Raw genomic sequence first — 144179 nt, 5'->3', positions numbered from 1 at the left:
CACCATCTTGTGGACCCCCTAGGGGCTGGGGGCCATTTTGGGTAACACTACTCTCTGCAAAGCTAACACGTGCTGTGGGTTTCTGAGGATGGGACACAAGGGATTGGGAAAGGTTCCACGCAGCCTGGCCAGGGCCTTGTGGATAGGGCAACTCAGGCATTTCAACAGACTTTGGGCGTCGACTTCCCAATGAGTTTGATCTGTTTAAAATACTAAGTTTTGGGGAAAGAGGTTTAGGGGTTTTAGAACTAGGAGAGGGAGAAACAGGGAGAGCAGGGGTACATGGCTTTACATTTGGCTTTTTCTCCATTTCCTTTTGTTTGAGCAATGCTGTACGAATTTGTAAACTCCAAAACACAAATTTAGCTGAGGGTGCATTGCCAGATTGTCCTAAGGTTATCAATTCATTCCCAACTTTATCCCAGAATTGAATATTGTGGATTTCTTCAGGGGAGATTTGTGGGAAGTGGAGGAAAAGCCATCTTACAAACTGTTTCAATTTTCCCTTTGAGGACTTCACATTACTACTGTCTAAAATGCTAACAATATTATAAAACACTCCTTTTTGTACAATGCTGAGTTTCAAACCCATGTTAGATGTAAAAAGCAAAGTACTAAATCCCGCCTGACCAAAAACAAAGCCAAAATCAGCTACCGATTTCTAAAAAAAAAAAACACAGATAGGAAAGCGATAACGAGCCGACAAAAGCTTCACAATGCAGCTGTATATACTGCTTTTAAAATTCCCGGGCAGCAGCAGCAGGGCACGCCCTGCCAAGCAGAGGCAGAAACAAAGACTCCCCCGCTGTTGAATGCACCCCCCCTCAGAGCAGAGAGAGCAGCCACGCCACGTGGCAAGCCGAAACCGGGACCCCCGCGCCGCGTGTGCAGAGAACCCCCCCTTCCCCCACAGAGAGAGAGAGAGAGAGAGAGGGATCCCCCGCGGCAAGACAGCCGAGAACCCCCCCCTCCCCCGCAAAGAGAGAGAAAGAAAGATCTCCCGACCACGTGGAGAGAGCCGAGCCTGCAGAGCCGGGAGGGAAGGGCAGAGAGCTCCTGCGCGAATTCCAAAAGACAGCAAAACACGCGGCAGAAAGATAATAGCTAGAAATCAATGAATTCCCGTCTGTGGGGCTGCGCAGCCAAAAATGCAAATGCAAAAAGGAACAGAACTCAGGGCAGAGTCTGTTTTTGAGCACCTGCCCTACCGAGAGCAGAGATACTCACCCGAAATGGAAGCTGTAGCTGGCTGGGTACAGGCAGGTCTCTTCACCGGAACAGGACCCCTCTGTGGGCGAGAGAGGCTCCCCTGTTCTTCCTCTGGAAAATCTGCTCACCAGAAAGGAGCTGGGCTTTCCAGAGGCGCCGAACAGTCCACGAAACTTCTGGGAATATTCCCAAAGTCTCTAGCCGAGGGCCTTGCAACCAAAGCCCCTTTCAGCTGGATGCACGGCTGCCAGAAGCTTCTCCGAGGTGCTGTGGCCCGTCTTGGGCTGCAGAGTCGCTTTGCCCCACCCAGGGACGCCAAATATTGGGAAAAAACAGCTCTCAATATTATCAGTTAGATTGTGCCTGGGCCAGTCTGACCCTCGCTGCTGGGCCAAAGGCAGCAACTGCGGTGTGTCACCCCAGAGATACCTTAGCTTGCTGGTGGTTGCAGCTGGGCACTGAACAAGTCCAGGCTTGTTAGGACCCCGTTTACCTCAAGAGGATAGCTTCAGGCGATGGTGAAGAGAAAAGGAGATGGATTCTGCTGGAGGGTTTAATGTCCAGAGGTTTATTCCATGGTTACAGAAGTCTGAGCGTGAGGAACTGCTCCAACAGAAACCAGACCGCATGGTCTGATGACCTTTTTAAGCTCAGGGACAGGGGGAGGGGAGGTACAGGTGAGCCACCAACCAGGTGAGAGGCGCAGGGTCTCAGGGGAAGATGACACCCAGACAGGCCAATGACCCCTGGGCCTGAGTGGCATCCTTTGAACTTGACCAACCACACGACGCCTTGCTGGAATGTTAAGTCTGAGTGACAGGACTCACTCAGCATGGGGGCAAGGGGGAAGGGAGAGAGGTATTGGCACACCTGGGAAAGTGACCTGGAAGGCCAAAATGGGACATTACAGCACACCACAACACTAATCATTAGCTCGAAATGTAAGGCAAAAATCTATTGTTAAAGAACCAAGGACTTCTAATTCTTGGGGCTCAGATACTGCTTTGGAAAGTTCTTTGGACCAAACATTCAAGTTCAATAATGATTGTTCCCATTGTCAATTTCACCAGGCTCACCATTGGATTGGTTTTTGATCAAAGGCAAATCTTTTATGGGCACACCAACCAGACAGGTTGAGAAAGGCTTTTCTGGTTCCGAATAAGACAAACATATGGTATCCGAGCCTGCTGCCTTAGCTAAGGTCAACCAAACATTTCGTTTTGGTTGTTCGACAGGCAAATCTGCATGACAAGAAGCAATTAAAACCCACCAACACCAGCATATAATTTGATTTTGCTCTATCTTTTTTATGAGCTATATTTTGGCAAAATCCCCACATATATATCAATTTTAAAACTTGGCTTTTAAACTTAAGATGTCACCTTTCAGATGCAACAGGTGGGATCTAAACCGTAACAAAACAAAAACAGCCCCGCAGGGCTCCGTCCCATCCCATCCTGTCCCATCCATCCTGACAGTCTCACAGGGCTGCTGTCCCATCAGCATCTGCTCTGCTCCAGTGTGAAACAGGGCCCAGCTCTGGTGCCAGGATCACCAGAGAGCTGGAATTCAATGCCCTCCCCATCCCACAGCAGCCCTGCATTTCCCTCCTGCAGCCTTGGTCCACAGCACAGCCATGGAGGCTCTTTGGGTTCTGGACTGTTGCTGCATCCCCCAAGGGCAGCTGAGCTCTGCTTTTGGCACAGTCAGGCCTGGCCAGCACAGGCCATGCTCAGCAATTCCCTGTGTGTGCCTGGCCTTGCTGTCAGCCCCAGCAGCGGCTGCGTGGCCCCTTTGTGGCCCTGTGCTGGCCCAGCCATGGTGGCCCAGCCCCTGTGCAGGCCCAGCCAAGGCCAGGAGCATTGCGGCTGGGAACGGCCCCTGTGCCGTGGTGCCCACAGCAGCCTTGGGGCTCTGTGCCACATGGCCTCCCTGCTGGGCAGCCTCTGCCAGCTCCTGCAGAGCCCATGGCACCTGTGGGGCTGCACAGACAGCCCTGCCCCGGGCTCTTCCAGCCTCTGGGCCATCAGAGAGGCAGCCAGGGCTGGCCATGGCCGGGAACAGGCCCTGAGCCCCGCAGGAGGCTGGGCCGCAGCCAAACTGGAGCTGGGCCACAGCCAAACTCAACCCAGGCCAAAGCTGGGCTCAGAAGCCAGGTCTGCCAAGGACTGGGCACAGAGGCTGGCACTAACAAATGTCCTGGGCCCCCTCCCTGTTCTGTCCATGCCACCAAGGGCACAGAGCAGCCTCCTCTCTGGGCCACTTGCCTGTTTGCAATGCCTTGCACAGGCACTGGCCCTGCCCCACAAGGCCTGGCCTGAGTCCTGCCCCTGCATGCCCAGCCAGGCTGAGACGGACACTGATGGTTTCTGGGCCAGGCTCTTGGAACCCAGCCCAGCTCCCTGCAAGCTCTGCCAGCTGCCCTGAGCTCTGGGCATCACCAAGGGCCTCTCCCTAGCCCGGCCGGCTCTGGCCCCACAGCTCTGCTGAGGCCAGGCTGCTCTGGGCACTGCCCCACAGCCTCAGCCCCTGGCAAGGGCACAGCAGCAGCTGCAGCTGCCACAGGACTCAGCCCCACCATGGGGGGAAGGTGCTGGTCCAAGGCCAAAGGAGGCTCCCTGGCTGCCCTGCTCCCCTCTGCCTGAGGTGCTGAGAGCTCTGCAGCCCCTGCTGCCATCCCATCTGCCCAGGGCAGCACAAGAGCCCCGGCCTTGGGGCCCTCAAGAGCTGCTCCTGCTCCAGGCCCAGGACCCATGCTAAAGCTGGGGCAGCCACAAAGCTGTGCCCATTTCTGTTCATTGCTGCTCTGATGGGGATGGATCCTCAGCCACTTGGAGGTTGCTGATGATTTTTACTACTCCACAGGCCACTTCTTTCTTGGGCTCTTCAGTTCAGGAAATCAGTGAGAAAAGCTCATAAACATTTGTTCTAAACACCCAAACAAGACAAGCTCCAAGGAATAATTCAAATCTTCAATCCTTCTGTGGTTAATTACACAGCTTTCACAACTGTATTCAATGTGAATCTACTATATTGAAAACAATTAAGAGAGAATTGTTTTGTCCTGTTCAGTTTTGTTTTCCTGTTCATAGATTGTGATCAGCTATTACAGCGTCCTGAGTGGGTCACTGCTGGTGAGAGAAAGACGGTGAATCTTGTTTGTAGATCAAAAGGCTGGATTTATTGATATATGATATATAATACATTATGACTATACTAAATAGAATAAAGAGAGAGGTTGCAGAGCTTGCTAGCTAGACCAAGAATAGAAAGAAAGAATCTATAACAAAATTGTGTCCAAGGACTCTGTCCCTAGCTTGTTCCTTGTGATTGGCCCTTAATTATAAACATGGGAACATGAACCAATCACCAATCAAAATAGGTGCATCCTATCGCATTCCACAGCAGCTGATAACAATTGTTTACATTCTCTTCTGAGGCCTCTGCCCTCCAGAAGACACAGAAATCTGAAAGAAAGGATTTCTGTGAAAAAATGTCTGCGACAATCAGCAATGTCCAATTGATATTGACCCCCAGCACCTCCTAATGCAGTTTGAACAGATATGAAAATCAAGACTCTTCATGGCTGAAAATCACTCAGACGTTGTCCCTACCCCCACCCCAATATTTCTCCCATCCAAGTCCTGGGACTCAGAGCAGCTGAGGAATGGAGTTACATCCAGGGGTGTCCCCAGGGCTCAGGATCACGGCTAGGTCAGTTCAATCTCTTTATTGCTGATCTGGACAAGGGCATAGAGGGATAGAGGGCAGCCTCAGTTCCCAGGTGACACCAAGCTGGGTGGGAATGTGGCTGTGCTGGAGGGAAGGAAGCTCTGCAGAGGGATCTGGCCAGGCTGGAGCCATCCATGGGCCCAGGACAGCTGGATGAGGTTCACCAAGGCCAAGGGCCAGGTCCTGCCCAGGGCTCACAACGAGGTTCTGTGATAGATATAAACACAACTAAGTTCTTGTATCAGGATGCTCATCCTGGAGTGGGGGCAAAACAGCTCAAATAATTCCTGATTTGCAAAGCTGTCAGTGGTGGATGGAGAAGGGAGGTCAGGCTGCTCTTGGTGTTGAGGAAATGCTGCAAGCAGCCTGACTCATTTCATCTCCTCCTGTCCTGGCTGATCTCCCCTCTTTCCTCTTCCATCCATTGGCGTTTGCCTCCCCCCAGCCCCCGGTGAAGAGCCTGGCTCTGTGTTCTCCATCCCCTCCTCGCTGGCACTGCCAGGCTGGGATGAGGAGCCCCTCAGCCTTCCCTGCTCCAGGCTGGACCAGCCCAGCTCCCTCAGCCTCTGCTCACAGCCCAAGGGCTCCAGCCCCACCTTGGAGGCCCTTCCCAGACCCTGCTCCAGCTGCCAGACATCCTTCCTGCCCTGGGGAACCCAACCCAGGCCACAGTGACCTGGATGATCGCCGTCCTTGATGTCCTGGTCACACAGCCCTGGCCCCTTGTCCCCTGTCAGGCTCTGGGGTGGATCCTGTGGAACATCCTTTGGTGGAGGCTGTGGCTCCAGGTGGGCCGGGGGGATCCCAGGGGACAGTGACCCTGCTGGGCATGAACAGCATTGGACTTGTAGGGAGAAACTGTGAAGGGGAGCTGGGGCAGAGTGACCAACCCAGTGACCTGACAGAGCCCTACTGGGATGTCACAGCCAGCTGTGTGGTGTCATAGTCTACTTTATGATGTCGAACCTCTGCCCTGTGGTGTCACAGCCTGCTCTGTGCTGTCACAGCCCATTCTCTAATGTCACGGATCTGGTCTCTGATGCCACAATCCACTCTATGATGTCACAGAGCTGTCCTGTAATGTCACAGCAAAATCTGTGATGTCACAGCAAAATCTGTGATGTCATAGCAAGATCTGTGATGTCATAGTCTGATGTATGATGTCAGAGCTCTCTCCTGTGATGTCACAGTCTACTCTGTGAGGTTTCAGCTACTTGTCCAATGTCACACAGATGGTCTCTGGTGTCACAGCCAACTCTGTGATGTCACAGCCTGCTCTATGATGTCAGACCTCTGCCCTGTAATGTCACAGCTGGCTCTGTGATGTCACAGGCGCTGTCTATGATATCATAGCTGCTAAATGACCTCACATAACCCACTCTGTGATGTCATAGGCCACTCTGTGATCTCATGTTACCAGATGATAAATTGTCTCCACCAGGTGAGCTGACACCTGGAGCTTGTTCTCCACAACCCCAGGCCTGTGGAAACCAAACAATGCCCATTGTGTGAGAAGGGGAACTGGAAGTTCAGCAGCCTCACTGTCCTGCCAGCTCAGCTGGGCCCACTGGAACATTGGGGTCCATGAGCACCAGGGACCACCAGAGAGACCCCCAGGACAGAAGAATACATGGGTAAAGGGGAGGGGAAATCTGTTAATGGTTTTGGGGAAATGATTATCATATGTGTGTTTAGTCCAGGACAATCAATGAATATGTGTACAAAATACAGAAAATAAACAGAAACTTTCCTGTGCTCAGCATGCACAGCTTTGGGAGGAGCTCTGCCCCGTGCATCCCCCTGAATAAAGAATGCTGCTTCTTGATGTTACACTGGGGTTAAGGAGTTTTGTATGTTACCAAATTATTGGTAACACTCCCACTGCTAAGGAAAGCTCTTTCTGCTGCTGTTCATAAACAGAGAAGGGCTGGTGGCAGATGTGGGGCTCGGAGGCTGCCTGGGGCACAGTGACCATGAAATAATTAAGTTTTCAAAGTTCTGTGAAAGAAGGGGGGCAACAACAAACCTTCTGCACTGGAATTAGGAAGGGCAGACTTCGGCCTATTTAGGATGCAGATGTGGGGAGTACCGAATCAGGTACTGACTATTTAAGGGAAACAGCCCTTAAAAACAAAGGTGTCCAGGAAGGATGGACACATTTCAAGAAAGTAATCTTAAGGGGGGAGGAGCAGCCTGCCTCGGTGCGGCAAAAGTTGAGCAGGTGAGGAAAATTACTGTCCTGGCTGGGTGTGGAGATTTTGTGGGAACTCAGAGGGGAAAAAGGACCAGCAACTCAGGAAGTGTTTAAGGATATTGTTAGGCTATGCAGAAAGAAAGTTAGAGAGGTGAAAGCTCAATCAGAACTTAACCTGGCTGCTTTTGTAAAAGAAAAAAAAAAGTGTTTTTATAAAAAAAATATAGCAAAAGCAGGGAAAAGGCAAATGTCTATTCTTTATTGGATGCAGTGGAGAATATAATTAAAAATAAAGGGGTCACAAGCTCAGCTCTTACACAGAGAACTAAAGTAACTAAAGATACGGAAAAGGCTAAGCTACTTTACACCTTTTTTGTCTCAGTTTTCACCAAGAAGACAGCATGTTCTCAGGACAAGTGTTCTCCTGAGCTGGTAAATGGGCACAGGGCGCAGAACAGCCCCCTGTAATCCAGCAGGAAGCACCTGGTGACCTGCTGAGGCACTCCGATGCTCACAGGTGTAGGGGATCCATCCTAGGGGGACGAGGGAGCTGTGGATGAGCTCCCCAAGCTGCTCTCCATCATTTACCATCAGTCCTGGCTCACTGGGGAGGCCCCAGGGGAATGGAGGTGCCAGTGTGAGCCCATCCCCAAGAAGGGCTAGAAGGAGGATCTGGGGAACTCCAGCCTGTCAGCCTGACCTGGGTGCCTGGCAAGATTATGGAACTAATCACCCTGAGTGCCATCACAGGGCACCCACAGGATGGCTGAGGGATCAGAGCCAGCCAGCATGGATTTCAATGTCTGCACTGATGATCTGCATGAGGGGACTGAGTCCAGCATCAGCAAATTTGCAGATGACACCAAGCTGGGTATGAGTGTGGATCTGCTGCAGGGTAGGAGAGCTCTGCAGAGGGACCTGGACAGGCTGGATCCAGGGCCCAAATCCAACAAGGTGAGGTTGAACAAGTCCAAGTGCCGGGTCCTGCACTTTGGCCACAACAACCCCTGCAGTGCTACAGGCTGGGGACAGAGTGGCTGGACAGCAGCCAGGCAGAAAGGGACCTGCAGGGACTGGTGGACAGCAGGCTGGACATGAGCCAGCAGTGTGCCCAGCTGGCCAAGCAGGCCAATGGCTCCTGGCCTGGATCAGGAATGGTGTGGCCAGCAGGAGCAGGGCAGGGATTGTTCCCCTGTGCTCAGCACTGCTTGGGCAGCACCTCGAGTGCTGTTTGCAGTTCTGGGCTCCCAATTCAGAAAGGACATGGAGGGGCTGGAGTGTGTCCGGAGAAGGGCAACAAGGCTGGTGAGGGGTCTGGAGCACAAGTCCTGTGAGGAGTGACTGAGAGAGCTGGGGTTGTGGACACCTCAGCTGAAGAAGACGAGCTCAGGGAGACAGGACAGTGTCAGGACACGAGTAAGACATGATGATCTCCATGGCCTGTTCCACCCTTGCTGATTCTGGGATTCTCTGAAGCCACCCTTGGAGCAGTTGCAGGAGGAGCCCTGGGCCTCCTCTTCAGGAGCTCCAGCAGCCCAGGTCCCTCAGCTTCTCCTGCCAGTCCCAAAGCCCAAAGTCCTGCAGAGCCTCTGCAGCTCCTCCTCACTGCCCAGCACAGGGAGCCCCAGAGCCAGACACAGCAGCCCAGATGTGCCCCCCTGGCCTGGGGTGCCTCTGGCAAGGAAGCAGCACCAGGCACTGCAGGAGCCTGCAGACAATTCCTGCAGCACTTGTAGGGTGATCCTGCTCCCCAAGGGACGTTCCCATGGTGCCAAGTCAGGAACTGCAATGGGGAGTGGGGCCAGAGAGGAAAGGGCAAACAGGGATGGGCTGATGGCAGGGGAGGGAACAGGGGTGGGCAATGGGAAGACATTTGTATCAGGAAGAGTAAAGAACGCAAAGGTGAAGCCAAGGAAATGCTCAGGGCAGTTTGGAGGTGGCTGCCGGGCAGCACTGGCTCTGAGCAACAGTGTCTGCAGTGGGACAGGAAACTCCCAGCTGATGAGAACAAACTTTCTGGCTGACTGCAGAGGCCAGGACAAACCTGGGTGGTTTCCCTGCTGTCCCCCAGCCCTTGCTGGCCTCAAGGGGTGATGGCACTTGTGCTCCCTCAGGTTCATGTCCCCACAGCAACAGCATGGTGGTGCTTCCCCTGCTCTGTGCAATGCAAACAGGGGCTGCTGAGCCAGTGCTGCCGTGTCTGTGCCTGCAAGGATGGGGCACCTGTGTGAGCTGGGGCAGATGCCAGGGCTGCAGAGGGGGGACCTTGTTGGCAGCTCCATGAGGAGGCTCTGGGACGCTGCCCTGGGCTGTGCAGCGCACTGGGGATGGATCAGCCCATGCTCTGCTGCTCCTTCCGTCTCCCCCAGCGCCCTTGCAGAGCACCAGCTGTTGCTGCCCTCAGCTGCCATGGCAACCCTGGGACAAAGCCGTGCCAGGGCTGTTCCAGGTACAATTGCAGTGACACTCGTTGGTGCCACCAGGTGCCATGGCACAGCCACAGGACCAGTTCCTTGGTTTGGTGCCACGGCAACCAATGTCCGGAGCCGTTGTGATGTTGGTGGCCGTGGAAAGCTGCCCTGGGCCCTTGCTCAGGGCTGGTGTCAGTGCCCAGAGCCAGAGGGGATCCCTTGCTGGGGGCTGTGCCATGGCCACCTGCCCTGTGCCGCGCTGGCCGCTCAGGCACCAGGAACCAGCAGCCAACGGCACTGCCAGGGCCAAAGGCCAGGTCAGCCAGACAGAAAGGGGCGGGGCTGGGCACTGTTTCCATGGCAACCGGCACTGGGGGGACACCTGGATCACCTGGCCTGCCAGCTGCCATGGAAACCCCTGGCAGGGACTGAGGGCACATCCCCTGGCACTGAGACACTACTGGGCCGGGTGCTGGGCACAGGGCTGGGCACGCAGAGATGGTTTTGTTCTTGCTGAGCTGCAGCACAGCCAAGGCCTGTCCTGCCCCTCGTCCAGCCACGCTGGGGAGGGGCTGGGGCTGCGGGGGAGCTGGGCAGGGGACACAGCCAGGACAGGGGACCCCAACTGACCCCGGGCATACCCCAGACCAGAGCACATCATGCACAGGGTGTGAAGGGGGGAACAAGGAGGAAAGGGGGAATTTTGGAGGGAGTGCTTTTGCCTTCCCAGGGAACACTTAGGCAAAAGAGGGCCCTGTTTCACCAGTGGGCAGGGTCTATACCAAAGACACAGACAACAACTTAAGGAATTGTGTCATTTATATCATGCACAGCTGCAAAGATTTACAAAATGATAAGCTCAGGAAAGCAAATCATCATTAGCAAAGAATTACAAAAAAAACTCAGCAATCCATCATAAGCCATCATTACATTTTGATGACCAATCTCTTAGTGAAACACTAGAGGTGTTTGTGGCAGACAAAGATTCTGGCTGACTATCAAGGTACACCTTTACAGACATCAGTAGTACTTTAGTGACACCGTTCTTCATTCTTTTTTCTCAATCTCATTGGAGTTAGGAACAAGAATCCTGTTGTGCATGGAGCTGGCACCTTTTTAATTCCAGAATAATGCCCCCAGGCCCTTTGCTGTTCAGCTTTACCATGCTGGCTGTGGCTAACAAGGCTTGGGGAGCCCTTTCCCCTCTGGCTGGAAGGGGCCGGGTCCCAGTCCCTGAGGGGCACCCAGGCTCCTGGATGGAATTCCTGTGCAAGTCCCTCAGTGTCACAGCAGCCTTCACAGGGAGCCCCGTGGATCAGAGCATTTTCCAAAGGGGCCCTTGGGGCAAACAGGGAGATCTGGTCTGGCAGGATGTGTAAAACAATCTCCTGTCAGATCTCCTTGTTCTCACACAGAATCCTTGGCTGCAGGGACACATTCCCATTGTTCCTGCCCAGGTTTCAGGACTCAGTTGTCGTTCCCAGGAGCTGCTCCTTCAGCTGCCTCAGGAGGGCCTTTTGGCCTCTGGACCCACACTCTCGCTCCATTATTAGGGCTGCTGCATCCAAACCCTTTATTTCCACAAATGGTGGTGACTGGAGCTGGATCTCCTGTTTTCACAATCGTTCCAAAAATTGCAAGATCAATAATTGTGCTACCCTGTCACGGGGTTGAATAATCCAATCCTGGTCACTATTGTTTAACAGAATTACTGTAATTTCTTCTGGATATTCTGCATCAGTTCCTCCTGCCATGACAGGAACACTTTGCAAGGCCAAGCTCCAAGGGAGCAGTTACCAAAGCAAAGTGTCCTGGAGGAATCTGAATTCCTGTTTCAGAATTGACAGCTCTCATTTGCTTTGAATTTCTCCTAATGAATTCCAGTGCATGAAGGGCCAGCCCTGCAGCCTCTGGGTTGGCCCTGCCAGGGGCCATCACAGCCAGAACAATTTCCCAGGCAGCCCAAGTCTCACTGCCCATGGTTGGATTTGCAAATTGGGGGCAGCCGTGCACAGCCGGGGGGTTTCATTTCCCCAGTGGGCCATTGTTAAGGGCATGGAGCACATCTGGGAGATGGGTTCTCCATGGGCAAAGGTTCCCATCTCCTCATTTTTCCAACTGTTCTTTTAACAACCCCTTCACCCTTTCAACCAATCCTGCAGCTTGTGCATAGTCCGGTACATGAAAAACTCTGCAGGCAAAATCACTGTATTTTTCACAGGAACAGACAAAGCACTCTGCATCACAGTATCAGCAAACCCTATAAAAATGGCCAATTCGCTCCCTTCTTCCTTTTTCATTGTATACAATCTCACAAAGTTGACCACTGACATTAGGGTCCTGGCCAATCCTCTTCTGTAGGGTATTTAGTGTTACATCACTGAGCAGCCAAAGACACCAAATTAGTATTTTCAGCACTATTTCACATTATTATTATTTTATATGTACATATTGATATAAAAATATAGATATAGACATATCTACATAAAACTATAAATATAAATATGGTCTTATTTTCCTATAAATATGTATATAGTTATTTATTATATTGATATTTCACTTGCACAAGTGCAACTGAGCTCAGGATTAAAACCTTCTTTTATTGCTCCATGTGGGAGCATTCCAACAATAATTGTTCCTTCTGAAGGTGCTGTTTCCTATGTGCTCCCAGCAAATTCAGCTTTTTCTGCCCAAACCCACAAGGTCTTTTCCTTTTCCATGTGCAATTTTTGGATGCATTTGAAGCCATCCAGGGGTGCAGCTTCTTTTACCCGACTGCCCCACTGCTCCCACACGGGGCTCTGACCTCAGCCCACTCCAGAGCCAGGGAAGGGATTCCCAGCTGGGAATTTCTGATGAGACTGATTCCTCACATTTACATTGAACAAGTGACATTTTGTTGGCATCTGGCCAGACTGTGCCAGTTTTGTTTCACCAGTGGGCAAAGTCAGCACCAAAGACACAGACTCCAACTGAAGGAATCAGTGTCATTTCCTGCAGTTCAGAGCAGCAAAGAATCACAAAAGGAGCAGCTCAGCAATGCACCCAGCCATCCCCACCAAAGACTGCCTGCAGTGATTAAGAAAGATACAGCAGCATTTACCCTCAGCCTTTACCATCCCCCAGATCCACACAGCAACTGGGGAAGCTGTCACAGCCAAGGGCCGCAGAGCCACTCCTGGGCACTGGGAATTCCTGCAGGTGCCTCCAGCCCCAGGTGAGGCTCCAACCCTGCTGGGAGAGGGCCCAGCTCTGACAGTGCTGAATGAACAAACTGACAGCACTGCTAGTGTGGCAACATCTGCTTTCATCCTCCTCTTGGGTCCCTCCCAAAGCCTGGCCAGGGCTCAAGGAGGAACTGAGGGAGGTGACTTTGACCATACAGCCCCAAAAAGGGCCAGATGTCAGATTTCATGGCCTTGTCTGGCTTCTAAATACACAAAGGTCAATACATGTTTCACTAAGGAGTGGCTACATCTATCACAGGGCTAATGACCATGCATATTTCATTAGGGAGCAGATACAAAGATAACCTTTGCTTGGAAGATTCATCCAGAGGCCACCTTTGGCTCAGGGCCTGCTGTCCAGGCCTCACTCAGGGCTGGTGTCCAGGCCTTGGCACTTCAGGGATGTGCTTTAGTGCTGGGCTTGGCACTGCTGTGTGCCTGGCTGCACTGGGTGAGCTCAGAGGGCTTTTCCAACAGAAAGGATTCTGTGATTCCATGATTCTATCCACTGCATTCAGCTGGGGCTATTTTAGCAGCATTCCTTTGCTCCAAAAGTTCCCTCTTGCCCAGCTCCTGTGGCCTGAGGCTTCAGCTCCTTCAGCTCCTGGTGCTGAGCTGTTCATGCTGAACGAGACGGCTCGGAGAGAAGAACACAGTCCATGCAATTCCTTCTGGGACACGGAGAGGGGAGGCTGTACAAACAGGAGCATTGTTTGCTGTGGCCTCCTCTCTGCCCTTCACGCCTTTCGGTGCTTTGAACCAGCCAAGAGCTTTCTCCAAGAGTGCAACGGAGCAGCTGTTCCTGCTCCCAGGCCTGGCTCTCTCCAGTCTCTGCCCTTGCCTGGTTCTGTCCCTCTTGCTGTGCCCTCTGTTCCCCCAGGGCTCGCTGGCTGCTGCCCAGGACTGTGGCACTGGCACAGATCCAGTGCTCCAGAGCCTCCTTTCTGTGCCCTTGCAGCTGCCTGGGCACAGCAGCCTTTTCCATCTGGAAGCTCCCCATGGACAAGGAGTGCCCAGCTCTGTTCCCTGCACAGCCTCCAGGAGCCCAGGCCTGCCATCTCCAGTCCCTGCTGGCACTGGGGGCTCCCAGGTGCCTCAGGCTGCTGTGACACCGCTGCACACAGGAGGGAAGAGGGGCAGGGGCTGTGCTCCAAGTCAGCTCCATGTGCTGCTGCTGCTGCTGCTGCTGCTGTGGGGTCATTTGTGCAGCCCTGGCCCAGAGTCAGGGATCAGATCCTGCCAGTCTCTTCCAGCCCTGGCTGCTCAGAGTTTGGGCCTTGGAGCCTCAGGTGGCCAAAGGCAGCTGCTGCTGGTCCCTCTGTGTGCCTGTGTTCAGCAGTGCTGCTCCATCAGTCTGTGCCCAGCAATGGGGAAAGGCCTCAGCCCTGCCGGGCCAAGGGCTGCCGGGCTCTGCCTGAGCAGCTCAGCCAGCAGGAAGGGAGCTGCTCCACACGGGAACCAGGAGCAAAGGACATTCCTTTGATAGGACATGTTTTCTATTGAAAGGAAAAAAATGAAAAAGGAAAAAAAATTGCTAAATTGTAAAAGATAAGAATAAAATCCAAGTGTTAGTGAAAAAGCATAACATACAGTTAATGAAAAAAAAACAAAACATAAATGCCAAGTTACATTCTTTGCATTAACAGGTAAATGATCTTTTTAAAAAAACACCTCAGTTATTTTCATTTTAAATGTGCTGATGGCATGGATCCATCTTTGTGACCTCAGTAGCCTCTTAAAAGATTTTGGGCTTTGTTTTCAACATTGGTATTTGAAATTGTGCTCGAAGCAAGAGGAAATTGCTTTGTGCCCTTCCAGCTCCAAGCAGGACTGGGAATGGAAACTCTGTCAAAGTCCAAATCCTTTAGAAGATGACCTTCCTTCTCAGCCTGGGAATGAGCTGCATATTCCTGTTAAAACTGTCAGGGATTTAATAGAGACACAAAGTCCCACTGAAAGCTTTTTGCTCTGGCTTGGCAGTGCAGAAGGGCAATTCTCCATCCATCAGCTCCAGACTGCACTGCCTCAGGAGCATGGCCCACTCACCAGCTTTGGCCCATTCGTCGCACTTCTAGAGGAGGAAGAAAGTGCAATTGCACAATTCCAGACAATAAAGAAGGAAGAATGGGACAGACAAAACACCCTGTACAGATCCAGGCGTTCAGCTGGGACTGTGGAGAGTTTGGGTCCTTGCCAGTTGGATGTGTGTCCCCAGCTGCAATCTCTGGGCCTGCAGCACAGTCTCACTCACCTGCCAAAGCAGAAAGCTCAGGCGCTGTGCTCGCAAGGGGCTCGTCTGATGCAGAGCTGTCAGAGCAATGTGAGGGCAGAGCCAGCCCAGCTGGGCCCAGGGTTGAGCCCAGCAGAGCCCTGGCAGAGCCCAGAGCAGCCTCAGCACCCACAGAGCCTGGCTGCAAGGAGAGAAAGCAGAAACCGCCCGTCAGCTGAGGGCTCCTGTGCCCTTGTGCCAAGGCCTGTGGTGCCCAGGCCATGCTGGCTGTGCCCAGAGCTGTGCCCAGAGCTGCCCATCCCTGCCTTTGGGAGCAGAGCAGGAGGGCAGGACATGTGCCCAGCCTGCAGCCAGCCACAGCACATCCAGCCCTCAGCTGCTGCCCAGAGCAGGATGCTCCTGTGCTCGCTGCCATCTCCCAAAAGCTCTGATCCCACTCTGCCAAGCACACAGGGACCCACCTCACGCCACCACGGCTGAAAGAAAAGCTGCTCCCAAACCATGTCCTCAGCCTTCTCCAAGGGCACGGCCCATCCACACCACAGCTGCTCCCCAGCACTTCCCCATCCACACTGGACCACCTGGAACGCTTCCTCTGGAAAAACAAACAACACATTCTTGAAAAGAAATTAGAGACAAAAAGGGAAAACAAGAAAAACAGTAAAAACTCCCATCTCTGTCAGGGTCTTGAGGAAGGCCCAACCCCTACATAGTAGGGAAAAACACAGCCATGGGTGAGGGAAGCCCACACTTTCTCTCTTCCCCCTTGCACTGCCCCCCAAAATCACAGTGATCCCAAAGCAAACAAGGGCAGTGGAGCAGCCCAAGCCCTTCCTTGCCTGCACAGCAAAGCAGCCCCTGCACAAGTTCTGGAGTCTCACCTCTGCTCCCACCATGGGGCTTTGTTTGTGTCGGGCTGGCTGCCCCAGCCCCAGCCCAGGGCACGGTGGGTGCTGGGGGCTGTTGGCAGGGCCAGGAACCCACTCCCATTTTGTACCCACCCCAGGCCATGCCCCAGCCCTGCCAAAAGGAGCTGGGGAGCGACTGAAGAATGAGTTGCATCTGCCCCAGCAAAGGGGGAACCTTTGGTTCCCAGCCAGGCTGGGTCATGCCCAAATGTGGCAGAATTTCCCCAGGTGGGGACTCATCTGCAAATTCCCTGGGGAGTTTGGCTTTGAAGAAGGTGCCAGAATCAAAGTGCATCACCTTCAGCCTCCAGTGGCCAGGCTGAGGAAGAGCTTGTCATCCTTGATGTCACCCTCACTGTCTCCAGCAGCAGCAGCAGCAGCAGCAGCATCTCCACCCGGTACAGCTTCTCCAGGGGCTCCTTCTCCTTCCCTGGGGGCAGACCAGGCTCTCAGGGCTTTGCCCATGGCCCCAGCTGTCAGGGAACCGGGACAAGCAAAACCAGCTGGGATGGCGGCCACCAGTGCTGGGCAGAGCAGCTCAGCTCCAGCACAAGGGCTGCGTGTTCCCATCCCATGACCCCGGCGCAGTGACACAGGCAGCACAAAAAGGGCTGGGTTCCTTTGCTTCTCATTGCCATGGCATGTGTGGAGCTGGAACTTACCAGGGCCCTGGATACTCAGGGACCTGGAGAATCATTCCCAGCAATTGGGAAAATCCTAGGTGCTCCATCCACCCATAGATGAGGTCTCAAAAATTGCCCCGAAATTGGCTCCAACTTTTAGAGGCCAAAAAGAGCAAGTCCAAGTGACTTGATAGTTGTAGCCCAGGAAGCCCTGCAGCTGATGGCACACTTCACAATCAGCAGGGGACACAGCTAGGCCAAAGCCCAGACCTCTGCTGGGAGCCTTTCTCCTCAAATACCCTTCAAACAAACCTCCATGGAAGTCAGTTGGGGAAGTTTCTTCAAATGATACATTTCTGGCACATAACTACTCAGGGTTAAGTGAAAGATTCTAAAGCAGCTGCTCTGGAGTCAAAGAGGCAGCACTAAGAGTCCCTGTCATCTCTTTGTAGCTATATCACACTTTGGGGGAGTTGAAGGAGTTTGGAACGAGCTAGAGAGCGGACCTCTGAGTTTTTAGATGATGCTATTGCTTTTTCTTCTCTTCTACATAGACAGGAAGGGTGAGTTTGACTCACATCTCCACCGCATGGCTCACAAGGCCACAAGACTTGTAGTTACAAGAGCTTTGAAGGATTTCTTGGCCAAGAAGGCACTGCCAACAAGGATATTTGTGTTTTGGAGCCAACCCTTCAATATTTCATCTTATGGACTCATGCTACAGTGTAAGCTTCCTTAGCCAATCATGCTATGACACACAAACCTACAGCACTGCATCCTAAACTTGTTGTTTACCATTGCAACTACTTTTATTTTTTCTAGATCTCGAACTCTAAAACTCTAAACTTCCCCCCCGTGTCTCTGCTATAAACTAGAAATCCGCATTCTTGCTTCTAGCACCTAAGTTTGGAAGCCCTTTCCAAGGTCTCAGACCAAATCCTGTGTTTAATTCTAAGCTTTGCTGACAAGACCAAAGGTCTGAGATTTCCCTGCATTTGGGTTTCCAACAACACCGATGCTGTTGGTTGCAGAGTGCCCAGGATCCCTCTTGCAAGTCAACTCTGGCAGGAACAAGACGGTTGCCAGGGCGCTGCTTGTGGCCTCTGACAGCCCATTGCTCAGGGCTTGCCAGCGCCCCAGCCCCTCAGGGGCTGCCCCAGCCTGGCCAAGCCGCCCGGCAGCAGCCCCGCAGCCCCACAGCAGCTCCAGAGCAGCCCCATCCAGAGGCACCTGGGAGCCCTCAGCAAGGCAGCCAGCAGCACACGGGAAAGATGACACGGACGGTCCTTCCTGCCTGGCACAGGGCTTGTGGCCATTGCCAGGCACCGCTCTGGCAGGGATCCCCGCAGCCCCGGCCCCTGCCCAGCCGCTCTCTGGGCAGCACAAAGGCTGCAGCAGAACCACCACAGGCCAAGGGGCTTCTGGCCATTGCCCCTGCAGTGCTGCACGCCCGGGCAGCTGGCTGAGCACAAGCACCCTTCTCCCCCTTCAGGGCCTCACCACTCCTCAGCCTGCTGTACTGCTGAGCACAAGCACCCTTTCCACCCTTTCCTGCCTCTTGCCCTGCAGACCCTGGGCAGCAAAGAAAAGCTCCTGGCAGTCTGTGTATCATACACATTCTAGAATTTTTTACAGTAATCTATAATCTATAATAATATATATAATTCTATATACTCTATAATTTATTTATTTACAATAAAGATAGAAAATGGAAAAAAAGAAAAGAAAAATCTTAAAGAAAAGGAAAATTACCCCTGGCTCAGGTTGCCCCAGCAAAGACAGCCTCCCAGATCAGCTCTCCTCCTCAGTCATCCGGCAGCGCAGGCAGCCGAGCACCGACAGACGAGGCCGAGTCCTCCATGCCCTGCACAGCTGATCGTGCAGCCTCTGGATGGTGGAATATTGCCCACGCTGTATTGCCAGGAGGACATGCAGTGTTTCAAGTCCCAGCTGCGACACGGCACTGCTCCTGTCCCCCGTCAGGCGTTCCAGGGCTGCAAGAGAGAGGAACAGAGGCACGGTCAGAGCCAGATCTGCAGGGAGCCCAGGAGAGCCCCCTGCAAGGGCCATCCCAGCCGGCTCTTACCATGGCCAGGAGGGAGCAGGGAGCAAAGGAATCAGCCCGAAGCTGCTGGCTACCAATGGCCCACGTGGCCCTGAAGGCTCCATGTGCTCTGCCCACGGGAGCAGAGCCCTCCGCAGCCGGGGCAGGGCTTGCAGCTGCCCCCGGCAGCCCCCCCCCGTCAGCCCGCTGCCCTCACTCACCAGTGCAGATCAGCTGCAGCTCTTGCTGCTGCCCCCTCAGGTGCCGCCCGGCCATGCCTGTGAACACAGAGCCTGTCACAGCGCCAGCGGCACAGCTCCCTGCCAGCGGCTCTGCTGGCGCTGTGGCCACACGGGCTGCTGGCCCGGCAGAGCTCAGCCCAGGCCCTTGCCGCACGCTGCCGCCCAAGGGCACGGCTGCCAGAGGGCAGCAGCAGCAATGCCCAGGCCAGGCAGGGCTCCATGGCGCCGGGCCCGGCTGGCGCTGCCGGGGCTGCAGGCGGGGCTGGGGCCGAGCTGCGGTGGGCCGGGCCGGGGAGGGAGCCCGGGCTCAGGACTCACCCGTGAACCTGATGGCCGCCCCTCGCAGGGACTCCTGTGGGCTCTCCAGGTAGCGCAGGGCCTGGCGCAGCTGCTCGGCCACTCGGCTCCTGTCCTCTGCCAGCTGCAGAGAGTCGCAGGAGGGAAGGGTTGGCGCGGGCTCAGCCCCTGGGCCGGGCGCTGCCTGCGCCCAGCCCCGGCCACCCCTGCCTGCACAGCCCTGAGGCGCGGCCAGCAGCCGCGCCGGGCAAGGGCTCCGTGGGCACCGGGCTCGGGTCCACGGGAGCCTGGAGAAGAGCCCGCGTGGCCCAGGGAAGCCAGCGGTGTGTGGGGGACAGGCTGGTGGCCCTGGCTGCAGCAGCGGGCAGGGGCACAGCTGCCCGACCCGCACACTGAGCACCGCCCTCAGGGGCCTTTTCCAGGCTGAGGCTGGGGCTTGCAGGCCCTCCTTACCAGGAATTCAGCGAACTTCCACAACTTCTTGCTCTTCAGAAGTCTTTCAAGATCCCTCCTCTCCAGGAACTCAGCCACACAAAGCAGCGTTTCCTGAGAAGCCTGGGGAGCAGCAGAGACGTGGAGATGTCCCCAGAGCCCAGGGCACAGGACCCACGTCCCTCTGCCAAGGCCTTGAGGAGGCTGCAGTCCGGCAGGCGCCAGGGCAGGAGGCAGCCGAGCCCCCTGCCAGGGGGACAGCAGCAGCCCACGAGTCCTCACCTGTGCCACACGCTGATTCTCATCATGGCAGTGGAAGAAGAGTGGCAGCAGGCTCTGGCGCAGGGGTGTCTTCAGGTCCTTTTTTGCCTTTTCCTCTGCATGAGTCACCAATGTTTGGAAGAGCAGTATGGAGATCAGCTGCACCTGCCAATTGTCCTGTATGAAAGGAAGACAAAAAGACCTCAGCACTGGCTGCACGGAGCTCAGCTTGGCACAAGCCTGCAAATCCACAGGGCATGAAGTGTCTGGGCAGCACCCAGTGGCTGTGGCTGTGGCTGGGAGCCTTACGTGGTCAAAGAGTGGCAGCAGCGCCTCAAGCAGCTGCAGTGTGATGGGGCTGGGCAGCAGCCTGTCACTGTCCAAGATGATAGAGTTGAGTAGCATGACTGTCATGATAACTATCTCTCCATCCCACAGGAGCTCCACAAGACTTTCAGTCAGGCTCTGCATGTTTTTGGTCTGTGCAGAACACAAGTTTATGAAATGCCATCCTGCTGCTGCAGGGCCCAGAGGCCAAAGGCCTGTCCCGAAGCACTCGGGCAGCTGAACTGGGAGGCAGGAGAGCTGGGAGCAGCTGCTCCAGCACCCTAAGCCCAGCCAGGCCCAAGTGACTGCATTCTCCAGCTCAGCTTCAGCTGTTGCCCTCTTCTCACCATGAAGGGATCATCAGTGAACTTGAGAAGGGCCCTGAGTGCCAGGCGATGCCTCTCCCTGCATTCACTCTGCAGCTGCCTTGACAAAATTTGCAGGACCCTGTTAGCACCACGTTCACTCAAGTCCAGCCACTCGAGGACCTGAAAGGCACAGGGCAGTGACAGGGACCCGACCGGCAGGAGCCCGGAGCTGCACAGGGCTGGGCCCAGGCAGCAGCACAGGGCACGGGCACTGTCCCAGGCAGCTGTGGCTGCGAGAGGGCAGAGAGCTGGGAGGCAGCTCAGCCAGGCAGCGCTGGCCTTCAGCCTCACCTCCACAAGGAACGCCAGGGCAGGCAGCTCCCAGCGTGGCTCCTGTGTGCTGAGCAGCCAGAGCAGGTAGTGAGCGATCTGGGAACACAAGGGGATGGCGACACAGCACATGTCCCTGGAAGAGGAAAGGAAACCAAGACTGTGGTCCAGGGGGACAAACCTCTGCCAGGACTGACACACACACGTCTGGTCTTTCCCCAACATCCTGCAAGGGGCCCTGGGCTATTTGGGAGGTGGCTCCCTGTGGGCACCCTCCTCTCCCAGCCTTTTCCAGTCTGCTTGGCCATCCCTCGGTGACAAGGCCCTCTGGCCCACGACCTCGGGGACTGTGTGGGTCACACTGGGCACAGAGAACAATTGGCAGAGGCAGTGGGGAGAAGGGGGTCTCACCTGGCCAGCAGACCCATGGCATAGTGGTGGGTGTCAGCACAGAGCAGCGTGTCCCAGCCACACCTGCGTTCCATTGCCACCACCACATCCTCGTGCTGCATTCGGCAGAGCAGGGACTTCAGGGTCTGCACTGCAAACCTGTGTGCACAGCAAAGCCCAGGTCATGCTGGGAGCACTGACTCCTGCCCAGGGACATGGCAGGGACAGGAGGAGTGGGATGGAGCACCTGTTAGGGCTGGTGGCAAGGCCGTATTCCTCCTGACATTCCTTCCAGAATGCATCAACCTCCTCTGGCATATCCAGAGTGCTGAAGAACACTTGGAAGAGCAGATGCACAAAGAGGTCGGGGAAATACGGCTCCACTACACGTGGGACAGGGGGCACCCGGAGGATCTTCCACATCACCACAGTTGCCTGCAAAGGACAAAGCCCCCCGAGACAGTGCTCAGTGACGAGGTGTGCATGTGGCAGGGCTCAAGTGTGGCAGGTAGAGGCCCAGAGACACCTTGGCAGGGGGAGCACAGGGCCTGGTGGGCCTGAAGCTGCCCCTGGGCCAGGTTTCAGGCCAGCGCCTGAGGTAGGGAGATGCAGTGGGGGAAGGAGGATGGAGAGCTCTGGAGAGGCGGCCTTGGGGCCAGCAAAGGCCAGTTGCAGAAACTCACAGCCAGGACAAAGACACGCGTTTTGTCCCCATCGGAGGTGCACGTGCTGTACTCTGGCCAGCTCCCCAGCACATCCAGGAGGATCAGCTGCACTGGCTCCGCAGTCCTGGCTGAGCCCATGATGGTCTTCCACATGGAGATGGCAGCTCTGTGGGGTCAGAGCTCTGTCTCAGGGGCGTCTTAGACACGGCACCGTGGCCTGAGCATCCCTAGGGGCCCGGGCTGACCACTGGCGCTGCCTCTGCCCACTGTCCCCCTGCCAGCAGCAGCCAGGCAGCCCAGCCCTGTGGGGACAGGGCCCTGAGAGGCGGCAAGGGAGCATGGCAGCAGGCTCAGGGGCTGACATGCCAGGGCTGGGAAAGGCAGCAGCCAGAGGGCCCTGGAACTCTCTGTTGCTCAGACACCTGGGACAGGCTGTACAGGGGCATGGGCTGGGGAGGCCTGAGCCCTCTGGGCAGGTGTGCCCCATACCTGTCACAGGACGGGGCTACACGCAGGAGCGTCATGACTGCATCACCCGGGTGTGCTGCGGTGAGATTCAGCAGGGCCTTGTCCAGCCTGTGCTCGGCAGAATCATTGGCCACGAGCCACTGGTGGATGAACCTCACCATTGCGGGCACCTGGAGAATGCACGGGGAGACTTGGAAAGCTGCCAGAGAGAGCAATGTCCCCAGAGTCCCCAGAGAAGTGCTTCCCTTGCCAGCACACTGCCATGGCCTCAAAAGCTCCCAGGGACCAGGCGTGGTTGGGAAAGCCACAGGACTCATGGGGGAATTGAAGCCTGGCCCCAGGCTGCTTACTTGTTCTGGCCTGGCAACACCCTTCTCCAGGAGCAAATCCAGCAGGGCAGCACTAGTGTCATGATGGAGGAGCTCGGAGTGTGCTCTGAGCCCAGTGCCCATGGTGCTGGTCTCTTCCTGCCGAATGCTCCTGATGAAGTCGCAAACGAGCTGTAGCAGAAGGGCAGGAAGCCGGGGATGTTGCATGGAGTGCTCCACACACGGTGCTTGGCTGAGCAGGGACAGCAGGCCCAGCCCAGGTGGGGGTCGCTGCAGGTACCTGCGCTGTGCTGCGGAAGCGGCCACGTCTGCGTTCCTGCTCCTGTGCGCGCTCCAGGGCTGCATCTGGCAAAGAGCGAGCGCAGCCAGAGCTGAGGGGCTGTGGGAGAGGCCGGAGAGCACAGCCCAGCCCTGTGATCCCCAGGCAGGGAGAGCCCCAGGATGCCCCAGGGGATGGAGCACGGCCACTGCGGGGTGTCTGCCCGGCCCCTCTTCTGTTCTGTCCGTTGGCATTTCCCCAGGGGATAGCATGGGATGGGATGGCATGGGATGGGATGGCATGGGATGGGGCCAAGCTGGTTGCAGGCTCCAGCCCCGCAGCGCAGCTCAGCCACTCACCCTCCTGCGGTGGTTGGAACGGCACCACCTCTTCAGTCTCCTGTGCTGGGGTAACTTCAGGGCCTTCTTCCTCCTCCTCCTCCACCCAGGCCAGCTTGGGCACTCTCGGGGGTCTCTGCTCCATGGCTGTTGCTGGAGCGCGCCCCAGCAGCGAACGCAGCCGGTGCCGCTCCTGCAGGGCCTCCTGCGCCGTCCCTGCGGGCGGGACGCGGCTGTCAGCGCTCGGCCCGGGGCCAGCAACGGCCCCCGAGCGCCCCTCACGGGCCCCGGGCCGGCCATGCCCAGGCCTTCGCTCCCGGGAACGCGGCACGGGAGGCTCGGGGCCGGCGGCCGCGCTGCCGAGCGGCGGAGCTCGGGCCGGGGAAGCCGCAGCGGAGGCGGCGGGAGCGGCCGCGCCGGGTGTGTCCTCCGCGGGCCCCGGGAGGAGCCGGGGCCGGGGCCGGGGCCGGGCTCGGGCGATGCCGCCCCAGCCCCAGGCACTGATGCCCGCCCAGCAGCGCCACCGCCAGCGCGGCCAGAGCCGGGCAGAGGCGAGACCGCGGCGGGACGGCCGGGGCCGGGCACGGGGCAGCCCCGCCCGGGGCCGGGGGCGGGCCGGGGGCATGGCCCGGCCCGGCAGGGGAGAGGGAGGCGGGGAGAAGAGAGGGACGCCGGGCAAGGGACCCCGAGAGAAGGGTGCCCGACAGCGGGAAAGGGAGAGAAAGAGAAAGAAAAAGAGAAAGGAAAAGAGAAATAGAAAGAGTGTTTAAAGCTATCTGTTCGCTGCTGCTGCCGCCGCCGCTGCTGCCGCCGCCGCCGCTGCCGCCGCCGCCGCTGCCGCCGCTGCAACTGAAGCACCGGGGCCGTTCGTCCCCGTGTCCGTTCCCTGCTCGCCCCACGAGCCCCACGTTCGAGCCCCGCGCGCCCCGGGGACAGCCCCTCCGTCTGCCCAAACACGGGAACTTTGCAGCGCTGAGCCCGGATGCAGAGCCCTGACTCCTGCACACTGGCACAGCGATCCCCTCGCTTGCTGCTGTGCATTGTCCTTGCTGAGGGGCAAACACTGCCGGGCCACCTTCCCTTGGGGTAGGATTCCTACCTGACCCGAGCACTGCACTTACATCTCCAGTGTTGCTTTCCTGTAAAAACAGGGGAAGGAAAACCGTGTGAGGCTCATGGTATTTTAGAGTGTCTAAACTCGCTAAGTCACCGATCGTAGCTAAGGCACCGATCGTAGAGGTGAGGTGCATCTGGAATTACTGGGATGCAACATGGAAAAGGGGAGCATAGAAATAGATAGAGGAAAACATCTTGAATTGTTTCTTTCATTTTCATTTCACTTCTGGAAAGTTGTTTCAGTTATCCAGGAATCTTCTCCTGTCTGCTTTTCCCTCTCCTGGATCTCTCCTGGAGAACAACGTCAAGCTTCTGTCACAAGATTTTCCACCAGGAAATTATGCCACTGGTGAAGTTTTCATTGTGACTGTTTGTGCTGGTTTAGGGCAAATTTTGGGAGGAAATCTCCAAAAGGAGTTCGTCTAGTAAGTAAGTTCAAGTGTCCCCTCCCCCTACTAGTTCAGGAAAAGATTTCCCTCAAGAAAAGTGAAAAAACCCCAGTTTATATAACAAGTAAAGTATTCACAAGCATGAAAAATGAATATTATTAAATAAAACCTCTGACAGTGCTGAAGAGCTGGCAAATTCAGAAAGTCCTTTTTGTGGGTTGTAGTTGGCTCACTTGGTCTCTCCTAAGTCCTTCTGGTGCTGGAATGCAGCGTCCCAGAGCTCGGTGGGCCACAGGTGTGAGCTGCAGGTGTTTTTCTGGGTTTTCAGTCCAGAGCAGGTTTAAACAGTTCCAAGAAAAAAGGAAGTCACAGTCCAAGGAACTTCTCTGCCCCAGCTAGCTAAAAAACAATTGGTAGACATGGGCTGTGAAGGCATCAGGAAGTTTCCAAGTCTGGGCACTGGCAGTCCCAGCAAACACCAGATCTGGATGGTGCTGGAGCCAGAACCTGCAAATTTCCAAATTTTGGCTTTCTGTGCCAGCAAATCACTGGACTCGGGCTGTCCCAGCACCAGGAAGTTTTCAGATCTGGGCGCTGGCGCTGCCAGCAAACACCAGATCTAGGTGATGTCGTTGCCAGTGATAGAAATCTGCTGGATTTGGGCTCTGCTGGCACTGAGAAATTTCCAAATCTGGGTTCTGGTTACATGAAACATAAGATGTGGCTGGAGCCAGACCCAGTAGCAGGAAGCTGCCACAGGTTTTGGATTTCTGTGCCAGCAAATTGCTGCACTTGGGCTGTGCCAGAATAGGGAAATATCCAGATCTGGGCACTGGCATTGCCAGCAAACAGCCCATTTCAGGCTCCAGTCTCCAGGCAGGACTGGATCTGGATGCTTTCCTCTTTGTCTTCCTTCTTTCCTTCCTTATTTCTTGAGATCCTGCTGCCAGCAAACTCCAGATTGTGCAGTGCTGGCAAGGGGAAATTGACAGGTTTTAACTTTCTTTGCCAGCGAATTCTGGACATGGGTGGTGCCAGAAGAGGGAAATGGCCAGATGTGGGCACTGGCAGTGCCAGCACACACCAGATCTGGGTGGGGAATGTGCCAGCACCAGGAAATTGCCAAATGTTAACTTTCTGTGCCAGCATATTGCTGGAATTATGCTGTGCAGGACCCTGAAAAATTCTGGATCTGGGCACTTGTGGTGTCAGCAAACACAAGATTGGGTTGCTGTGGGTACCAGCTATTTGCAAGGTTTTGGCTTTCTTTGCCAGAAAATTACTAGACTTGGGCTGTGCTGGCACCAGGAAATTCCCGCATCTGGGCACTGGTGGTGCCAGCAAACACCGGATCTTGGCATTGCCAATGACTAGCAGGGAATTGCCAGATTGTGGCTTTCTTTACCAGAAAATTGCTGGACTTGGCTCTGCCAGAACAGGGAAATATTCAGATCTGAGCACTGGCACTGGTACTGGCAGCAAACACTAGGTCTGGGTATCTGTATTGGCATCAGGAAATTACTGGATTTTGGCTTTCTGTGCCAGCAAATTTCTGGACTTTGGCTGTGCCAGCCCTGGGAAATTTCCAGATCTGGGCACTTGCACAGCAAACACCAGACCTGGGTGGTGCTGGTGGCAGCACCGGGAAGCTGCTGGGTTCTGGCTTTCTTTGCCAGAAAATTGCTGCATTTACGTTTTGCTGGCACTGAGAAATTTCCAGATGCTGTAAGTTGCTGTAAGTACCAGGTCTTTGCTTGGTTTTGGCTTTATTTGCCAACAAATTGCTGCACTTGGGCTGTGCCAGAATAGGGAAATATCAAGATCTGGGAGCTGGCAGTGCCAGCAAACACCACATTTCAGGAAGGATTGGATCTGGACCCATTCTCTCTGTGCCTCCCTCCCTCCCTCCACAAGGTGCCAGAGTGGCTGGAGAGCAGCCAGGCAGAAAGGGACCTGCAGGGACTGGTGGACAGCAGGTTGGGCACGAGCCAGCAGTGTGCCCAGGTGGCCAAGCAGGCCAATGGCTCCTGGCCTGGCTCAGGAATGGTGTGGCCAGCAGGAGCAGGGCAGGGATTGTTCCCCTGTGCTCAGCACTGCTTGGGCAGCACCTCGAGTGCTGTTTGCAGTTCTGGGCTCCCAATTCAGAAAGGACATGGAGGGGCTGGAGTGTGTCCAGAGAAGGGCAACAAGGCTGGGGTGGGGTATGGAACCCAAGTCCTGTGAGGAGTGGCTGAGGGAGCTGGGGTTGTTTATCCTGGAGAAGAGGAGGCCCAGGGGAGACAAGGTACTGTCAGGGCACAGGCTGGACATGATGATCTCCATGGCCTGTTCCACCCTTGCTGATTCTGGGATTCTCTGAAGCCACCCTTGGAGCAGTTGCAGGAGGAGCCCTGGGCCTCCTCTTCAGGAGCTCCAGCAGCCCAGGTCCCTCAGCTTCTCCTGCCAGCCCCAAAGCTCATCCTGTCAGTCCTGCAGAGCCTCTGCAGCTCCTCCTCACTGCCCAGCACAGGGAGCCCCAGAGCCAGACACAGCAGCCCAGATGTGCCCCCCTGGCCTGGGGTGCCGCTGGCAAGGGAGCAGCACCAGGCACTGCAGGAGCCTGCAGACAATTGATCTGAAGGCCAAAGCTCCTTAGCTCCTTCGGAAAGAGCAGGAACAGTTCCTCATTCCAGTGTGGTGGAATGCTGGGCACCACAGCTCCAGGTGAGGACTGGACACAAGTTTGCTCCCACTGAGTGCTGTGATGGGTTCTGCAGGAGCTCTGGGCTCCTGTGCTTGCCAGGCACAATGAGGAGAGAAGGAGCCAAGTGCACTGATGTGGGAAATGGATATCTAGAAAGCTTTTAGGGCCTAGTAGAATGCCCAGAGAGTATGAATCTGTATATAAACCTTGAGACAAGAAATGCTAACTTAAAAATGCCATGGAATAGGACAGATATTGTTGAGAGAGAAATGGAGGTGGAAAAAAGTTCCAAAAGATGGCCTTGCAAATAAGATTTTGGAAAAACAGAGCTATGAAAGATGCATTGTAGTGGGACCCACGAGGGGCAGTTTTAATAATTGGCTTTAAGACATTCACAATGTGGCATGGCAAAAGGCTGATAGACCAAAAAACCTAATTATAATGTATTATAATTAGGAAATAGTTGGCTTCTGATTGTGATGGTGTGAATTATAACATCTGTTTTGTCTCACCCTTCTCATGAGACTGAAAATGGAATAAAAGTTTTTAAAACACCTCTCAGTGTCCCCATCTCTAGGTCAAGAAAAGAGTATTATCCAACACACTGACACACCTTTGCCTCGAGCATAACCCAGCCTGGACCAAACACACTGCAAGGTTTCCCCTTTGGCCCATGTCTCGAAACATCAGGTCTGCTGTTTGACAACTCAGGTTGGTTTGGTGTCAAGGAGTCTCCTTCAGAAATACTGGGTTTGTCTTCCTCTGTGCCTTCCCCTCAGCAGCCTTGGGGATGCTCCTGTGTGAAGCCATCTGTCTCACACAGTCTCAGACAATTTCAAACAGGATATTGTGCAATAAATAATTACCTCTGAAGTGTTCCAACAGTCCCTTTCCAGCAATAGGAAATTATTACTTATAGATGAAAGTGGAAAGCCCCCAACAGTTTATTAACAAACAGAATCCCCCCATGACACGCGTTACAAGAAGGCGCTGGGGTCTCTCTCAGGAACAACAGGAGCTGTCACGGAGCAGTTCCAGCAGCTGATGGAAGCTCGGTGGCTCGTCTGGCATCGGCTTTCTCCCGTGGCAGAGCTCCATGGAGCGGGCAGGGCAGTGAAGCAGCTGGGCTGGAGCCCCTCGCTGCCTTTTCTCCCCGGCGTGGCTCAGCTCACAGACTCTCGGGCTGGGAGCGGGGCTGCTCCACTCCTGCCGGCACCGTGTCCCTGGGCTTGGACAAACAGTTTCCTGCCAGGAGAGCCCTGCACACTGCTCCGCAGATCTTTCATACAGGCCCAAACCAACTCCAAACACTCTGTCTGCAGCAGCTTTTCACAAAGGGCTGCAGCAATCCAGGACAGCTGCACGTGAGTGTCGGAAGGCTCTTGTCTTGTTCCTGACAGCAGAATTCTTGATGATCTTATGCAATTTTATTCAGATGTAACATGAGAGCTGAGGTATTTTTGTTCAAATATTTCATGATGAGTAACAAGCCTTGGGAGCATGAGGTGCAGGACTGACATGCGAAAGCATGAGCATATCCTCCGAAGTGGCCAGTCTAATTGTCCATTTTATTACTCTTGTATTTACTCCACACTAATAAGGAAAACCAAGCTTTGCGTGGAGGTAAAACAGGCATGGGATACACTCTGGTCCCTCGCAGGCTCAGCAGGGCTGGCAGTGGCACAGCAGGCAGTCTGCTTCATTGTGAACCACTACAGAGCTACATCCCAATCTGGTTTAAGTAGTGTGGTATTATTAAGAGCTCCTTTTCTGCATGAGACACAAAAAGGAGATCCCAAATGATCTTCATGCAAGCATGCAGTAAAGAACTGCTCCTGCTATCCTAAGGCAGCATTTGTTTGAGCAATTACACCCTTCCCATTCATCTTTTGATGCAGACACTTCATTTTTTCCCCTACACCCTTGCAAGGCTGGCAGTCCCTGTTTCCCATTTCCTGTTCTTCCCTAGAGATGGTGCAGTGGCTGCTTTGAAACAAAAAGCCCTGGGATCTGAACAGCCTGAAGGAGCATGAAATGCTAATTAAGTGCTCATATTGGTAACACCCAGGCCTGCCCTGCCCAGTGCTCTGCAGCAGCAGCAGCAGGACCATGCATCATTCCTGTTGGTGGATGTTCATGTTTCTGATGTGCAAGAGCAATGACTTTGAGGAGGGACAAAAACGCCCCTCTCCAAACAGTGGGTATGCAAGGAGATGTGAAGTTTCACAGCCTTTTCTAGGATATTTTAGAAAGATCTAAGAGAATATTGTGGCATGGAGCAGGTCCCTAATTTTGTCTCCAGAGGAATCCCCAAAGGGCACATTCACTCTGCTGCTGATGGCAACCCCAGAAGCTCATGGACCAGTTTTCCCTGCAACGTGCCACCCTGCCTGGGCTTTACTAGGCCGGGATTAGACCCAGAGCTAAGCAAACACATGCAGCCAGGTGACATTGTGTAACATCAGAAGTTGGCAACCATAAGGACTTTGCTGTCAAAAGGTTACAGTTTGCACCGGGCCCAGAAGTGTTTTTCCCTAAGGCAAAGCAAATTGAAATGTGAAGTTTCAAAGCTTCAAATGACTATGAAAGGAAACTGCAGAATAATTTCTGAAAGGGCAGCATTGTCAACGATCATGCAGCCCACCAACAGCTGGAGCTGAATCCAGAATTGCTTCTTCCAGGTGTGCAGGAATTCATTCCACTGGCAAGCACTGGTCCATGGGAACAAATGATCCCCTAGCTCGGGGCTGAATGGCAGCCAGGCTGCAGTGCAGTTTTGAGGAACCCTTGTCACTTGTTATTGGCCTCCCAGTGCACTCATCCTTCTGCAAACAAGGTGCAAACAACACAGCTGGAGTGCTGTCCCGGGTAAATATACATACGGGTGATTTTGCCAAAGCAGTGCATCATTTCCCAGTGAAATCCGTGACCTCTTCTTACCTATGGAATTGTGATTGAAGGCACCTGTGAGCCAGATCTGTGGGAGATTTCAAAGGAGCAAAGCTTTGGGATTTGGGCACACTTCTCTTGGTTTCTTTGCTCAGGCCTTTGGTGAGCAGAGAACACCCCTAGGTAGAAAACCTTTGACTCGACAGGATCTTTTGGATCCATTGTCCCCCAGACAGGTCAATGGTGGCCCTGTTGTAATGCCAAGTAACAAAGAGCAGCACAAATGACACAAAGAAAACATGGCCAAAGAGGAAAAGGAGAGGCCCTATGAGGAAAGGATGTGGTGAGACACTGGCACATTGAGTGAGCTGCACTCCCATAATCTCTAGGCTAGCAGGTCCTGGTCTCACATTCTCCTCTTGGTTTATTTAAATTTTATTTATTTATTTACTTTTTTCATCATCAAAATAAAACTTTTAGAATTAAAAATATGTCATTGTCGATGGAAGGAGACCCGGACACCAATTGGTTCATCGCAGGTCCGATTTATTGGTCGATACAGCGGGTTAAATACAGTTCATATTAAGCTTCATACATATTGCAAAAGCTGAGCTCAGGATTGGTTAGTTACGTATCAGCAACTACGCCTACTTCTGCATTTTTGTGGTTATTCTTTTGATACTTTCTGCATATTTTCAGCAAGAATCTCTCTTCCCTATCCTCATGTTGCGGCAAGGGCATCATGTCCTTGCCTGTCATTGGTCACTGACTGCTGACTTCCCTTTCAAGCTTAACCGGCGGCATTATGTCAGTATGGCCTTTCTCAGCTAACCAACTGTTAACAAAACTCTCCACATGTCATTAAAACCTAAAGACAGAATCAAAACACATTAATTCAAAATTACATCTAAAGATCAGAACATATGTACATCTGTAACTATGAAGCCTAACACATCAATCCTATTCTTCAAAGACTCTCCATACAGGTGGCAGCTTCTTCCTGATTTTGGAGGACAGAGAGCTCTTCTGGATGGGAGGCGAGGACTTGGTGGGTGAGAGAACATTGGAAGTGTCCCAAGGAAACTTCTCGGTAAGACTGCAACCAGCCAGATCTGCAAAGTGGAGACACAAAGTTTAACAGAGGCCACAATGCAAACCTGAAGCAGCTGAAGCTCCATATTTCATGGGACACATTTCCTGGAAATGTCTAAATAGGTGCACAGGGAAACATGCTCCTGCTGGCAGACACTGAGGCAGGCCAGGGCAAACCCTGAGCCACTTGCCCAGAGCTGGCACAGGCACAGCCTAGCCTCTGGGCTGCCCTGGGACAGCAGGGAGCCCAGAGCCCTGTGCTCCCCGGGAATGGCTCAGCTGCACATGCACCCTCCTGCTCCTCTGCCTGCCCCACAGCTCAGCAGCCTTGCAGCTCCAGGGGCACTGGCAGCAGCACAGCTCCTTGCAGGGGCACATGCAGGGCACAGCTGTTCCCTGGCAATGTGCACAGCCTCTCTGGGCTGCCACGAGACCCTTCCTCCCAGCAGAGATTGGCCCAGCTCCCCCCTCACCTCTGTGTGAGGCTGAGCCATGATTGCCTTCACCTTGTCCTCAACCTGGAGCTGCTTCAGGCCCCCCATGCCATGAGTAGGAAGGGCAATGGAGAGAGCAGGGGCAGATGCACACCACAGAGACCTGCAGCAGGATTGAGGCTATTTTCACCCATGTATCCCCAAATCTGCAGAACTTTGGAAAACAACAAATGCAGGGAAAACACGTTGTGGGTTATGAAGTTGCAGAATATCCAGCAAAGCAGCCTATTTCTTCTGTGGGGCTTGGCAATGGATCCATCTGAATGTTTTACCCTATTGCAAAGCTGAGGAAAGGGTGGCAGGCAGTTTAGCCAGGCTGTCCTGTTCTAGAGAGTGTCTCTTGGGAACTATCAGGCCCAGCACCAACATTTAAGGCAGCATTTGCTTCAACTGTCCCATGGCAGTCAGCCTGTGAAGGTGCCTGTAAAGTGATTCATCTTCTCAAGGCTAACATGAAACATCACTTTGAATTGAAAGTAGAGCTCTAAGGCCAGGACACTCACACAAGAGTCCTTTGGCAGGAGCTTCACCTGCTGTGCAGGCTGTGCCACACCCAGCAGATTGTCCCCCATGTGCTCCATGGGGGCAAGGACCCTCCTCATTTCTCAAGTTAATGGCATCATGAGGAGACGTGGTTTTCCCAGGGCCTCTGTGGTTAGCACTGTGAAATACCAAACACTGCTCACAGCTGCAATTGCAATTGTCTCTCTTCCCACAAAAGCACAAGGCTCTATCCTTGGCCTTTGCAGGCACTTTCCCTTCTCCATCAGTCACCACATCTAAGAAAATCTGACAGACTGGGAGAACTCCAGGGAGCAGCAGGAAACTGAGTCAGAGGAGCTTTAGTTTGGACATCAGGAAAAAGGGGTTTTCACCCAGAGGGTGGCTGGGCACTGGAACAGGCTCCCCAGGGCAGTGGTCACAGCACCAAGCCTGACAGGGTTGAAGGAGCATTTGGACAACAATCTCAGGCACTTGGTGTGACCCTTGGGCTGTTCTGGGCAAGGCCAGGAGCTGGACTCGATGGTCCTGATGGGCCCCTTCCAACTCCCCATATTCTACACTTCTGTGATTCTGAGAACTAATGGGCTGCAGGAGGGCAGAAATAGGTGACAAGAGGGAAGAAGTGAGGTTGGTTGGAGAATCAAGTCACTGAGTTCACAGAAGATGCAGGATACAGGACCCTTCCCTCCCACCATTCCCATTCTCTGTCTCATCCCTTCTCCCTCCCACACACACAAAGGGGAAGAATATCACTAAAAGAAGAAGAACCTACTTGGCTCCCATGTCCATGAGAGCAGTCATTGCTTGTGCAGGAGTCACATTCTCCACCATGATCCCCAGGCTCTGACTGGCTGCTTTCTGAACAAATTCTGGGGAGTTGGACACCATCTGGAGAAGGACCCAAGCAACCTCATCCACCTCAGAGTCCATGTCCTTCTTCAAGGTCACAAAGAGCTCTCCCAGAGTGACAATGGCAGAGTAGGACACCTTGGAACGGAGGTTGGTCACCTGGGGAAGCCATGAGGGGAAACATAAGAATCACCTTAAAAAGAAAACCAGTTGCCTTCAACAGAATTCCCAGGAAATGACAACACATCCCACTGTGTCCAGAGGAGCATACAAGGACAGGAAGAGCAGGAGAGTACAAGCACAGAAAGGCACTTACTCTGGCACCAATTTCTGGCTTCAGACCTGCTCACTGCAGGCGTAAATAAAAATTTCATTAAGTGTTCTACTTAACCCTTCTTAAATGTCCAGAGCTTTGATTTTAGGCCCTTTTACTAGAAAATAAATAAAGAGCCGCTTTCAAATCATGAAGGAAAAAGTCATAAAGGTAAAAGAGTCAGGTGCTCCTGTTCAAAAAAGCAACACCAGCAGGTGAAGCACTCAGCCAGGAAACAGAAAACACAGGCTCAGGTCTACAGAATAATTTGCAGTGTTGAATTACAGCTTGGGCAGAGATTGGGACTCTGGCAAATAACATCATTAGTGTCTCAGTTTCTGCATTTGCACATTGCATTATGAAGGCACCACACTCAAAGATGAGAGTCAGATACCCGACCTGCCAGTAAATACAGCTGCATGTGCCCACAGATCCTACAGACAGCTGACAGACATTAGAAATATCAGGTCTAAAACCAGAAATGAAGGCAGACCCTGAGCACACATAGAGATGAACAAGCACATACCTACTCTACACAATGTGTATGAAGTATGGGGAACAATTCAGAACAATGTTCTCAGCTCACTGGCAACTGCCAAGCAAACCTCACCAAGTCCACAAAGCAGGACCTCTGAATGGGACCCAGCCAGGTGCCTGATGGTGAAGAGTCCCTTCTCCTTCAGCTCCCGGAAAGGCAGAAGATTGATTTTTCTCTCCACCAAGGCAGCACCCTCTGAAATGACCAGGCTGGCAGCTCAGTTGAACAATGGGAGGTGCTTTTCAAGGAGTGCTTAATGAAATCATGGAACGCGTTGCCCCAGGATGCTGTGGCTGTCAAAAGCATTCACAAACCCAAGAGGCAAAGAGAGGGGTTTTAGAGTGGCCATTTGAGAAGACAGCCTTTCTGAAATCTCTGGCACATGAGGCTCCTCTGTCACTGCTTCCTAGAAGCTGTGAGACCGGGCCATGCTGCTGTTTGTTGTCACCTCCCTGTACCTGTCCCTGAGACACAGTGCCACCGGGCTGTTATTGGGGCATTTTCCTTCTTTGCCAGCCCCAGCAGGCATTCAGCAGGGAGAGTCTGCACTGGCTCTCTGGAGCTGAGTTTCCACTCTATGATCTCAGCCTCTCTGTCTCCCCCTCCACTCCCTCTCACACATTCCCCAAAAAAGCAGCAGGATGTCTGCTGGGACCACCTCAGCCTGCAGGAAGGCCAAGTGGGTCCTGGCCTCTCCTGACCCACAGCACAGCTTTCTTTCATCACAGCATGGAAATATAAAAACTGTATTATCACATCACACAGAGGGCCAGGAGCTTTTTATTTTTGCTGCAAGTGTCCACAGGGCATTGGGGAAGAGGAGAAAAAGAGTGTTTTGCAGCAAGCAACCCAGCTACTCAGGCAGGATGGTAGGAAAAGTGTCTGGGAGCTGCTTTGTAGGACTTTGGTTGTTCTGCTGAAGCTTCTGACAGAGCTGATGGGCAGATCCCAGAGCTGTGGAGAGTTCCTGGGAAATTTGTCCTTGGATATGTCTAGAAATGCTCTCCCAGCCATGAACTGCCATCCGTGTCCTGTCCATATGTTACTGCCTTGACTGTTGAGTGTCTGAGGTGCCTCTTGAGGCTGCTATGGACCTCCTTCACCAAGGAATGGATTGTGATACAACATCCCTTTCTGCTTATGTTTGGGCACTGACAGAGCCTGGACCACTCTGCCTCGAGCTTGGGCTCTGGCCAAGCAATATTGCTGATGAGAGCAGCTCATGGTCCTCAGCTCTTCCCTGCTGCTGTGACAGACAGACTTGGCCATGGGGACAGAATGGAGCTGCCCCATCTGCCAGGGCACTAAGAAGGATGTGAATTTTTCTCTGCCCTGTCCCCACCAGTTCTGCCTGGGCTGCATCCTGCAGTGGGCAAAGAGAAATCCAGCGTGCCCACTCTGCAGAAGAATGATAGAAGCTGTTAGGTTTTCTGAGTAGGATCAACAGGACTACATACAATTTTCCATCAGCTCCCCCAGCCAATTGCTAGAGCCCAGCAGGGAGAGAGCCTGGCTCCCTATGAGAGTCTGTCAGAATTTTCCCTCATCTGCCTCACGATCGTCCTTGGGAGACCACTGAAGAGAAGACCCCCCTGTCTAGAATCTGGCTCTGAAGGAGAAAAGTCATACGGCACGGGTCCTGAGACCTGAAAGCTCAGTGTTACGCTACTGTTTTCACAGGAGTGTTTGCTGTATGCTAAGAAGAGGGCACCATGCCCCGTTTGCAACAATAGCAGCTCTGGAAGCTGTCCCATCCCTTGGCCTGGCTGGACTTCTCCTGCGTTTCAGGTGGTCTCCCACAGAAGACCCTCACCTGTTTTACAACCACCATGACAGACAGACTGAGATGTAAGACGCTTCCCCACCAAGGACTGAGACGTGAAACTCCTAAAAGGCCCCTCTGCTTCTTCCAAGGACTGGGACTGAAACCCCCAGCCCGGGGGAGGTGTGTGGGGAGGCAAGCTGACCAAAGCGAGATGTTTGCCTGCAGATTGTGACCACTGGAGCAAGAAAACAATGGCTCTCATTTACTGCTGAGAACATAGACTACCTGTTACATCTGTTCCCTATTGTATCTGTTCCCCCCCGCCCTCACAATTTTCAGTAATAAAAACCTCTGAGTTAACTAGAGCCTTTGAGATCTCCCCAGCGTAGCAGGCGGATCCTCGGCTGGACTGGACCAATAGACTTCGTCTCTGTGTTGGTAGCTATATCCCCTCTCCCTCTCTCTCTCACTCTTTCTCTATATTTTTCTCTCCCTTAATCCCTCTATCACATTTTTGCTGTAGTTATTTCAATAAAACCACATTTGATTTGATTATCACTGCAAACCCCCTTGTACCGTGTTGCCTTTGCACTCTGAGATCATTCCTACGAACCATCAGGTCATCTGTTCACTAGGATGGATCCTGACACCCCCTTGCTGAAAGCAGCCCCCAAGACCCTGTGATGGCTGCTCCATCTTCCCCACAGGGAACACTGTCCCCAGCTGAGCAGGGGCTGCAGGGCCAGAGCCTGTGGATGGCCTCCTGCCCAAGGAGTGGGCCGAATTTTTCAAATAACAATGTCATCTCCTGGACCAAAGGTGGCCCTGGCTGCACCAGAAGCTGCAGGGAATATGCCAGCACCAGAGATGGCTGGTTAAGGAATCCATAGAGCAGCATCCTGCAAGCCCTCTGTGCCTATGGTCAAGTTGCCAAAACCTTGGTGCCAGTACTGCAGCTCCTCCTCTGGAGCAGTCTGAATTGCTGCTAGCATAGTCCAGGGTAAAGAAGCAAAAAGGGCCTTTGCATAATCTCCACAGATGTTTTATTCAGCTGTGCAGGGAGATGTTCAGCTCCTAGCACCCACACACAGAGGGTCTCACTTTGTCTCCACAGGGGCCTGGGGGCTGACCCTGATCTCGGGGCAGTACAAAGATAAGGGGGACAAACAGGGAATAGGGAAGGTGTGGCTCAGGAACACAGGAACAGACATAGGAACAGGGGAAGGAGCCAATGGGGTCCAACAGCTTTTTGAGGGAAGCTTCTTGTGTCTCCCTCGACCAGGGAATGCCCCCCAGGGTCTCCACAATTCCTCCTGTTTTATATTATTAGGAAAGCTTCTCTGAAGGATCAACTGAATCAACACAAAATGACAAAAACAATCAAAAGAGCTCACAGGACAATTGTTCAAAATTCAAACAATTCTGAGTTCCCAAAGTGCCAACAGATTTCTTGGAGTGTCTTAGATCTGGCAGGAGGGATGCAGGGTTTTCTTAGCAGTTTATCAGGAAACTGAGTCACACATACTGAACCTCTGGTCCATGGCCTCCTCACTGCCATCGTGCAGCAAGGAGGCCCAGAGGCTGCTGTGCTCTGGTCCTGTCAGGGATGAACACAGCGGCTCTGTGGCCAACGCCAGCTCCAACTCCAGCAGCTCACAAGAGGAGACTCCTTCCAGAAGCTCTGCTGGCTCCAGTGTGGCAGACCAACAGAGCCCACTGGAAGCCACCCTCCATTGCAGCCACCCCCAGCTGCGTCCATCATCGCTGCAGAGCAGGAGCTGCCCCAGAGGAGCCGCGGCAGGAGCTCATGGCAGTGGCAGGTCCCTGTGCCCAGGGCAGAGCCACAGAACCTCTGCTCCTGGCTGGGACAGGGGCTGCTCACCCTGGTGTCCCACCGAGAGGAGGGGTCCTGGTCCCCAAACTCTGCCCAGCCGTGCAAAAGGCCACCCCGCCAGCAGTGCCAGCAAGGTTCCTGCAGCCATTCAGCCAAATCAGAGGAAACAAATGTCTCTTCAGCTGACACAGTCTCTGCACAGAGCTTCCTCCCCCTTCTCCTGGTGCCTTTCCCTGACTCCAGCAAGAGCTGCAGTGTCGACGGAAGGGAACCAGGACATCATTTTGATCATCACAGGCTCGATTTTATTGATCAGTACGGCGGGTTAAATACAGTTAATAATGAGCTTCATACATATTGCAAAAGTTGAGCTCAGGATTGGTCAGCTTGCATATCAGCACCTACGCCTACTTCTACATTCCTATGGTTCTACTTTTGATACTTTCTACATATTCTTAGGATGTATTCAGGGCTAATCTCAACTCCCTATCCTCATGTTGCAGCAAGGTCGCTGCTGACTCTTCCTTTTAGCTTGCTGACTGCTGACTTTTCTCCTTCAGTTTAACCAGCGGCATTATGTCAGTGTGGCCTTTCTCAGCTAACCAATTATTAATAATGCTCTCCACATTTCCCCCGTTTTCTTCTTGTGCAAGGAGATTAGTTTGCCATGTTTTTGCTATTGTACGGCTGACCATGTTTTGGATACAGTTAAAGATACAAGGCAAGATAAGCAAAAACAGTAAAATTACACCCAGCAATCCTATAGCATAGATCACAAGGTTCCTCAGCCACGGTCCGAGTCCCAGGCCTTTAAGCCATTCGTCAATTCCTAAACCGTCTTCTTCCTTAAGTTTGTGAAGTCCCTGTTGTAACTCTTTTATCTTAGTGTGAATGGACACTGAATGATCAGACAGATTCATGCAACACATTCCCTCGAACTCTTCACATCCATGCCCTTGTGCTAAGAGCAAAAAATCTACAGCAGCTCTATTTTGCAAAACAGCGTGGTTAACACTTTGCACATCTGCAGTTAGCATGTCTAGAATTTGTGATGTCTTGTTCAGCTCATTCTTTGCCCAGCATCCTAATTGTTTTGCTAAATTCATGGCTTTATTGGCAGACCCTCCTGGTAAGATAGTTGAAACTACCACCTGCTTGAATGTGCCCCAAAATCGTGGATCTCCTATCTTGCTGCAGTCTAAGTCATGTATGCTACGTTTTTTCCTGTTTGAATTCTGACTCAGCTGCATTAGCAAGGACACATTAGGATGAAACAATGACAATTTTCCCAAAAAACAGGGTCCACCCTGTGGTTTAGCTGGTATACCATTCCATGCCCTGTCTCCACAAATCAAAAATATTCCTGTGGGTAATTTCATTGGTGCTGTGATATTTGTGCCGTTACATTGACTGTAATGCTGTGGAGAGAATTCACTCACATTCAGGGATGAATCTAGGGTGGCCCATCTTTCTTTAGGTTGGTTTAAATTCTGAGCACCCGAAAGTTTGAAGCTAAACCATCCACCAGCTGTAGTGTTAGATATGCTGGCATTTGTACTTCCAAAAAGATCCAATTCCTCAGGAGGAGAGTGCAAAGAGGTGTTAAGTGATTGGATTAGTAAGCATTGACGATAGCCATCACTCTGACCTGCAGTATACCCTTGTTGCACTGGCAATGTGATGTTTGACATGTTAGACATACATAAGGTTTGATTGTTTATCAAACTACAAAATTCTCCAGGAGACCACACCGGAAGTCCCACCAGGCATGTTCGAAATGGGTTAGTGACTCCTCCAAGACTAAGACAAAGTGATGATTGGTTAGTTTGATTAGCAAGCGTTACCCATAAATTTTCCCTTGGTTGACTAAAGTGTGTTACTCCTACTGCCTCACTTGCTACAGCATTGAGCAGTATAACAAAAACAAACCTCATTCTTCTTTCTGCTTACTTTGTTTTTTCTTTCTTCGCTGTCTTTTCCCTGGCTTGCTAGATTGTCTATTGTAAGGCTGAGTCAATTCTTGGATATACTGATCTAATTCTAAATCAGCATCCTTGCTCACAGGTATAGCACGAGGTAAGTTTGAAGGTAAATCAGCTTTGCAGCGAGCTGCTATGATGCGTGAGGCTTTAGTAATTTCAAATATTCTAAGGTTTTCCTGTAACTTCCACCTAAGATATGCTATAACCACTTGTTCTGCACTCTCAAAGAGCTGTAATCCTGTCCGTCCTGGCAGGCCAGTACTTTGTTCAAGAGCTCTAACCCAGATATGATTTCGAATCCACTTTCCAAAACAAGATGTACACCATAAATATCCCAATGACTTCTGTGAATACCAATAAACCTGATTACAATCTGCACAATGCAAAGCTACCCATGCATAGCATTTATCTTTATCCCTTTTGCAAACATAACAAGGAAGCGAATGTAAGTAAGGACCAGTATAAAATTGTGTATCTTCAACCCAAAGCAACCAATTCAATGGTGGTGATCGCAAAGCCTCTTCAGCCTTTTTACTATATGAGGCTAACAGCTCAAGGTCTTTCTTTAACACAAGGTGTATCTTATTTCGTAATCGTAGTTCTTGTTCGTTATCCTCCTCAACAACTATATCCTCCCGAGGGTCCCACAACAGCAAAATTGTTCTAATCATAGAAAATTAATTAGCAATCACTGATACCCCTATTCAAATGAGACCGTTCCCCTTTTTGCCTTCTTCTTCTTATCTATCTTCAATCTTGCTGCTCCTAATCTCACTGGTCCTGCCACTTTCAAACTTAATTTTTGCAACTTATCAACGCAGCAATCTAATGCTCTATCAGGATCCCCTTGGAAGGGTCCTACAACTGAATGCTGTGTTAAAGGCACTAATTTCCTACACCTTATAGAAACTATACGTGATTTACTTTGAACCTTAATTCTATTTACAATACATTGTATTTCCCATCGATAATAAGCAAGAACCTTCTGTTCAGGAGACTCATAAAGATTTAAAGCTATATATGCGTTTTGCCCCGTTTGTCTCCTCAATTCATCTTGCCAGCTTTTACCCCACGTGTGCTCGTGTTTACAGGTATGACACCACAAATCCCGTAATAATGATTGTTCTATCCAAAAAGTTCTTTTACAACCCCCACAACGTAGAGCTATCCAGGCAGCACAATGTGAATTGTGACAGTCAAGGCAATGTAGTTTCGCTGGATCTGTTAAGTGAAAAGTTGATAATGAGTCAATGAAACCAATCAACTCCTGGGCCGTCCGATAGTGACGTGTCAGTGCTCTGTCCACCGCTTCCGAGTACCCCTTCAATTGTAACAGTAGTGGTTGTAGGACTAGAAGCAGTTTCTTCCCCAGTCGCTCCTTGTCCTCCTCCGTAAGGCGATCCACCAGAGGCTGCATCAAAAACAGGTTTAGTCCACTTAGCAGGCACCCACAAAGGCCCTGTAGGTGAGGAAACACAAAGATACCCCCGACCCCAATATAATACCTTTGCAGGTTTTTCCCATAATCCTGTACTTGGGTTCTTATACTTAACCCAGACCTCTGCTTCCTTAGTATTTTCCTGACCTGACCTCGGATGATGTTTAATTGCAGGGGGGGTATCATCTTCCCCAAAAATGCATAAATGATTAATCACATACAAAACCTTAGCCAAACATGCTTGTGGATCTGTCAAATCTTGATGTTTTTCAATATACTGCTTAAGGGTACCGTTTGCTCTTTCCACTATTGCCTGTCCAGTAGAAGAGTGTGGAATACCTGTCACGTGCTTAACAGACCACTGATTCAAAAATTTCCGGACCCTAGCACTTACATAACCTCGACCATTATCTGTTTTGATACTCTTTGGAACTCCCATAACAGCGAAACAACTTAACAGATGTCTGATAACCTGTATAGCTTTCTGTCCTGCCTGAGCCGTAGCCCATATGTAATGACTATATGTGTCTATGGTGACGTGCACATGCTTGACTTTACCGAATCTGGCTACGTGTGTAACATCCATTTGCCATATCTCATTTATTTTTAAACCTCGAGGATTAACCCCGATGCCTAGACCTATCCCACCATTATGATAACTACATGTTGGACATGCTCTGACAATGGCCTTAGCTTCTGACAAACTCAGCTCAAAGTGTTTTGCCAAACCTCTTGCATTTTGATGATATCTACTATGTGCTTCTCTGGCCAATGTGTGCTTGTCAATAGGACAAGAATTATCAATGGGTAGGGTAACCAATTTATCTGCACGTTCATTCCCTTCTCCTAAACCTTCAGACCACTTATGGCTCCTGATATGAATCACAGAATATGCTGCATTTCTTTCTCGTAAAGCCTTCCTTAACTGTATCAGTAACTCATACAATCGTTTATTGTTCACTTCCTTAATTGCTGCTTCCTCTATTCGTTTGACTACTCCTGCAACATACATAGAGTCTGTGACCACATTTAAAGGCTCCTGTAAGTTGGACACCGCCCATACTACTGCTAACAATTCCAAAGTTTGTAAGCTATCTGCAGGGTCTGCTGTGAGGAGTTGATGCTTCCATTGTCCTTTTTCTTGCCAGGTGACAGCAGCACGCCTTGATTTCTTTCCTGCATCTGTAAAAACTGTAATAGCTCCTTCTATGGGGTTTTCTTCTCTCAAAGGTCGAGTAATCCAGTTCCATTCTGTCATCCATTGCAAAACTCTAGGCACTAATTTACTAGTCTCTACTTTAGCAGGTGACATCAATAATGCTTCTTGTAAATTCTTTGAATTTATCAAGTACCAGTCCAAGGTTTCTTTTTCCATAGGTAATCTAATAGTAGCAGGTTCTCTACCATCCACTTCAAGAATTCTGAGACGCCCCTTTTTGATTAATGCAGCCAATTGTTCAATTTTTGAAGATATTGTTTTCTTATGCTGTAGTGGTGGTGATAACCATTCCAACACCCGTATCTCCCCCGTTTTCTTTTGCAACTGAGAGAGAGCACCAAGCAAGTGGCAAGGGCTATTCCAAATAGTAAGGTCAATGGGGTGGTCGAGTTGTCGACGAGACACATACCCTTGCTGTACACAGTTACTAATTTGCTGCAAGGCAAGACGATGCTCCTTTGTCAGGTGTACAGGAGTAGTAGGGTCCACACCTTTTAACAAAGGTCGTAGGGCTTCTAATAAGTGATTTGGTACTCCCACAATAGGCTTCAGCCACTGTAAGTCTCCCAGCAACTTCTGTGCATCATGTAGAGTTTTAATGTCCAATTGTAATTCCAATTTTTGTGGTATCACTATTTGATCCGTCAAAGTCCATCCCAAATATTTCCAGGGCTTTGTAGTCTGAATTTTCTCTGCAGCAATAACAAGTGAATATGCAGCAAGAGTATTTTTAATGGTGTTAATCTGTAAAGAGGAGAATGGCTGTTGCTGTGCAAACAAAATATCGTCCATGTAATGATATATTATAGTTGCTGGCCATTTACGACGTAGTGGCTGTAATGCTGCATCAACATAAAGCTGACATAAAGTGGGAGAGTTGCGCATGCCCTGCGGAAGAGATGTCCATTCAAATCTTTTATCTGGTTCCCCACGATTTATTGCTGGTAAAGTAAAAGCAAATCTCTTCATGTCATCAGGATGCAGGCCAATAGTGAAAAAACAATCCTTTAGGTCAATAATTAAAAGTGGCCAGTGTTCTGGAATCATAGCTGGATTTGGAAGACCAGGCTGTAAGGCCCCCATTGGTTCCATTTGGTCATTTACAGCCCTCAAATCATGTATCAAACGATATTTCCCTGATTTCTTTTTGATTACAAAAATAGGTGTATTCCAAGGGCTTGTGGACAGTCGCAGGTGTCCCTTTGTATATTGTTCCTGTACCAATTCATGGGCATGCATAAGACTCTCCCCTTTTAATGGCCATTGCTTAACCATCACCGGTGTATCCGTTTTCCAGGTGAGTGGAATGGGGAAAGTCCAAGCAATGGCAATTACCCCAAAGGGTGCTGATTAGTTAACACCACTCCCAATTGTGTTAAAATGTCCCTTCCAATTAAACAGGAAACTGTAGGAGGCAGTTGAACAATTGAAAACACAGCAGATATTTGTTGATTCTCAATGCACACAGACAAAGACGGCGACCTGCTTGCCAATGTAAATCCTCCTACTCCTGTGAGCATGTTTGATGAAGGAAATAGAGGCCAATGTTGTGGCCAGGCTTCTGGAGAAATGATGCTAGTATCTGCTCCTGTATCCAATAATCCATAAAGGGTTATGCTTTGATGCCCATAGGTAATTTCAACCTTTTGTTTTGGTCTATTTTGTAAATCCACAGTTAAAAGTGTAACACCGGTAGAGCCAAAACCTTTTTCATCCCGTGCTTGCCCAGTAAATGATTGTATTCCTGATGTCATTTGTGACAGTGGTACCAATTGTGCAATGCGTTGTCCTTTTGTAATTTTAATCGGAGGATAAAGGGTGTAAGCCATAATTTGTATTTCCCCTGTAAAGTCCGCATCGATAACACCAGGCAAAACAAATAATCCCAACATAGTTATAGAGGAACGTCCCAGCAATAATGCTCCACATGTTTGTCCATTTAGTATAAGAGGACCCTTTATTCCAGTGGGTATCCTCTCAGGCCGGTTCGTCATTAGTGTGACGTCTACTGCTGCTGATAAGTCCAGGCCGAGGCTCCCGGTTGTTGCGGGTTGCAGACAGGAGGTGGCAGCGATGTCACGGCAGCTGCTGGTGTCTCCGATGTCACGGCGGCAACTTGTGTCTGGGCGCGGCCCCCATGATTCGCGCTCTGCAAATGGTTTCCCGACCGGCGCCTACAAGCCGTAGTGTTGTGGGAGCTGGATCGACAGTGTTGACACCATACCCCAGTTGCTCGGCACGTTCGGCGTGTATGTCCTTCGTTGCCGCATCGGTAACACTTGAGGAATGGCTTCGAGCCCCCTTGAGTGAATGCCAGAGAGCCATTTCGGAGAGGAGCAAGAGCAGCTAGCACCTGATTTTGGGTGGACTCTGCTTGCTTTTGCAACCCCAATCCTAATTCCTTTAAGGCTTCTGCTATAAATGCCTGTGAAGCTGTTGGCATTAATGCCATTCGCTCTAATGCTTCCTCAATAGTCCAATTTGCCCCTAAAGTAGCTAACACTCTCTGGGTTGCTGGATTGCTATTTTGCAAGGCACACTGCTTCAATAGCGCCCCCTTCATGTAATCTGCCACACCAGCCCGATCTATAGCAGTAGCTGCTCTATCTATAAAATTTCCAAATGATTCTTCCCTTCCTTGCTTAATACCCATATAAGCCGGTAACCCTCCTGGCTCTTTAACCATATCTATTGCAGCACGCACCAACCTCATAGACTCTCTAAGTTTATCAGCTCCCGATATCATCTGTGCCTCTGTACGCAAATATGCCCCTAAGCCCATCAGCTCCTCTACTGTCACCCCATGTAATGGGTCTCCCTGGGCTCGTTGTACAGCAACCGATTCATTTACCAACGCGTGCCAATGGGCATTAAATAATAACTGCTGATGCTGAGTAAATATCAACCGAACTATTCCTCTTAAATCATTAGGACATAAAACCTGAGTATTAAAAAGATAATCTAACATTTGCTTAACAGGTTCACTTTTTACTCCAAACTGACTAACCGTAGAACGTAGCTGAGTTAACAGCTTCCAATCTAAGGGAGTATATTCTGCTATATTATGCGTAAGGTTCCCCTGTGCATCATACTGTGGTGTGTATGTAACTGGACATGCAAGACTAGAAGCTATTTCCACCGCCTCACCATCCCCCATTTGCATTACTTCTTTCGCCAAAGCAGCCCAAGCTTCCCTCCTCTGTTTAGCCATCTCCCCCCATGGATCACGGTGTGCCCCTGGGATGGGATCTGGCCCTTTAAGGGTGCTATGCTGCTGGCGCTTCGGTGCAGACACCGAGGTTTCGCGCGGGGGGGGCAGTGAAGCAGAGGCTGGCTCGCGCGGGGGAAGCGGGAGCCCCCCCTCCCCCGCTGGAGCTGACAGTGAAACCGGAGCCGGCTCAAGCAGAGCCTGCCTGCGGAGGGGGACCAGCCCCCCCGCTGGAGCCGCCTCGGGCGGGGAAATGGGCCCCTCCCCCACCGAAGCTGTAACCGGAGCCGGCTCACTGAGGGGTAGCGGCGGAGGCAAGGCTGGCGGCGGAGGCGAAGCTGGCTTGCCCCTCCCCCCACCATCCGACTCGCCCTCCCCCTCTGACAGGAAAGGTGCAGACGGTTCCACTGCGCCTATAGAGAAATCCTCCACACCACTTTGCTGGGGACTCTTAGGCATAAGTACCTTAGTTACAGAGGGTGCCAGGGGATCATCTTCACGACCATACCCTATATTCCTCTTATGAGCTTCTGTTGCCCTTTCTGCTGCCTTTCTCTCAGAGACCTGCTGAAGTAACGTGTTATACACCACCCGCCATAACTTCCCGAATTTCTTTGCTGACTTATCATCATCTAGTACTGTATCCCACAATATTTCCCCAAACTTTCTCCACTCTGATAACTCATGAACTGTATGAGGATTAGAAAAGATACCCTTAGCATGGCCATAAGCTAATAACCCTGGTAACTCCTTTTTTAAATCTATCCCTTTTATCCCACGCCGCTCTAAATAGGCGGTAAATAAATCATATGCCGCTTGCCTATCCATACCTATTAATCAGCGCGCGCTGTTGCAGCTCTCCAGGCTCCTGCGACACGTATTGGCTTAAGTCACCGTTGTGAACCTTAAGGGTGCTTCAAATTCCGGCACCGTCCCGGCTGCTGGGACCCAAACCCAACTTCCGGACCGTGGCGTAATCCCTTTTTCTTTTAATCCGAGAAAAAGGGCAGAGATTCGGTTATGCCCGCATTCTCCACCATTTGTCGACGGAAGGGAACCAGGACATCATTTTGATCATCACAGGCTCGATTTTATTGATCAGTACGGCGGGTTAAATACAGTTAATAATGAGCTTCATACATATTGCAAAAGTTGAGCTCAGGATTGGTCAGCTTGCATATCAGCACCTACGCCTACTTCTACATTCCTATGGTTCTACTTTTGATACTTTCTACATATTCTTAGGATGTATTCAGGGCTAATCTCAACTCCCTATCCTCATGTTGCAGCAAGGTCGCTGCTGACTCTTCCTTTTAGCTTGCTGACTGCTGACTTTTCTCCTTCAGTTTAACCAGCGGCATTATGTCAGTGTGGCCTTTCTCAGCTAACCAATTATTAATAATGCTCTCCACACTGCAGGAAATGCTGTGTGAGCCACGATGATGGAAGAGCTACTGATAAAAACACTGCAGTGATGCTTTCAGAGGAGTCATGAATGGAAGACTGACCAACCTTCCAGCCAATGGTATGCAAAAAGATTCCATTCTTTAAATAATTGATTGTAATTAAAGAGTAAAAAGAAAGATACGGAAACATATTAAATCTCCCACAGCTGCTGGCTTTCCTCAGGCTCCATGGTCTATGTATTGCTAGACTTACTTAATCTAGGCAGAATATTTACTGCCCTGACTTGCTGGAGACTGACCACAAGGTCTCATCTGTGGTGGGCAGTCACTAAAATTAGCTCAGCAGAGGCATCTTCAGCTGTCCAAGTCTAGCAGAAATACATATTCTCTGCTTCATGGCTGTGTAGCAGCAGCTGCTGGTGTGGATTTGTCAGCGTTGCTTCATGGATTACTCCTGGGAAGGAATTGTGTGCACAGGCACAGTAAGATGGCTTCGATCTCCTCTGATTACTCCAATTGGATGATGGCCAGAACTTTTAGGCAAAAAACATCATGACAGAATAATTTACAATATTCTCCAAACTACTCCTGTGGTTTTGATTTTCTTACTGATTAGGTTCAGTGTCTGGCCTCAAGAAATCAGTCCAGAGAAAACAGGCAAACCTCAGCTTGCAAGTTAGAGTGCAAGTCTTTAATTTGCCATTTTTGCAGCACGTATAAACAACTTTTCAACATATTTGCAAAAAAATCTCTTAGTTCTTGCTATACCTATCCAGAACCTGACTCTCTCCTCATTTTATTTTGATTTGAGATCCAAGCATTATTTATTTCTGGACAGGGAAGTAAGAACCAGCTGCAAATACAGACTACAAGTGTGAATCTATACTGCAGGAACTGAGTTGTAGCTTGAAATTAAAGGCAAGAAGTGATGCCATGGTAAATGTGAACATCTAGTGCTGACATAGGAGCCTTCTGCAATGCTCCACCAACCCATGGTTCACATTGCTACAAACTCTCTTTCTGGTGTTACAAAGAGTGTTGAAGAGCTGGCTGTAAGTAAAAAAAAATAGCCAGAATGATAATTTTTGTTAATATGGCAGACAATGACTATCTAATAATTCAGAGCTCATGGAAGTGAGTATTCAGATTTCCACTTAGTATGTGCTGGCAGTTTTAATTTGAAATCAACAGGTTTATCCAAATCAAGTTATCCATAGGAATTAATTTGGTCTATGATCTACCTAAAAATGCCTCATTGTCTGATAAGTTTAGTAGAAATTTGCAAAGTCAACAGTCCACAGATTTTCATTTCTTGTTTAGTGGCTATTCTGCAGGAAAGCTTTCACAGACTAATCAGTTTGGATGTAATTAAAATGCCAGTACATTTCATCCAGCCATTTTGGTATTTGAACAAAACCATATGACTGCACAGCCTTTTAAAAAATATTTTCAAATAAATTTTCAAATCAACAGTCTGAGTAGGACTCAGAATAAAAACTCTACCAAACTTCAACTCCATTGGAAGATTCCCATGTCACCCTGTGAATCAGCTCTACATTCAGAAGATTAAAAGTCCTAATGATGGTGGTTTTTGTATGGTTAGGAACGGGGAAGGGTCTTCTTCCTTCTCAACTCCATGCTGCAGTGCCTTTGGGATGTGGCCTGCTGGCTGTTGTTTGTGCAGCCCTGGTATTTCTGCATGAGGCAGAAAGTGCAATTGCATTTCCAGCCCAAAGCCCATGAGGAGTGGGGCATGCAGAGCTGTGCCAGACCCAGGCCAGCAGCTGTGCTGCCAGAGGGTTTTGGTTCCTGCCCAGTGCAGCTGGTGCATCTCTGCTGTGAGTGCCTCCCCTTCTAGGTGCCCATGGACAGCAGGTGCAGGCTTCTGCAAGGGGCATGGAACAGGGTGGGGGCGTCTGCTGGCAACAGAGTGCAGCGGAGAGCAAACAGTCCAGGATGGTCCTGGAGTGTGTGACAGAGAACTCCTGACACAGCTGGTGACTGAGCCAGTGAGGGAAGGCACTGCTGGGCCTGCTGTTTGTGAGGAGAGAAGGGCTGCTGGGTGACAGGAGGGTTGGAGGCGGCCTTGGGCTCAGGGATCGCAAAATGCTTGTGTTTGATTCCCGAAGGAACGAGAGATGTTGGGGAAGTGTTGACCTGCAACAAATTGTGAATTTGTTAAGCTTTAACAGGCAGTGCTTAGTCGTACCTTCCCTCACAGCAGTGGTTAATGTGTGCAAGTGGATATCTTAGCCTTGAGAATAAAGACAGTGGGACTGCTGAGGAGGTAGCTGCAATGCATTCAAGCAGAAGAAGGCTCTTAACCATGGAAGGAGAATTTGAGGAACGGGATGTTCACCCCATGACCACCAGAGACCCTCAAGAGACCCCTACTCTAAATGTCAGTAATTTTGGGGAAGTGATTTAAACATGTCAAACACTTTGTGAGAATGTTTAGCCTGTGAGTTTGAGCAAAGTAATTAATAAAAGTAATGAAAGTAATGTCTTAGTTCCATGGATACTAACCCGTGGGTGTGCATGTTTCAGGGAAGTGATTCCTCACGCACCCAGCACTGAAATAAAGTAATGCCTGTTTTCTCACACTGAGCTGGCAGTGTGGATCGGGCCCTGCTCGGTGACGTTCATTTTGGTCATTTCTATTGAAGGCTAAAGAATGGTTGAAATGAAATCTTTTCCAGCTGTTTCCCTTTGGTTTACCTGTTTGAGGGTTAAAATTCTGTGCTGCAGGTGTGCTGGGTGTGTGCAGAGCAGTGCAGCCCCAGAAACCCCTTGGCTTGCCCACCAGTTGTCATGCCTTGTTGCCAGGTGTGCCCAGCTGTGGCAGGAGAAGGAGCCCGCAGCGCAGTGGGCACCGTGCCCTGCCCAGCCGGGGCTCTCTGGCACAGGGCAGCAGCAGCGCCAGCACCGTTCAATCCGCTCCCTCCTTGGCTTCCCCTGGCACACAGAAGCCTCTGGAAATCAGCACGGCCAGTGGCGTTCCCAGCTTGGAGCAGCTGCTGCTGGCGGGCAGATGCTGCCAGTTCGACTGCTGCCAAAGGGGAAGAAAGGCAGAGATGTACACTCACCGGAGCCCTGGGCATGTCCAAGAAAGGTGCAAATATGTGGGGAGATTTGTTAGGAAACATTTCAGCTGTGATGCCAACAGCGGCTTCTCTCCTGGTTCTGTGTGTTCTAGACGAGTAATGCAATGGTTGGCTCTGACAATTAAGAAGTAGAGTTTATGTGGATGTTCAAATGTGTAGTGATGGTATTGTAATATATTCTCCCATAGTCCTCTTTGCTGTCCCCCTTGTAATATTCTTGGTAGTCAGGGCATTTGGGGAGGGCTGGCTTGTGACCAGCAGGCAGGGTGTAACAACACCTGACCTCCAGTCAGGATGCAAGAAAGTAATCTCCACCAATGGACAGCAGAGAAAGAGTTGACTGACAAAACTTTTGGAGGCCTAAGGGTATAAAAGGCAGAGCATCGTTTTTGTAGATGAGCACATGGCTGCTAGTCACAGAGACTCCCTATACTGCAATTTTTCCTTATTCAGTCGTTTGTTAAGGTTTACTAAACCTTTAAAATTTTAAAAGTGAGAGTCATTTCTCACATATGCAATGCTGTGGGCCATTGTCTTGGTCTGGTTTCCTTTGCTTGTGTCCCATCTGAGTGCTCAGCTGGGGTACAGGCTGTAGGTGCTTGGGGCACCCTTGGAGTTCCCCTTGGATCCCCTGAACCACAGGGTTTGGCCCATGAGGGGAACTTGTGCTCCTTTGTGACAGAGGAGAACTTCCCTGGCTCTTTTGTGTTTGCTGTAGGAAAGGTTGGTTATTGCTTTGCATAAATTCACAGACCAACATGGAGCGTTTGCTTTGTGATGTCAGGGCATGGTTGCCACCTTGTTGTAGTGACATCAGAAGGTTGCCTTGGTGCACGGAAGGCCTGAGTGTCAGAGCAGCCCTAGTGTTTGCTCAGTTGCGAACTTTTCTGGTTGAGGAATTTGTCAGTGGGTAGCTGCCCACTGACAAGATCATTGTTTTTTCTATTATTTATCTAACTTTCAAAAATGACTATGTTTCACCAACTGGCCATGGCAGCTTTTGCTGTATATGGCATTTCTTTCTCCATGTATTACATGACACACTTCACCCGTAAGTAGAGGTTTCCCTTCTACTAAGGTTTGGATGTAACCTAACCTGGCTTTTGTATGTCTTCCTGCTCATTCTTGGTGGCTGAGTTACTGATTTTGAAAGGGAAAGAGCATTAGGATGCCAGTGGTTTGGTAAAGCTCCTGTCATGACGTTCAGCTAAAAAGGGGGTGTCTGTAGCCACAGGAGCAGCATTTGCAGGGGAACCTGCAGGGCTTCTGTTCCCTCCACAGGAGAGTCTGTGGCAGCAGAGTCTGCCATTTCCTCAGGTTGCTGGGACAAGCAAGACACCTTTGAAAATGTAGACTGGCAGAGCTTCTTGGAATGCCTTCTTAAAACTCTGCAGTTGTTCCCAGAATTCAGAGAAAGCTTATTTCTTTTTAACTTTTGTCATGAAAGGATTTGACTGTCTAACTTAATAACCTTTTACTGAGTGCTAAAATAGTTATTCCCTTTGAAAGGAAGTTCAAACTCTAAAGCAGTGAGTGTCTGCTCCTGAACCCTAGAGGTGCTGCTGTGCTCTTCCACAATAGAACTGCCACAGCTCAGGGGAATTTTGGGAAGCTTTTCTGGGCAACTGTTTCCTGCAAGTTAATCAGAATTAGTGCGTGTAACTGACCGGAAAAAAAAAGAGTACCTGAAGAAGAGGATTTTAGAAGCTGTTTTATGTGTTTGGTAGAAGAGGAGCATTGAGTGTTAAAGAACAATTTGCATTTTCTTGGTCATATTTGTATTCATTTACTGGCAAAACAGGCTGAAGTGTAGGCATAAGCAAGAATATTGTCCTGATCCCTTGCTGGATGTGTGAATGAAATGTGTCTGCTGGAGGAATGTTGTGAAACGGGAAATCATCTCTGTTTGGGTTGACTTGTTCTGTGGGTTTCAGCAGCCCCAGGCAGTGTTCTGACAGCATCTGGTTCATTTTCCCTTCCCACTACAGGTCACCTGAAGCGTGTATTCAGCAGTGCTGAAGATCCTGAGGTGAGTGAGAAAGGAACATTTCATGTTCCTGGTGTTTAAGAATTGTGGAGCAAGCTGAGAGCTTGGCCAGTAGCAACAGAGTGTAGAGAGCCAGCTAGGAAAGCTGAAAGAAAATCCATTTTCATGCCTGAAGAAAAATAACAAAGTGCGAAATGGATATTTTAAATTTCTATATCAGAGCTTTGATTACAAACTACAAACCTAGTGTTGCAGAGAGAACCTTGCTTGCTGACGACAGATAGGGTGGAGTATTTACTTAGGAGCAATTTCCTGTACAGTTGAATTAGACCATTTTAATTTAGTCAGAGTCCCTTAGAATTCTATTCCTATCAAACTTTATGATATCTACTTAGAAGATATCGTTGTAGAACAGGAAGGCCATCTTGCAATGGTGCCTGCAGTATCTGAAGTGAAATGGGCACATTTGTGGCTGGGGAGCTGCGTGGGCCCAAAGGACGCAGGGCTGGCGGCCGTGAGCAGCTGAAGATGAGGCAGCGTGGGGCCAGGGGGCCAAGAAGGCCAAGGGCATGGTGGCTGTGCCAGCAGCAGTGGGGCAGCAGGAGCAGGGCAGGGAGCGTGGCCCTGTGCTGGGCAGCGCTGCAGCCACAGCTGGAGTGCTGTGTGCAGCTGTGGGCCCTGGGAAGCAGAAAGTCATGGAGGGGCTGCAGCGTGGGCACAGAAGGACAGGGGAGCTGGGCAAGGGGGTGCAGCACAAGGCCAGGGAGGAGGTGCTGAGGGAGCTTTAGCCTGGACAATGGGGGCTCATGAGGGGCCTTCAGGCAGACTTCCATAGATCCCTGCCTTAGATCCATAGAGCCAGTGCTCAGCACAAGGGCTGTTTCCCTACCAAACATCCCTTCACTGCATCCAAGTGCTTTAGACACTGGAGTGGGTAACACTTGCATATTTTGTTTGTTTATTTGTTCGTTTGTTTGCTAGAAGGAGAAGCTTTGTGTAATTTCTCCTTCTCCAGGGAGCTTTTTCTCAGTCTTTTCTGCCCTTTTCCAGCACTGGCAGAAACACATCACTTTCAGGTTAACCGCTCCCGTCTCTTTTGGCAGCCCAGGGAATCAGTGTGTGTTGTGTTTGGGAATTGAGCAGGAAATCAATGCCCTTGCATTCCAGCTGGTGCTCAGAGATTAGAGGAGCTGGGAGGGGCTGGGCTGCATTTCTGATTCCAGCCACTTTAGCACCATCAGTGTGGTCGAGTCCAAGAGAAGAACTTGCCCGAGCACAGATGCACAAAGAGTGCAGTTCCCAGTGCAATGCTCTGGGTCTGGTTGCATTCCGTAAGGACCCACATGCTCCAGATTCCCCGAGAGTGTGGGTTACTGAAGCAACAGGAGAGCAAGTTCAGGATGGTTGCTGACTGGGGCACTGCTACCGAGTGCTGATGTGTGTAGCGACAGAAAGGACAGGATTGATTCAGGGTGACCCCCACATGGTGAATAATGTGCTTTCACTCTATGATTTAGAAGGTTAAACAAATGCTTTCTTAAGCTATGTTATATTACACTAGTACTATATTAAAACTATACTATAGAGATACTATACTAAAAAGCTACTAAAGAAAAACTCGTGACTGTCTCCAGACAGTCACAACACAGATTTTATCTAATTAGCTAATCAAGCTAAACAACTATCACTAAAATCCACTTAACAAATCACTTTCAGTAAACAATCACTATAACACATTCTACATGTACTAAACAACAAGAACAGCCAGTAGAGATAATTGTTTTCTCTTCTTCTCTAAGTTTCTCACTACCTTCCTTTAAAAAAAACCTAGGAGAGAGAGAGGAACTATATCTCTCTGTATTCAAAGAATGTAAATGCCCCAGCACAGTAAAGAGAGATTTAAAAAGTGAGATCTGTCTGTCTATCTGTCTATTGAATCTTCCTGGCTCAGCTCCAAACCAGTGGAAGATGCAAAGCTCACCTAAAGGCATCCCTTCAGGAAAGGAGTAGAGACAAGTTCCATTGACTGATCCTGAGCAGGCAGAGATGTTTCCCCATCCAGAGATGGTTGTTTTTTCCCCTCATGTTTTCCTCCTCCAGCCTCTTGTGCCCTGAAGCCTTCTTTTTATTCTTTAAATTTTTGCATGTCCTGAGGAAGTAGAACTATCCCATGCTGTAGCTGGGGTCTGGTGACTTTGCTCATACATGACACATGGTTTGCATTACATGACACATGGTTTCCTACGCTGGCATCCCCAGGGCTGTGTAAGTGCATTCGTTAATGGGGCCTTATGAGAAACTCTGTTAGTGCTGGTCAGAATTCTCCATTGACAAAAGAGGGAGAAGAAACACCTCGGTCCTCCTCCATATACTGAGGTGGCCACAGAAGTTCTCTGACTTCCATCAGAGATCTTTGCATGCATCCTCATCTCCTGCATCACCCGGTTTTCTAACAAGAGTGTGGATGTCAGGAAGGCAGGAATTCTGGTGCAGGCCTGAAGAGAAGGTGAACTCCAGAAGTGTCTCTCAACAAGGAGTGAGCTCACCCAGGAAGCCACCTGCAGAGCCAGGATGGAGCTGTGGGACAGGGCGGGATGTCAGTCACTACTGAAAGACGAACAGGACATGGCAGAAGCAGAGGGAGGCCCTCACCAGACCCTTGAGAAATGCCACACCTTCCCTGTCAGCTGCCTGAGAGGCTGTTGGAGCTTCAGTCCCAGATGGCCCCTGATTTTCAGTCCCAGATGGCCCCTGATTGTAGGGCCAGGGTCACTGTGGAATCTGTGCCTCCCCTCGGGCAGAGAACGAACCAGGAGAGCAGCAGCACAGTGCTTTGGGAACGTGTGAGCCAAGCAGTCTTTGAGTCTTGGCCCACAAAAGGCGTATGGGAAGTTGAAACCCATCTTCTCTTGCTTTCTGTGCAGGTGCTTCTAGAGAAAGAGCAGGAGCACACTGCCTTATCTGAGATGCCATGCCAGACTCAGGGAGAGCTGTTCCCTGCCCGAGAGCAGGAAGAGCGGCTCAGGCAGCAGGTGGAAGAGCCACAGGAGAATGGCCAGGTTAGCCTGACTGGCCAGGGCACAGAGGGAAGGGCAGGAAGAGGGGCATAAACCAGAGCTCCTGGGACTGAGGAGGCCAGGAGTCCCACAGGCACTGGAAGCACAGAGCCTTGGAATGTGCAGAGATCAGCACCAGGACAGGATGGTTACAGTGGAAGCAGAGCTGTGTAGGGACGCAGAAAGAAGGGGCTGAATAAATGTGATTTTGAGGCTAAAAGAGGGAAAAGCTGAGCTTGATGGCAGCTCTCAGTCACTTGCTCTGCATTTGTGTGCACAGAACATCAAGGCAGAGCCACAAGCAGAGCTGCCTGAAGCTCAGAGTGCCATCATGGCAGTGAAGAGGAGGAATGAAGACATCCAAGAGGAGAAGAATCTCCCTATGCAGAGGGGCAATCAACAAAAACAGGTGAATGAAGGAATGGCAGCCACTCCATTCATGAAAGAAAGTCCTTTCCATTGTTGTTTACAGAAAATTGACGAACAGATGGAGGCACAGCTGCAAGAAACTGAGACTAGGATAAAGGCAAGGAAGAAGAGGCTAGACAAAAAAATTAAAATCATCAAAGAGAAAATGAATCACCTCCTTCAGGAGCAAAAGGCTCTAGAAAAGCGAGTGAAATAGCATTAGGCACTGCAGTCACCCAAGGAGTGGTTTCTGCCTGCCCTGCCTTTCCAGTGCAGAGCAGCAGCAGGGGGTGGGTGATGCCTCTGAGTGCCATCCTGATGAGGCCTCTGTCAGAGCTGCTGTCAAGGACACTTCCTGCTCTGCTGAATCTCAGCTGATGCTCTAGACAGTGGCATTACTCCTTTGGCCATTTAGCCAGCAGTCACCCAAATGAACTCCTGCTGGCTTCTTCCAGGTGACCTTGTTTCTTGAGGTGTTTTTGCAGGTGAACATGGTCACTCACATAGATTTGGAATACGAGCTACAAGCTGTCTGTATCCCTTGCAAATCTGCTCCTGTACTTTCCTTTCTTCCCAGTTGATGACTCCTGGCTGACGGGCACAAGCTGTAGTCTCTGACTGCTTTGTTCTGTTTGACTTGAGGTGGAAGTGTCGCCATCCTACCTGGCAGCCTGCAGAGAGTTCCAGCAAATGACGGGCAACCAAGAGCCCCGAGGCTGGCTGGCCCAGGAACTGACTCATCCAGAGATGCTGCAGGATAAGTACGTCCCGAGGAAGGTGCAGAAAAAGAGAATTTCATGGCAGGAGGTAGAACATTAGAATGAGGAGCTGCAAATGTATCTGCAGACCTAGGAGGGGGAAAGGAGTCTTTGGGAGAAGTGGAGCGGTCATGGCTGCAGTCATCCTTCAGAACAAGAAACTGGCTATGAACTCGAGTAAAACCAGCCTTTGGTTTTGACCATTTGGTTTCACAAGTGGACATCTAAAGCAATCCAGTTGAAGAGCTCTGCATGTGGCTGACAGCAGCTTCCTAAGGGCTTGCATTTCAAATGGCAATCTCTCTTGCATTTCAGGGCAATCTCTGCCACACCTTCCTGACATCAACTCATTTCTTGTCTCAGATCTACACCGACTTTGACACTGAAGCTGCTGCAGAAGCAGCAGTGCCATCCCAAGGAGCCTTTGCTCTCCAGCTGAAGAAGTGGAGCCTGAGACCTTGGTTCACCTCCAGTGCTGACCCAGCTGCTGCTCAGCAACAGGAGATGGTGGGTGACTCCCTGGAGCAACAGAGTATGTCTGGTATCTTTCTTATCTGAGGGACAGTGAGTTGTGTGCATGTGTCAGCACAGCTGTACCAAAGGGTTCTCCTGAGTTTAGTATCACAGAAGTGCTGACAGTGCTCCAAGGCAGCAAGAGAGAGCTCTGGGTGTTCCTGCTGCCTTGGAGGGCAGCTTAGACTGGCTGGAGTTTTCCTGGGCTTCCCTTCTCTCTCCCGAAGGCAGAAGCAGGGATTGTTCCTGGATCAGCAGAAGGCTGTGACTGCTTGAGTCCCAGCCACTGGCAGAAGCCCTGCTGAGATCAGTCTCTAGGAGAACACATCAAGCCCTTTGTGATTCTGCAGCACAACCCAATGGATCTGCTTCTTGCCCTTAATGGCTGCCAGTGTTGTGCTCTCAGATAAGATCTGGTAGGGTTGAGAACACAGCCCAGTGGATTCTGTGTCTACCATCACCTGTTGGGACAAAAAGAGCACTGATCTGCGCCTCGGCATGGCTGATCTCAAAGCCCATCCTGTTGTGTCCTGAATGGGGGCAACAGCTTGTCCAGGGCTCAGGCTCACTCTGGCTTCTTCCCATCAGTGCCTGTCAGTGCTCATGCTGAGGCTTTGCCAGCCTTGTTGTGGTTGCTGCCCTGCTCCTGAGGGCTGGTGGGACTGCAGAGACTGGAGCCTTCCTTAGCTGGGAGGGTCCTGTTGCTGCCCGGCTGCTGCAGCGTGGAGCAGCCTGAGGCAGCAGCCCCTTCTCTGGGCCGGCTTCTGCCTCGCACGGCCTGGACTCACAAGAGGGTCAGCATCTCCTCTGGGCAGCTCTCTGTGTCACAGGGACGCCTGAGGAGCACTGCTGTCCTCTGTGCCCGTGCCCCCTGTGCCGGGTTGGGAAGATGGGGACATGTGCAGTGCAGAGAGGGCGAGTGCAATGGGAGCGACTGATCCGCGTTGTCAGGGTGAAGAGAAGCGGTGCGGTTCTTCACGTGGGGCACGGGCAAGGGCGTCTTTGAGCTCAGCCTGCTCATAAAGGGTGAGGGTCCTGATGCTGAAAGCCCCGTGGGGATTGGTTCTAGCATGAGCTGCTCTGGTTTACAAACACAGAGGCATTCTTCTGGCAAACTGCTGCAAGGTGGAAAAGATGGGAACACTTGGCAATATTCCTCCTGTTCTGGACATCTGTTCAGAGGAATCGAGTCTAGATGTCCAGGTGCATTTAATCTTAGCAAGTAGGAAACCTTTTCTAAATCTCACAGTGTTTATTCCCAAGAAAACAAAGGCACTGTTAGTTCCAGCTCTCCTTAATGTTTCTAGATGACAAACTTACTTGCCTAGGTAGGTATTCTCTTCTGGTCTCAGTCTCCTCTGAATGTATCTCCCTGTGCTTCCCTGTGTGTCTGCTGTCAAGAGGTCTCTCACTTCAAAGGATGCTGGAAATCAGTCTCTGTGACAGCCACTGTGCTGTGGGCCTGCTGTTCTTTTCTTGGTGTTCCAGTTGCTGTTCCTGTTGTTGTTAGCCAGCTGTCCACCAAGGGAGGCTCAGAGCTCCAGACAGTGGGACTGCCTTTTGTATCTCCTAGAAGGTGGGATCTCTGCTTTAAAGTGAACATCTTGCATTTTGTTTCCCTCGGGGAGTATGGTGAAGATGGAAAGTCCTAATCTAAAATACATTGAACTGGAAAATATTGGCAGTGGGTGAGTACAAGCAATGTTAATTTTACAAAACTATGCATCAGGTGTTTTGCTGGTGGAATAGGTATCAAGTGTGAAGTCAGACAAGCTGCAAATGTGTTCAGGCACTGGGCTTAGATTGTCAGTGCTGATCAGAATTTCTAGGTGTGCTCAGAAGGCATTGTCAAAGACATCTCCATGCTTCCAGTGTCCTGCAGGCATCTACAGCAGAGATCTCCTGTGTGGGCTGGCTTTCACTGCAAGATCTAAATGGTTTCTCCTTTTTCTGCTTCTGTTTTGTTTGTAGGAGTTTTGGAGACGTTTATAGAGCGCTCAACACTGCCACAGGAGGAGAGGTAAATGTCAACAGCCCCTGCAGACTCTGCTGCACTTGAGGGCTTTCTCCTCTGGTGTGAGCTGTGGCTGGAGCTTTGGGCAGAGCTGTGCTGAAAAGGCACAAGAAGCACAGACTGGTGCCAGCCCACAAAACAGATTTGGGACTTTGTCCTCCTCAGCTGCCGGCAGGAAGGCACGGAGGGCAGCGGTTCCTTTCAGAGAAGAACGCGCACACTCGCTCTCCATTGCTAAAACAAAGGTGGTGCCTTTGAGCACCTCACTGCTCTTTGGGGCTACAGCTTCAGAGTCCTGGATTCTCATTTCTGGCTGCCAGCAAATCCATCTGAAAGTTACTGGTAGTTCCTTAGCTACCTGCAGTGCTGCACTTGGGAACTGCACATAGGGAGAGATCTGCAAGGCGTCCCTGAAAGCCCTAAGCCCTGCCCATATCACAAGATGTATCCACAGAGTATTAAGGCATGGATTACTTCTTCTGAATCCCAAACCAAGCAGCAGAGAGTGTGGTCAGAGGTTTGTGGGTGATAACTGGGACACCACTGTTACCAAGTGGTCAAGGCAAAATGTCAGTACCCCCACATGTCCTGTAACTGGCTCTCAAGGGACCAGAGAAGTGGGCTGTTGGGATGTCAGTTCCTAATTACTGCAGTGCCTAATCACAAGGCAGTTTGGCACAGCTCAGCTGTGTCATTGCAAAATCACTTGCTCCATTGTGCCTTGTGGTCTCGTGCCACCAACCTCTAGAGTTACTGATTTTCAATGTCATTTTAGGTGGCCATCAAGAAAATACAGCTTCAAGGACTGAGGAAGAAGGAACTAAAAGTCAACGAACTCATGGTCATGAAGGTGAATAGAAATCCCAACCTGTTTAACTGTTTAGGCAGGTGAGTTGTGCTTTTGTCCCATGAGTGTTTGTTTACATATTGCAAACATGCAAGGTAAAATCCCACTTTGGTCACTGGCAGAAAATAGAGCTGTAATTATTGGGTAATTATTATTGCTCTTTTCATCCCCAGTGGATGGGAAGAGATTGCATTTTGTCTGCATGAGTCTTCGCTGGCACGTGGTATCTGAAAATTGTTCAAAAACCCGGATGATTTGTGTCTTACTAAATCAATGATCTCTATATTCACAGCCACCACGTCGTTTTAGAGCTTGATTTTTTTCAAGTGTCTTCTTATGTCCAGGTAAACTAACAAGGATTTCCCTTGGATTGTTGCCACTGGTTTTCATTGCTATGCATGCCAGGAAGGCTAGGTGCTTTTTTCCAGAAACACCATGCATGACAGGTTTGTTATCTGGGCTGTTTCTAAACTGCACATTTTGCTTACTGCCCATCTAAGACATCTCCTTTTTTGCAGCTGTGCCTTTCTCCTTGAGACTGCACAGATGGCAAACAATGCACAGCCAAGAGGGAATGTCTATTCCTTTTTTTTGTCTTTGTCTCAAAGGGACCTGAAAAGAAGAATCAACCCTTCTTTTCCAAACAGCAACCTAGCCATGTACATTCATCTCCATGCCCTTGTTTCCTTCTTTCAGCTACCTTGTGGGTGAGGAACTGTCCCTGGTTATGGAGTACATGGATGGAGGCACTCTGAGCAATATCATCAGCCAGGCCTACCTGTCGGAAGATGAGATGGCAGCCATCAGTCGGGAGGTCTGCAATCCCAGCTGTGTTTCCAGGGGCTTGGGCAGGATTGTCTGGGAAACGGGGGCTCAGAGCTGGAGTGATTTCCTGTGCCAAGCTTTGTTTCTGTGTTGCTGCTATTCTGTGGGCAAGTAAAAGCATCTCAAGTGAAAGGCCTGCCAGTGCCCCTTCACTCCCTGTACTCAATGCCAGTACTCTTATCTCCTGCTGTAGTATTCTCACTCTGTCTCTTGTATTTGTATTTGTATTTTTTTTTTTTGCTGTTCTCCACCTTGCATCTCTCAACCTTTGCCTGGAGTCTGTCTTCACTGCATTCCTTGCCAGTAAAAGCAAAGGAGCTGGTGGCAGGATATGAAATGACCAGCAAAGAAAAATGACTCATTTCTCACAGTCCTCAGCTGAAAAGGACAGTAGTGCAGCCAAAATGCTCTTTGCTTCCGGGAAGTGACTGGTGTGATACTTACACGCCTGTGCTGAGGCCAGCAAGAAAATCTTTTCCATGCAGCCTCCCACCCAAAAGTGATCCACTAAACACCAAAGGGAGGGACTTTTTCTTTCTAAACCCCTCCTTTGTCCTCTGCATGGAAAAAGCATGTCCACTGCAGCAGGAGTCATCCTGGCTGGTTTGCAGGGGACAGCCTACAACAGCAGGTGCTGTTGCTCTTTCAAAAGCTGACGTGCCTTTCCTCAGAAAGGTCCTGCTCTGCAAGTGTTGAAGCAGCAAGCTCTTCCTCTCAGTGGCCATTACTGTTCTGCCATTACTCCCCATTCCCCTGGAGAGGGAATCTTTTAGATTCTTTGTTTCCTTTCTTTTGTGATGAAATCACATCATTCATTTTTGCCCTCCTCTTTCTGTTTTCTCTCTCAGTGCCTGCAAGGACTGGATTTTCTTCATTCAAACCACGTCATCCACCAAGATGTGAAGAGCAGAAACATCCTTCTCAAAACCAATGGCTCTGTCAAGCTGGGTCAGTATATTCTTGGTCAGGTGCAGCGTTCCAGGGATGTGGGTGTGGGGCTGCTTGGAGTGACTGCCAGCTCCCCAGAAATGGTGCTGGTGGCAGTGCAGGGACCCCTGCTGCGAGCTGAGGGCACAGTTGCAACGTGCACAGAGGTATAAGGAACCACAAGCAGTCAAGAGTGGCTTTGCTCTGTGTGTGTCCCTTCCAGACAGAGGGAGCTACCATATAAAGCTTCAGGGGAATGAAGTCCACTGCTGTGAGCAGCGTTAAGAAACCTGGGATTTTTTAGAAGTGGCCAATTCCATACTCCCTTGGCTAAAGCCCCAAGGAAATCCAGCATGAACAGTTCTCCAGGAGATCCAACAGCACATTGTTAGCCTGAGAGTGGGAAATTCAGTTGCTTGGTTTCCTAATTGGGGCTAGCTTTCATGGTTTGCTGTTTTCTCCACAGCTGACTTTGGCCTCTTTGCTCAGCTCAGCCCTGAGCAGGGCAGACGGAGCTCCGTGGCCGGCGCTGCTGGGTGGCTGGCGCCTGAAGTGGTGACAGGTCAACCATGTGGCCCCAAAGTGGACATATGGTCTTTGGGAATCGTGGGCATCAAAATGGTGGAACGAGAAGTTCCTTCCTGGAATGCAACTCCTATCTTGGTAAGGTGCAAATACTCACTGATCCCACTGTCTTTCTCACCTGTCCCATGTTCTGTGTGCCATTGGACAAAATCCCATTGCCATCTGCTGGCACCACTTCCACCAAGGTCCCCTTCTAAAAATGCCCCTGCAGCACAGCAGCATCTGCTGTAGCTGTGGTTGTATCAGAAAGGGAAGTGGCAGTTCAGAAACCTAACCAGTTCAGAAACCTGCCATTTTGGCCTCCAGCCATGCCTGACATTTCCCACTTGTTTTTTGAACAATGTTGGAACTCTGTTTCTGAAGGACAAGAATTTTTCAGTGGACAGGGTAGACATGTGATAAATATCCTGAGAAATGGAGGTTAGACCTTCCCAGTTTCAATTTTATAGAAAACATAGGAAAAAAGGAAAAACTAAACAAAAAAGGAAAAGAGAAAAAAAAACCTACTACCAAAGCAATGCCCAAGCAGTTCTGCTTGCTTTTTCATTTTTTAAACACAGCTCTTCTCTTCCATTCTGTAGCATCTTTTCCAAATCCTGTGGTCGTTGAAACTTTCAGGCTTTCAAGTCACCTGTACATTGTTCAGTCATGTGTGGGTGGCCTGGATAAGTGTAGGATGTGTTTTTCTCCGACTGCAGTTAGAATTGTTTGCCAAACCCTTGGCTGTTTCTTGGTACTTTAACAAGTTGACAAGCTTGCAGGCAGGTGCCTGGGCAGGGATCCACCGTGGGCAGTTGACACCGGTGCTGTGTTTCTTTACCACAGGAGCAGGGCCATCCCTGGCCTGCACAGTTCTAATGACAGGGAGGACTCCAGCTCCCCACCATGGCCAGTGGCTGAGCTCAGCTGAGAGTCAGGATAAAACCCTCTTTGTCACCTCTGGTGATGTGGGAAAAGGACAGAAAGCTGCATCAATTATTTGTACACAAGGGGAGTACATTGCCATTTCTGGCTTTGAAATTCTCCTTTGGGTTAAAGAGGATAATAGCAAAGTCTCTTTGGTCACCATCTACTTCAGTGCCATGAGCACACAGTTATCATGACAGTGGTAGACATTTTTATGGAGACTCCAAAGCCTCTTGCCATTGTTATTTTTGTCTATTTGAGATGGATTCTGCAAGTTGAGGTTTGAATAGTTCCAAGTCGGTGTCTTATGTTTCTAAATACCATCTTGCAAAAGCAAGAATGAGCTCTCTCCCCCTGACTTGTCAGCGTGTTAAGGGCTTGGTTCCACATGAACCACACTGGATAATGATCAGCCGATGTCTTGCCAATCCACACTGTAATTCCTTGGCCTGAGGAGTATCAGAAAGACCTGCTGAGCTCCACGGACACTGTCAGCTGCATGGAAGTGAGCATCCTTGGCCTTGCTGAAGACACTGGAGCTCAGCTTAGGTTAGATGCTCTTGAGCAGGAGAAAGGCTGGAATCGTCAGGTGTTTCCAGAGGCCTGCGTGCCCAGAGGGACTGAGTTCTGGGGAGCAGCTGGATGTTTCTGCACATCATGGAAAGGGATTGCCAGACAGCTCAAGCCTCACCACAGGCAAACACTCCCCAGCTCTTCTCAGGCAACATTTGCTTTGGGTTTCAAGTTGTTCCCACTTGTCTGTCTGTGAAGATGCCCCTCAAACACAAGGCAAGCCTCTCAGAACTGGTGTTACATTTCCAGAAATGAAGAAAAGAAGCCCAAACACAAGAAAGTTGCTAGGGCACTGGATTTTAGAGAGGAACTTAACCCCCTGTGCAGTTTCTTCTCACTGGGAAACGTTCCTGAAACCTGGGCATGAGGGTGCAAAGGCCGCAGAGTCTCTTCTGCTTCTTGTGCAGTGCTGCTGAAACACTCAGTGACCGTGTTTCTCTCCTAGCCCAAGCCACATTCTGCCCGTCACCAAGCCAGAGCCTGGTGATGTGGAGAGCCTGCCAGAACCTCCCATTTGTTTCCTGGCACTTTCTGGGATGGGCCTACTATTCATGCATTGACTTGAGTAGCCAAAGGAGTAGAGGGTGACCATAGGGATGGAACCTCTCCTTCTGATTTGACCATGAAAGGTTTTCCTTTTCCATGTAAGGAAAGCAGAAATTTTCAGACTGCTGAGAGACAGAGCTGCAGGTGGCTCCTGTGTGTCCAAGCAGGCATTTTCATCCCAGTACATTTGTGCATGGATCTTAATGTGTCTGTGTTGAAGATGAGATTCCAAAGATTTGTTTCCTTACTTGAGGAATACCCGGTGGATTTCCTTTCTTTTCTTCCAATTCCCATTCTTTTCAAGAACAAAGCAAAAAGATTGATTTGTTTTGTTTTATGGCAGCTGTGCTTAAGGGACCAAGAAGCACTGCAGAGATACTTTTCATGTACTAACCATTGGATACAGTAGAGTTAGTATAGCAAAGTCCTTCTTCCAAAAAGCCTCTCAAGCTGGTATGAATCCTCAGGGAAGGAAAAGTGCTTGTGCTGATGTAGTTCCCACTAACTAGGTCAGTCAATGAAATCAGCTGCCGAGGCAAGATCTGTGGGATGTTGGAGAGGCTGTGGCTGTATTGGGGTTTGGGTTTTTGGTTGGTAAAGGAAAGTAATCTCTGGGTCTCTGCCAGGGCAGAAACTGCCACTGCAGAGTGGAGTTTAATCAATGGGATCCGGGAGAGCGGTTACAGGTGGGAAAGAAGCAGGTGGAGCCTGGTGTCTCCTTTTTCCCCAGCCCCAACTCCTGATAGCCACAGGAGGAAGACAAAAGCTGAAGCAGCCCAACCTATTTTCACCTTGCCTACGTGACTTCCTGAGCTGCTGCCTGCAGAGAGACGAGGCGCGGCGCTGGTCTGCCAAGGAGCTCCTGCAGGTAAAATGTGAAGGGGCTGCAGGTGAAACAGGCTCTGAAGGATGGGCTCCTCCTCCACTCAAGTCCAAGGCAGCAGATGAGCCCCCTTCCACCTCACCTCCACTCTTACTGCTCTTCAAATGAAAATGGTGAGGAATCCTAGACTGGGCTGGGCTGGCAGGGTCCTGTAAAAGTCCTCTGGTGCAAGTGTCCTGCAATGAGCAGGGGCATCTTTAAAGAGATCAGGTTGCTCAGAGCCCTTTGCCACCGGAGCTGGAATGGTTGCAGGGATGGGGCTCCTACAAGCTCTTGGGGCAAGCTGTGCCAGGGTCACACCATGCTCCGAGTAAACAAGGTCTGATTAGATCCTATTTGTGTTTAAAAATATTCACCCACATCCTATTGTATCTGGCCCTGTTAAAAAAATGTCGCCCACTTTCTTCAAAGCCACTCTGAAGTCTTGGAAAGTGGCACTAAAGTCTCCCTGGGGCCTGTTCTTCACAAAACTGAATAACTCCAGCTCCCTCTGCATTTCCTGAGTCAGAGAGGTCCTCTGGCTGTTTCTGTCACCTTCTTTTGTAATTTGATGGGGTGTTCAATTTTATCTAAAGGCAAAAGAATTGAAGTAGAGCAATGCAGGGTTCAGAGACATGAAATGGTGGTGGAGGAACCCAAGGAAGCCAGTCCCAGCCTAGGGGTCAGAGATTTGGCTGTGGGCAGGAGGGGCTGTGGGGGACTCACTGTGAGCCTCTGAGGGGCCCTGGTTTGTGCCCCCCAGCCCACCCTTAGAGGTTTCTGCCATGCAAACAGGGACAGCTGGGAGGGACTTGTCCCAGCCCCATCTGCTGCCAGGCACGCTCAAGCAGACGGGAACTGTGCCAGGGTTACTGCCAGGTTGTGTGGCAGAGAGGGAACTGCAGGGCCCAGTGCCACTGGGCTGGCCCTACTGGGAAGGAAGGTGCCATCCAGCACACGAGGGGCAGGGCATGGAATGGTAGACACTGCTCTGTCTCCCTGTGAGAATCAGCACAGTGCCTGTCTTTCAAAGAGAGGGACTAGTCTGAGGCTTTGGAGTTTCCTGAAAAGTAGAAACTCCAAGGACAAAGAAAGCACCATTTCCAGAGCACTGGCAGGACAAAAATCTCAGCAAGATGAAGACACCTGGATAAATGGATGAGTGGGATTCTGGGCCAGGTTTGCCTGTGATGGCAAATTCCTGCACATAAAGTTGGAGGTGTAAATGGTCCCATTGGTCCTCTTCCTGTATCCTTCTAGGAGCCAGAGGAATCCTGTGAAGCACTGAGCTTGGAAAGTCATGGTCCATTGTTTTTTGTTGATTTGGTTTTTTTCCCTTTGGGCAGCATCCATTTGTAACATTTGCTGAGCCTGCGTCCAGCCTGGTGCCACTGATTGTTTCAGTGAAGAAGAGGAGGGAGACAAGAACGTGACAATCACATCAGGACCATTTATTCCTCAACCAGTTTAGAGTAGGATTGTAGGTTAGGACTAGGATTAAAAATAGGATTAGGATTCGGGATAGGTTTAGGATTAGGGTTAGAGTAGGATTGTCTAATAGGACTGCAGAGTAGGATTGGAAATGAATAAAGTTTCTGAAACCACACCTAACCTTGAAGATTCCCTTCCTTCTCACTCTGTGAATAAGCTCAAAAATTCCTTCTGAATTGTCTGTTGTTTCTTAAAGGTGGAAAGTGACACAGTGTCTTTGGCATGGTGTGAAAGTGGGGAAGGATGTTCTTCATTCATCCTCTCCAGACCACACTGCCTTTGGAATATGGCCCACTGGTCTGTTTTTGGCCAGCTTTGGTACTTCTATTTGAGGCAGAAAGGGCAATGGCATTTGAAAGCAAAACCAAAAGAAGAATGAGGCAGCCCAAACACCCTGTGCAGATGCAGGCCTTCAGCTGTGACTGGAGAGCATTGGGGCTCCTGCCATTTGGATTTGGATCCCTAAGTGCAATAATCTCTTTGGCTGGAGGAAAGCCTTGCTCAAGTGAGAAAGCAGAAAGATCAGAGAGGGTGCTCGGGAAGGTCTCCTGTGGTGCAGAGCTATCAGCGCCTGTGAGGTGAGAGCGGGCCCAGACTTGCCTGGGCTGGAGCCCCAGCAGAGCCCCGGCAGAGGCCAGAGCAGCCTGAGCCCCGGCAGAGGCAGGCTGGAAGGAGGCCCTTGGAGCTGCAAGAGGCAGCAGCCGGGCCATGGGTGCCTCTTGCTGGGAGCAGGTGAATCCTCTGCTCTCAGAGCCCAAGTGGCAGCAGGCTGCTGCTGAGGGGAAGCGCAGCCGTGCTGGGCACAGCCCAGCCTGGAGGCCATGGCTGTCTGGAGTGTGCCCAGGAGCAGAGAAAGGCCAAGGTCAGCCGCGGGCCGCTGGGCTGGATGAGGATTCCACCTCTTCTGCCGGCTGCCCTGCAACTCCTGGGAAAGGTCAGCAGTGTGTGCAGCACTCTGGGCACCGGGGCAGGGAGCCGGGCTGCTTGGCAGGCTGGAGCACAGGGCAGCTCCTTCAGGCCCGGCACTTGTGCCAGGGGAAGAGAGGCCAGCGTGAGGCAGGGACAGCTTGGCAGGGCCCATCTGCAGGAGCCAGCGCCTCACGCAGCTCTGGGAGGAAGCGCCTGCAACCCTGCAGTTCTGCACTGAGCCAGAGCAAAGGTGTGAGATGCAGAGTGTTTGGCAGAAATATTCAGGCCCACCAGGCCAGCCTGCTTTGTGCTCTCTGGCGCACAGCAAGCGCTGTGCAATGCAGCTCTGAGCTGCTGGGAGAGAGGCAGTCGGGGATGTGCCTGAGGTGAGTCAAGAGGATAGCTGAAAATGTAATGAGGATAATTGAAAAGTGAGGATGAGTGGAGGGGCCAGCTGGGAATAGAATTGGGATAGTAGAAGACTGCATATTTTAGTTAAGATTTTAAAATGAGTTAAGAAGCTAAGTTAGTAATACAGCTAGCAGAAATCACGTCCCTTAGTTAAAGAGTATCAAATATATTAGGAACGTAAAGCTAGGAGTGACAGGGATAGAGGAAGCAATTGTGAAGAAGCAGAGACCATAGAAATACCTTGCCTTAAGAATAATTGAACAGTTAGGAGAGCCTTGGACAATGAGCAGGTCAAAAGGTCATGCCAACTGGCCATGAGAGAAGAGTTCACCATGAGGAAGACGGCTTTCTTCCTCCCATACAACCACTCCCTCATTTCAAAATCCCATCAACCCAGTTAAGGGAATACAATTGCGCAGCTGTATAGGATATTCAGCTGATAAAAATGTGAAGCAGGAGGTAATAATTATGTATTATGGGTCCTTAGAAACCTAATGTAAAACCTTTTCTGTAGAAATATAGAGAAGGAGTCTGCAACTCCTTGCACGTGTCTTTGGAAACTAGTTCACATGTGTCCAGTGGTGCAATAAATACCCTTCTTTTCAACTATATTTAGTTGAAGAGTCATCTGTCCATGCTTCAGGGGTTATGCTGGAGTAGTGAACTGATTTGGAAGGGAGCAGAAGAGTTTCAGCAGGCAATTTTTGGAAGAGATGGAAGGCTCTTGTGACTGAAGGGAAAGCCATTTGGAATGGAGAAATGATCTCAAAGTCCATACAATTGTATCTTTGTGTCTGTCCTGGGTTGACTATGTGATGCTTTTATCCCCAATCATCTCATTCTGTTTATGTTGAATAATAATAAGTTTTGTACCTTTAAGAGTGTTCCAGAGAGTGAAGGGGGGGGGAGAGAAGAAGCGCGCAGTTTGTTTTCAGACACTGCACGCAGTCCTCCACATTTCTGCTCCTGACTGTGTTGTCTGCGGACAGACAGTGGGGAAGAAAGGTGTTCTTTTGCTTTTTAGTTAGTTTTTAGCTAGCTGAGGCAAAGAAGTTCCCTGGACTGTTTTTTTTTCCTTTTTCTTTGGACCTCTTGAAACTGCTCTGGATTGAAAACCCAGGAGAGCACCGGCAGTGGCATCTGTGGCCCACCGGGCCGGGCCTGGCCTGCGACAATTCCAGCACTGGAGGGACTGATCAGAGACTGAGTGAGCTGAGCTTCAACCCAGGGTTTTCTCAGTTTGTCATTTCTTTTAGAGTAGAAAGGGGTCTCATTGTTTTGATATTGTTTTGGATTTATAGTTTAATAAACAGGTTTTTTCCACCTTTCTCCAAGGAGGTATTTTTTCCCTCCCGGACCAGTTGGGGGGAGGGGCTGATTGGATCTGCTTTTCCCACTGTAGCTCCTTTGGGGGATTCTTCCCCAAAGTTGCTCTGAACCTGGACAAATACATGAATTGGCACTCAATGCGCAGCTGGAAAAGGGGGAAAAAAGCCCTATTAATTGTGTGTTTGTTGTTATTAAAGCAGTTTGTAGCCATGCTGCTTGGACCCCTGATGTCTCTGGTTGTGAAAGCCTTTGTGTGGCTCTGGGCTCTAGACCTTTTTGAGGTTTCATTACCTTTCTGGTCATCAAGATTATTGTCCAAAGCATGTAATTTTTACAGTAGAGGTGTACGGATTAGAATAGCTGTTGTGCTGGCCTTGGTGATAATGATTTATAGAGCTTTTACAAAAATACTGGAGTCTGTTTACGATATGTATGGTTTATGGTTTCTTCATCCTACCCTGCATCCCAATTCCAGTAGTACGTTTTAGAAATTTATTAGTAATTACACTCAGTCTGTTAGAAGAAGAGCTGAGAATAAGGCTTTCCAGCCTTTACTTCCCTTCTTCTCCTTTGGATCTGTTATGTCACTTTTTGCGAATGTTCAGTTTCCCCTGAATGTTAAAGAGACCATCTTTCTGGTATTTAATCTGTAAGCTTCCTCTATATGGTCTGCAGCTTCTCTAGAATGAGGGCTGAGATATCCAGAGGAGCTGGTGAGACCCCTGACCCAGAAGCAGATGCAGGCGTGAAAAATCCTGAGTGGTGTGGAGAATGGGAAAATATAGGCCAAACCCTGAAAGAATTTTCTGATCCTGTAGACTGGGATTTTCCACGGGAACAAATTCAGAATGCAGCAGAGGTGGGAAAATACCTAAAAGAGAAGTGCCATGACGATTCTAAGGAGAAAAGGCTCATTGCAATAAGCTGGGCCCTGGCCTATGCTTATCACACTTTGTTAGATACTGTCGGGCAGCCGACAGAGGCAGGGGGGCAGGGAGATAAATCATGTATCCCAGTCACTCAAGCTGTAGCCAACAGCCCAGGCTCGAAGCCAGCAGCCAGACCAGATAGTGAGCCTAAGCCAGCATCTAAACCCATGGCTGTTGCTACCAGTACTAGAAGTGGGAAACACACGGAAAAAACTGATCGACCAGTGGATGATGATGATGATGGTGATACAGGAGAAGGAACCTCAATGCCTCATGACATAAAATCAGGAGTCAAAGCGGCAGGTGCAAGATCAGATGCAAATATTGAGTCTTATTTCCTGAAGGACCTTCATGGCCAAAGGAAGGATTACACCCGATGACCTGATGAATCCATAATTAGTTGGCTGGTCCGTCTCTGGGATGCTGCAGGCGAGGCTACAATTCTGGATGGCACTGAAGCCAGGCATTTGGGATCCCCGTCACAGGATCCTGCCATAGACCAAGGAATGATGAGCGGGGCTCACCCTCACAGCCTCTGGGAACGGGTCCTAAGAAGTGTAGCACAAAGATACCTGTGCGCAGACGATCTCTATATGCAGCAAACCCAGTGGAAAACCATAGAACAAGGGATTCAACGCTTGAGGGAAATGGCAGTAGCTGAGATTGTCTTCTCAGATGATGGAAACACTGTAAATCCAGACTTGGTACCATGCACATCTGTGATGTGGAGAAAACTTGTACGACTTGGGCCACGAGAATACGCTTCTGCTTTAGCAATAATGAAGTGGGATGATGGTGAGGAGACTGTGCTGGATATGGCAAAGAAGCTCTGAGCATATGCAGACACTGTGAATGGCCCAACACATGCCAGAATTGCAGCGGTGGAAACACATCTTCAAAAATTAGAGGACAAGATAGAGGATGGTCACAAGAAACTGAGGGAGGAGATTAAAGAGAGCTTTCTCCAAATCTCGGCAGTACAGATCAGAGGTTCTGGTACCCAACGCAGACGTTCCCCAGATGGCAAGAGAAGGTACATCCCACGAGCTGAGCTGTGGTTCTACCTGCGTGATTGTGGAGAAGACATGGGGAGATGGCATAGAAACCTACCGCTGCTCTGGTACAACAGGTGCGTGAACTGAAGACTCAGAGAGGAAGTTCCAAAAGGGAAGCAGCTCCAGTGGCCAGCAACCGAACTGTCACATATGATGATAATGACAATATTTTTGATCCCCTTGAAGGAACCTCCAAGGCATATGCCCAGGGAAAGAAGGATAACCATGCTTAGAGGGGCCCTGCCTCTAGCCAGGTAGAGGCTGGGGAAAACCGTGGTTTTTGGACTGTGTGGATTTATTGGCCTGTCAGATCTGAACCACAAGACCACAAAGCTTTTGTTGACACTGGTGCTCAATGCACATTAATCCCATCGAGACATGTGGGGACAGAGTGTAGTAGATAGGGTCAGGCGCTCGGAAAATCTCGCGATGTTACGGAAAGCAGTAGAGCTCCTCTCCCCCTAACTTCTAGTGATAAGGGATCACCCAAGAATGTAGTCCCCCCTAACATTAGTAACTTTCTACTCCTTACTAACCAATTACAGTAAAGTAAGGCCCCCTGACGTAGGGAAAAAACTTTCCTGGTATAAAACCCGACGAAACGGGACAATAAAGGTGTTGAACCGTCCACCATACTGGTGCCTGTGTGTGTTCTTGGCCCGAGTGACCCTGGGCAGTGGGTTGCCGCGCCGTTTCCTCGGAACCAGGTCACCTCGCCTTGCATCAGAAGGCAACAAGTGGTGCCGGAAACCCGGGATTGAGCCAGTGCTCGGGGAACGGGGATCGCCTGGACAGAGGACGGCAGCTGTAACAGCGGGTCCGATTACAGCGGAGGGGACGCCCTTGAATCATGGAAGCTATAGCAAAGGACGTAAGTGAAGTGTGCACACGATGGGAAATTGATTAAGCTTAAAGATACGACTCTCGCATTGTCGAGATTGATTAAGCTGGGGGCTATAGAGAGCCCCATGGATATTTTACACACGGAGGTGTGGGATAATTGTACGAAAACCCTGGCCGAGGATACCATGTGTTCAGGCTCGGGGAAAGCCCTAAAATCGTGGGGCAGAGTCATCCGGGCTCTGCAAAAAGCTCGACAAGAGCAAGAAACCTGGAAAGCTGCCAGAAGCTGCTTAATAGCCACTCCGCAGCTAGGGGTGGGGGCAGCGACACAGACCACCGCGGAAAGTAATCAGATTGCAGACGGGGACGTGCAGGGGCTAGGCGCGTCCCACCTCCCCCCGAACCCCAGCCCAGAACCCCTGGGAGACCCCCCAACCCCCCCGTGGAGCCCGCCAGATCCCAGTCCCCCCCCAGAGCCCCTCGACAAAACCGCGGCCCCTCTACCCGTCTCCCCCCCGCCGATTGCCAACCCAACACAAGAAGCAGAGCAACAAGAGCAGTGTTTTTGAAGAAGACTAGCAGAAGAAGCGCAAAAGGCAGCAAGACAGTCAGAAACCGCCCAGATCGATATGATCTCTCCGCCGCTGTATGAGCTCGAAAATAGCGACCGACCGCATAGTCAGAGCAGAAGAGAAGAAAAGACAAAGAGCAGAAATAGAGTCAGCGCACCTAACATGGCATGCGCGAAAAAGCAGAGAAGGGGGGCGTTCCCCGTGGTGAAGGGTGAGACCAATCAGAGCGCTCTATTCAAATTAAGCCCGTATAAGGCAAGGACCTCCCCCAGCAGGAGGCGGGGGGACCCCAGGGGGAGGGAACGGTCGGCCCCCCGCAGGTGGGGGCGGGGTCGGAGCCCGAGAAAAAGGCAGAGCAGCCCGGAAGTGCTCGGGCATTCCACATCTGACTCCGACTCAGACTCGAGCCGGGACGAGTCTGAGAGGGAGTCGTGGAGCTCCGATTCCGATACTAGCCTTAACAGAGGGAGAGCAGCAGCATATAAGGTCTCTAGTCGCAGCGTTCCCGCATGGGTGAAGGGATCATCGGAGAAAGACCGGACCCCACTTACAGACTGGCGAAAAATAAAGATAGCCTGCGCCGAGTACACCCCTTCAGCTAAGTTAGTGTTCCCTGTCCGTGTGGGGGGGTGGAGGCGAAAACCAAAGAAGGACCTATTCTCCAGTGAATCCAAAAGAGGTACAGGCGATTATTAAAGCGATTGCAGACAAGGGAATTAATTCTGCCATGGTTAACACACTCATAGACGGGGTTTTTGGGGGGGATGACATGCTTCCCTTTGACATCAAACAAACGTGTAGGATGATTTTCGATGGCGCGGGGATGATTGTTTTTGAACAAGAATGGGAGGACAATTGCATTAAACAGCTAGCCTTGGTAACAGGGGCAGACCACCCACTGCACGGCTCCAGCATACAGAGGCTAATGGGCACAGACCCCACTATGATCACCCCCCAGCAACAGGCTGAGGGCTTGCGAGCCCATGAGGTCATGACAACAACCCGTGCTGCCCGAGAAGCCATACGTGACGCTTCTAAAGTGGTAGCTAAACCATCGCCGTGGTCTTCCATAAAACAGGGTGAGAGTGAGAACTTCACTCAGTTTGTGGACAAACTTCAGGCCGCATTAGATTCCTCTGCGTTACCCCCAGAGGTGAAGGGTCCCGTGCTGGCAGACTGCCTACACCAGCAATGCAATTCAGCCACCAAGGACATCTTAAGATCACTGCCACCTGGGGCTAACATAGCCGACATGATCAGACACGTGGCAAAGGAGGAACACCTTGCTCCCATCCAAGCAGCGGTCCACACTGCAATAACCAGTGTGATGGCATGCCTTGAGTGTGGCCAGGCAGGCCACGTGGCAGCAAACTGCCCCCAGCCAAGGTGCCTATCAGCAGCAGCTCCACCACGAGAAGGAGAACTTAGGGGACTGTGCTGAGCATGTGGGAAGAAGGGACATTTAGCTGAAGAATGCAGATCCAGGCTTCAGGGAAACGGGGCAGGGAGGGGGTGGCCGGGCTGTGTTCAGCCCCCTCCCACCTGGAATATGCAGCGGCCCAGCTACAGCAGCCCCGAGTGGGGCAGGGGGCCCTCGTACCCCATGCCCCCACAGGGAGCAGTCAATTTTACATCCCCACCTACAACGCAATGCCAGAACTGTACACCACCACCAGTAATGCTTTCGCACACCCCACCGCCACAAGCCGCGCCGGTGCCACAGGGCCAACAGGGGGCGCCCCAGCGCGGGATCCCTGGGTGGCCTTGGCCATGAGAATAGGGAAGGAGCCCCTGATGGTGTGGGGGACATGCCGCCTTTACAGCAGTCAGGATCCCCACGTCATAGGGTTTCAGTTCTGGGCAGACACGGGATCAGACTGCACGATTTTTCCCCAAGCACATTGGCCCGGGCATTGGCAATTCAAAGAAGTCCCTCCAGTGAACGGAGTGGGAGGGCAGTCCCAGGTGTGGAAAAGCACTCAGTTGGTGGCTTTAACGCTTCACACAAAAAAGGGACCAGGAGTGTCAACATCAGCAGCAGCCCTAATGCTGGAAGAAGCACTCTCCTTGCGACAGGGCACCGTGTCAGTCATTCGCATCAACAGCCACGACCCAGTCAAAGGTTACTTCCAGACCGGCAACGACAAAGCGGACGCCGCAGCGAAAGGCGTCTGGACGTTGCAGGAAGCCCTGAAAAAGGCCCAGATCGAGGAGCAGAGAAAGGCAGAGCTGGAGGACGAGAGGGACCACGGGAGAGACATGGATGAGGAGCTGCAGCAGGGGAAGCAGAAGCTGCCGCAGCGAACGACAAGGATGAAGCCGGAAGAGGAGGAAGATGTGCGAGAACTGAACGCGCTGTTCCTCAGTGCCAAGTGCGACATGATCTGGGACAAGCAAGTCCTGGGGAAGCAGATGATCCTCGAGGAACTGACGGAGGAAGAGAAGCACCTGAACAAGATGATAGAAATGGAGCGAGAGGAGGACATGGAGGTCCAGGAGGAGCTGGAGCGCCAGAAGAAGCAGGAGCTGATGAGAGCCCGGCAGGGCATTGTGAAACAGATGGAGCAGAATGCAGAGGAGCGGGCATTGAGGGCTGAGGAGCTGCACCAGGAGGGCCAGAGGCAGCTGGAGCGACTGGAGCAGATGAAAAAGGGAAGATCAGAAGGCCTGGGAGCAGAAACAGGAGCAGGGGGCCCACAGGTGGTAATTAGAAATGAGCTAGGCGAATGAGAACGGGGCTGGAGGTTGATGCTCATGGAGAGAGGGTACACAGCTGTCAAAAAGGACGGCAAATTAAGTGGTGTCCACTTAAGTCAATTAAGCCAGACCTCCATAGCGAACAGAATGAGACTGATGAGAGTTGTGAGTTTCTGTTTACAGGACCTGCTCGTGGGGCATCCTCGTGACGCGTACATCCCCATTCCAGAAGAAAGTGACAGACCACCAAGCCTTCAGGCAGCACCCAAGAGACCCGCACGGGTGAGACCCAGGCATCAATAGTGTTTCTGTGTGATTTTGCTGTTGGGGCTTGTTGCCAGAGGACAAGCCGGCCCAGATCACTACCCCCATCAGCCCTTCAAGTGGGTCACGCAACACCTTAGTAGTGACAAGGTGCTCAGAGAAATCACCACACCAAACACCCCATCCTTCGTGCTCCGCATCACCGACCTGTTTCCAGGACGGCCAAAGGTAGACCCCAATTCCCCACACTCCACACACATGTCCTTTCAGGTAGACCATTTAGCCGAGTCAGATTTAGATCCAATCCTTCGTATGTTAGAAGCTACCTTCCTATCCCTGAACGAATCTAACCCTAACCTAACCGAATCCTGCTGGCTCTGTTACAACGTCGAACCTCCCTTTTATGAAGGAGTCACTTTAAACACTCCCTTCAGTTACCCCACAGCAGATGCACCCAACCAATGTAGAGGGGACACCCCCCACAAAGGAATCACCCTGAGTCAAGTCACAGGCCGAGGCAGATGCTTTGGCAATGCAACCCTAGCTAGGCGGAAAGGCAACGTCTGCACCGAAGTTGTCAAACCCAACGGGAAAAACAGTAAGTGGGTAGTCCCATCCACGTCTGGGATGTGGGTTTGCCAGCGATCTGGAGTGAGTCCCTGTGTGTTCCTTGCCAAATTCAATGACTCTAACGACTGTTGTGTCCAAGTTCTGATTGTTCCTAGGGCCCTGTGCCGCGCAGATGAAGAAGTATATCGCCATTTCGAGGAACCCAGCCGGCTCCACAAAAGAGAAATAGTAACAGCTATAGCTATCGCAATGCTGCTGGGCCTAAGAGCAGCGGGAACGGCCACAGGAGTCTCAGCCCTGGCGACCCAGCATCAAGGACTGTCCCAGCTGCAGACAACAATTGACGAGGACCCGCAGAGGATCGAGAAACCCATCTCCCTTTTAGAGAAGTCAGTCTCCTCACTCTCAGAAGTGGTCTTGCAGAGCAGACGAGGCCTGGACCTCCTGTTCACGCAGCAAGGGGGCCTGTGTGCCGCCTTGAAAGAGGAGTGTTGCTTCTATGCAGACCACATGGCAGTCGTGAGAGACTCCATGGCAGAACTCCGAAACAGACTGGCTCAGAGACAGAAAGACAGGGAAGCCCAACAGGGTTGGTTTGAGTCCTGGTTCAATCGATCAACATAGCTAACCACTCTGATTTCTACCCTAACAGGTCCATTGGCAATGCTACTTTTAGCTGTCACCTTCGGACCATGCCTGCTGAACAAGCTGGTCTCATTCATTCAGACCCGTCTAGAACGGACCAACATCCTGTTCATAGGCCAGCAATTCACTGCTGTGAATTCGACCAGAGAACATTGCCAGTCACAAGATTTTCTACCCAGGTTCACCAAACCCCTTTCTCTGTCGACAACCCTATGCCTCAGCTCAGTACCTATGTATATGACTACTTCATTCATTTGTAAAAAAGGGGGGGGAGATGTAGTAGATAGGGTCAGGCGCTCAGAAAATCTCGCGATGTTACAGAAAGCAGTAGAGCTCCTCTCCCCCTAACTTCTAGTGATAAGGGATCACCCAAGAATTTAGTCCCCCCTAACATTAGTAACTTTCTACTCCTTACTAACCAATTACAGTAAAGTAAGGCCCCCTGACGTAGGGAAAAAACTTTCCTGGTATAAAACCCGACGAAACGGGACAATAAAGGTGTTGAACCGTCCACCATACTGGTGCCTGCGTGTGTTCTTGGCCTGAGTGACCCTGGGCAGTGGGTCGCCGTGCCGTTTCCTCGGAACCAGGTCACCTCGCCTTGCATCAGAAGGCAACAACAGAGTCTGTTTCTATTGCTGGTGTGACAGGGGGATCACAGGATTTTACTTTGGTAGAAGCTGAGGTGAGCCTGACTGGAAATGAGTGGAAGAAACACTCTATTGTGACTGGCCCAGAGGCCCCATGTATTTTGGGCATAGACTAACTTCGAAGTGGGTATTTCAAAGACCCAAAGGGACTCAGATGGGCATTTGGAATAGCTGCTGTAGAGACAGAGGGTGTCAAGCAGTTGAACAGCTTGCTTGGACTGTCAGAAAGCCCATCTTCAGTAGGTCTCCTGAAGGTGGAAGAACAATGAGTGCCAATTGCCACCTCAACAGTGCACCGCCGACAGTACTGAACGGATCGAGCTGCTGGGATCCCCATCCAAAAAATGATCCAAGAGCTGGAGAGCCAGGGGGTGGTCAGCAAGACCCACTCACCCTTCACCAGTCCTATTTGGCCTGTGCGAAAATCTGAAGGAGAATGGAGATTGACAGTGGACTATCATGCATTGAATGAAGTGACCCCACCCCTGAGCGCTGCTGTGCCGGACATGCTGGAACTCCAGTACGAGCTGGAGTCCAAGGCAGTATGGTGGTATGCCACTATAGACATTGCCAATGCATTTTTCTCCATTCCTCTGGCAGCAGAATGCAGGCCTCAGTTTGCTTTCACCTGGAGAGGCATGCAGTACACCTGGAACCGACTGCCCCAGGGCTGGAAGCACAGCCCCACCATCTGCCATGGACTGATCCAGGCTGCACTGGAAAATTGTGAGGCTCCAGAACACCTGCAATATATTGATGACATCATTGTGTGGGGGAAGACAGCAGCAGAGGTGTTCGAGAAAGGGGAGAAAATCATCCAGATTCTCCTAAAAGCTGGCTTCGCCATCAAGAAAAACAAAGTCAAGGGACCTGCTCAAGAGATCCAGTTTCTGGGAGTGAAGTGGCAAGACAGACGGCGTCAGATTCCCACCGATGTCATCAACAAGATCACTGCAATGTCTCCACCCACCAATAAGAAAGAGACACAAGCTTTCTTGGGTGCAATAGGTTTTTGGAGGATGCATATTCCTGAGTACAGTCAGATCATGAGCCCTCTTTACCTGGTCACGTGCAAGAAGAACACTTTCCACTGGGGCCCTGAGCAGCAACAAGCCTTTGTCCAGATCAACCAGGAGATCGCTCATGCAGTAGCCCTTGGCACAGTCAGGACAGGACCAGAGGTAAAGAACGTGCTCTACTCTGCAGCCAGGAACAATGGATTGTCCTGGAGCCTTTGGCAGAAGGTGCCTGGGGAGACTCGAGGCTGACCACTGGGATTTTGGAGTCATAGCTACAGAGGATCTGAAGCCAACTACACTCCCACAGAGAAGGAAATCTTGGCTGCCTATGAAGGAGTCCAGGCTGCCTCAGAGGTAATAGGCACTGAAGCACAACTCCTCCTGGCACCCCGACTACTGGTGCTGGGATGGATGTTCAAAGGCAAGGTTCCTTCCACTTACCATGACACCAGTGCTACATGGAGCAAATGGATTGCTGTTATCACACAGCGTGCCCATATAGGTAAATTGATTTGCGCTAGTATTTTTGAGGTAATTACAAATTGGCCTGAAGGTGAACATTTTGGTGTCACAGATGGAGAACAAGAACCAGTGACACAGGCAGAAGAAGCTCCTCCATATAACCAACAGCCACCAGAGGAAACAGTCTACACTCTTTTCACTGACGGTTCCTGTCGCATCGTAGGGATGAACCGGAAATGGAAAACAGCCGTGTGGAGCCCCGCATGACAGGTTGCACAAGCTACCGAAAGAGGTGGATCCAGCCAACTTGCTGAACTCAAAGCTGTTAGACTGGCCCTGGACATTGCTGAGAGAGAGAAGTGGCCAAAGCTCTACCTCTACACTGATTCATGGATGGTAGCCAATGCTCTGTGGGGATGGCTGGAGAGGTGGAAAAAGGCTAACTGGCAATGTAGAGGGAAACCAATTTGGGCTGCTGATGAGTGGAAAGACATTGATACCAGGGTAGGGAGGCTGCCTGTGAAAGTCCGCCATGTAGATGCCCATGTCCCCAAGAGTAGAGCCAACGAGGAGCACCAAAACAATGAGCAGGTAGACCAAGCTGCAAAGATAGGGGTGTCCAAAATAGACCTAGATTGGGAACATAAGGGAGAGTTATTCCTAGCTAAATGGGCCCATGATGCCTCAGGCCACCAGGGCAGAGATGCCACCTATAAGTGGGCACGAGACCGAGGGGTGGATCTAACCATGGACAGTATTTCTCAGGTTATCCATGACTGTGAGATGTGTGCTGCCATCAAGCAGGCCAAGCGAGTGAAGCCCCTCTGGTACGGTGGGCGGTGGTCCAAGTACAAGTATGGGGAGGCCTGGCAGATTGACTCCATCACACTGCCCCAGACATGCCAGGGCAAGCGCTACGTGCTGACCATGGTGGAAGCCACCACTGGATGGGTTGGAAACCTAGCCTGTGTCTCGTGCTACAGCCTGGAACACCATCCTGGGCTTTGAAAAGCAAGTTCTGTGGAGACATGGCACCCCTGAGAGGATCGAGTCAGACAACAGGACTCATTTCAAGAACAGCCTTATCAACACCTGGGCTAGGGAACGTGGCATTGAGTGGGTGTATCATATCCCCTACCATGCACCAGCTGCAGGAAAAGTGGAGAGGTACAATGGACTACTAAAAACCCAGTTGAAAGCTTTGGGTGGGGGATCTTTCAAAAATTGGGAGCAGCATTTAGCAACGACCACCTGGTTAGTCAACACCCGAGGTTCCACCAACCGAGCAGGTCCTGCCCAGTCTGAGTCCCTGAATGTAATAGAATGAGACAAAGTCCCAGTGGTACATATCAGAGGTTTGTGAAGGAAGACTGTGTGGATCAATTCTGCCTGGAGTACAGACAAACCTATTCGTGGGGTTGTCTTTGCTCAGGGACCAGGTTGCACGTGGTGGATAATGCAAAGAGATGGAACAACACGATGTTGTTTTTCTGGGAGATCTGATTGTGGGGTAAGAATGATATGCAATATCACTGTATATGAATAATGCATGATGTGTTGTAGTATGTTGATGATATGGGGATAAGGGGTGGAATGTCCTGGGGTGACGTTATGATGCTTGTATCCCCATTCATCTGTTCTGTGCCTTTAAGACCGGCTCTGAAGAGTGGAAGTTTTGTTTGGGTTTCTCTTATCAGGGACACAGAGACGGGCAGTACATAGGGCTGTTTTTCACTTCTTGCTTTCAGCTTGCTGCTTTGCTTGCTCCCTTTGCTGCTCTCGCTTCTGCTCTACTTTGGCCTCTGCTTATTAGCTAGTTTAGCTAAACAGTCCAAATTCCTTCCTGGACTGTTTCTCCTCTCCTGTTCCTGTGACCATCTCGAACCTGCTCCGGACTGGGACCCGGGAACACCGAAGGTTTGGCTGCAGCAGCTGCCCCAGCGCCGGAGGGACTGAGAACAGAGCAACCACCCCCGAAAGAGACTTTCTGATTTTGTCATCTTTCTCAGAGCGGTGTCATCGGGTATTGTTCATTTTGTGTGCTGGGGGGTGCTGTGCCTGAAATAAACAGGTTCTTTCCACCTCTCTCCAAGGAATTTTTTCCCAAACTGTTTGGGGGAGGGGCCATGTGGGTTTTGCTTTCTGGAGGGGCCCCCTTTGCAGATTCTTTAACAAATTTGCCCTAAACCAGGACAGTCCCCAAGGTCCCCAACATCCCCAGTGCCCCCAAGGTCCCCAGTGCCCCAACATCTCCAGTGTCCCCAAGGTTTTCCAAAGTCCCCAAGGTCCCCATCATCCCAACATCTCCAATGTCCCCAGTGTCCCATCACCCCAACATCTCCAGGGTCCCCAATGTCCAACCATCTCCAAGGTCCCCCAGGTTTTCCAATGTCCCCAAGGTCCCCATCACACCAACATCTCCAATGTCCCCAGTGTCCCATCACCCCAACATCTCCAAGGTCCCCAACATCTCCAATGTCCCCAATGTTCCATCACCCCAACATCTCCAAGGTCCCCAATGTCCCCAACGGCCCCAACACCCTCCATGTTCGCAAGGTCCCCAAGGTCTCCAAGGTCCCAAACATCTCCAGTGTGCCCAAGGTCCCCATCATCCCAATGTCCCCAGGGTCCTCAAGTTCCCCATTGCTCCAACATCCCCAATGTCCCCAGGGTCCTCCATACTCCCAAGGTCCTCAAGGTCCCCAACATCTCCAATGTCCCCAAGGTCCCATCACCCCAACATCTCCAAGGACCCCAACACCCTCCATATTCCCAAGGTCCCAAAGGCCCCCAACATTCTCCAATGTCCCCAAGGTCACCAATGTCCCCAAGGTCCCCATCACCCCAACATCTCCAATGTCCCCAGTCTCCCCAATATCTCCAATGTCCCAAAGGTTCCCAACATCTCCATGATTCCCAAGGTCCCCATCACCCCAACATCTCCAGTGTTCCCAGTGTCCCATCACCCCAACATCTCCAAGGTCCCCAATGTCCCCAACGGCCCCAACACCCTCCATGTTCACAAGGTCCCCAAGGTCTCCAAGGTCCCAAACATCTCCAGTGTGCCCAAGGTCCCCATCATCCCAATGTCCCCAGGGTCCTCAAGGTCCCCATTGCTCCAACATCCCCAATGTCCCCAGTGTCCTCCATACTCCCAAGGTCCTCAAGGTCCCCAACATCTCCAATGTCCCTGAGGTCCCATCACCCCAACATCTCCAAGGGCCCCAACACCCTCCATATTCCCAAGGTCCCCAAGGTCCCCAACGTTCTCCAATGTCCCAAAGCCTCCAATGTCCCAAGGTCCCCATCACCCAATGTCCCCAAGGTCTCCAATGTCCCCATTGCCCCCAAAGGTCCCCAACATCTCCGAGGTCCCCGAGGCCCCATCACCCCAACATCTCCAATGTCCCCAAGCTCCCATCACCCAAACATCTCCAATGTCCTCAAGGTCCCCAACATCTCCAATGTCCCCAAAGGTCCTCAAGCTCCCCAGCACCCCAACATCTCCAATGTCCCGGCTGCAAACAGGACCCAGCTCCAACTTCCTCGACCATGGGAGACGTTCTCTCCCCGTTTTTCTTTTAGTCGAGACGAGGGGTCAGCGTTAGGGGTCACCATGTGTCATAGGAAGGAGACCAGGACACCAGAGGGTTCATCACAGGTCCAGTTTATTAAAGAAAGCATCCAACACTTATACAGCAAATAATAAGCTCATGAATATTCTGTAAGCCAAGCAATCTATTGGTTAAACTATACCATTAACTCATCCACATTCCTTTGGGCCTACGTTCTCTACTTCTCACACCTCGCTGTCCATTTCTTTATCATCCTCTGCTAGGCCCAAGGACACGTTTTCTTTGCAGGTGGAAGATTTGGAATTAACCACTGCCTTGTACTTTTCCATTCTTTAGCCTGCTGCTTTCTCAACAGACACCCTGCCTGCAAAAAGGCCTCTGCCCTAGTTAGGACATCTCTACCAAATCAATTCGGCTGTGTCCTCTCTCCTCAAGCCACCCTTTGACAAAACTCTCCACATCCCCAAGGTCTCCAATGTCCTCAGTATCCCCAAGGCCCCATCACCCCAACATCTCCAGTGTCCCAAAGGTCCCCAATATCTCCAGTTTCTCCAAGGTCAGCAATGTCCCAAGGTCCCCAACATCTCCAAGGTTCCCAAGGTCCCAATCACCCCAACATCTCCACCATCTCCAAGGTCTCCAAGGTCTCCTCACTCGTGTCTCCTTTTCCCCAGGCTTGTCCCCGGTGTCCTGCCACCCCATCCTGGTGGGTGACGCGTTATTCCTGGTGGTGGCCCAGCTGCGCAGCGGCTCCTGGATGTGGTCCCATCACCCCAACATCTCCAATGTCCCCAATGTCCCCAAGGTCCCCATCACCCCAACATCTCCAATGTCCCCAATGTCTCCAATGTCCTCAAGGCTTCCAGTGTCCCCAAGGTCTCCATCACCCCAACATCTCCAATGTCCAAACATCTCCAATGTCCAAACATCTCCAATGTCCCCCAGGTTTCCAATGTCCCCAGTGTCCCATCACCCCAACATCTCCAGTGTCCCCAGTGTCCTATCACCCCAAAATCTCCAATGTCCCCAATGCCCTCCACCATCACCATGTCCCCAGGGTCCTCAAGGTCCCCATCACCCCAACATCTCCAATGTCCCAAGGTCTCCAATGTCCCCAGTGTCCCCAAGGTTCCATCACCCGAACATCTCCAATGTCCCAAGGTCCCCATCACCCCAACATCTCCAAGGTTCCCAATGTCCCCAAGATCCCAAAGGTCCCCAACATCTCCAATGTCTCCAAGCTCCCCAAGGTCCCCAAGATACCCATCACCCCAACATCTCCAATGTCCCAAAGGTCCCCAACATCTCCATGATTCCCAAGGTCCCCATCATGCCAACATGCCCAATGTCCCCAAGTTCTCTAAGGTCCCCAACATCTCCAATGTCCCCAGTGTTCCAATGTCCCCATCACCCCAACATCTCCAATGTCCACATCACCCCAACATCTCCAGTGTGCCCAAGGTCCCAATCACCAACATCTCCAAGGTCTTCAAGGTCTCCTCACTCGTGTCCCCTCTCCCCAAGGCTCATCCCCGGTGTCCTTCCGCCACGTCCTGGCAGGTGATGAGCTGTTCCTGGTGGTGGCCCAGCTGCCCTGGGTGTTCCTGTAGGGCGCCGGTGGCTTCGCGCCGCACGCGGACATCCCGCACAGGGACATCCCGCATGCGGACATCCCGCATGTGGACATCCCGCACGTGAACATCCCGCACATCCCGCACAGGGACATCCCGCACGTGGAAATCCCACAAGCGGCCATCCCGCACGCGGCCGAGCCCTTCAGGGTGGAGGGGAGCGTGTTCTTCTGTCTCACCAGGTTCCTGGGGGACGCCAAGGTGAGGAACGGGGTGGGAGGGGTTGTGGGGGTTGGTGGTGGGGGCTGTTGCGGGGTTTGGGGGGTCCATCAAGGTTATGGGGGTCCATCAGGGTTATGGGATCAGGGGTTTATGGGGGTCCATCAGAGTCATGGGGTTATGGGGTTCCATCAAGGCCATGTGGTTATGGGGGTCCATCAGGGTCATGGGGGTCCATTGGGGTTATGGGATCAGGGGTTTATGGGGGTCCATCAGAGTCATGGGGTTATGGGGGTCCATCAGGGTTATGGGGTCATGTGGTTATGGGGGTCCATCATGGTTATGGAGTTATGGAGGCCCATCAAGGTAATGGGGTTATGGGGGGTCCATCAAGGTCATGTGGTCATGGGGGTCCATTATGGTTATGGGGTTCTATCAAGGTCATGGGGTTATGGAGGTCCATCAAGGCCATGTGGTTATGGGGGTCCATCAGGGTCATGGGGGTCCATCAGGGTTATGGGATCAGGGGTTTATGGGGGTCCATCAGAGTCATGGGGTTATGGGGGTCCATCAGGGTTATGGGGCCATGTGGTTATGAGGGTCCATCATAGTTATGGGGTTATGGACGTCCATCAAAGTAATGGGGTTATGGGGGGTCCATCAAGGTCATGTGGTCATGGGGGTCCATTATGGTTATGGGGTTATGGGGTTCTATCAAGGTCATGGGGTTATGGAGGTCCATCAAGGCCATGTGGTTATGGGGGTCTATCATGGTTATGGGATCATGGGGTTATGGGATATGGGGTCATGGGGTTATTGGGGTCGATCAAGGTCATGGAGTTATGGGGTTCCATCATGGTTATGGTGTTATGGAGGTCCATCAAGGTCATGGGGGGTTCATCATAGTTATGGGGTTATGGGGATCCATCATGGTTATGGGGTCATGGAGTTCCATCAAGGTCATGGGGTTATGGGGTTCCATCAAGGTCATGGGGTCATGTGGTTATGGGGTTCCATCATGGTCATGGGGTTATGAAGGTCTATCAGGGTCATGGAGTTATGGGGTTATGGGGTTCCATCATGGTTATGGGGTTATGGAGTTCCATCATGGTTATGAGATCATGGAGTTATGGAGGTCCATCAAGGTCATGTGGTTATGGGGGTCCATCTTGGTTATGGGATTATGGGGGTCCACCAGGATCATGGGGGTCCATCAAGGTCCTCGGGGTCCATCAAGGTCATGGAGTTATGGAGGTCCATCAGGGTCATGGTGGGTCAGCAGGGTCATGGAGTTCTGGGGTAATCAAGGTCACGTGGTCATGGGAAGTAACCAGGGTCATGGGGTTATGGAGCTCCATAAGGGTCATGGGGGTACATGGAGGTCATGGGGTTATGCAGTTCCATCAAGGTCATGGGGTCATGGGGTTCCATTAGGATCATGTGGTCAAGGGGGGTCACCAGGGTCATGTGGGGCCACCATGGTCATGATGGTCACCTCATGGCTACGGGGGCCAACTGGGGTGACGTGAGCCACCTCTGACCCCCTGACCCCATGTGCAGGTAGGTGATGGTGCTGGGAGGGCTCCAAACCCACCAAACCCAAACACCCCATGGTCCCACCACACATCTCATGGTTCCACTGCTGACCCCATGGTCCCACCACCACCCCATGGTCCCACCACCACCCCATGGTCCCACCACCACCCCATGGTCCCGCCACCCATCTCATGGCCCCACTTCTGACCCCATGGTCCCACCACCAAATCAGCTCAACCCAAATCAACCCAACCCAAATCAACCCAACCCAACTCAACCCAACTCAACCCAACTCAATCCAACCCAACCAACCCAACCCAATCAACCCAACCAACCCAACACAAATCAAGCCAACCAACCCAACCAACGCAACCTAACCTAACCCATCCCAACCCAACCCAACTCAAACCACCAACCCAACTCAACTCAACTCAACCCATGGTCCCACCACCCATCTAACGGTCCCACTGCTGACCCCATGGTCCCACCACCAGCCCATGGTCCCATCACCACCTCATGGTCCCATCACTCATCCCATGGTCCCACAACTAAAACCAAAACCCACCCAACCCAACCCAACCAACAAACCCAACCCAACTAAACCCAACCCAACCAAACCAACCCAACCCAACTCAATACAACCCAACCCACGCCATGGTCCCACCAACATCCCATGGTCCCACCACTGACCCTACCATGTCCTGGTGATGCACTTGGGGCATTCCAAGCCAACCCAACCAAACCAACCTAACCTTACCCAACCCAACCCAACCAACCCAACCAAACCAACCCAACTCAACTCAACCCAACCCAACTCAACTCAACAAACCCAACCCAACCCATCCCAACCATACAAACTCAACCCAACCCAACCAAATCCAACACAACCCAACTCGACTCAACTCAACCCAACTCAACCGAAACCAACCCAACCCAACCCAACCCAACGCAACCCAACCCAACTCAACTCAACCCAACTCAACCCAACTGAACCCTACCCAACCCAACCCAACCAAACTCAATCAAACCAAACCACCCCAACTCAACCTAACCCAAAAAACCCAACCCAACCCAACCCAACCCAACTCAACCCAACACAACCCAACTCAACCCAACACAACCCAACACAACCAAATTTAACTCAACTCAACCCAACTCAACCTAACCCAACTCAACCCAACCCAGCTCAACCCAAATCAACCAAACCCAAGAAACCCAACCAACGCAACCTAACCTAACCCATCCCAACCCAACCCAACTCAACCCAACCAACCCAACTCAACTCAACTCAACTGAGCTCAACCCAACCCAACCCAACCCAATCAAACATAACCCAACCCTACTCAATCCAACTGAACCCATCCCAACCAAACCCAACCCAACACAACTCAACCCAACTCAATACAACCTAACCAACCCAACCAAACCCAACCCAACTAAACCAAACCCATCCCAACCCAACCAACTCAACCCATCCCAAGCCAACCGAACTCAACTCAACTCAACCCAACCCAACTCAACTCAGCTCAACCGAACTCAACTCAACCCAACCCAACCAAACCCAACGCAACTCAACTCAACTCAACCCAACCAACTCAACTCAACCCAACGGAACCCAACCATTTCAGCCCACCCAACCCAACCCAACCAACCCAACCCAACACAACCCAACCCAACCAAACCCAACCAACCCAACCCAACACAACCCAACCCAACCAAACCCAACCAACCCAACCCAACCAACCCAACCCAACCCAACCCAACTCAACCAAACCCAACCCAACCAAACCCAACCCAACCAACCCAACCCAACACAACCCAACCAAACCCAACCCAACCAACCCAACCCAACCCAACTCAACCAAACCCAACCAACCCAACCCAACCAACAAACCCAACCCAACCAACTCAACCAAACCCAACCCAACCAACCCAACCCAACTCAACCCAACCCAACCAACCCAACCCAAATCAACCCAACCAACCCAACTCAATCCAATGAACCCAACCCAACTCAATACAACCCAACCCATGCCATGGTCCCACCAACATCCCATGGTCCCACCACTGACCCTACCATGTCCTGGTGATGCACTGGGGGCATTCCAAGCCAACCCAACCAAACCAACCCAACCTTACCCAACCCAACCCAACGCAGCCAACTCAACACAATCCAACCCAACTCAACCCAACCCACCCAACCCAACTCAACCCAACCCAAGCAAACCCAACTCAACCCAACTCAACCCAACTCAATCCAAACCAACCAACCCAACCAAACCCAACCCAACTCAACCAAACCAACCCAACTCAACTCAACCAACCCAACCCAACTCAACCCAACACAACCCAACCCAACTCAACCCAAGCCAACCAACCCAACCCAACTCAACCCAACAAACCCAACCCAACCCATCCCAACCATACAAACTCAACCCATCCCAACCCAACCCAACTCAACCCAACCCAACCAAATCCAACACAACCCAACTCAACTCAACTCAACCCAACCCTACTCAATCCAACTGAACCCAACCCAACCAACCCAACCCAACTCAACCCAACCTAACCTAACCCATCCCAACCAAACCCAATCCAACTCAACCCAACTTAATACAACCTAACCAACCCAACCCAACTCAACCCAACCCATCCCAACCCAACCAAATCAACCCAACCCATCCCAACCCAAACCAACTCAACCAAACCCGACCCAACTCAACTCAACTCAACCCAACCAACACAACTCAACCCAACTGAACCCAACCCAACCATTTCAACCCTCCCAACCCAACACAACCAACCCAACCTAACCTAACCCATCCCAGCCCAAACCAACTGAACCCAACCCAACCAACCCAACCCAACCAAACCCAACCCAACCAAACCCAACCCAACCAACCAAACCAACCCAACCCAACCCAACCCAACCCAACTAACCAACTCAACCCAACCCAACCAACCCAACCACACCATGGTTCCACCACCCATCCCTTGACCCATCACCCATGCTATGGTCCCATCACCACCCCATGGTCCCACCATCACCCCATGACCCATCATCCATCCCATGGTCTCACCACCATCTCATGACCCCCCTGGTGTGCAGGTGATGCGCTGGGAGGGCTCCAACCCAACCCAACCCAACTCAACCCAAGCCAATGAACCCAACCCATGGTCCCACCACTGATCTCATAACCCCATTGATCCTCCACCCACCCCATGGTCCCACCTCACACCCAGCTGCTGTGCTGCGAGGGCTCCATGGCCACCAGCTTCAGGGGCGCCACGCAGATCTACACCCACGTCACCGAGGACATTGGCACCTAGGGGACCTGTGGTGGTGGCATCTGGAGGGACGTGGCGATGGTGGCCACCATGATGTTTTGGATATGGGGACATCAGGGGACACTTGGTGGTGGCTGGAAGGATGTGGGGATGGTGGCCAGCACAACATCATGGAGATGGGGACATCAGGAGTCACTTGGTGGCATCTGGAGGGATGTGGGGACGGTGGCCACCATGATCTTGGGGAGATGGGGACATCAGGGGAATCAGGGAACATGTGGTGGTGGCACCTGGAGGGACGTGGGGATGGTGGCCACCACATCACCATGGAGATGGGGACATTCTGGGGACATCAGGGGACACATGGTGGCATCTGGAGGGACATGGGGATGGTGGCCACCATGATCTTGTGGAGATGGGGACATTCTGGGGACACCGTGGGGACACCGTGGGGACAGCAGTGCCACTGCGGCCTCGTGCAGCTGCAGGGACCGGGGGACGTCCCCTGGGCTCGGTCACCTGAGGGATGCGGGGACATCGGGGACCGGACACAGCCAGACCTGGGGCCACCCTCACCCCCTGTCCCCATGGCCACCGGTGACCCAATGTCCCCAAGGCCACCAATGACCCGATGTCCCCAGAGCCACCCTCACCCCAGTGTCCCCAAGGCCACCATCACTCAATGTCCCCACGGCCACCACTGACCCAATGTCCCCAGAGCCACTGTCACCTTGATGTCCCCTCCTGGTGCCACCATCGTCCTGATGTCCCCAAGGCCACCATCACTGACCCGATGTCCCCAAAGTCGCTGTCACCCCCATGTCACCCTTGGCTTTGTGTCCCCTCCTGGTGCCACCATGGCTCCGATATGTCCCCAAGGCCACCATTGTCACCTCAGTGTCACCTCTGGTCTCGTGTCCCCTCCTGGTGCCACTATCACCCCAATGTCCCCAAGGCCACCATCATTGACCCGATGTCCTCAAGGCCACCACCCCTGCCCCGATGTCCCCACAGTCACTTTCACCCCAGTGTCACCCTTGGCTTTGTGTCACTCTCTGGTGCCACCAATGTCCTGATGTCCCCAAGGCCACCAATGACCCAAGGACTTGTGTCCCCTGCTGATGCCACCATCTCCCCGTTGTCCCCAATGCCACCATTGTCACCTCAGTGTCACCGCTGCTCTCATGTCCTCTTCTGGTACCACCATCGCCTCAGTGTCCCCAAGGCCACCAATCCCCCGATGTCCCCAAGGCCACCAATGCCCCGATGTCCCCTCCCGGTGCCACCGCTGTCCCCGTGTCCCCTCCCCCAGTGACCAAAATCCCATTTTTTCTTCCATTTTTATTCATTGCCTTTGTTGGGGACATTTGGGGACATTTGGGCATATTTGGGGAAACTTGGGGACATTTGGGGACATTTTGGGGCCATTTGGGGCCGTTTGGGGACATTTGGGGACATTTTGGGACATTTTGGGAACATTTGGGGCCATTTTGGGGACATTTGGGGTCATTTGGGGCTATTTTGGGGACACTTTGGGGACATCTCAGGCTCCTGTGGAGAGAGGGGCGGGTCAGGGGTGGCACTGTCCCCTCGGTGTCCCCTTGGTGTCCCCAAAGTGTCCCCAATGTTTCCAATGACCCCAAATGTCCCCAAATCCTCCCCAGTGTCCCCAAATTTCCCCAATCCCTTCAGTGTCCCCAAATGTCCCCAAAATGTCCCAAAGTGTCCCCAACCCCAATGTCCCCAAATCCCCTCCAGTGTCCCCAATGTCCCCAATGTCCCCAATGTCCCCAAATGTCCCCAGATTTCCCCAATGTCCCCAGGTCCCACCTGGCCTTGCTGCGGCACTTGCACTGCCTACCTGAGGGACACAGGGGACAGTGACACAGGGGACAGTGACACAGGGGACACAGGGGACAGTGACAGTGACACAGGTGACACAGGTGACACAGGTAACAGTGACACAGATGACACAGGTGACAATGACAATGTCACTCACTGAACAGGACGGCGATCCCCAGCACGCTCAGCACACACAGGTGACACACAGGTGACAATGACACACAGGTGACAGTGACACAGGTGACAATGACAATGACACACAGGTGACAATGACACACAGGTGACAGTGACACACAAGCAACACAGGTGACAGTGACACAGGTGACAATGACAATGACACACAGGTGACAATGACACACAGGTGACACACAGGTGACAATGACACACAGGTGACAGTGACACAGGTGACAATGACAATGACACACAGGTGACAATGACACACAGGTGACAGTGACACACAAGCGACACAGGTGACAGTGACACAGGTGACAATGACAATGACACACAGGTGACAATGACACACAGGTGACACAGGTGACAATGACACAGGTGACAGTGACACACAGGTGACAGTGACACACAAGCGACACAGGTGACAATGACACAGGTGACAATGACAATGACACACAGGTGACAATGACACACAGGTGACAGTGACACACACGTGACACAGGTGACAATGACAGACAGGTGATACACAGGTGACAATGACAATGACAATGACAATGTCACTCACTGAACAGGACAGTGATCCCCAGCATGCTCAGCACACACAGGTGACAATGACACAGGTGGCACAGGGAGGTGACACAGGTGACAGTGACACTCAGGTGTCACTCACTGAACAGGACAGCGATCCCCAGCACGCTCAGCACACACAGGTGACACAGGTGACAATGACACACAGGTGACAATGACAGTGACACACAGGTGACAGTGACACACAGGTGACACAGGTGACAATGACACACAGGTGACAATGACAGTGACACTCAGGTGTCACTCACTGAACAGGACAGCGATCCCCAGCACGCTCAGCACCGCAGCCACCATGAGGCCACCGACGCGCAGGTGACACCGGTCTGGGGACACACGGGGACACCTTGGGGACATCTGGGGGGGCACCTGGGGACAGCTGGGGACAGCTGTGACACACCTGGGGACACTTTGGAGACACCTGGGAGCACCTGGGGACACCTTGGGGACACCTGGGGAGACTTTGGGGACACACAGGACCTCCTTGGGGACACTTTGGAGACACTTTGAGGACACCTTGGGGACATTTTGGGACATTCTGGGGACAGCTGGGGACACCTGTGACACACCTGGGGACACTCTGGGGACACCTGGGGACATCTTGGGGACATTTTGGGCCATTTTGGGACATTTCGGGGACATTTGGGGACATTTTGGGGCCATTTGGAGACATTTTGGGACATTTTGGGGCCCTCCCAGTTTGTCCCAGTTTGTCACTCACTGTACTGGAATGGACTGGAGGCACCTGGGGGGGAGGGGAGGGGTCAGAGACCAGTACGGACCAGTATGGACCAGTATGGACCAGTATAGACCAGTATAAACCAGTATGGAGCAGTATAAACCAGTATGGACCGGTATGGACCAGTACGGACCCTCCCTCCCAGTATAAACCAGTAGCCCCAGTTTGTCCCAGTCCCTCCCAGTATGAGCCAGTTCCCCCCAGTTCCCTCCCAGTATAAACCAGTCCCTCCCACTTTGTCCCAGCCCCCTCCCAGTATAACCCAGTCACTCCCAGTCCCTCCCAATTCTCCCTCAGTTCCCTCCCAGTCCCTCCCAGTCCATCCCAGTGCCCTCCCAGTTTGTCCCTCCCAGTATCACCAGTGCCTGCAGCCGCTCTCTCTCCATTCCGTGACCTTTGAGGGAACTGGGATGGACTGGGAGGGACTGGGAGGAACTGGGAGGGACTGGGAGGGACTGGGAGGAACTGGGAGGGACTGGGAGGGACTGGGAGGGACTGGGAGGGACTGGGATGGACTGGGATAAACTGGGATGGACTGGGAGGGAACTGGGACAGACTGGCGGATACTGGTTTATACTGGAAGGGACTGGGAGGGAATTGAGGGATACTGGGAGGAGGGAATGGGACAGACTGGGACAAACTGGGGGATACTGGGAGGGGAACTGGGACAAACTGGGAGGGACTGGGGGGAACTGGGAGGGACTGGGAGGGAATTGGGTGATACTGGGAGGGACTGGGATGGACTGGGAGTGACTGGGTTATACTGGGAGGGAACTGGGATGGTTTTGGGGTTACTGGGACAAACTGGGAGGGAACTGGGAGAGAATTGGGATGGACTGGGTTATACTGGGAGGGGACTGGGGGATACTGGGAGGGGATTAGGAGGGAACTGGGATAAACTGGGAGGGGATTGGGATGGACTGGGAGGGAACGGGGACAGACTGGAGGGATACTGGGAGGGACTGGGGGGAACTGGGAATGGATGAAGGGGGAACCAGAGGGACAAACTGGGAGGGACTGGGAGGGACTGGTTTATACTGGGAGGGACTGGGAGGGACTGGGAGGGGATTGAGGGATACTGGGAGGAGATTATGACAAACTGGGAGGGACTGGGAGGGGACTGGCAGATACTGGTTTATACTGGGAGGGACTGGGGGTGCACTGGGAGGAGGGAATGGGACAGACTGGGACAAACTGGGGGATACCGGGAGGGAACTGGGACAAACTGGGAGGGACTGGGGGGAACTGGGAAGGGATTGGGACAAACTGAGGGGGACAGGAGGGGTACTGGGATGAACTGGGAGGGAACTGGGTTATACTGGGAGTGACTGGGTTATACTGGGTGGGGACTGGGGCTGGGGGAGTCACTGGGATTCCTGAGCAGGGCGGGACTGGAACAAACTGGGACAAACTGGGGGGGGACTGGGATAGACTGGGAGTAACTGTGATGGACTGGGAGTTACTGGGATGAACTGGGAGTTACTGGGAAGTTACTGGGAGGTTACTGGGAGTTACTGGGAGTTACTGGGAGTTACTGGGATGAACTGGGGCCCCACGCACCTTCCCAGAGCAGCCGCTGGAACTGGAAACGGGGGGAGGGGGGGTGGGGGTTGCAACTGGGAGGGGGCGGGGCCAATGGAGGGGGCGGGCCTAAGGAAAGAAGGGGCGTGGTCATATAAGGGGCGGGGTCAGAGCTGAGGAGGGGCCGGGGAGGGACTGGGACATACTGGGAGGGGACTGGGGCAAACTCGGACATACTGGAAGTGATACTGGGATGAACTGGGAGGGACTGGGATGGACTGGGAGTGATACTGGGATGGACTGGGGCAAACTGGGATGCACTGGGAGCGATACTGGGATGGACTGAGAGGCACTGAAGGGGTAAAAGAGCTGTTCCCGCCTCCACCGCCTGCCATTGGCTGACGCTCCCGCCCGTCACTTGCTAAGACCAATCAGCGCTCGGGAACACGACCTGGGGGCGGGGCCTGGAGGCGGTGCCATTTTAGAAACTTTTAGCCTTTAACTCCCATCATGCACCGCAACCCTATAGACGCCTAATGGAGCCGGGCCTACAGCTCCCGTCATGCCCCGCGGCCAAATAGACCCTAATGGAGCCAGGCTTACAGCTCCCGTCATGCCCCGCGCTCCCCACAGCGCCCGTTATCGCCTTCCCGTGCCCCATTGGCGCCCCCAGACCCTGCGGGACCCCCGGCTGCCCCCCAGAGCTCATCCGGGACTCCCAAACGCCTCCTGGGACTTCCAAACGCCCCAGGGCACGCAGAGGCCTCCGAGCGCCGCTTCCGGGCCTACATCTCCCGTCATCCCCCGCGGCCACAGAGCCCCCTCATGGCCGACTTCCGGCCCTGCCACTCCCGTTCACCTCCCGCGCCCCAAGGAGACCCCTCAGAGCCCCCCCAGGTGCCCCCCAAGGGCGCCCCGAGGCCACAGAGTCCTCTCAGGTGCCCTCCCGGACCCCCAAACGCTTCTCACAGCCACTTTCGGGACTACAGCTCCCATCGTGCCCCGCGGCCCTAATAAGCACCATTAAAGCAGCGCCTCAATCCCCCATGATGCCCCACGGCCTCGTTAAAGAAAGCCTTCATCTCCTGTGATGCACCGCAGCTCTAATAAAGCAGCGCCTACATCTCCCATCATCCTCCACGCCCCATAGATCCCTATTATATCCGTGCATACAACTCCCATCATCCCCTGAGATCTATAGAGCTCTATTATACCCGTGCATACAACTCCCATCATTCCTCGCGCCCCGTTGAGCCCCATTATACACAGGCCTCCATAGAGCTCTATTATACCCGCGCGTACATCTCCCATCATCCCCCGCGCTCAATAGAGCCGCCTTATACACAGGCCTCCAACTCCCATCATGCCTCGTGCTCCATAGAGCTCATTATACCCACGCCTCCAACTCCCATCATCCCGTGCGCCCCATAGATCCCTATTATATCCGTGCATACAACTCCCATCATCCCCTGAGCGCCATAGAGCCCAATTATATCCGTGCATACAACTCCCATCATCCCTCACGCTCCATAGATCCCTATTATACCCGCGCTTACATCTCCCATCGTCCCCCGCCCCCCGTTGAGCCCCATTATACCCGCGCCCACATCTCCATTATATCCGCGCATACAACGCCCATCATCCCCCGCGCCCCTTTGAGCCCCATTATATCCGCGCCTCCAACTCCCATCACCCCCCGCGCCCCACAGATCGCCGTTAATTCTCTCCCACACCCCAAAAACCCCCAAAACAACGAAAAAACCCCAAATTTCTTTGGCCACCAACACTCAGACACCTCCGAGCTCCCAAATCCTTCAATATTCGCAATTTCCCCCTGTTTAACCCCTCCCTCCCAACGAGTTCAGCTCAGCGCGTTTGACTGAGCTCCATCTCCTCCACCGGGGGTTTTTGGGGGGATTTGGGGTTTTTGGGGGGGGGTTTTGGGGTCCCTCAGAGCAGGGCCCGGCCCCGCTGGGTGGGCAGGACCCCGAATCTCCGTTTCAGGGCCAGGCGGTGCCGCGAGAATTTGTCACCGGGAGAGAAGCGGGCGGGGTGGGCCGAGCGTGTGGGGAGCCCGGCCGGGGACACTTTCTGAGGGGAAAATTACACAGAATCCTATAAAATCCCACAAATTATCCCAAATCCCCCCTCAGGGCAAGCAAACTCCCCCCAAATCCCCCCAAAATTCTTAAAGTTCCCCCCCCCCAAATTCCTCTCCTCTGGACACCCGAAATTTCCCGCCAAATTGCCCCCTCAGGACACCCCAAAATTCCTCCAAAATCCCAAAACTGCCACCTCAGGACACGCAAAATCCCACGAATTCCCCCCGAAATGCCCCGAATTCCCCCCAAAATGCCCCAAATTCCCCCTCAGGATCCCCAAAATCCCCCAAATTCCCCCCAAATGCCCCCAATTCCCCCCAAAAATCCTCCAAATTTCCCCAAAATCGCCCAGATTCCCCCATCAGAGTCCCCCCCAAATCCCCCCCTCAAATTCCCCCCAAAATCCCCAAATGCCCCAATTTCCCCAAAATCTCCCAAATTTTCCCCTCAGGATCCCCCAAATTGCCCCAAAATCCACAAATTCCCCCTCAGGACACCCAAAATGCCCCAAATTCCCCCAAAATCCTCCACATTTCCCCCCAAATTCTCCAGATTTCCCCAATTATCCCCTCAGGACTCCCAAATTCCCCCCAAATTCTCCAAAATAACCCAAATTCCCCCTCAGGACAACAAAAATCTCCCAAATTCCCCCAAAATCCACAAATTCCCCCCTCAGGACACCCAAATTCCCCCAAATGCCTCAAATTCCCCCAAAATCCCTGAAATCCCCCCTCAGGACACCCAAATTCCTCAAAATCCCCAAATTCCCCCTCAGGACACCCAAAATGCCCCAAATTCTCCAAATTTCCCCAAATTCCTCCCTCAGGAAACAAAAAATCCCCCAAAATGCCCCCAAATTCCCCCTCAGGATGCCCCAAATTTTTCAAATTTTCCCAAATCCCCCAAAATCCCCCAAATCCTCTAAATTCCCCCAAATTCCCCCTCAGGACATCAAAAATCCTCCAAAATTCCCCAGATTCTCCCCCAGATTCCTCCAAAAATCCCCCAAATTCCCCCTCAGGACACCCAAAATCCACAAATCTCCCAAAATTCCTCAAATTCCCCCCTCAGGACATCAAAAATCCCTCAAATTTCCACCAAATCCCCAAATTCCTCCAAAATCCCCCAAATTTTCCCTCAGGACACCCAAAAATCCACAAAAATCCCCCCAAAATTCCCCAAATTCCCCCCTCAGGAAACTTAAAATCACTCAAATTCCCCCAAAATCTCCCATATTGCCCCCTCAGGACACCCAAAATGCCCCAAAATGCCCCAAATCCCCCAATTTCCCCAAAATCTCCCAAATTTCCCCCTCAGGATCCCCCAAATTGCCCCAAAATCCACAAACTCCCCCTCAGGACACCCAAAATCCCCCAAAATCCCCCCAAAATCCCCAAATTCCTCCTTAAGACACCCAAATTTCCCCAAATTCCCCCTAAAATCCCTCCATTTCCCCCTCAGGACACCCCTAATTGCCCCCTCAGGAAACCAAAATTTCCCCAGATTTCCCCCAAATTCCCTCGACAATCCACGCTCAGGACCCCCAAAATGTCTCAATTTCCCCCAAAATCCCCAAATTCCCCCCTCTGGATACCCAAAACCCCCAAAATGCCTCAAAAATCCCCCAAATTCCCTCCAAAATCCTTCAAATTGCCCCAAAATTCCCCACATTTCCCCTTCAGGGCACTCAACTTCTTTCAAGTTCCTTCCCCCAAATTCCCTAAAAATCCCCTCTCAGGACACCCAAAATCCTCCAAATTTCCCCCAAATCCCCCAATTTCCCCCCTGAGGACACCCAAATCCTCCAAAACCCCCCAAAATTCCCTCTCAGAACACCCAAATTCTGCCAAATCCCTCAAATTCCCCCTCAGAACACCGAAAACCCCCAAATTCCTCCCAAACTTCCACAAATTCCCTCAAAATCCTCAAAATTTCTTCCCAGATCCCCCAAATCCCTCAAAATTCCCCCAAATTCCCCCCTCAGGACACCCAAATTCCCCCAAAATTCCCCCTCAGGAAACCCAAAATCCCCCAAATTCCCCAAAATAACCCAAATTCCCCCATCGGGACAACAAAAATCCCCCAAATTCCTCTCAAATCCCCCAAAATTCCCTCTCAGAACCCCCAAATTCTTCCAAATCCCCCCCCCAGGACACCTAAAATCCCTCAAAATCCCCAAATTCCCCCCAAACTCCCCCTCAGAACATCCAAAATTGCCCAAATTCTCCCTCAGAACACCCAAACTCCCAAAAAGTGCCCCAAATTTCCCCCTCAGGATGCCCAAATTCCCCCCAAAATCCCCCAAATTCCCATAAACTCCACCAAATTTCCCTAAAATTCCCCCAATTTCCCCAAAATTTCCCAAATTCCTTCCGCAGGACAACCTGAATCCCACTAAAAAACCCCTTAGGACACCCAAATTCCCTCAAATTCCCCCCAAAATTCCCCCTCAGGATGCCCCAAATCCCCCAAGTTCTCCCAAAATCCCCCAAATTCTTCCCCAAATTCCCCCCTCAAGACATCCAAACTCCCCCAAAATCCCCCTCAGGTCACCCAAAGTCCCTCAAATTCCCCCAAAATCCCCTCAATTTCCCCCTCAAGACACCCCAAAACCCCTCAAAATCCTCCAAAACCCTCCCAAATTCCCTCAAATTCCCCCCAAATCCCCCGAATTATCCCTTAGGACACCCCAAACCCCCCCCAAAATCCTCCAAATTTCCTCCTCAGGACACCCAAATTCCCATGAATTCCCCCAAAATTCCCCTCTCAGGAAACCCAAACTTCCCCAAAATGCCTCAAACTCCCCCAAATCCCCCCTCAGGACACCCCAAATCCCCCAAATTCTCCAAAATCCCCCAAATTCCCCCCTTGGGACACCCAAAACCCCCCAAATTCCCATTTTTGACCCCAAACTTCCCACCTGAGCACCCAAATTCCCATTTTTAGTCCCAAACTTTCCCTTCCTTGACACAAATTCTCCTTTTTCAGTCCCCAATTTCCCTTTTTGGCCCCAAATTCCCCTTCTTTGGTCCAATTTTCCCCCTTTTTAGACTAAAATTCCCCTTTTTTAGATCCAGACTTCTCACCTGAGCACCCAAATTCCCCTTTTAGACCCAAATTCTCCTTTTTGAGCCCAAATTTTCCCTTTTTTCAGCCCAAATTTCCCTTGTGGGGCCCAATCTTCCCACCTGAGCACCCACATTCCCCTTTTAGACCAGAATTCTCCTTTTTTGGTACAAATTTCCCTTTTTTGGACCCAAATTCTCCCATTTTCAGCCCAAATTCTCCATTCTTGTCCCCAAATTCTCCATTTTTGAACACAAATTTCTCTTTTTAGTCCCAAATACCCTTTTTTGGACCCAAATTCCCCCCCCCCCTTTTTTTTTTTTTGTTACAAATTTCTCCTTTTTGGACCCAAACACTTGATTCCAGTTGGTGGGAGAACCCGGAGATTTTCAAAAAGGATGTATGGGAAAGAGTAGTTTTCCTCACTGTGTGTATACTTGGAGGATTGCTCTTTTTACTGTGCTTATTTATCTGTTTCACTAAAACAGCATTTGCCGTGCAGACCAACCTAAAGAAACCAAGGAAAGTGACAAAGTTAAGTAACTGTGATTACCAAAGTGCACAAGAAATTTACAGTCGATTCAAGAAATTAAATATGAAACCCATGAATCAAAAATTGTGAGTTGATGCGAGCTTAAAATTTAAGCTCGATCAAAGAGAAAGAGGGGGGACTGTTATGAACAAAATTCTGTTGATTTTTTCTGTGAGAAAAAGGTTACCACTGTTGCTGCTGGGGTTCTGCCTGTGTTATGGTAGTTACGGGTCGCTGTTGTTAATGGTTGTTTTTGTATCAGTGAAAGCCCTGGCTGGGGCGAGGTAATGGCCCCGCTCTGAGACAGTGAAGGGTGGGGACCTCCCGAACACCGAGGAGAAGAGACTTTGGAGGGGAGGGATGTGCAAAATACTCCAAGGACCAGCATGCTGTGTGGGACCCCTGCTCCGAATGCACTGAGAAAACCCCAAAAACAACGAGCCAGCTCAGAATTGAGAGATTGGAGTGATGTCTGGATGAGAGGAGCGTAGTGCTGGGCCTGCAGAGATGCTGAAAACCTTCGTTGTTCCTCACCCTGCGTTCGAGAGCCCCTGGGCCGGGTCTGGGAGGAAGTGAGACGGAGACCAAGTCAACATCGGAGGGTGTTGATGCCCTAAAGGCTCCCACGAGGACCGGACCGCCAGCTCTGCCCCTGGTGGACAAAGCTGCGCATGTCGTCCTCCTCCTCTGAGTCGCCCTGGGAGAGACAACGGGGACTGCAGCCCCGCCGAGCTGCCCAATCCTGAGCTGATCACTTTTAATAAAGGCATCAAAAAGGAGAAGAAGTCTCCTGGCCCTGTTTATTTCAAGCAGCACAAAGTTCCTTGGCAGGAGTCACTCTGCTCCTGAGGGGACATTTCAGGCACACCAAGGCAACAAAGCAACAACAAAACCAAACCAAATCCAGGCAATCAAACCAGAAATGAACCGAGAACAGTCCCTGTGTGTTTGTGAGACACAAGGACAGTGAGGGCAAGGATAAAAGGAATATGGCCTAAAAGCTTAACAGAGCTCAAACTTAACAGGACTTATACCTTAATTTTAACTGATACAGTCAACTACACAATTTAGCAAAAGAACAGAACTTAACAGTATTTAACCTAACTTAAAACCTATGTTAGAAATTTAACAGAGGAATAAAACTTAACAATATTCAACTTAGCTGATAAGTTATATTTAACATAACGTAGCAAAAGAACAACTCTTAGAAGCATTTGACTTAGCTTAGACCTCATGACTTGACCTTACTTACAGGTCTGACTGGCTCAGCTATCCAAGGCACTCCAGCCCCTCAGAGAGCAGCATTTCTGCCACATTTCCCCAGCACAGGCACTCCTGTGCACACACAGACACAAAGAGTCAGTGCAAGGCACCTGTGAGCAATTCCCCTGAGGGCAGGGAATGCTCACTGTGGATCTTTGGTATCTCCCCAGAGGTGAAGGGTTGAGCCTGGAGGAGTGGGGGGATCGGCCCAGGCTCCGTCGTTGTTCAGGATCCCCGAGTGCAGCAAACGGGAGAGTTCCCGGCTGGGAGAGGCCCCACTCAGAGGGAGTCGCTGGCCCAGGAGAGCTCCAAGGGCTCCTTTTGGAGCGCTGTTTGCAGGGCCCCAAGAGAGGGGCTTCAGTCCCAGCAATGGCTCATCCTGGCCGCACTTGGCATCAACAGCTTTCTTTGGCAGTGTGAGAACAGGGATGTTGTGTTACTGAGGGCACAAAAACAGTTCCCAGGGCTGCTCCTAGAGAAACCAGGAGCTGGTTGGGGAGCAGCAGTGCCTGGAGCAGACATTGTTTGTGATGAGCTGCAGAGGAGCTGAGCCCAGGTGCTGTTGGCCAAGGCCGAGCCCCAAGGAGCATTTCTCAGCTGGCAGGGCAGCCTGAGAAGGGGAGGGGGGGAATGCAGCATCGCAGGGGCCATGGAACCAAGGGATCATTGTGACACTGTGGGGCCCTGTGAGACCAAGGGACCATTGTGACACTGTGGGGCCCTGTGAGACCAAGGGACCCTGGTGACTTTGCTGGGCCTCATAAAACCAAGGGGACCATTTTGATGCTGTTGGGCTCCATGGAACGTTGGGATCATTGTGACACTGAGATGTCCCATCAAACCAAGGATCCATTTGTGACACCACAGGGCCTCATGGAACTGTGAAGCCCATTAGTACACTTTGGGGTGTCATGGAACCAAGGGGGCAAAGCAACACTGTGAGACCCCATGGAGCCAAAGGACCTTTGTGACACTGTGGGGCACCATGGAATCATGGAGAGATGATTAAGACACCTCACAGCCTCATGGAACAAAAGGGCCACTGTGACACTGTAAGGCCTCATGGAGTGAGCAAAACATTGCAACACTGTGAGGCCTCATGGAACAGTGAGACCACTGGGACCCTGTTGGACCCCACAGAACAAAGAGGACCATTGTGATACTGTGGGGCCTTGTGAAACCAAAAGGCCTTTGTGACACTGCTGGGCTGCATGAAACCAAAGGTCCATTGTGACATTGCAGGACCTCGTGTCATCAATGGTCCATTGTGATGCTGGGGAACCAAAGGAGACCATTGTGACACTGCAAGGCCTCATGGAATCATTGGGACCATTGTGACACCTCATGGTCTTCTGGAACCTGGTGGCCATTGTGACATTGTGGGACCCCATCAAAACAAGGGTCCATTGTGAGATTTCATATCTTGTAATCAAGGGGCCATTTTGACACTGTGGGGCCCCATAAAACCATGGGAACATAGAATAGGTCTGGATGGTTTGGCTTCCTGTGCACTGTTTGACTGGTCCAGATGACCTTGGCATGTTGAGGGTCTCTTCTCATCCTCTGCTGAAACACTGGGGCTCCATGCTTTTCTTCCCAATGGAAAAGAACTGTCCTTTTCCTCCAGGAACCCATGGCCAGAATTGGGATTTCACCTCCAAATTTCCTTATATCCAGGGATTGCTCCCATAGGAATATTGCCAGGACAAATCTGTCTTGCAGTGGTTTTCACGAGGGTCACTTCCCATCTGTCCCCAAAATGCTGGGGAAGGCTCTGTACTCTCCTTCCTATGGGAAAAAAATGTCCTGCTTCTCCAGGTGTCCATGGCCGAGATTTTATTTTCACCTCCATAATTCCCTAAATCCAAAGACTGCTCCCAGACAAAATCTGCCTTTCCTGTCAAGTCTGGCTGGCCTTGGCCTTGTGAGGCTCTCACCAGCCTTCCAAACACTGGGGCTCTGTGCTTTCCTTCCTATGGAAAAGAACTGCCATTCTCTTTAAGGCGCCTATGGCCAGAACTGGGGTTCCACATCCAACATTGCCTGTTGTGTCAGACTGGAGGAGATTTTTGGCTCAAAACATTTCATGTGTGAGGGAGGAAGGGGCAGGTCCAGCCTTGACCTACCCTGGAACCCCAATCCCCCCAGAGCCTCTATCCCAGCCCAGCAGTGTCTGCCAGTCCCTGGCACAGCACAGGCAATGCTCCACAGCCACCTCTGCAGCCCCAGCCCAGCTCCTGAGGGACCAAATGAGCCCAAGGCCCACCTGGGGGAAGGGCCCAGCAAGACCAAGGTGTATTGAAGGCTGACCACACGGCAAGCACACATCTTGACCCTGCCTCCTCTTGGAATTTCCACCTGAACAGTGCTGGAATCCAGGAGTTGGTAACTGTGTGTGTGCTTCTCTGCATCTTTTTGCCTTGCTCTCTTTCTGTGTCTTCTTCTGTTTCTGTGCTCCTGCAATTTTTGATTAATATTAAATGGAAGAGGCTTAGAATTTGTGAAGTTTAATGGCTCAACTCAATGCTTTGAGAAGTGTTTTATGTTGACTGAAAGTCTGTTGTAATTTGAGATGAGAAGAATTTTAAAAAGTAAAACTTTTTCATGTAAGTGACAATCTGTTAAACCACTAAGATACTGAACACGTCTCTGTGAAACAGAAATGTTAAAGATGAAAAAGTCCAGGAACCTCCTCTTTCTTTTCCAGTCAACAAAGAAGCAGCGGGCCGTGGCTCTGGCCCCCATCTCAACCAAACCAAACCAAACCAAACTGAACCAAACCAAACCAAACCAAACCAAACCAAACCAAACCAAACCAAACCAAACCAAACCAAACCAAACCAAACCAAACCAAACCAAACCAAACCAAACCAAACCAAGTCAAACCAAACCAAACCAAACTCAACCAAACCAAACTCAACCAAGCAACCCTGCCATGGGCTGAGCCCCTTCTCCCCTCCCCAGGCTGCCCCTCTCCACATTGGCCCCATTCTAACCAAACCAAACCCCAACAACTACCAAACAGGAAAACAAGAGGCTACAAAACCCCAACCAGAACAAAGCAAGACACAGCCATTGAAATCTTACCAAGTCCCCTCCCCCCAACACAACTAAAACATAAAACCCCTACAAACTACAACCCATACAAAATAACCTTACAACTAAAAAATTAAACATAAAAAAAGCCAAAAACCAACCATAAAACCAATTGTAGCACAACACAACCACGACTTCCACCACAAGTTACAGGCAGGTCAGATGTTAACCCTTTCAATACTTCAATCCTCCCTCGAGTTAAAGAAAAATCAAAATGCAAGCATATAAAAAAACCCCATAAAACCACCAAAGTCAGTAAAGAAGAAATGAAATCCCAATTTAAAAGAAAGAAAAAAATACCTTAATCTTAAAACTAAAATCTTCCTATAAACTATAAAGAAAAAACTCTTTTTCTTTACAAAACTTTTTTAAAAATTCAAATTTGTATCAAACAAAAACCTCCATGCTAAAACAAACAAATGTTAAAAAACCTGCAGTTTCATGAGAAGTTTAAATAGGAAAAAAAATGTAATTCAGTATCCGCTAGAGAAGATCTCTATTCCCAGAGATAAAAATAATTTAAAAAGTAAGTAATAAAAACTTTATTATAACTCATCTTTAAAACAATACCCCACAAGTCAACATGGCCCATCAACAAGCTGTAAAAAAGCTTGTAGCTATAAACACAACTTCACAATAACGAAGTTCCCCAGACAACTGTTATCCATGACAAAATTAAGTACCACAAAAAAAAAAAAATCCTCCTGTAAAAAACCTCCATAATCTTAACAAGAAAAACTTATCACCCTAAAACTGAAAAAAGACAATTGTAGAAATAGTAAACCACTAGAAATTTTAAGTTCAGTTTCTTTATATTGTCAGGTTAAAAAAAATTGTAAAGAAAAATGTGTTCTAAAGAATTTATTTTAATTCTTACTACCTTTTTTCTTTTCTTTGCTTTTAAGAAAATTTTCTTTATACCCTTTAAAAATTTTAAGTCTACTTTACCTTTCTCGTAATCCTATCTCACAACAAAATAAACACATAAATAATTAACCGACACTAAAACCAACCACACTCATTAATCCATTAATTAAGAAATCTCAAGATGGGAAAAATATTAAATTAACAAACCAAAACCACTACTATGTTATCATGTTATCATTAACCCTTTGCCCAAGTTTCTCTCATTTTCTAAAGCTGCCAGTAAAGGCTGTTTGGTTGATTTGGGCTCCTGAGAATCTCTTGATGGTATTTCTTCAGGGACTCTAACTCAGAGTACACAAACAACTGTAATTCCTTTTAAATGTCTCCTTGAGAGAGTTGTTTGGGGGATGGCAGTCAGGGCTTCTGTGTCCTGCTTGGCACAGCCCAGGCAGGGCTTTCCCAGCCACATTCCACAGTCCATTTCCCAGCTGGAGCCGCTGCTGCCTCTGAGTTGTGCTGCCCCAGCCCCAGGGACGCTCTCCTTGTCTGCCCATTCCCCCACGGTCTCTGGGCAGGGATGGCCTCAGTGGGGGCTGCTGACATCCTCAGCAACTTGGAGGCTGCTGCTGAATTTTCCTGCTCCAGAGGCTTGTTCAGCCTTCAGCTCTTGAGTGCAGGAATTCAGTGTCCCAAGGTTCATTAACATTCAGAACAGCTGAACAAGCCAAGCCTCAGGGAATAATTTGATTTCAGTTTCCAAATCTTGTGTGGTTAAAAAGAGAGATTTCAGAAGTGCATTCACCTGAATATGTTCTATTTAAAAATACTGTGAGAAAACATTTTTTTGGACCTGTTTAGTTTTGGTTTTTTTCCCTGTTAATAGCTATCTCCACTTGACATTGAAACCAAGTACCTCTTCATGCAGTTTGAAGATATAAAAATCAACACCATTCATGGCTGACAATCAATCAGACTCTGTCCCTACCCCCACCCCACCATTTCCCCCATCCAAGCCCTGGCACTCAGAGCAGCCTTGTGCAAATCTGAGCTCCCTCCAGCCCAGGCTGCACCTGCAGCTTTCAGCTCCTTGGCTCCAGCTCCCGCCTGCTTTCCTTGGAGAAGGAGCTGCCCGAGACACAGAGGGATGTTCATTTCTTCTCAGCCAACAAAGCCAAGGGAAGGCACAGCTCCATCAAATGCAAAAGTCATTCTTCTCCCTGGCTCTGCCCTGCCCCTGATCCCCACAGCCTGTCCTGTTTCCTTCATCCCTCCTTTGCCAGGCTTTTTCTGGGACAAGGGGGCTGTGCTCTGGCTATGGGGGGAGGTCCAAGTTCCACCACTGGAGTGGGAATCACAACTCATCATGTTTGTGTCCTTTTGGGGGCAGGAACTGGTGAGACTCAGAGGCACAGAAAGTTTCTCTTCATGGCCAACAGACCATAGTGGAACAGGACAAAATTTAATATCAATCACACTCTTCCCTGAGCTATGTACAACACCCCAGCAGTATCTGATGAGTCCACCATCCACAAGTGATTTCCGTACCAGAATTATTTAGACAAACATAGTTCTATGATTGATGTAAACACAATTAAGTTCTTCTATCAGGATGCTCACCTGGAGTGGGTGCAGAGCAGCTCGAACAATTCCTGATTTGCAAAGCTGTCAGTGGTGGATGGAGAAGGGAGGTCAGGCTGTTTTTGGTGTTGAGGAAATGCTGAAACCAGCCTGACTCATTTCATCTCCTCCTGTCCTGGCTGATGTCTCCTCTTTCCCCTTCCACCCATTGGCTTTTGTCTCCCACCAGCCCCCAGTGAAGAGCCTGGCTCTGTGTTCTCCATCCTCTCCTTGCTGGCACTGCCAGGCTGGGATGAGGAGCCCCTCAGCCTTCCCTGCTCCAGGCTGGACAAGCCCAGTTCTCTCAGCCTCTGCTCACAGCCCAAGGGCTCCAGCCCCATTTTGGAGGCGCTTCCCAGATCCTGCTCCAGCTGCCAGACATCTTTCCTGCCCTGGGCAACCCAAACCAGGTCTCAGTGACCTGGATAATCCACGTCCTTGATGTCCTGGTCACACAGCCCTGGCCCCTTGTCCCCATGTCAGGCTCTGGGGTGGATCCTGTGGAACATCCTTTGGTGGAGGCTGTGGCTCCAGGTGGGCCGGGGGGATCCTGGGGGACAGGGACCCCACTGGGCATGAACAGCATTGGACTTGTTAGGAGAAACTGTGAGGGGGAGCTGGGGCAGAGTGACCAACCCAGTGACCTGACACAGCCCTGCTGGGATGTCACACAGCCCCTCTGGAATGTCACAGCCTGCTCTGTGATGTCACAGCCCATCCTCTAATGTCACACAGCTGGTCTCTGATGTTACAGCCAAATCTGTGATGTCATAGTCTGCTCTGTGATATCAGACTGCTGCCCTGTGCTGTCACAGCTTGCTCTGTGATGTCATAAATGCAATCTATGTAGCTGTATCTGTAGCTATGTATCTGATGCTGCAGCTTCTCCATGACCTCCTATCCTCCACTCTCTGATGTCAGAGCCCACTCTGTCACCTCATGTTACCAGATGATCAGTTATCTACACCAGCTGAGCTGACACCTGGAGCTTGTTCTCCAAAACCCCAGGCCTATGGAAACCACACAATGCCCATTGTGTGAGAAGGGAAACTAAAAGTTTACTAGCCTCCTGCCAGCTCAGCCTGCCCCACTAGAACATTGGGGTACACGACCACCAGGGACCACCAGAGAGACCCCAGGACAGAAGAACACATGGGAAAAGGGGAGGGGAAATTGTGGAGAGTTTAGTTCAGGCATGGCTTGAAGAAAAAGGCCATGAAGCCATGCAATTGAGAGAAAAGTAACAGGTAGCTGTGTAGCAGTTCCCAGCCTGACTTCTATAAACAATTAGACTCTCTCAGGCATCATTGTATAAACAATAAGGTTCTCAGGCAGTCTTCCCATAACAAGTGTAACACCCTCTCTGGGAAAAGATGGCACCCTGAGAACAGATGTAGAGGTTTTGGGAACCGTTCATATCACAGTGGGAACACTGGTTTTATTTTGTGTAAACAATCAACGGTATAGTAAAACAAAAGGTGTGGTTAGAGTTTTCTCTGTTAGCCTATCATAAACTTGGATTTTGGAATATGCATGAAGTTCGTTAACACTATTATTTAAACTGGCTGATTGATCAATAAATCGAGTTCGATGCATCAAAGGATCGGTCGTTCTCCCCTCACTTCAACAGGAAATATGTTAATGATTTTGGGGAAATTATTATCATATTTATGTTTAGTCAGGGAAAATCAATGAATATGTGTGCAATATACAGAATAGAAACAGAAACTTTCCTGCGCTCAGCCTGCACGGCTTTGGGAGGAGCTCTCCCCTGTGCATCCAGCCGAATAAAGAATGCTGCTTCTTAATGCTACATTGGGGTTAAGGAATTTTCTGTTTTACCGAATTTTTGGTGACACTCCCACTGCCAAGGAAAGCTCTGTCTGCTGCTGTTCACAAACAGAGAAGGGCTGGTGGCAGATGTGGCTCAAAGGCTGCCTGGGGCACAGTGATCATAGAATAATCAAGTGTTCAATGTTCTGTGAAAGAAGGAAGGGCAGCAACAAAACTTCTACACTGGAATTAGGAAGGGCAGACTTTGGCCTATTTAGGATGCTGATTTGGGGAGTACCAAATCAGGTCCTGATTTTTTTAAGGGACACAGGCCTTAAAAACCAAGGGGTCCAGGAAAGATGGACACATTTCAAGAAAGTAATCATAAGGGGGAAGGAGCAGCCTGTCCCAATGTGGCAAAAGATGAGCTAGAGAGGAAACTGACTGGCCTGGCTGCCCATGGAGCTTTTGTGCAAACTCAGGGGAAAAAAGAGGGTGCATAAATTTTGGGCAGAAGGCCAAGAAATATAGGAAGTGTTTAAGGATGTTGTTTGGTTATGCAGAAAGAAAAGTACAGAGGTGAAAGATCAATTAGAGATTAACCTGGCAACTTCTGCAAAAAATAAATGGAAAATATTTCGATAAAACAAATGATAGCAAAAGGAGGGATAAGGAGAACCTCTCCTCTTTATTGGATGCAGTGGGGAATATTGTAACTAGAAATAAAGAAAATGCTGATACTTACCATATTGTTTGTCTCAATTTTCAGTATTAGGACAGGTTGTCCTCAGGACAAGTGCTCTGCTGAGCTGGTAGATGGGCACGGGGAGCAGAACAGCCCCCTGTAATCCGGGAGGAAGCAGCTGGTGACCTGCTGAGCCACTCAGATGCTTACAGGTGTGTGGGATCGGATGGGATCCATGCTAGGGGGATGAGGGAGCCGTAGATGAGCTCCCCAAGCTGATCTCCATCATTTACCATCAGTGCTGGCTCAGCAGGGAGGTGCGACAGGAGGTGCCAGTGTGAGCCCATCCCCAAGAAGGGCTGGAAGGAGGAGCTCCAGTCCTGTCAGCCTGACCTGTGTGCCTGGCAAGGTTAAGGAACAGATCACCCTGAGTGCCATCACAGGGCACCCACAGGATGGCCGAGGGATCAGATACAGCCAGTGTGGATATCAATATCTGCATTGATGGTGTGGATGAGAGGATTGAGTCCCGCATCAGCAAATCTGCAGATGAAACCAAGCTGGGTGTGAGTGTGGATCTGGTGGAAAGTAGGAGGGCTCTGCACTGGGCCCCGGACAGGCTGGATCCAGGGACCAAATCCAACAAGGTGAGGTTGAACAAGACCAAGTGCCAGGTCCTGCACTTTGGCCACAACAACCCCTGCAGCACTACAGGCTCGGGACAGAGTGGCTGGACAGCAGCCAGTCAGAAAGGGACCTGCAGGGAGTGATGGACAGCAGGCTGGACATGAGCCAGCAGTGTGCCCAGGTGGGCAAGAAGGCCAATGGCTCCTGGCCTGGATCAGGAATGGTGTGGCCAGCAGCAGCAGGGCAGGGATTCTTCCCCTATTCTCAGCACTGCTTGGGCAGCACCTTGAGTGCTGTGTCCAGTTCTGGGCCCACAATTTATGAAGGCCATGGAGGGGCTGGAGCATGTCCAGAGAAGGGCAACAAGGCTGGTGAGGGGTCTGGAACACAAGTCCTGTGAGGAGTGGCTGAGGGAGCAGCTGGGGTTGTTTATCCTGCAGAAGAGGAGGCTCAGGGGAGACAAGGCAATGTCAGGGCACAGGTTGGGCTTGATGATCTCCGAAGACTTTTCTAACCTTGCTGATTCTGGGATTCTCTGAAACCACCCTTGGAGCAGTTGCAGGAGGAACCCTGGGCCTCCTCTTCAGAAGCTCCAGCAGCCCAGGTCCCTCAGCTTCTCCTGCCAGTCCCAAAGCCCATCCTGTCAGTCCAGCAGAGCCTCTGCAGCTCCTCCTCACTTGCCCAGAACAGGGAGCCCCAGAGCCAGACACAGCAGCCCAGATGTGCCCCCCTGGCCTGGGGTTCCTCTGGCAAGGGAGCAGCACCAGGCACTGCAGGAGCCTGCAGACAATTCCTGCAGCACTTGTAGGATGATCCTGCAGACAATTCCTGCAGCACTGGTAGGATGATCCTGCTCCCCAGGTGATGTTTCCATGGTGCCAAGTCAGGAACTGCAATGGGGAGTGGGGCCAGAGAGGAAAGGGCAAACAGGGATGGGCTGTTTGCAGGGCAGGGAACAAGGCTGCGTTATAGGAAGGGATTTGTAGTAGGAAGGGAAAAGAAATCAAAGGTGAAGCCAAGGAAATGCTCGGGGCAGTTTGGGGTGGCTGCCAGGCAGCCCTGGCTCTGAGCAACAGTGTCTGCAGTGGGACAGGAAACTCCCAGCTGATGGGAGCAAACTTTCTGGCTGACTGCAGAGACCAGCACAAAGCTGAGTGGTTTCCCTGGTGTCCCCCAGCCCTTGCTGGCCCCAGGAGCTCATGGCATTTGTGCTCCCTCAGGTTCATGTCCCCACACCAACAGCATGGGCGTGCTTCCCCTGCTGTGTGCAATGCAATCTGGGCCTCCTGAGCCAGTGCTGCCATGTCTGTGCCTGCAAGGATGGGACACCTGTGTGAGCTGGGAGAGAGACCAGAGCTGCAGAGGGGGGATGTTGTTGGCAGCTCCATGAGGACACTCTGGGACGCTGCCCTGGGCTGTGCAGCGCACTGGAGATGGATCAGCCCCTGCTCTGCTGCTCCTTCCCGTCTGCCCCAGGGCCCTTGCAGAGCCCCAGCCATGCTGTGTGCCCCCAGCCTGCCCACGGCCAGTCTGGGGCTGCTCACGGGGCTTTTCTGTGCTGAGCATTGGCCTGGCTGTGTTCTTGAGAGAGCCTGGGCAAGGAGCCTGGAGCCCCCAGGCCCCGGCCTGAGGTGTCAGCGCTGCCCCAGCTGTGCCCATGGCCTGTCCCTGCTGCAGCCCCGGCACTGCCACCCCAGGGCTGCGCCCGGCCCCGAGAGCACTCAGGCCCTGCAGCAACACCAGGGCCAGCTGGGCAGCGGGGCAGGGCCACGGCAGCAGCACTGGCAACACCAAGTGCTGCTGTGGCTGGGCACAGCTGCTGGGCCAGCCCTGATCTGCCCCCAGCTCTGCACACAGACATTGCTGCTGCAGCTCCAGAGAAGGCAACACAAGGGCATCTCTGCAGAAAACTCTGCTGGGAGATCCTTCAGTTCCTGTAAAGCCTCAAGGAAACCAGCCTGTCATTGACACAGTTTGTGACCGTAGGGAAGGTGGAGAAATGGCACAAAGAATGACATTTCTGTGTGGACAACATGAAAACAGTAAAAGTAAAGAAAACACCCACAACCAAACAAGAAGTATGAAAGGTGACTTTTATTACAAGTGATTTGAAGAAATTTGCCAGCAGTTTAATGTTTCTGAAAGCATCCAGTCATCAGTGTCCACACTGCAGCCTTGAGCTCCTGGTTCCTCAGGCTGTAGATGAGGGGGTTCAGGGCTGGAGGCACCACCGAGTACAGAACTGACAGGGCCAGATCCAGGGATGGGGAGGACATGGAGGGGGGCTTCAAGTGGGCAAACACGACAGTGCTGAGGAAGAAGGAGACCACGGCAAGGTGAGGGAGGCAGGTGGAAAAGGCTTTATGCCGTCCCTGCTCAGAGGGGATCCTCAGCACAGCCCTGAAGATCTGCACATAGGAGAAAACAATGAACACAAAACAGCCAAGTCCCAGACAGGCACTAACAGCAAGAAGGCCCTGTTCCCTAAGGTAGGATTTGGAGCAGGAGAGCTTGAGGATCTGGGGGATTTCACAGAAAAACTGCTTCAGGGCATTGCCATGGCACAGGGGCAGGGAAAATGTATTGGCCGTGTGCATGAGAGCATGGAGAACAGCACTGGCCCAGGCAGCTGCTGCCATGTGGGCACAAGTTCTGCTGCCCAGGAGGGTCCTGTAGTGCAGGGGTTTGCAGATGGACACGTAGCGGTCGTAGCACATGACAGTCAGGAGATAGTATGCAGCTCCAATGAAGAACAGAAAGAAAAATGTCTGAGCGGCACATCCTGTGTAGGAGATGTCCCTGGTGTCCCAGAGGAAATTGTGCATGGCTTTGGGGACAGTGGTGCAGATGCAGCCCAGGTCGCTGAGGGCCAGGTTGAGCAGGAAGAAGAACATGGGCGTGTGCAGGTGGTGGCTGCAGGCTACGGCGCTGATGATGAGGCCGTTTGCCAGTAGGGCAGCCAGGGAAATGCCCAGCAACAGGCAGAAGTGCAGGAGCTGCAGCTGCCGCGTGTCTGCCAATGCCAGCAGGAGGAAGTGGCTGATGGAGCTGCTGTTGGACATTTGCTGGGGCTGTACTTGGGGACCTGTTGATGAAGAAAGACAGTGAAGTGTTAGAGGAGATACCTGCAACCAAAATCAAAGCCATTTCTTATCTACCATCCTCTGTAACATACATGGACATGCTTTTGTGTGTAAGATTTCTGAGGTTTTCATTTTAATCTCCCTCGATGTCCCTCCTGGTATTCTTGGAATGCAGAAACCCTCAGCATTTCTGCTGTCCTCTGGTAGAACAGAGTGAGTTCCCTGAGGCCAGATGATGAGTGGAGAGTGAGGGGAGATAGTCTGTTTTTTGTACCTGTTCAGAGTTTCTTTGAGCTTTAATGTTTCTCAGGTTGAGGGTGATCATCTCTCCGTGCTTCCCCTAAAATGTAACCAGGTAGTGGTGAGAGCAGGTGGATCCACCACAGTCCAGCTCCACATCTGTAGCCAAGGACTCACATTGCTCATTTCAGCAACCCAAATCCATTTTCGCTGACACAACACCTCTGCATTTCCCCATCAATCTTATAACTCAAGAGATGATCTACAACAGGTTTGCTCCCTGGATGGAAGCTCCCAGCTTGGACTGAAATCTCAGGGACACTTCCAAGTGTCCTTATGATGGCATTGGATTGAGGGAGGTGCAGCTCCTTCCCTGGCTGCACTGACAGCATTGCCCAGAGCCGGGCACTGGGGACAGCGTCACCCTGAGCCAGCTGTGCCCCCTGCCAGAGCCCCCAGTGCCAGGCAGCTGCTCCCAGCCCTGTGCTCTGCAGAGGGAACTGGGCCCAGGGCTGCAGAGCTGCCCCACGGCTCTGCTGCAGCTCTGCCTGCACAGGAGGGGCTGCACGCCTTGGAGCCCCGGTCCTGAGGGCAGAGGCTTGGCTGGGGGCACAGGAGGGAGGGGGCTTGTTCAGAGGGAGGGGCTGCACTGGAGGGGATCCTGTGGGCATCTCTAAACTCTCCCTGCCACAGCATTGCTGGGTATTGTTTTCTCTCATTGCCCAATCTTCTCTCTGCTTCCTGGAGATTTTCCTCCTGCAGGTGTTTCCCTGTGCCTGATCTCTCCATGCCAGCACTCACAGACCCCAAATATCTGTGTCCTCTCCTTGGCCTGACAGAACCCTGCCTGTTTGCAGGGCACTGACTGGGGCAGGTTCTGTTTGCAGCTGGGAGAAAAGACAGCTCAGACTGAGCCTGATGGGTCCAGCAAAGGTGATGCTTGTGCTGTCCATGGGCAGAGTGGCTGAAAGCACATTAGGGATCTCCTGCGAACATACTGGTGACTAAAAGTAAGAGTTTCAGATGCCTCAGACACTTGTCAAAATTAATAATAATAATTTTTAAGCAACCCTTAATATTTATCCCCCATCTCTGCCATTCTATTATAGTAGGAAACATAATGCAAAAGCTTAAAAAATTTCCTAATTTTTGTGGAAATCCTTGTCTCTGAAATATTCCATGACTGATCAGAGTCCCTCAGCATGTCAGAGCTTCATGAGGATTTCACCTCCGCTGCACCAAAAATACTCAGAGTTGTACTCACAGCGTCTGTAGGCATTGGGATGTTCCAGCTTTAGGACATCACTCCAGGAGCTGCAGCTGCATTGTCCTGCAGCCAGAGGTTCCTGTGCCAAGGGCTGGCAGTGATTCTGCCCCAGGAGCTTCTCAGCACCTTCCCGGCCCTGACAGATTGAAGCTCTCTGTGCCTCTGTGCTGTGCCCAGCGTAGCTGCAGGCATTGCCCCAGCCCTGCTGGGCTGGCAGAAGAGCTGCTCATCAAGAGAAATGTGTTTTTGAAGCTCTTCTCGATTACCAGGAGCTGCCTCTGTGCCTGGAGCCCAGCCCAGCTCAGCAGCACAGACACAGCAGAAGAACTTTAATGAGCCTCTGGGGCTTTGTGCTCAGGCCCTGAACATCAGTCCCTGAGAGGCTGCTGAAGAAACCTCTCCAGAACTCCAAGTCAGAATCCATCTCCAAAGTTTCTTTGACTTTTAATGGGTCCCACTGAGGGACAGGACAGAGAAAGTGTCCCCAGGCCCCAGGCAGAGCAGAGAACCTGAGGCACTGATGATGGGTGGGGACAGAGAGAAACCAAGTCCAGGGGTCCTGGGGCACAGCAGGGTCTGTGCCACCAAGGGCTGTGAGGAGACACCTTGTCCTGAGGCACTGGGGCCTTCTGGCACAGCCCCAGCCAGGCTGGGCACTGTCAGCCCCTTGTCCTGCTCTCAGCATCCCCCCCTAACCCACATCCCAGTGGCCTCCAGGATGTGCTGGAAGGAATCTCTGGGGAGCCTTGCTCAGGAATGGCTCTGGGGGCTTCTGAATGCTCCCTGCAGGGACTGCAGGTCTTTCAAAGGACTTTGGGTTTGGCTTTTTAATTGGTTCCTCTGTGATGAATGGCCTTGAATTATCTGCTTTAATTAGTCCCTTGAGATTCTGTCTGTTGCAACATCAATTGGGACTAATTAATACTTCAGGGTATTTCAGGATTTTAAGCTACTTGGTGTTTCCCTTTTGATACAGACTCTGTGAGATAGATTGTGCAGTCACAGCCTCCAATTATCTGCTTTAATGAATCCCTTGAGAGCTTTGCACTGACACTCAGTGGGGCTCATTAATACTCTGAGATACTCCAGGTTTTTAAGGTACTTTGGATTTTCCTTTCTACACTCTGAATCTCTGAGAGGTTTTTTTGCCATCCTGGTCTCCAATTCTCTCATCCAAGGAGTCCATGAGGATCCTGTGTTGGGGATGGACCTCAGTGGGACCCAGTAATGCTTTGAGAAACTTGGGGTGTTTCCTCTGACTTCAACTCCTGGAAAGGTTTGTGCAATCTCCTCTCAGGCCCTGATGTTCAAGGGCTCAGCTCCAAATGCACCACGGGGCTCATTAGGATCAAGCAAGTCCTGACAAACCATGGCTCTTCCTTGATTTCCCTCTGCTCTCATGCAGTTCATCAGGAAGTTTTCCTCTTAAAGTTATGGAGAAATATTTCAAAGAGCTTCTAAGAAATATGTATTTCTATCTTAAAGGGTGTCTTTTATTGTTATTCTTATTATACAAGAGCTGATTGCAGCATTCTGTAATTGATATTGATCCAGGGTCTCTCCTAAGGAGGTCTGGCCTGGTCACAAATGTTTTACCTTGAGACCTGACCCAGTGTGGACAACCTTGCCCTACATTCCCCAACCCCATGTGAGAAACAATTTTCACTTTCAAAAATATAAATGTTTTATTAAGGCCTTATCTAAATACAACAGAAGACTGAATAAAGAAAGTATACCACATCACGAGCAAATAATTCAGTCAACATGTGCTCATCTACAAAATGGATGTTCTGTCTTTTATACCTCCAGCCCCTCCCAAAGTCTTGTCAATCGACTCCTTCTATCACTGTTTAGTGGTGAAGATCACTGTGTAACACCTTGATTGGAGGTCAGTTGCTGCCATAGTAACAAGCCAACCCTCCCAAATGCCCCAACTACTGAGGCCATCCTGTGATAACAATGCAAGGGGGAGGGGAAGGATAAGTATACATCTACAAAACGTCTTTTAACATGTTTAATATTCACCCCTTAATTGTGAGGGTCAACCATAGAATTACTCATCTGTAATAAGCCCCCCTTTTGTCTTTCTCTAAGTCATTTTGCTCGAACAATTAGGTAAAAAATTTTCTCTCTCTCTTGATTGAGTCCAGCAGCTGTTGATGTCGGCAAGGACAGTGGGAACAAGAGAAAATAATCTCAGGTTTTTCTTAGACACATTTATTTGGAATGCACAAAAGGGCATCCCAGAAGTCCAGTATGTCATTGACTCCCATCTATTGTGCCTATGTGGCTGCTACCCATAGTTGGTATATCTTAGGGGTGAGTACAGAGGCCAACTTGGTCCTGCTCTCCAGTCTCTGTTGAATTAAAAGACAACTGAAAAATGATAGAGGTCTGGTATGGCCTTTTGTCCCCACCTTACCATGCCTAAGGGGTTGCTAACCACAGCAGGGCTATGGAGCCTTCTTGGTAGCAAACAAAGGGGCTAACATTGTCTTGCCCTCCTACCTTTGTCTTATTTTCTTAAAGAAGCTTTCCCATTACATTTTACAGTCCCTTGTGTACTTCCCCTCAACAGATGCTGGTAATTCCCACCCATTAAAAGAGGAAGACAGTTCTCGAGCTGGTTGGTGAAAGCTTGACTACTTTTTGGGCATCTTGGTGTTTTTCTGGTTGTCTCTCAGTCTCTGCTTGAAAGTCAATCTTGTTTCACCCAGCCTGGTTGTTACAGTCCATACTTTGGGTTCTTCTACTGGGCCTTTGACTCTGTTGGCATGAGTCCATCCCCACTCTGCAGTTCTCACGGCCGATTTGGTGGTGAGCAGTACCTGAAAGGGACCTTCCCACTGAGGCGTTGGAGACTGATCTCTCTATGACTTAATCATCACCCAATTCCCGGGATTAATATTATGGATTCTGAAATCCAGGGTGGTAGTTTGAGGAATTGCCCTTTTATGTGTTAGTCCTCCTAAGGTTTGTGCTGTAGACATCACTTATTTCTTGGCATTGTTTCCCCTTCCTCATAGGTGGCAACCTTCTGGGGTGAGGTCAGGAAGGGTAACCCAAACATCATTTCATAGGGTGAGACACCCAGATCTGACTGGGGTTGGCTTCTAATTCTTAATAAGACCAAAGTGAGACATTTTATCCATGACATTTGGGTTTCAATCATTAGCTTAACTAGAGCTCTTTCAAGAGTTTGATTCATTCTCTCAACCCAACCGGAACTCTGTGGATGCCATGGAGTGTGTAATTCCCATTTCACTCCCAGGGTCTGAACAACTTTCTGTAATGGCTTCGATGTGAAATGAGTTCCCCATTCTGAATCAATCCCATTTGCCATCCCATATCAGGCAATGATTGATTCTAGAATTGTTTTACTCACAACATTGGCATTGGCTTTCACAGTGGGTACCACCTCTACCCAGTGAGTCACGTGATCCACAATCACTTGCAAAAACTTCCACTGTTGTACCTGGGGAAGCTCAGTAAAGTCAGCTTGGATGTTTTGAAAGGGCCTTAAAGCTAGTTCTCGCCCTCCTCTGGGTGTTTTCCTCACGATTTTCTTATTCACTTGTTGACATATCACACACTGTTCAGTTACTTGCTTAGGTATTCTGAAAATTCCTATGCAGCCCAAATCCCTTAGAAATTGATCACTTAGCACTTGTGTACACCAATGTGTTGTTCCATGTATGCCTTCTAGCATTTTTTTGGTCAGGGGTTTATTCAACATTTGCCTCCCATCTGGTAATCTCCACTTCCTTTTGTTATCTTTCTTGGCTCCTATTTTAAGGAGTTCTTTCTCTTCTGTCCCACTGAATATCAGGACTTTTTGCATTTCTCTCATGGTTGTTAATACTATTATTAGTTATTCTGTCTTTGATTCAGTTGCATTTTTAGCTTCTAAATTAGCTAAATTGTTCTCTTACTCCCCTTTTTGATGTCCTTTAACATATATCACCCCTACTTTCTCTGGTAATTGTAAGGTTTCTAACTCTTCTAAAATAAGTTTTTTGTGAATCAATTCCTTTCCCCTTGATTTTAATAACCCCCTCTCTTCTCAAATTTTTCCAAAGGTATGCACTATTCCAAAAGTGTATTTTCAGTCTGTATCTATTATTCCCCTTTTCTGTGCTAATTTTTTCAGAGCTCACTTCAGGGCATAGAACTCACACACTTGGGCTGACCTGTTGGAAGGTAACTTTCTCTTTTCTATGGCCACTAACACTTCATGCACTATAGCGTACCCTGATACCCTGTGCCCCTTTATTACCCGTGAAGACCCATCGAGGTACAATCATTTTCCACCTTGGAGTGGTTGATCTGTTAGGTTCTCTTCTACTCTAGTTTGATGGTTTATAACTTCCAGGCAATTATGTATTAGTTTCTCATCTGTTTCTCCATCCAGAAACTGGGCAGAGTTGAGTTGGTTACTCACAATTAGCTCTAAACCATTTTGTATTAAGATGTCTTCATACTTTAGCACTCGGGAACCAGTGAGCGATTTCTCAGCCTTTTGGCTCAGGATACTCTTTACTGAGTTTGGGATATGTATCTTCAATTTTCCCCCAAAAGTGTAATTTTTTGCTTTCTGCTATGAGTAGGGCAGTCACTGCCACAGCCTGAATGCAGCTCGGCCACCCCCGGCTGACATTATCTAGTAATTCTGATAAATAGGCCACTGGTTTCCTGGATCCTCTCCAGTCCTGGGCTCATATTCCACGGGCTACCCCTTTTTCTATAGCCACAAACAATAGAAAGGTTTGTCTGAGGCAGGAAGACTCAATGCTTGTGCACTGACTAATTTTTGCTTTAAAGCTTCAAACTTTTGTTCATCACCTTTTCCCCACCTAATCTCTTCTTCAACTAACTTTTCATACAAGAACCAGATGGCCTGCATGTAGCCTTCAATCCATAGCCTACAATATCCCAACAGGCCTAAAAACCTTCTGACTTCCCTCTTGGTTTTTGGTCATGGGAGTGAGACTATCCCCGTAATTCTCTCAGGGTTCAGCTGCCAGCTCCCTTGACAAATCACATGTCCTAGGAATTTTACTTCCTACTCTACAAATTGTAGTTTCCCTTTTGATACCCAAAGTCCTTGATCTCCCAGAAAATTTAACAATACTATAGTGGATTCCCAAACTTCTTTTTCTTCCTGTCCTGAGCAAAGCAAATAATTTACATATTGGATGAGCTTTAACTCAGGTTTAATGGAAAAGAGTTGTAGTTCTTCTCTCAAGGCTTGACTGAAGAGGTCTGGGAATTCAGAAACCCCTTGGGGTAAACTTGTCCACCAAACCTGTTGCTTCCTCCCAGAATTGGGGTCCTTCCATTCAAAGGTAAATATATCCCACTTTCCTCTGCCAGTGAGCACACCCAAAAAGCATCTTTTAGGTCTATCACACTAAACAACTGGGATGTTACTCAGTACTGTAGAGGGGTTAGGCACTACTGGGTACCGATTCACTGTTCTTTTGTTCACTTCTCTCAAATCTTGAACAAGCCTGTAAGTCCCATCTGACTTCTTTACTGGTAATATGGGTGTGTTATGGGGGGACATACATGGTTCTAAGGTCCTGTCCTCAAGTAAGTCCTGGATCAGTGGCTGCAGTGCTCATCTCCCTTCCAGGGAGAGTGGATATTGTCGTACCCGAACTGGATGGTTCTCATTAACTATTCTATTACTATAGGTTTCATGTTCAATTTACCTCGTTCTTTTGGTTTTGCCCAGAATTCATCTCATGAATTTTGTCCTCATCTTCTTCCCTTAATTGGAGAAGCCTAACTACCATTTTCCCTTCCTCTGGAAGCACTCCAATGTCAAACTGCACCTGTAAATCCCGACCTGATAAATTTTACCCTGCTTCTGGAATTAACAGTACATCCCCAATTCCTATTTGGTTTGTTCCTTCAAACTTTATTTGCTTTATAACTGAGGCTTTGAACCCTTCCCCTTTAGCACCTACTACTTGCACAGTATCTTGACCTTTTTTGCACCCCTTTGGGATTCTACAAACACAAGTTCTTTCAGCCCCTGTGTCTACTAAGAATTCAAATGCTTCCTCCTGGGGATCTATTTTTGAAGTTATCAAGGGCTCCTGATGGTATCCTGTCCCCAGGAGGTAGAGCCCCTGCCACCCCTAATCTTCCGCTTCTCCTTTTTGCTCAGTCTCGTAGATCCTCAGCTCCTTTTCCCTCTAGGGGAAATTCTTTCTGATATGCCCTCTCTCTTTACAGTAAAATCAAACTGGTCCTGGGTTCCCTTATTTCCCAAATTCTCCTTTTTGTGCCCAGTCCCAAGGAGCTGCATCCCCCCTCCATCTATCTTTCCACACTTGGAATCCCCCTCCCTTACCTGGGTAGTTCTTTATGTTCTGGTTTCCTTCCCTAATGGCAGTTACCATTACCTTGGCTTTTGCCTTGGCCTTCTCTTAGTCCCTCTTTACATACTCCTTCTGTGCTTCTCTTAAAAGATCCTCTAATCTCCTTTCTTGCCAACCATCGAGCTTTTCTAACTTCTCCATATATCTGGCCAGGCACGAGTGACAAAATTTATCTTTAGTAAAATCTGTCCGGCCATCGTGTCAGGGTCAACTCCTGAATATTGCCTCATATTTTTTCTCAACATTTCTAACCACTCTGTTGGGGTTTCTTCCTTCTTTTTCTGCTCATCGAAAGCCTTATGGGCATTTTGATTACATGGAGCCGCCTCTTTGATGCCTTTTGTAATCAATGTTCTGCATTCCTCCATGTCTTGTCTTCCCCCAGTGCTGTTGTGGTCACTGGTGGGGTGCACTATGGGCATTTTCAGATCCCCAGGAGGTCCTTGCACATGCTCCCTTTCCCATATCCATATCTCAGCTGCATGGATCATCTGTCTTTCTTCTGGTGTGAATGGTCATTATTGATTGCATCTCTTCCCATGTATAAATATTGGGCCCCAGAAACTGATCTAACTTTTCCACTAATCCAGTGAGGTCCTCTAGTAATCCCTTCAATTATTTCTTGAACATTCTCACATCAGAAGAACTGAGAGGCACGGTTACAAATGTAATGACTCCCTGCACCTCACACAGTGGTACTTCCCTCAGAGGATACAATCCCACTGCTTGGCTCCCATACACTGATCTGCTTTCCTCTCATTTTGCCTCCCTGTTTGTGGTGTTTTGACTAGGCCCATCAGGGGGTAGGGGAAGTGCATCTGGGGCTATTGGAGGTGGAGAGGGTAAGTGTTCTAATGGGTCCCATTCTTTATTTTCTGATACCTTAAACATGTTCACCTTGGAGGGTGAACTCTCCCTCCCACAGCAGGCAGTGTAGTCACTCTCTTCCTGATTGAATGGTTTCTTAGCTCTTTCATGGATTTTTAATGCCTGACACATCCATCCTTCATCTGACCCATACCTCAGCCAGTATACATGATTGCTCCTAATTTCCCTTCTGGTCCATTCTACCATGCACTAGTGAATCATTTTGAGCTCATCCTTATCTCTGGTATTTGGGTCATATTTCCACTGGGCTAGTTTCCTTCCCAGTGGGCCATCTGGGGGTATAACTATTGGTACCTCTTCAATTTCTACTCCTCCCCTTGGGGATTCCCTATTTGCCCACAGTCCCATCCTGACCAGCCGATCACAGGCCCTCTTCTGACAGAGCCCACCTTTCCAACCACAGGCCCTCCGGACAGAGCCTGCCTCTCTCAGAAGGGAAAAAGAAAGGGGGAGTGGGAAAAAAAGAAACAAGGAAAGAGAAAGAAAGGGAAGAGAGAGAAAAAAACCCAAAAACTGTACTTCTCTTCTGAAAAGTAAAAATAAAAAACCTCATGATCCAAGGGCTTCTGTATCACCGGATTGGTCCCTGCCCTTCCTCTTCTCCTTGGTTCAATGCTCTGGTCCCACGGTCGCACTCTGCTCCCTCTCCCACCTGGCTCAGCTCGGCTATGACCTGCCCCTGGCCCAATTATCCTGGACAGCTGCAGTCCCACCCCTGGACCAACCTGGCTCAGCTTCGGCAGCTCCACAGGCCCCGATTCAACTCAGCGACTTCCATCCCTCTTCTGACCCAACTTGGTTCGGCTTCAGTGGCTTTGCCCACCCCAATTCAACTCAGAGGCTCAGCCCGCCCCAATTTGGCTAGGCGGCTGCAGTCCTGCCCCTGGCCTGACTCGGCTCAGCCTCAGCAGCTCAGCCTGCCCCGATTTTGTTCAGCTCAGCAGCCGGCACAGCCCGACCCCCTCGGTTTGGCAGCTCCACCGTGACGTGACTTGGCTTGGTCGCCGGACTGCCCTGACCCCCTTGGCTCAGCAGCACACAAACTGCTGCACTGGCTCCTGGGTGACCCCCTGCAGCAAACCCCTCGGTAGCCACCCCACTCCAGCCCAGCTCCGGTTGGCCCTGTTAATTACAGCCCTGGCTGCGCCCCAGAGGCTGCCCCTGCTCTGAGCGATGCACGAGCCACCGTGACATGTGGAGCTCACTGACTCCCTTGGTGTGTGCTGGATGGGAATCCCACCCTGGGTCCCCGTCCTGGCACAAACAGGGTTTCCCTGATGGGTGAACCCAGCTCCCAAGTCCCCACAAACCCTTCAATCCTACATGTCCCACCGGCCATGGGGTCCTTGTCTATGGGATCCCTGCTCTCCTCCCCCGCCATGCGTTCCACTGTTCCTTTTTCCTCTCTACCGTCCAATATCCTGACACTTCAAGGGACCAGGATGGATTCAGTATATTACTAATGTGAAGCTCACTTTCATACACTGGAATTACAGAGTCACAATCTGGCCAAAAATAGTTATGTGGGTGGTGCTCACCCCCCTTCCCCTCTTTTCTTTATCCCAAAGTCTCCTGGTGTCTTTGGGCTTCCAACCTGCAACCATTGGTGGAACTGGGAGAGTCCGATAGACTCTGCCAAATCTGTGGTAGGGGGGGGACCCTTTTGAAAACTCCTAAGGACACCGGGTGTATTTCCCAGACGAGTCCCCATTTGTGAGAAATGATGCTCACTTCCAAAAATTTAAAAGGATTATTAAAACCCTATCAAAAACAACAACAGAAGACAGAACACAGAAAATATTACGGCACAGGGAGCAAAGGATTTTTTTCAACCATGTGCTTGTCCACACAATGGATGTTTCGCCTTTTAACCCTTTAGCCCCTCTCAAAAGCTTGCTAATTAACTCTTTCTTCACTGTCCAGTGGTAGAAGTAATTTCCTTACATCTTGATTGGGGGTCAGGTGTTGCCATAGTAAAAAGCCAACCCTCCCAAATACTCCAACTACCAGGAAACAACAAAACAAGGGGGGAGTAAAACATAACTATAAAACTATGAAACTTGTCTTAGGATATCCATAATATGTGCCTTTTAATTGTGAGACTCAACCATCGCATTACTCATCTATATCACAATTATTTCAAAACTGCTTCCTGTTCCACCCTGACTGTCCCTGCAGAGGAACAGGCCATCTTTCATGCACTTCTGCAAGCTCAGGCTTCTCATTTCATGAGGAATTTGGCATGGAAATGGCCATATTAAGATGGAGAAAAGAAGAAGAAATGGATTAGAAATTCTTAGAAAAAATTACCCTTCTTACAGGCAAATTTCACCAAGTCATTCCCTGCATTTCTCCTTTCCAGATTCTTTCAGTCTTCTACTCTGGGAGATGCAGCTTGTTCTGCTGCTTATCATGAACTGATTGTTTTCATGCTCTTGATTTATACCAGCACAAGAGATGTAGAATCATCTAAACTGAAAACAGAAAGAAACTGCCTCTGACAACCAATTTTCATGTTGTAGATCACTTTCCAGGTGCCTATGGAGACGCGTGAATGATTATCACACAACTCTCCATTTCTGGCTGCAACTTCTGGAGATTCTTTCTCTGAATTCAGTCAGGGTTGCGTTCCCCAACGAGTCCTGTTACCACCTCCTGTTTTCCAAGGTTGGAACAGTCACAATGAAAACCTCACCAATGGCACAACTCCCCAGTCCTCCAGGAAAAGAAAGGACAAGTTGTCAAGTTCTCCAAACCTTTGTCCTGCTTTGCTGCAGCAGTACTGCTGCAGGCACATTGTGGAAAGCCAAGATAAGCTGCAGGTGGTGGCACATCTTGACAGGAGCTTGACCTCATTCTCCAGGAAAGGTTCTTGGAATGGGCAGACAGGACTGTGGAGAAGATTCCTGGAAAACTGAACCAGCTTTCCAGAAGTGAAATGAAAATGGAAAGAAACCATCTGAAATGTTTTTCTCTATTTATTTCTATGCTCCCCTTTTCCATCTTGCACTACTTCTCCATGCCATGAGTTCCAAATGGATCTCACCTCACAGATTGATGACATAGTGAGTTTTAGACACTCTAAAATACCATGAGCTGCACACACTTTGCCTTCCCCTGTTTTTGTTGGAAAGCAATGCTGGAGCCATCAGTGCAGTGCTTGGGTTGGGCACGAATCCTGCAGGCAGGGAATGTGCCCCGGCAGTGTGTGACCCTCAGCAGGGACAATGCTCAGCAATCCTGCAGACAGGGAATGTGCCCCGGCAGCGTGTGACCCTCAGCAGGGACAATGCTCAGCAGCGTTGCTGTGCTCGGTCTCCATGGAACCATGCCAGGAGCAGCTGCTGATCTCAGAAGCCATCGCAGCCCCCGCCCTGCCCCAGAGCCCCTTGGCAGGGTTGGCTCCTTCCCTGGCTCTGTGTGCCAGGAGCCGGCAGCGCTGGGTGCAGGGAGCCCAAGGAGGGCACAGAAACGCTGGGTGAGAAATGCTGGGGCACAGCGAGATGGGCGAGTGCAGCCGGCCAGGGCAGAGGAACAGCACGCCCAGGGGGCACAGCCTGCAGGACACATGGCCAGGGGGAGAAAACAGCAAACTTCTCAGGAGGGTGGAGAACAAACTTTTAGTGGCAAACTTCAGAGAATGAGGTACTTGGGAAATCTGAAACAACATGGAATTACAATAAATCACTTGACAAACACTGATTGAGCACACTCTAACCTGTCCAACTTCAAGTCATGCAGATTTTGAGAAGAGGAAGTCAGGAGGAGAGGGAGATAGATCCACAATCAGCCTTGGATCCAGTGCCATCTCAGCTGCTGTGAGCTCTGGGGCCGTGGGACGTGTCAGTGTCACACCCCTGTCACAGCCTGACCTGCTCTGGTCCCTCTCTCAGGTGGGGTTTTCAGGGTGCCAGGGGCTTGGCAGCCACTTTGGGGCTGGGCCAGAGGCTGCAGTGGCTGGGGTGGAGCAGTGACCACCCCACCTATGCAGAACTCTCCCTGCCCCCAAACACACACTGGAGATGTCTGGGGCCGTTCATCATTTCTCTGCTCTCCAGCATTGAGGCAATGGACTCTGGATACGGCTCTGAGCTCATGCCCAAGGCAACCACCCCTGGCAATGGGGGTCCATGGAGCCATTCCCAGGAAACCCCCAAGAGCTGGGGAGTGCCCAAAAACAGCCTCAGAAACATGAGATACCTCAAAATCTCTTCAGAAATGTGGATTATTAAAAAATTCACTCAGTAATGGGCTCCCCCTCCCTTCATCATCCCCAAACCTTGGCTGCTGCATTCCAGACCCCATCCCACCTCCCCAATCCCAACCTCAACCCATCCCAACCCTTCCTGGACGTCACACCCACTTCCCAAGCCATATTTCCCCCATTTTCCACCTCCCGAGCCCCATTCCACTCATCCTGCCCAACCCAATGCCCATCTCAACCCTCCTGATTTGAAGCCATCTTTGCTCAATCCCCTTCTAACCCCATTCCACACCAAAGAGTTGTGGAATCGAGGAATCTTGGGGTGAGATTGCGTAGTTTTCAGTGGCATTAAGGTGACAAATTGAACCCTCTTGTCCCTTTCAGTGCCAAGAAAGGGAGACAAGTATACCAAATATCCTCAAAACCCCCAAATTCTCCCAATTATCTCCCTGAATCCCAGATTCCCCTGAAACACAAGTAAAAAGTGAGGTTTTAGATGCCTTTGATTAATTTATTGATTTTTACCCCAATTTTCTCTGTTTTAAAGGGAGGAAGATGAATCCAAAGAAAATGAGGGCCAAAATAAAAGGATAACCAGCACAGTGTCTTCCCAACATGGATCACAGGGGAATGTGGATCTCCAGGGCTCTGACCAACGTGGGTCTTCCCATGGGGGATGAAGCTGGAGTGGTGCACGAAGCTCTTCCTGCAGTTGGGGCATTTGCAAGGCTTCCCTTACTGGTGATTCCGCTGTTTTTTGGTCAAGTGAGAGCTGCTGGTGAAGCTCTTCCCACACTGGGGGCACTCATAGGGCCTCTCCCTGTTGTGGATGCACAGGTGAACTGGGACCTGTGGCTGAAGCACTTCCCACACTCCCCACACTTTTGGGCCCATTCCCCACTGTGGATCATCTGGTGGCTGATCAGGGTCCTGCTGTGCCTGAAGCTCTTCCCACACTCCAAGCACTTGTGGGGCTTCTCCCTATCGTGAAGCTGCCCATTGACAACCAGCTCTGAGCTCTGGCTGAAGCTCAGCCCACTTTCCTGGCACAGGGTTGGTCTTTTCTCCTCAGAGCACACTGGGCTCGGTTTGCAGCCCTCCTCCTGTGGGATCTCTGGGGATTTTCCTCCCCATTGGATTCCTGCACTGTGGAGTCCCTCAAAATGGCCTTTCCCATGAGATTGTGCCATGGAGTTTTTTCTTCCACAGTCTCCATTCTCAGCTCCTTCTCTGGGGTAGGAAGGAGAAAGAGAGGATGGGATTTGCCTCTGTGCCAGAGGGAAGGGGAAGGAGATCCCCCCCAGTGCATCCCCAGCAGGACGGCGTTGGCAGCAGGGTTGTCCTGCAGCAAGGGGATTTTCTGGGCTGGGAGATGAAGCAGGAGAGAGGGGGAAAGGGGCACTGACTTCCTCCTCATATGCCTGGGTGTCCCGGGGCATCTTCCTCTTCCTTGAGGTGTCTCCCTCCATCTGGCCAAGTTTTAGGAATGGGATATTCTGTTTTGGGAGGAAAACAAGGGATGAGCACAATGTCCTTTCTACTGGTTTGAAGGCAAACCTGGGGAGAGTCTCAGCCAGAATTCCAATTCAATAACAAAATAAGGATCAAGGCAATGATACAGAAACACTGCATTAAACTGACAGAGTCACGATATAACCTGACACGCTGCTGGGCAGGGTGGTGGAAGCAGTCCCATTAAATAGTGGCTGCAGTCCTGTTGGAGTGATGAACGTGATTCTGTCAAAGCAGTGATCCTGTAGAAGGGTCTGATCTTCCTCTGAAGGTCCAGTGATGGTTATGGAGCTCTTGTCCTCTGCGAATCCAGTAGGCAAGCTGCACCTGGTGCTTCAAGCCTCAGCTTATATCCAGGTAGGAATGCTTGGTTCCTCCCCCTAGGGGGAGCATCCCACAATGGGATGATGGAATTTTATCAGTCCTGCAGTGACATTCAATGGCCCATTCACAGAAGATATCTCCCCTGGAGAGCGTTATCAGGGGTGAGTCATGGAAGCAATAAAGAACACTGCCCCACCTGTTTATAACTGTTGATGAAGATGGTAATTGAAAACATGCATTTGGTTACATCTTACATTGCACCCTGAAACAGTGGGGTAATCCCTGCTTGGGTGCATGAACACCACCCCCCTTACCCAAACTGGCTCAGGTGTAAACCCCCACCCTGGGAAGCCCACACACACAGGGGAAAATGTCACACTTGGCCCCCTCCAGGGGAGGTCTCTGTCCCTGTCACGCTTTTTTCACAGGCTGGGCGACTTTGCCAAATGTTAGAATAATTTTTCTCTTTGTCCCTGTCACCTTTGTGACAGCTACACAGAGCTTCCCCTTCATTTTCATATTCTGTATTGGGCCTAATTTCCACTTTTCTTTTATCAGAATGTGCCAGCAGCTGAGCTGGAGCTGTGCAGGACCAATGGAATTTGGATTTGCCACAAAATATCTTCTCTTGTCAGTTTATAAAATTTTGGGATTTGTTTGCGTTTTCATCACGTGAGTTGTGGAAAAAGCAAATATTCATCAAAGTATTTTATGCAGAGTTAAGTTTGATTTCTGCAAAGTTTATTTTGTCTGGTGCCCAGGGGATGCTCTGTGCCTCTCACCCTGGAGGATGCTTGGGAGGGGCTGGGGAGGGTCCCTTTCCCTGTCACCCCAGGCCATTCCCCAGGGAGTGTCCCTTTCCCTGTCACCCCAGGCCATTCCTCAGGGAGTGTCCCTGTCCCTCTCTCCCCAGGCCATTCCCCTGGGGGTCTCCATCATTCTCACCCCAGGGAATGCCTGGGGGGTCTCCCTCCCTCTCACTCCTGTGCCAGAGGGTGCTCAGGGCAGTCTCTGTCCCTCTCACCCCAGGGGATGCTCAGGGGTCTCTGTCGCCGTGTCCTGAGGGATGCTCGGGGGGTCTCCATCCCTCTGGCCTCAGGCAATGCCTGTGCAGGGCTGGGGACCAGGGAGTCTGTGTCCCTCTCACTGCTGAGGGTGCTCGGGGCTGGGGGGGCTCTCCAACCTTCTCACATCTGGGGAGGCTGGGGGGTCTCTGTCCCTCTCAGCCCTCGTGTGCCTGCACCCAAACATCATTGGGGTCAGAGGGACAGAGACACCCCAAATGGGTGTCACCCCAGATGGGCTGAACCTGGGATTTGGTTTGGGGCTGAGGATTTAGGAAGGGGCTGCAACTGGGGCTTGGGTTGGAGTTGGAGCTGAGATTTGGATTAGAGCTGGGATTGGGGCTAAGGCTAAAAGAGGGATTGGCTTTAGGGCTGGGATTGGGACTGGGTCTGGGGCTAGACAAGTCTGAGACTGGGATGAGATAAAGTACAGAACTGTGAGGATGCCTAAATATGGAATGAGATTGAGACCAGGATCTGGGTCAAGTTTGGGACTGAGCTCACCCAGAGTGAGACAGGGGGGATGTCTCTATGACATAGTCTGGGGAAAAACCTGGTTTGGGAAAAACAAGGTGTGAATGCCTTCAGTCTGGGATTCCTCTTGCCCAAGTCAATCTCTAGAAGTCACCTGATGTCCCAAAATCAAGAGTGAATAAAAAAAGGCTACCAGGAGTGTCCCATGTCCAGTTTCATCCCTCTCGGGTTCTGGTGGTCCCCCATCTCAGGGCTGCTGGGGATCCCCCCTCTCCAGGGTCCTGCTTTTGGATTTTGGGAGTTTTTGGAGTCCCAGGGTCCCCCTCTCCAGCCTCCCCTCAATCCAGCCACTTGGGGTTCCCCTTTCTTTCCACCACCCTGTCCTGGTTTAGGGCAAATTTGGTTGAAAATCTCCAAAAGGAGTTTCCTCTACAATGCAGATTCAGCAGCCCAACCCTCGGCCAGTTTGGGAAAATTCTCGGAGAATAGTTAAAAAAACCCTTTATTTAACAGGCAAAGCATTCACCAGCAAAAAAATTGAACAATATTAAGCAATACTACCTCCTGCTACTCCAAAAGAGATGAGAAACTCATAAAGTCTCCCTGGTCTGTAGCTCGGCTCACTCAGCCTCTTATCAGTCTCTTATCAGTCTCCTATCAGTCTCTTATCAGCCCCTCCAGCACTGGAAATGCCATGGCCCAGGCCCTGCCAGGTGGGCCAAAGGTGCAAGCTGCCGGTGCTCTCTGGGTGTTCAGTCCAGAGCAGATTTAAACAGCTCCAAAGAAAAAGAAAACTCACAGTCCAGGGAACTTCTCTGCCTCAGAGACCTAAAAACTAACTAAAAGCAAAGGAGAGCTCTGTCCTGCTGTCTTTCCATCCAGCAAATGGAATGTAGAGGAGTGAGTGCAGTTTCTGAAAACAAACTGCAGCTTCTTCTTCCTCCCCTTCGCTCTCAGAACCAGCCTTAAAGGTGCAGAACTCATTTCTGGGCTAAACAGACCGATGGGTGTACGAGCACCATGAAGCCACCCCAGGACACGCCCCTGTCAGGGTCAGGGGGTCCTGTCCCCGCCTCATCTCCGGGCTGTCGGGGGTCCCCCAGCTCCAGTATCGCCCCTTCCCCTCTCCCCACCCCGGGCGTCCCCCGTTCCACAGCCCCGGCTCTCACGGGGATCCCCAAAATCAATGTCCCATCCCGTCGGTACCAGGCCATCCCTATTTGGAACCCCCGGGACCTTCCTGAGGGGTGATCACAGGTCCTCTGTCCCTGAAAAAGCTCCTCTTAGGGAGCCCGGAGATATCCGAGGCTCAAGAGATCTGCCAGCTCTGAACACTCTCCAAAAAAATCCTCCCAGAGACCCCTGGCCAGAGTTATTTGGAAATTTTGCAACTTGGGCTGGGCATCTTATAGGACTTTCAGCAGCCTTGTGTTCCTCACCGCAGTGTGAATGAACCTTGTCAGTCTCTCTGGTAACATTTGCTCCCTTTCCTCCAGTGATTTTAACAAACTGTTCTGGAAGGACAACAAAACATTTACTTTACACTGGCCACCCACAATGGCCATTTTCCACATCAGTTCTCCCAAAAGTCGCTCAAAGGAAGCTGCGTCCATGTTTCCCAGAGTTCTTTCAGAAGGAACCACAATCTCCTCAGTGGAGGGAACCATGCTGTACTCAAAGGCACTTGGGGTCAAAGAACAGTGCCTGAACTCACAGTGCCAAAATATTGTTGCAATATGGTTAAGAAAATGGTAGAGAGATGCCTCTGCCCCAATTAAGGTGCTAACGAGACCAAATCCAAAGTAGATTTTATTAAACAGTAAATGTGAAGTAGAGAGTGACATCGAAAAAAGAGAAAAGGGGGGGAGAGAGGGAGTGACAGGGACAGAGACCTCCCCTGGAGCAGGGCAAGTGTGACTTTCTCCCCTGTGTGTGTGTTGCCATCCCATGGTAGGGGTTTTACACCTGATCAAGTTTGGGTAAGAGGGGTGGTGTTCACCCCCTGAGCAGCGATTACCCCACTGTTTCAGGGTGCAATGTAAGATGTAACCAAATGCATGTTTGCAATCCCCATCTTCATCAGCTGTTATAAAAAGGCAGGGAAGTGTTCTTTATCTCTTCCATGACTCACCCCTGATAACGCTCTCCAGGGGAGACATCTTCTGTGAATGGGCCATTGAGTGTCACTGCAGGACTGATAAAATTCCATCATCCCATTGTGGGATGCTCCCCCTAGAGGGAGGAACCAAGCATTCCTACCTGGATATAAGCTGAGCCTTGCAACATTAGGAGCAGCTTGCCTACTGGATTCCCAGAGGACAAGAGCTCCATAACCACCACTGGACCTTCAGAGGAAGACCAGACCCTTCTACAGGATCACTGCTTTGACAGAATCACGTTCATCACTCCAACAGGATTGCACCCACCATTTAATGGGACTGCTACCACCACCTTGACCAACAGGGTGTCAGGTTATATCCTGACTCTGTCAGTTTAAGGCAGTGTTTCTGTATCATTGCCTTGGTCCTAATTTTCTTATTAAATTGTAATTCTGACTTAGACTTTCCCTCATGTTTGCCGTCAAACCAGTACAAAACTCAATGTGCACATCCCTTGTTTTCCTCCCAAAACAAAATTTCCCATTCCCAAACCTTCACCTGATGGAAAAGAAAGCTGTGAGGAAGAGGAAGATGCCCTGGGACACCCAGGCAGGTGAGGAGGAAGTCAGTGCTCCTTTCCCCCTCTCTCCTGCTCCAGCTTCCAGCCCAGCACTGCCCCCAGCTGCAGGACAACCCTGGTGCCAATGCCATCCTGCTAGTGATGCACTGGGGGGATCTCCTTCCCCTTCCCTCTGGCACAGAGGCAAATCCCATCCTCTCTTTCTCCTTCCTTCCCCAGGTAAGGAGCTGAGGATGGAGACCAGGGAGGAAAAATCTCCACATCAGAACCTTGTGAAAGAGGCTGTTTTGAGCTACTCTAGTGCAGAGGAATCCAACATGGAGGAAATGCCACAGAGATCCCACAGGAGGAGGGGCTCCAAAACCAGCCCAGGATTCTCTGAGGAAGAAAGAACCACCCAGAGTCAGGAAGGGGGACAGAGCTTTAGGCAGAACTCAGAGATGGTGGTTCATGAGCAGCTTCGTGATAGGGAGAAGCCCCACAAGTGCTTGCAGTGTGGGAAGAGCTTAAAACAGAGCAAGCACCTGGTCAGCCACCACATGATCCACACCGGGGAATGGGCCTACGAGTGTGGGGAATGTGGGAAGGGCTTCAGCTACAGATCCACCCTTGTGACCCACCAAGGCATCCACACTGGGGAGAGGCCCTGTGAGTGTCCCCAGTGTCAGAAGAGGTTTCACACCAGCTCCAGGCTCCTCCAGCACCCACAGATTCACTCAGAGGAGAGGCCCTTCTGCTGTCCTCACTGTGGGAAGGGCTTCAACCACAGCTCCCACCTCATCAGGCACCAGCGCATCCACACAGGGGAGGGACCCTACCAGTGCGCCCCATGTGGGAAGAGGTTTCACAACAGCTCCCATGTCCCCCTGCATGAGCGGATTCACACTGATGAGAGGCCATTTTGCTGTCCAGACTGTGGGAAGGGCTTCAAGCACAACTTTACCCTCATCAGGCACCGGCGCATCCACACTGGGGAGAGGCACTTCGAGTGTCCCCAGTGTGGGAAGAGCTTCACCCAGAGCTCTCATTTGACAAGACACCAACAGAGCCACCAGTAAGGGAGGCCCTGCAAATGCCCCAGCTGCAGAAACAGCTTCATGCACTGCTCTATCTTCATCACCCATGGGAGAACCCACATTGAGAAGAGCCCTTGTGATCCGTTTACTGTGTGATCCATGCTGGGAAGATATCTGCCTGTCATCCTGCCCCTGCCCTTGACATGATGTGGGATTGAAGAACATGAGAGTCTGGCCATGGCCCTGTCATTACATTCACTCCAACCTCAGGTTATGGCCAGGGGCAGGAAAGGGACTCTGTATGTCTCGTTCCCTGAGGAGAGGAGTGTCCTTTCCAGGCAAGGGGAAATACATGGCCAGGAAGAGCCTGCTGTTGATGTTGTAGTTTTCCCTGTAAATAGCTTTTCTTATCTCTTCTGTTATCAATATTGTTTCTGTTCCATTTTTTCCTTATCTCGTTGCTGTTCCCAATAAATTGTTCTTATCCCAGCCCAGGATCTTTGCCTTTTGTGCTTTCCATTGGAGGCAGGAGGGCAGTGAGGGCAGCGAGGTTTTAGCAGGAGCAGGAAATTGGGGAATCCCATTCCTGAACCCCAGCCTGTGGAAACCGAGCATCCCAGCTGGTGCCAGCCCTGGTGGCCATGGCAACAGCCTTGGGAGCGGGTCCCTGGCTGGGGCTGTGGGAACCTCTTCCCTCTGGTGCCCAGGGACAGGAGTGGAGGGAAGAGCTGCAGCTGAGTCAGGGCAGGCTCAGGTTGGATGTCAGGAAAAGGTTTTTGCCCAGAGGCTGCTGGGGCCCTTCCCAGGCTCCCCAGGGAAGGGTCCCAGCTCCAGGGCTCTCTGAGCTCCAGCAGCGTTTGGACAGCACTGCCAGGCCCAGGCTGGCATTGTTGGGGTGTCCTGTGCAGGGCCAGCAGTTGGACTGGAGGATCCTGATGGGCCCATTCCAGTTCAGCCAATTCTGTGGTTCTGGGATCCCATGAGCCTGGGGATGGGGCTGCCAATGGTTGCCATGGAAACGGGCTCTGGCTGCAGGCCTGAGCTGGTGTCCATGGCAACCACCTCTGGCATGGGGTGTCCATGGAGCTGCACAGGAACTGACCATAGCAAGAGGGGCTGGTGATGGTTGCCATGGAAACTGACCATAGCAACAGGGGGCTGGTGATGGTTGCCATGGAAACTGACCATAGCAACAGGGGGCCCCTGATGGTTGCCTGCTAAGGATCAGATTTGCCACAGGCCCTTAGAGGGGTTCCATGGGGATTTCCAAGAGTCTCCAGGCTGTTCCAGAGTTGGAATGTCACAAGCACAGACAGGGGCTCCATGGAGACCGGCCAGGGCTTTCTGGGAATGGTAAAGAGCCCTGTGGTCAGAGGCAGTCACAGCCATTCCATGGTGACATCCCAGGGGACCTTGGGCTGCAAAGGCACCGATCTGTCACAGGCACTCACAGGGGCTCCACGGGGACATCCCAGGTGTCCCCAGGCTGCCAAAGAGCCGGGATGTCCCAGACACTCACAGGGGTTTCTGTCATGGGCACAGTGGGATCTTCAGGCAACGTTTATTAGAGAAGCTCCTGTTGGGTCACAAGGTGCAGAAAGGATTCTCAATAGCCCCCATAAATCCCCAAATGTCATTGTTGAATCAGAGATGACACAGACTCAGATCAGAAGGCTAAGGGCTAAAAGCCACCCTTTTTTCAATCCTCTTCTTTTATACCTTAGTTTGCTACACATGGACCTCATTGGTCATTTAATCAACACATTTCACATGATTGGCTAATTAAGACAACATTCTTCATTAAACAACTTTATGGAAAAAACAACCTATTATAAATATTGTCAAGGTGCCAGTTATTGATGTTTGTTTTACATTCGGCCTTTGTGGGCGCTCTCTGGATGTGGGAAACCCTCCTGTAGCAGTTCTGTGCCAGGTAAAAGGAGATACACAAGACTTTTTCGGTCTTCAGCTTCTTGTGTATTGTTATCTTCTCTAAAGTTTTGCATGCTGTGCATACCAGGCTAAGCATGCTGGATAAACTCCTCAAAATGGCTCTAAAATGTACGGTTTCAAGGTCTTTTAAAGTTGTCTCACCAATTAACTCTTAAAATGTATATTATTTCTACTTATCTACCAATTACTCATCCCTTGACTGTCCACATAACCTCTACACTGTGCTTTCCTCGACCAATGACCCTGTGCCACTAACACTGCAGAACATGGAGTGGATGAAGAAGATGAAAGGGACTACATCCAAATTCCTCCATCTTGCTTCCTATCTACATCATATTAAAAATCCCAACAACTTAATTTCTCACCCAAGGCACATGCTATACTACCCTCTAATCTATTTTGGACTTTGATAAATTCTAATCTGTCTCAAAGTCCTGGAAGTCCTCTCCATGGGCAAAGGTGAAAGGCAGTGTTTCTCTGGGGGTCAGGACCCCTTTAGAGCAGACAGAGAAATATTCCCTGTGCCCTGGATTCCCACACATTTAACCTAAAACCCTTTAATCCTTGACATGTGAAGTTACCAAAAATGCTCCAGCTAAGTAGGATTAGAAGGAGAAGAAATAGAGAACAACAGAAAGACAGAAGATCCATAGAAAGAGATGCACATAGGTACCACCTGCTGGGGTTCCAGCATCACCAACAGAGAAACCCCAGGAGAAGGCAGGATCCAGACCATGGGCTGGCCTCCTGCTCTGGCTTTTAACCCCCTGCTCCTTCATGGGCCCACCCCTGGGGTGGGAATGCCAGTTGCTTGTCCAATCAGAGCCAGGGTAGGCACCAGCTGCTAGTGTGTGATTGATTGATTAATATCTGGGCTAATCAGAGCTGGATTAGCACAGCCCATGCTGTGGGATTGACAGCTCTGCCAGACCAGGGCTGGGGGCGGGGCTCTGTTCCCCCACAAACCTGACCCGGCCCTGGCCCCACACGGGCATTCCGAGCACCCCAAGGTGTCTTGGGACATCGATCTCATCCAGCCTCTGACAGCGACCACGGTGACACTACGGAACCTCATGGAACCAAGGGTCAGTTGTGACAATGCATGTCCAAGGACACCACAGTGACTCTACGGAACCTCATGGAACCAAGGGGCCATGGTGAGACTGTGGTGCCTCATGGAATCAAGGAGACCATTGTGAAACTCGGGGTCCCCAAGGAACCAAGGGTCCATGGTGACCTTGTGCAGCCAGTAGTGTCACAGAGGAGCAACTGTTACACAGCGAGGGCGCATGGAGCCAAGGGGCCATGGTGACACATCAGAGCTTTGTGGAACCAGGAAGCCATTGTGACATTGCAAGGCCTCATGGGAGCACTGGACCGTTGTGACACTACAGAATCAAGGAGAACATTGTGACACTCCAGGGCCTCATGGAACCAAGGAGACCATTGTGCCACTGTGGTGTCCCATGAAACCAAAAGAACATGGAACATGTCTGGCTGGCTGGTCCTCCTAGCAATCACCTGACAGGTCTGGCTGACCTTGGCATGTTGAGGGCTGCTTCTCATCAGCCCCTGAAGCACTGGGGCTCTTGGCTTTCCTTCCTATGGGAGAGAACTGTCCTTCTCCTCCAGGGGAGCATGGCCAAACTTGAATTCCTCCTCCAAATTTCTGTATATGCACAGATTGTCCTCAGATGAAATCTGCCAGAAGAGACAGGTCTGCCTGCCTTGGCCACCCAGGGGCCACCTCTCATCTGCCTTTGAAACCCTGGGACCCTGTGCTTTTCTTGCTTAGGGGAAAATAACATCTATCTCGACCAGGTGCTCATTGCCAAAATTGAGAATCTGCCTCCAGAATTCCCAATATCCAAGGATAGCTCCCAGACAAAAGCTGCCAGGACTTACAAATCTGGCTGGCCTTGTCTTCCTGAGGGCTGGCACTCAACTGCCCCTGAAACACTGGGGCTCTGTGCTTTCCTTCCTAATGAAAAGAACTCTTTTTCTGTCCAGGCACCCACGGCCAAAGTTGATGTTCCACCTCCAAAATGCCCTATGTCCAAGGAGAGTCCCTAGATAAAAGGTGCCAGGACAGACAGGTGGCCACCTCTCATCTTCTTCAAAAACACTTAGACTTGGCATTTTTCTTTCCTATTGGTAAAAACCGTCCATCCTGACCCAGTGCCCATAGCCAAACCTGGAATTCTACCTCCAAAACTCTGTACATCCAAGGATTGCTCCCAAATGAAAGCCAGACAGGTCTAGCTGCCCTTGCCACTTGGGAGCTGTCCCTCACCTGCCTCAAAACACTGTGGCTCGATGCTTTCCTTCCTATGGAAAAGAACCATCCTTCTTCTCAAGGAGTCCAAGGTCAAAAGTGAGATTTCTCCTCTGATATCCAAGGACCCTCAATGACAAAAGTTGCCATGACAATCAGGCCTGGCTGGCTTGGGAGCCAGGACAGGAGCCACCTGTCCCCTCTTTTGCCTTTGAAACACTGTGGCTCGATGCTTTCCTTCCTATGAAAAAGAACTGTCATTCTTATCTACAAAGAAATGGCCAAAATTGGGATTCCACCTCGCAAATTCCCTATATCCAAGGGTTGCTTTCATACAAAAGCAATTAGAACAGAGAGGTCTGGCTGACTTAGGCCTCTGATGGCCACCTTTCATTTGCCCCTCAAATATCGGTGTTCCCTGCTTTCCTTCCTATGTAAAAGAACCGTCCTTCTCCTCCAGGTGTCCATGTCTGAAATTGGGATTCCACCTCCAAAATTCCCTATACCAAGGGTTGCTCCCAGGTAAATCTGTCAGTACCGTCAAGTCTGGCTGGCCTTGGCCTCTGGTGGATGCCCCTGCAACACTGGGGCTGGGTTCTTTCCTTGGGAAAGAAGGAAGATCCCTGGGACACTCTGGGGACCTCATGGAACCAAGGGGATCCTTGTGGCACCACTGGAGCCCATGGAACCAAGGGGACATGGTGACACAGAAAGGCCCCATGGACCCAGAGACCATTATGACTCTGTGGGGCCTGATGGAACCATGGAGACCATTGTGACCCTTCAGGGCCTCGTGTCACCAAGGGGGCATTATGACACTTCAGGTCCTCATGGAAGCAAGGGACCACTGGGACACTGTGGGGCCCCATGGAACCGAGGGAACAGGGAGCAGGTCTGGTTGCAAGTACTGAGCCCAGCTGGGGTCACGGAACCATCTGCAGGCCCCGGGTGAGATATGAACTCTTTCAGTGCTTCCATCCTCCCTCGAGTGAGAGAAAAGGACAAAGTGCAGGCACATAGAGGAGCAACATGAAGACACCGAGGTCAGTGAAGAGGAAGTTGAGTCCCAGATGGGAGGGATGAGGAGATGTCCTGATCTTGGGGCTGAAATCCTCTTGTAAAGCCATGGAGAAGGATGTAACTAATACATCAGACTCTCTTTTTCCCTGTATCGCATTGAAAAGTATAGGGACATGACTTGTTCAGCAAAGGCCTCCATGCTAAAGTAGCAAATGTCAAAGTAGCTGTGATCCCATGAGAAGTTTGAACGTGGAAAAAGGGAAGTGTGATGAGATCCTGTGCCTTCACAGGGAGAAGAAAAAGATGTCTTCAGAGATGAAGATGATTTCAGAAATAGATGAGGAGAATCTTTGCTCTTACACAGCTCATCTTTTAACTAATACCCCATAAGCTGACATGGCCCATAAACACAACTGTAAAAGAGCTTTGAACAACTGGGAGGCATGTCACATTTGCAGATCTTTCTGGGCAGTTGCTATTCATGGAAATTGAGAGCGACAAGAGAAGTGTCTCTTCTGGAAAAGTCTCCATAGCATGAAAGAGAGACTCCTCTCCCTAAGAGAACTCAAGAAAGACTATTCTAGTTGGGGTAAACTGACTGAAAATTCTAGGTTTGTCTTTATATTGTCAGTAAGAAAGAAAAGGTTGTAGGGAGACGAGAAGTTTTCTGAAAGTTTTGCTCTTATTACTCTTTCTTTTAGTTGCTATTCATGAACTTTTCCTTATACCCTCTTAAAGTTTTGAGCCTGCTTTGCTGTTCTAATCTTATCACACAGGAGGAAATGAGTAAGTATATTCTAGTGAGTGCACTCGTAATTAGCCAACACTGAAGCCACCACAATAATTGCTGCATTCTCCAAGAAATCTCAAATTGGTGAACCAAAATCACTACAGAAATATTTCTGATGAACTGCACTAGAGCAGAGGGAAATCAAGGCAGAGCCATGGTTTGTCAGGACTTGTTTGATCCTAATGAGCCCCGTGGTGCATTTGGAGCTGAGCCCTGGAACCTCAGGGTCTGAGAGGAGATTGCAGAAACATTTCTAGGAGTCAAAGCCAGAAGAAAACCCCCAAGTGTCTCAAATCATGGATGCATCCCACTGAGGTCCATCCCCTAGACAGGCTCCTCATGGACTCCTTGGAGGAGTGATCTGGAGGCCAGGATGGCACAAAAACTTCTCAGAGATTCAGTGTGGAAAGGAAAATCCAGAGTACCTTAAAAATCTTGAGTATCTCAAAGTATTAATGAGCCCCACTACATGTAAGTGCAAAGCTCTCAGGGGACTCGTTAAAGCAGATAATTAGGGCCATGATTGCACAAACCTCTCACAGAGTCTGTTTTAAAAGGGAAACACCAAGTACCTGAAGTAACTGAAGTACCTTGAAGCATTAATGAGCCCACTGAATGTTGTTACTGACAAAGCCTCTCCAGGGACTCATTACAGCAGATAATTGGAGGCCATGATTGCACAAATCTCTCAGAGACTCAAAGGCAAAAGCCAAACCCAAAGTCCTTTGAAAAACCTGCAGTCCCTACAGGGAGAATTAAGGAGCCCCCAAGGGCATTCCTGAGCAAGGCTCCCCAGGGACTCCTTCCAGCACCCCTGGAGGCCACTGGGATGTGGGCTAGGGGGATGTGCTGAGGGCAGGACAAGGGGCTGACGGTGCCCAGCCTGGCTGGGGCTGTGCCAGGAGGCCCCAGGGCCTCAGGACAAGGTGTCTCCTCACAGCCCTTGGTGGCACAGATCCTGCTGTGCCCCAGGGCACTAAGACTTGGATTCTCTTTGTCCCCACCTGTCATCACTGCTCTGCCTGGGGCCTGGGGACACTTTCTCTGTCCTGTCCCTCAGTGGGACCCATTAAAAGTCAAGAAACTTTGGAGTTGGATTCTGACTTGGAGTTCTGGAGAGGTTTCTTCAGCTCCCTCTCAGGGACTGATGTTTAGGGCCTGAGCACAAAGTCCCAGAGGCTCATTAAAGTCCTTGTGCTGTGTCTGTGCTGCTGAGCTGGGCTGGGCTCCTGGCACAGAGGCAGCTCCTGGTAACCAAGAAGAGCTTCAAAAGCACATTTCTCTTGATGAGCAGCTCTTCTGCCAGCCTAGCAGGGCTGGGGCACTGCCTGAAGCCACCCCCGGCACAGCACAGAGGCACAGAGAGCTTCAATCAGTCAGGGCTGGGAAGGTGCTGAGAAGTGCCTGGGGCAGAATCACTGCCAGCCCTTGGAACAGGAACCTCTGGCTGCAGGACAATGCAGCTGCAGCTCCTGCAGCCATCTCCTGCAGCTGGAATATCCCAGTGCCTACAGACACTCTGAGTACAACTCTGGGTATTTCTGGTGCAGGGGAGGTGAAATGCTCCTGAAACTCTGATATGCTGAGGGGTTCTAATCAGTCATAGAATATTTCCAAGTCAAGGATTTTAACAAAAATGAGAAAATTTTCTAAGACTTTTGGAGAATGGCAGGGAGGGGAGATAAATATTAAAGGTAGGTGTTGAATTATTAATTATGAATTTTGACAAGTGTCTGAGACATCTGAACTGTTATTTTTGGTGATTATAGGGTCACAGGAGATCCCTAATGTGCTTTCAGTCACTCTGCCAATGGACAGCACCAGCATCACCTTTGCTGGACCAACAGACTCAGTCTGTGCTGTCCTTTCTCCCAGCTGCAAACAGAACCTGCCCCAGCCAGTGCCCTGCAAACAGGCAGGGTTCTGTGAGGCCAAGGAGAGGGTACAGAGATTTGGGGTCTGTGAGTGTTGGCAGGGAGAGATCAGGCACAGGGAAACACCTGCAGGAGGAAAATCTGCAGGAAGCAGAGAGAAGATCAGGCAATGAGAGAAAACAATATCCAGCAATGCTGTGGCAGGGAGAGTTTAGAGATGCCCACAGGACCCCCTCCAGTGCAGCCCCTCCCTCTGAACAAGCCCCCTCCCTCCTGTGCCCCCAGCCAAGCCTCTGCCCTCAGTGGCGGGGCTCCAAGGCGTGCAGCCCCTCTTGTGCAGGCAGAGCTGCAGCAGAGCCGTGGGGCAGCTCTGCAGCCCTGGGCCCAGTTCCCTCTGCAGAGCACAGGGCTGGGAGCAGCTGCCCGGCCCTGGGGCTCTGGCAGGGGGCACAGCTGGCTCAGGGTGACGCTGTCCCCAGTGCCTGGCTCTGGGCAATGCTGTCAGTGCAGCCAGGGAAGGAGCTGCATCTCCCTCAATTCAATGTCAGCATAAGGACACTTGGAAGTGTCCCTGAGATTTCAGTCCAAGCTGGGAGCTCCAATCCAGGGTGAAAACCTGTCCTAGAGCATCTCTGAGTTATAAGATTGATGACGAGATGCAGAGGTGTTCTGACACAGAAAATGCTGCTGGGTTGCTGAAATGAGCAATATGAGGTTTTGGCTTCAAATGTGGAGCTGGGCTGTGGTGGATCCATCTGCTCTCACCAGGACCTGGTGACATTATAGGGGAATCATTGGAATGTGACCCCCCTCCTCCTGAGAAAGGTTAAAGCCCAGAGAAACTCTGAACAGGTCAGAATGAGAGACCATCTACCCTCACTTTCCATTCATCACTTTGCCTCACAGAATGCACTCTGTTTCCCTGGGGGCAGCAGAAATTCTGAGGCTTTCTGATATCCAAGAACAGCAGAAGAGAAAGGGAGAAGCTTTTTAAAAGAATCCCAGAACTCCAAAGAAAAAAAAAAAAAAAAAGAGTGTGTGTGTCTATTCCAGAGGAGGGTATATAGGAAATGGCTTTTATTTTGGTGACAGGTATCTCCTCTAAATCTTTGCGGTCCTTTCTTCATGAACAGGTCCCCATGGCCAGCGGCAGCAAATGTCCAACAGCAGCTCCATCAGGCACTTCCTCCTGCTGGCATTGGCAGACACACGGCAGCTGCAGCTCCTGCACTTCTGCCTCTTGCTGGGCATCTCCCTGGCTGCCCTCCTGGGCAATGGCCTCATCATCAGCGCCGTAGCCTGCGGCCACCACCTGCACACGCCCGTGTTCTTCTTCCTGCTCAACCTGGCCCTCAGCGACCTGGGCTCCATCTGCACCACTGTCCCCAAAGCCATGCACAATTCCCTCTGGGACACCAGGGACGTCTCCTACACTGGATGTGCTGCCCTAATCTTTCTGATTTTTTTTTTTCTTGCAACAGAGATTTGCCTCCTGACCATCATGTGCTATGACTGCTATGTGTCCATCTGCAAACCCCTGCACTACGGGACCCTCCTGGGCAAGAGAGCTTGTGCCCACATGGCAGCAGCTGCCTGGGCCAGTGGCTTTCTCAATGCTCTGGTGCACACAGCCAAACATTTTCCCTGCCCCTGTGCCGTGGCAATGCCCTGGGCCAGTTCTTCTGTTAAATCCCACAGATCCTCAAGCTCTCCTGCTCCAAATCCTACCTTAGGGAATTTGGGCTGCTTGCTGTTAGTGCCTGTTTATCATTTGGTTGTTTTGTGTTCATTGTTTTCTCCTATGTGCAGATCTTCAGGGCTGTGCTGAGGATCCTCTCCGAGCAGGAACGGCACAAAGCCTTTTCCACCTGCCTCCCTCACCTGGCCGTCGTCTCTCTTTTCTATAGCACTGGCACATTTGCTTACCTGAAGCCCCCCTCCATGTCCTCCCCATCCCTTGATCTGGCCCTGTCAGTTCTGTACTCAGTGGTGCCTCCAGCCCTGAACCCCCTCATCTACAGCCCAAGGAACCAGGAGCTCAAGGCTGCAGTGTGGAGACTGAGGACTGGATGGTTTCAGGAACATTAAACTGCTGGCCAGTATTTGCAAATCACTTGTAATAAAAGTAACCTTTAATACTTCTTGTTAGTTTAATTTTGGAGGTTCTTTGTCCTTGTTTAAAATTATAAATATTTTCTACAAAGTGATGTCATTGTTTGTGCCAACTTGGTGTTGCCAGTGCTACTGCCGTGGCCCTGCCCCGCTGCCCTGGTGGCCCTAGTGTTGCTGCAGGGCCTGAGTGCTCTCGGGGCCGGGCGCAGCCCTGGGGTGGCAGTGCCGGGGCTGCAGCAGGGACCGGCCATGGGCACTGCTGGGGCAGCGCTGATGCCTCAGGCCAGGCCCTGGGGGCTCCAGGCTCCTTGCTCAGGCTCTCTCAAGAACACACCCAGGCCAATGCTCAGCACAGAAACCCCCGTGAGCAGCCCCAGGCTGGCCGTGGGCAGGCTGGGGGCAAACAGCATGGTTGGGGCTCCGCAAGGGCCCTGGGGCAGACGGGAAGGAGCAGCAGAGCAGGGGCTGATCCATCCCCAGTGCGCTGCACAGCCCAGGGCAGTGTCCCAGAGCGTCCTCATGGAGCTGCCAACAACATTCCCCCTCTGCAGCCCTGGCCTCTGCCCCAGCTCACACAGGTGCCCCATCCTTGCAGGCACAGACACGGCAGCACTGGCTCAGGAGGCCCAGATTGCATTGCACACAGCAGGGGAAGCACGCCCATGCTGTTGGTGTGGGGACATGAACCTGAGGGAGCACAAATGCCATGAGCTCCTGGGGCCAGCAAGGGCTGGGGGACCCCAGGGAAACCACTCAGCTTTGTCCTGGCCACTGCAGTCAGCCAGAAAGTTTGTTCCCGTCAGCTGGGAGTTTGCTGTCCCACTGCAGACGCTGTTGCTCAGAGCCAGGGCTGCCTGGCAGCCACCCCCAAACTGCCCTGAGCATTTCCTCTGCTTCACATTTGCTTTCTTTATACCCCCTGCTTCACATTTCTTCTAATTGCCCACCCCAGGGGGCCCACAACTGGACACAGCACTTGAAGTGCTTCCCAACCAGTGCCGAGCACAGGGGAAGAATCCCTGCCCTGCTCCTGCTGGCTACACCATTCCTGATCCAGGCCAGGAGCCATTGGCCTTCTTGCCCACCTGGGCACTCTACTGGCTCATGTCCAGCCTGATGTCCATCAGTCCCTGCAGGTCCCTTTCTGCCTGGCTGCTCTCCAGCCACTCTGTCCCCAGCCTGTAGCACTGCAGGGGTTGTTGTGGCCACAATGCAGACCCAGCACTTTGTCTTCCTTAACCTCACCTTTTTGGATTTGGGCCCTGGATCCAGCCTGTCCCAGGCACTGTGCAGAGCCCTCCTACCCTCCAGCAGATCAACACTCGCACCCAGTTTGGTGACATCTGCAAAGATGTCCTTGGTTCCATGGGGCCCCTCAGTGTCACAAAGGCCTCTTGGTCACACCAGGCCATGCACTGTCACACTGGTCTCCTTGGATCCATGTGACCATGCAGAGCAAATGGTGTCCTTGTTTCCATTGAGCCCCAAATATGACAATGGTCTCCTTGGTTCCATGGGGCTACACAGTGTGACAGTGTTCTCATTGGTGCTGCAGTTTCACAGGAGCCCCTTGGTTCCATGTGCCCCCGCAGTGTCAGAAAGGCCCCTTCGTTCCACTGGGCCGTGGAGTGTCCCAATGG

The sequence above is a fragment of the Melospiza melodia genome, chromosome 17 (assembly GCF_035770615.1).
Source record: "Melospiza melodia melodia isolate bMelMel2 chromosome 17, bMelMel2.pri, whole genome shotgun sequence".
NCBI classification, from domain to species: Eukaryota; Metazoa; Chordata; class Aves; order Passeriformes; family Passerellidae; genus Melospiza; species Melospiza melodia.
Note: the sequence above shows the minus strand (reverse complement) of the source record.